At 40.9% G+C, this 144,179-nt stretch overlaps 1 long non-coding RNA gene across 1 annotated transcript in view; it reads right to left on the bottom strand.

The window, feature by feature from the left end:
* LOC104008318 (uncharacterized) overlaps positions 1-3,947 on the bottom strand; it is a 4,690-nt gene extending 743 nt beyond the window's left edge. Inside the window, exons 1-2 of the long non-coding RNA XR_682859.4 lie at positions 3,468-3,947; positions 124-178 (exon numbers count right to left, since the gene is read on the bottom strand). This is a non-coding gene — a long non-coding RNA (uncharacterized LOC104008318). The remainder of the gene's footprint in view (positions 1-123; positions 179-3,467) is intronic.
* Between the last annotated feature and the right edge of the window lie 140,232 nt (positions 3,948-144,179).

Raw genomic sequence — 144,179 nt, 5'->3', positions numbered from 1 at the left:
ATGTAATTTTATTATAAGGATACTCTTGGATACTCCCTACTTTATTATAAAGAGATTTATTCACAGATTTTAATTCATGATAGCAATTGTCTGTGACCTGCCTCATAATCTGCCAAGACTCACCAGTGTATTGGACACCATGCTTGGGAATGGGGCTCCCTTCCGTAGTGCTCTCTCTCTGGGGAAATAAACACAAACAGCAAGAAGTAAAATAGAGCACTCCCTGTACTTCAGGTCTTCTAATTGTTTTTCTTGTTTTGAATTCAAAGTCCAATTTCCTGGTTAAAGCTCATGAGTTTTAGGAAGATAACAGTAGATACATTGGGCAGTAGGGAGGTCTGAAGTGGCTGTGTGCAAACCAATCATGGAAAGATGGACTGGTGGACAGGACACACACGTGAAGGATAAAGGGGCCACAACGGGGTGAAGTTTTTTGATAAGGAGCGGGTTGGGCCGGGTGCGGTGGCTCACATCTGTAACCCCAGCACTTTGGGAGGCCAAGGCAGGTGGATCACCTGAGGTCAGGAGTTCGAGACCAGCCTGATCAACATGGAGAAACCCCATTTCTAATAAAAATACAAAATTAGCTGGGTGTGGTGGTGCATGCATGTAATCCCAGATACTCGGGAGGCTGAGGCAGGGAGAATCACTTGAACTCGGGAGGCGGAGGTTGCAGTGAGCCGAGCTCGCACCATTGCACTCTAGCCTGGGCAACAAGACCAAAACTCTGTCTCAAAAAAAAAAAGAGAAAAGAAAAAAGAAAAGAAAAGAAAAAAAAGAAGAGAAGAAAAAAAAGAAAAGAAAAGGATTGGGCTCCCACTCCCATCTCCCATCTAGAGGACAGGATACTGATAAAGTAAAAGGTTAGGTTGAGAGGTTGATGCAGGGCTTTATCAACGATCTGTCTGATTCTACAACTAGCAGAGGCAAATAAGCATGCTGTGTTTCTTTCCTTTAGAGAGATGGTGGCAGCTGTAGGCAGAGAGTGGCCCACTGACAACCAGAAGAGGAAGACAAATGATCCTGGCTCCTCAGAGAATTTCTAATGGAGTTTTCTCCTCTACTGCATTCCATTTTTCCTTGCCACAAATCCTGAGTTCCCTCTCTTGCTGGCTGAAATACATTCCTTTCTGTTGGCAGACACAAATTTGACAGTGCAGCAAGCTGTGGGCTATGATTCAACCTGATACACACCCAGGGTTCTAAATGAAAGCCAGGAATCGCTGGGGCAGGAATGCAAACCATGGAGCTGAGGGGGCCTCCTGGAGTTCTAGAGGGGCCCAGAGGCCTCTGCAGGGATGGACTGTACATTATCTATCTTCCTCTTGTCTCCCATCCATTTGGGCTTCTCTGTTTTCTTTTCATCCCATTCCCATCCCTGCTTCACCTCTCCCCAACCATTCACAGCACAGAAGGCTTCTCTGTCTCCTATTTATCCCACTCCCATCTCTGCCTAACCTCCCGCCACCATTCACAGCACGGCTATAACACTTCAGGAATCTCCTCAATTGACTTCTGATTGGGGTTGGGGAAGACTTGTCTCTCTCCGTAGCAACTGCTGCTCAGCTAAGGCAGGGAAGCTTGGACAAGAAATGAGCCTAGAGACATCAGCCTGTTGGACCTCAGCTTGCAGAGTTAAAAGCATATCTTGTCTGAATCAATGAATGGGTAGTGGGTATGAGTCTTACCCTACATCTGTGCACATGAAAAATGTCAGAGTGTTTTTATTTTTCTAAATCAACTTTAATCTGTTCTGAGCTCCCACCAACCAGACTCACTGGAAACTTCATCTTGGTCATAAGCTAGGAGTTTTCCTTCTCTGCTTCTGAGTTGTATGCAAGCCTAGAAAATACGGCAGACTCGGCCGGGCGTGGTGGCTCACGCCTGTAATTCCAGTACTTTGGGAGGCCGGGGCGGGTGGATCACAAGGTCAGGAGATTGAAACCATCCTGACTAACACGGTGAAACCCTGTCTTTACTAAAAAATATAAAAAATTAGCCGGGCGTGGTGGCGGGTGCCTGTAGTCCCAGCTACTAGGGAGGCTGAGGCAGGAGAATGTCGTGAACCCGGGAGGCGGAGCTTGCAGTGAGCCGAGATCGGGCCACTGCACTCCAGCCTGGGTGACAGAGCGAGACTCTGTCTCAAAAAAAAAAAAAAAGAAAAGAAAAGAAAATATGGCAGAGTCCAGGACATTTACAGAAGGCTCCTCTAGTCTGTGGCTCATATTCTTTATTTAAGAAGTACAGCTCAGTGCCCTGAGGGCGGATAGTGGCAGGGACTCCTTGGCAGGTTTCATGTGGGGTCTTTTCTGGGCCTAGGAGGCTCACTCCTAACTCATTTCATAGGAAGTCCTACCAAGGTCCCATCCACAGTCCCAATCCCAGTGTGCTTCCTGGGAATGAGACATGGGTTCCTACTATCCATGCAAGGCCTCTTGAAGCCTGGGAAAGCTTTAAGTGACCTCGTTCCCTCTCCGTGGTTTCAGCATCACCTTACTCCTCAAATTTTACCCGAACCCTTCCCATATCTGTGACCTTCCAGCATAATTGTTATGTGAGTCCAGATTTTTGCTGAAGACCAAGCTGTCAGCAAAGTTAGTTCCTTCTGAGGGCTGTGAGGGAGAATCTGCCCATGCTTGTCCCCCGGCCTCTGGTGGTCTGCCAGCAATCGCTGGTGCTCCTTAACTGGTGCTGCATAACCCTGACCTCCGCCTTCATCTTCATGTAGTCTTCTCCCCATGTGCTTGTCTGCATCCAAATCTCACCTTTTTATAAGGACACCAGTCATCTTGGATGAGGGGCCCACCCTACTCTAGTATGACCTCATCTTAACAAATTACATCTGCAGTGACCCTATTTCCAAATAAAGTCTTAGGTATTGGGAGTTGGGGCTTCAGCATATGAATTTTGAGGTGGGGGTGGACACAGAATTGAATCCGCAACATGATCAATTTTCCCCAATTTGCCTGAGACTGTCTTGGTTTTAAAGCTGAAAGTCCCATGTCCCTGGAAACTTCCTCAGTCCCAAGCCGACCAGGACAACTTAGTTGGAGACAATGCCAAAATAGTAACCCAAAAATGTCTAATTCTTGGTGACTTTCTGCTGTATGGGTTTCTCAGGAACTTCAAAGGAAAGGCTGGCCAGGGACACATAAATTTGGCTGTTCCTGGGTTCTTAGATGAAAGTCACTTTTTAAACTTCTGACACCCTGCAGATGTTCACTAAGCATTGATGGAAATGGAGAGAAGTTTCAAAGGGAAGAGAGCTCAGATTTGGGCTATGGGACAAATGTGGAAGGAGGAAGAAGGAAATGAAAGGTGGAGTGTGGACAGAGTGGTGACTCTTGGAAAGGAAGACCTGAGGGAGGTAAGGTGAGGTGTCTACCTGAGATATCAGAGTGCAGAGGGGATGGCCTGTGGGGCACTTGTACCTGAGGCCCCCTTCTCCATGGGTGGCAAATCCTCACCTATCGAGTGAGCCATCATGCCCCAGAAGTCCAGCATCCAGTGGTTCCAATCTCTCTGCCATAACTACTGCCAAAACTAAAAAACTACTATGTTTTTTAGTTGCTACCACTTCAAAAGAGTGAAGAGTCATTTCAACTCTTTAATTCTCCCATAAATTAAAGATAATGACCATAGTGTGCTTGGAAAACTATGTTTAGGCCGGGTGCAGTGGCTCACGTCTGTAGTCCCAGCACTTTGGGAGGCTGAAGTGGGAGGATCGCTTGAGCCCAGGAGTTCAAGACCAGCCTGGTCAACATAGCAAGACCCTTCATCTACAAAAAAAATAAAAAAATTAGGCAGGCTTGGTGGCATGTGCCTGTGGTCCCAGCTACTCAGGAGGCTAAGGTGGGAAGATTGCTTGAGCCCAGGTGGTCAAGGCTGCCGTGAGCTGTGATCATGCCACTGCGCTCCAGCCTGGGAAACAGAGCGAGACTCTGTCTCTAAAAAAAGAAAAGAAAAGTTATGTTTAAATCATGCTTAAAACACACATATATTGCAGTTTTGGTATAAGTCTCCAACCAGGACTGATTAATTATGGTCCGAACTTTGAGTAGGAAACCTATTTTAGAAGTACAAAACCTTATCATAAGAGAATGGTCCCGCCACATCCACTGTGTTTGACTGTTGCTGCTGTTTAAAAGTTAGGTTTTAGAAAGCTTATGTAGATGACTCCCAAGGGGTCCCTGTGTGATATGATATGATCTGGAAACAATTCCCTCAAAGCAAGTTTTCTGATTACTGATCCAGCTAATAGAATAATCAAAATAAACTCTTTCACAAAAGTCACTACCATTTGTGAGCAGGGGAATAATTTCAGAAAAAGGTATGATTTTGACAAATTACAGCAGCTGCTCTTATTAAATAAACATTCTCTTTTCATAAGGCCAAAGATGTATCACAGCTCAGATGAGACACAGTTGATTAAAAAGCATATTGTTTGCGATCTATTGGTAATACTATTTCTCAAGCAACAATTGTATATAGAGTAAGATTTATAGGAACTCCAAATACTTGAACTAGAATAGATTTTCTCTCCATTACCCAGAAATCTGTGCTCCTTTCCGTATTGCTAGCAGCCCAATCCTAAAAGACAGTTTTCCTAGTTTTAATTAAAACATCAGAAAAGTTGGTGTATGGCAACCAAGATACCTATTCTACAGACAGAAAAATGGAGATGCTTAGTGCCTTGTAGAAATGTGATTAAGGAGTTGGACAGAAGCAGAGTCATCTCTGACCTCAGCTTCAGAGTTCCAGGGAGTCCAGCTGCACCTTCCCATCAGTGCTTCAAGAGGTATCTGACTTGATATTTTCTGTGGGTCCTGGACATTCACCCCTGCAGCCAAGGGCTTTCATTTTCAGGAATGTTCAACGTGTGCCATCTGTTCTCCTTGATGAGTGATTATTAGTGAATATTTGGCTTTGCACTCCTTAGTTTTGAAGTCATTACAGTGTTCGCTCTTTCCTAATGAGTAACCACCACCTGCGGTTGGAAGTCAACCCAAAGGATCTGGCTGGGTTTTATCACCGCTCTATGTTCTGTTTCATGCAATGAAGCAGAAATACCTTCATCATGTAAAGAGCTCTCAACTTGACACATTCATCTGTCTTTCATTTTCACTTGTCTCTCCTCCATGCAGGGATAGAGTCACAGGGAATCAACTGAGAGAGGCAGGAAGCGAGGTGGCCAAGAGCTGCGTGGTGAGAAGGAGCACATTAGGCTTGGAGGGCGCTGGCTGCTCTTTGGTTCTGCTGCATTGAATGAAAGCCACTCAAGGAGTGGGCTTTTATCTATCTATCTATCTACTTATTTTATTTGTATTGAAATATAATTCACATACCTTAAAAGTCACCCCTTCAAAATGTACAATTTAGTGGGTTTTTAATATTTTCACAGAGTTGTGCAAACATCACTGTTTAATTCTGGAACATGTTCACAGCCCCCAAAAGAAACCCTCTGCCTCTTAGCAGTCACTCCTCATTTTCCCCCGGCTCCCTTCCAGCCCCAGTCCCTGGCAATCACCAATCTACTTTCTGTCTCTATGGATTTGGGCATTTTGGCTTAAAGCTCCACTCATGGGGTCCATTGCCATCTGTTTATGAATAGCCAAGAAAGAGGGAGAAATTACAGCCCAGGGAAAAGGAGGGAAAAACAATCTCTTGACACCCCCCATTGCCTTCTGTGAAGTGACAATGCCCCAATCTCTCTTCTGTAACTGTACTTCATGTCTTTCTTTTATATACAATGTGCAGCCCTGCTTGGGTAATCCGTTCATGGCTCCTGGAACTCTTCCCCTTCCCCACTCACTCTTTAGCTTTAGCTCTCCTGGCAGTGGCCACACGACTCCTGGGCCTGCACCCTCCTTTGGAGCTTTGGTTATATCAGATACAGTGCTTGGTGCTCAAATTAGTTTCCTGTTGCTGCTGGAACAAATGACCACAAACTTTAAGGTTTAAAATAGCACAATATATTCTCTTATAGTTCTGGAGGTCCGAAGTCTGAAATGGTGCATCCGGGCTGAACCTAAGGTGCTGGCAGGGCTGTGCTCCCTCTGGAGGCTCTAGGGGAGAACTGTGGCCTTTCCAGCTGCTAGAGCTGCATTCCTTGGATTCTCTGGCTCTGGCCCCTTTCAAAGCCAGCAAAGTAGCATCTTCAAACCCCTCTTGGCTTGTTGTCATATTGTCTTCCTTGACTCTGACACCTTCTGAGTCCCTCTTTATCATATCTGCAAAGTAAGTGCCCTTTGCCATGTAAGGTAACATATTCACAGGTTCCAGGTATTACAACATGGACCTTTGGTGGGGGGGGGCACTATTTAGTCTACTATAGTATTCAAAATACTATGTTCATTGAGAGGAAGAAAGGAAGGGAGAGAGGGAGGGAGGGAGAAAAAGAAAAAAGAAAGAACGAAGAGAGAGAGAGAGAAGGAAGGAAGGAAGGAAAGAAGGGGCCAGGTGCTGTGGCTCATGCCTGTAATCCCAGCACTTTGCAAGGCGGAGGCAGGCAGATCACTTGTGGTCAGTAGTTCAAGACCAGCCTGGCCAACATCTACTGTCTCTACTAAAAATACAAAAATTAGCTGGGCATGGTGGTGCACACTCGTAATTCCAGCTATGCGGGAGGCTGAGGCAGGAGAATCGCTTGAAATCAGGAGGCAGAGGCTGCAATGGGCCAAGATCGTGCCACTGCACTCCAGCCTGGGTGACAGGGCGAGACTCTGTCTTACAAAAAAAAAAAAAAGAAGAGAGGGAGAAAGAAAAGAAAGGGAAGGGAAAAGAAAGAAAGGGGAGAGGAGGGGAGGGAAAGAAAGGGAAGGGATGGGAGGAAGGAAGGGGAGGAGGGAGGGAAGAGGGAAAGAGGAAGAAAAAGTATATCATTATGCTTCCAAGATCTCTGTTCTGCTGATTGTTCTGATGGACAAGGAGAGAGGACTCTGGGAAAGGCAGGCTGTTTGGAAGTGCCCTCAGTCCTACGGAGTGAAGATGCTAGGGAGGTGGAAGTAGGGCATCTCTATGCTTCTTTTGACCACCTCAACTCTCCTTTCACCTGCTTCCAGCTTTGGCCAGGCTTAGGGTGCAGGACCTGAGGCAAAGAGAGAATGCTGGACAATGGTAGTAAGTCGCACACACCTAGGGGCCCCATGGAGCTGTGAACCACTGCCCCAGCAGGACAACTCTGTTCTCCCCGCTGTTTAACTACAACTGGAAGGGCAGGAAAAGAAAGCAATTGGAAGAGAATTAATAAAAACAGTTCATAGTAAGGCTTTCTTCTCTGCTTGCTCAATAGTCCCTAAAGTAAGAATATCTAAAATGTGAAGGTTGTGTATGGTCCAACAGTAGAAGCCACCCCAAACATTTGACAATTTAGCACATTATTTTCGTGTGAGTTTCTGCAGATGCAGCAATCATGACTAATGCATAAGTGAATAAATAAGCTAAAAAGTTGCCCCCACATCAAAGCTTGAAGTCAGATTTGGGCTTGCATATATGTAGCTATATTTAAATAGCTTTTTGTTATCTTTACAAATTATTTTTAAAAATTACTGCTTAAAGCAAAAATAATAATATATTGTGTGGTTTATAACATAGGTGGAAGTATAACATACGATTACAATCGCTCCTGGAAGGTAAGAAGTAGTATTAGGCTTGAAGATAGGCTGGGATGAGTTTAATATGTCATTCAACAGACAGATTCCATTTCATTTTGTTCTGGAGAATATGATACTTTTCATACAAAAATATGTTACTTAACATGGATTGAGTTTATTATTGTTGTATTAAAATGAATCAATATTTTACAATATCAGCTTTAATTTATAACATGATAAACATTGATAGATACACAATCCACAAGAACAAAAGCTCTTTGTAATCTTCAATCTTAAGACTGTAAGAAGTGCTGACACCAACAAGTGTGAGAACTGCATGCCCTTGAAAAGAATTTGTCAGGAACACATATACACTGTTGGTGTGAGTGTAAATTAGTTTAACCATAGTGGAAAACCGTGTCGCGCTTCCTCAAAGACCTAATGTCAGCAATAACATTTGACCCAGCAATCCCATTACTGGGTATATACCCCAAAGAATGTAAATTGTTCTATCATAAAGACACATGCATGTGTATGTTCATTGCAGCACTATTCATAACAACAAAGTCATGAAATCAACCTAAATGCCCATCAATGACAGAATGGATAAAGGAAATGTGGTACATATACATCATGGAATACTATGAAGCCATAAAAAATGAGATCATGTCCTTTGCAGGAACATAGGTGGAGCTGGAGGCCATTATCCTTAGCAAACTAACATAGGAACAGAAAACCAAACACTGCATGTTCTCACTTACAAGTGGGAGCCAAATGAAGAGAACTCATGTACACATAGAGGGGAACAACACACACTGGGGCTTGTTGGAGGGTAGAGGATGGGAGGAGGGAGAGGATGAGGAAAAACAATGAGTACCAGGCTTAATACCTGGGTGACAAAATAATCTGTACAACAAACCCCCATGACACAACTTTACCTATGTAACAAACCTGCACTTGTACCCCTGAGCTTAAAATAAAAGTGAAAAGATGAAAAAAGAAAATAACATGTCATCCACTGTTCATTAAGGTCCAGGCATTGACTCCAGAGTTTATTCTCTAAGGACGCTACTGCTCTGTGTCTCAAATGTAAAAGAAAAAAAAAGTTGTTTTTTTTCCCAAAATTCAACATCCATTCATTAAAAGAACAGCAATCTAAAAATAGAAAAGAACAGCATTACCTGATGAAGAGTCTCTGCTAAAATGTACAGAAATATCATACCTGAAGAGTGCAACATTGCATATATTCCCTCTGAAGTTAGGAATAAAATTTTCCTTGCTTTCATCACTGCTTCTATTCAACATTGAAAAAAAAAAGATTTTAAATCAGTGCAGTAAAATAAGAAAAATAAATAAAATGTTTAAGACTTAAAAAGACAGAAACAAAATTGCTGTTATTTTATTTTGCTGTTATTATGGACAAAATTTTGTTGACACAAAAATTTCCAGTGGAGCTACAGAAAAGCTACTGAGAAATAGGACAGTTCTAATGGTGACTGGATAGATCAATATAAAAATGAATACTGTTCTTATTTCCTAGGAACTATTAATTAGAAAATGTAATTTTAAAAAACACTGAACTTGATATTTGTAACAGACATTTGCAGATACAACAAAATTAAAAAAAACTTTACTGAAAGATTTAGAAAGATATATAAATACCAGTTCATTGGCAGGAAGATTTAATATTATAAAGAAGACATATCACTTCTGCACTTTCATTGTTAGTCTAATAAAAGTCCTAACAAGACTTTTTTCAGAATTCGACAAGCTGATCCTAAAGCCATATGTAAGAGTAAAGAGTGAAAAAATTCCCAGACAAATTTAAAGGAAGTGGCCATATGTGTGGTAAGGGAGAAAGCTGGGATGGGGAACAAAATTTTTCTTGTTAGATAGCAAAGCTTACTGTATTAGTTCATTTTCACACTGGTATAAAGACTGCCAGAGACTGGGTAATTTATAAAGGAAAATGGTTTAATTAACTCACAGTTCACCATGTCTGAGGAAGCCTCGGGAAACTTACAATCATGGCAGAGGGTGAAGGGGAAGCAAGGCACCTTCTTCACAAGACAGCAGGAAGGAGAATGAATGCAGGAGGAACTACCAAACACTTACAAAACCATCAGATTTCATGAGAACTCATTGAATATCATGACAACAGCTTGGGAGAAACTGCCCCCATGAGCCAATTACCTCCATCTTGTCTCTCTCTTGACACATGGGGATTATGGGGATTATAATTCAAGATGAGATTTGGGTGGTGACACATAGCCTAACCATATCACTTACCATGGAGCTGTAGAGAATAAATCAGTGCAGCATTGTCCTGGGATGTCAGGCAGCCTGGACACTGAGCCACATATAGATGCAAGCTTGGTATATGACAGAGGCAGCTTTAAAATTAGCAGAAGGTAATAGACCAAACAAGTAATTCTAGCACATTTTCAGAAGAAGATAACATTTGATCATTATCTGCCATCATATTAAAAATAATTCTATAATGTAAAAATATGAATGTCAAAAACAAAACTATAGAACTATTAGAAGAAAACATGGGCAAATATCTTTATGAGAACAGAATAGGAACTGATTTGAAGAAAACCTTTTTTCATGATAGGAAAAGTACAAGTCACAAATAAAAAGTGTGATAAAGTTTTCTAATTAAAAGTATAAACTCACTTGCCAAGAAGCAGGAAAAAACATGAAAAGATAAGAACAGATTTTACAATCCATGTAATTAACAAAATATCAGTAACCAGAATGTATAAAGAATCCCTATTTAAAAGACAAACTCAATAGAAAGATGGGGAAAATAATATAAATAGGAAATTCCCTGAGGGGGAATATTTCATGATCCGTCAACATGAAAATATTCTCAACCTCTCACACAAATAAGCACATTTCAAAATGAAACAGCAGTGAGATACACACACATCACTTACATCAGCTTAGGACCATTAATAAGCATGCTGATACCTAGTGTTGGTGAGGACGTATAGGAATGGGCACGCTGTACCATCACTGGAGATGCTAATTGGTCCAAGTGGCCACTTCAGAGAGTGATGTAGCATCTCTCAGTACATTCTCCTTTAGAGAAACCCACATTTGCACAAAAGGAACATATCCACGGGTGTCAGTGCAGCTCTGTTATTTCATAGCATGTAAGTGGAAACTACCCATCAGTAGAGAAATAGATAAATAATCTGAGGTCTCTGAATAAAGTAGAGGCTGGAAGTAGATCAGTATGGTACCAAAGTAGGTACATTTCCAAAACATAAAAGCAAACAGCAAAAGAAATTAACAGTATTACACCATTTATCTAAATTTTAAAAACACACGATAGTGTATATACTACTGTAGTATCAGGGCCAAGGGAAAATTCTCCTTTACCTTCTAAAGGTTTACTGAAAATCACTGACAAGAGGGAGATTAATAGGAGAATGGACATACATATTTATTTAGTGTATTATTTAGTGTATACACGGGAGCCTTCAGAACAAAGACTCAAAGCTACAGGGGAAATTGTCCATTTTTATGCTTAAGTTCAACAACCATGTAGAAATATGATTGGACAGAAAAGGTATGATCTAATGCTAATAGCTGACTGAGTGAGGAAATCCAGCAAGGCCCATCTGTCTAGATTCTTCTCAGCCTCTCAGAGCATGCACTCCTTCCTTCTGGGTGTGGGGCAGAACCCTCTCTCGAATGGGGCTCTTAAGACCTACAGTCAAATAACGTAGGTCAGATAATTTCTTCATGGTCTGTTTTTACACAGACAGGTGGAGGAAAAGTTAAAGTAACATTTTTAAGTTTTATGGCTGGCTTTGGGAAGAGGGGTTCTGGTTTCTATGACCTGCCTTGGGGAAGAGAGATTCTAATTTCTCTGCCTAGCCTCAGGGGAGAATGGAACTGAGAGACAGGAGAGCAGGAGAAGGTCGGAGAAAAACTTTTGCTTCTGAAGCTGCTTCTGAGGCCTGCATTTCAGGGTATTGTTTTCTGAGTCCTAGCAGTAGAAATGGTAAAAATACATTCATCACAATAATTCCCATTAGCCTTAATAGTGGATACTAATGAGGAAAGGTAAGAAGGAAGGAAATGAGAAATGAGTTGGGGATTTAGCTGTATTTGCAATGTTTTATTTCCAAAAGTTGTGAGCCAAGCATATATGACAAATGTTAGCTGTTTGCTTTTAGTGAAAGACATCATTTTTTGTACTTCCTCTGTATGTTGTAAACATTTGCATAATTAATCAAATCTTTTTTTAAAGATTATGTAAATGGCAAAAAGTTTTTACCTGTAGAATAATCTGCCTCCCCCAAAGTTATCCGTGCCCTAATCCCCAAAATCTATCAATATATATTTCTTTTCATGGCAAAAGAGACTTTGCAGATGTCATTGAATTAAGGATCTTGAGATGAGGAGATTTTCCTAGATTATCTGAGTAGGCTCAACATAATTACAAGGAATTACAGGAATACAGGCAGCCTCTAGGAGCTGGAAAAGGCAAGGAAACAGAGTCTCCTCCAGAGCCTCCAGGACAAAATGAAGCCAGATGAGACCCTGATTTTAGCCTCGTTTGGCCCATATCAAACTCTGATCTCCAGAACTGTAAGATAATAAATTCGGGTTGTTTTAAGCTATCAAAGTTATGGTAATTTGTTAGAGCAGTCAGAGAAAATTAATATATTAGCTCATCCTAATTTCTGTTTTTAAAATTAAAATGAGGTCTGTAATGTGCCAGGTCTCTTAGTTCATTTGTGCTGCTACAACAACATTCCATGGACTGAGTAATTTATAAACAATAGAAATGTATTTCTCACCATTCTGGAAGCTAGGAAGTCCAAGATGACGGCATCCGCATTCAGCATCTGGCGAGGGCCTTTGCTGCATCCTTACATGTCTGGAGGCAGAAAGGCAAAAAGGACCTAGATGGTACCCTGGGGCCCTTTTATAAGGTACTGGTCTCATTCATGAGGGATGACTTCATTGCCTTCTAAAGGCCCCACTTCTTAATACTCACGCATTGGGTCTTAGATTCCAACATATGAATTTTAGGGTGACATACATTCGAACCATAATACCAGGGAAATGTTCTAAGGTTTATTCACTCAACAAGTACTTATTGAACATGAGTGCTGCTATGCCCCAGACACTCTGCTGTGGACTTAAGATAGAAAAGTGAGATAAATTTGACAAAAATTCCTGCTCTTTGGGGAAAGAGTGGGTGGAGACAAGAAATAAGAAAAAAATAAAGTTAGAATATAAATAGAATATTAGTACAATGGTGAATGCTACAGAGACAAGAAACAGAACAGGTGTGGGGCTTGGGAGTATGGAGGGTGTGCTTGGGTGAGAAGTGATTACAATTTTCAGAACGGTGCCCCAGTCAGGAAGGCGACACATGAGCCAACTCTTGGAAGAGATAAAGGGAATCTGGTCATATGGATGTGCAAAGGAAGAGTGTTCTAGCAGAGGGAACAGTCACTGCAAAGCCCTAGGCTCAAGTATGCTCAGTGCATTTGTGGGACACAAAGAGGCCAATGGGGCTGGCACAGAGCAAAGGGGAGGGTTACAAGAGCTATCTCAGAGAGGAAGGAGAGAGGTGGGTTGTCAAGATGTTCCCCAAGTTAGTGGCTGCGTTTGATGTAAATATAATCCTAAAAAGTCACCATGAGTCTAAGACTGCTTTTCAATGCTAGGAATATTTATACAGTGGCAGCCATGAATGCTACGGCCTGTCACCCTGTTACTCTGCATGGCAGTGTGTGGGCAGCCCAGGCATGGGCTTGGTGTGAGGGAATCTATTTCTGATAGGGGACCCAGGTAGTTTGGGGCTGGGGCAGTGGCTATCAGCTTGCCCAGAATTTATCCAGTGGCCTGAGGCAATGCTCCAGGAGTGCTTAAAGCAACTGGCCTCCTTGGCTCCCACTAACTAATGCTGAGGTCTGTCAATGGAATTCATTTTTCTAGCATTAGCACCAAAAGTGTCCAGGCAGCCTACAGTAAGAAACACATCACTGGTGGGGTGCCCCAGGCAGATTGGAGAAGCTGTGGCCACACAGAGTGGGGGAAAGAGCAGGGGACCTCCCTGAGCCTCAGTTTTCTCCTCTGTAAGTGGAGTGTGCTGACTCCCCAGGATTATGCAAGAGTTGGAAGAGCAAGGATGTTGGGGAAATGCTGGGCAAGCAAGCAGCAAGTGCTCAAAGGATGCTGAAGCCAGGGCTTCCCTCCCTTCTTTCCTTCTTCCTCTCCTGCTTAGCATGGTGTTGGGTCCAGGAACAAAATAATCTAGAATACAAGAAGTGTGATAGGTGAGCTGTTGGGAAGGGCTGCAGGATGGGCTGCTGGCAGCCTTCCAGCTGGGGAAGTCAGGGAGGCTTCCTGGAGGGGTGGCGGCTGAGCTGGCTAGGATCCAAATGTGAGGATTCCTCCTGGGGAAAAGCAGCAGCAAAAGCAGCCTTGGGGGGATCCAGGGCCCTAATTCAGGGAGGGAGTTGTGCATAATAGCAGGTGTGACAGCCAACAGAGGGAATGGGAGGGAAACTGGCAGGAGGAGGGTCTGAACTTACACCCTTTACAGAGCCTCAGCTGGCTTTTGAGTTTGCATGGAGTGTAGGAAGTGAGCAAATCAATGTATGCTTTGAGAAAATTAATTTGGTATAAGTTCCTCCTGAATTTCATTGTGTTTGATATGAAAATTTAGCCTTGGGCCAGCATTGCATGGAATTTTTAAAGTGTATCACTTCACAGATTAAAAGGGGGCCCTCTGCTCCTGATACCCTTATATAGAGAGTTCTACTTAATTTTACAGAAGGGTACAGTTTGACCTGCTCTTGTTCCATGCAACTCGGAAAAATAAATTATTTAACCAAGGATATGCTTTAGGGCATTATGTTTGCCTTTTTTATTTTAGAAATTGTTTGTCCTTCCATTTTCACACCTTTAGTTATTCAATACAGCCTTCGTTTTACTAAAATCTTGTGCTTGTCCTCTTGAAACTGAAAAACTTGTCTAATGTCACAAAACCATAAGGGAAGAGTGTTCTCTGCCCCAGATTTTGGCCTATATGCCTCTTTTTTCTGTTTAGTCTTAATTGAAAGATTGTTTTATACATTGTTCTTTTTCCCCATATCTATTTTTGTTTTTTCTAGTCTCATTTCAGAACTCACTCAACCATTTCTGCTTCTCAAAGAGATCCTATTCTGTTGATAATAGAGAAATCTCCAGGTGCATTGCCATTATCTAATTCTAGGATATTATTAAGAGCATTTAATTCAAACCATCGTGTTTTATTAGAAAAGAATGACTAAGTCTTTGATTGAATTGACTAGGGCATAACTATTTTAGGGTTTGTTATTAGAATTTAGAATTATCAGGCAATTTCTATGGCTGTTTGAGGTGTCTGTTTTTACTTGTAATAATGATTCTTCTAATAAAACCTTCTGTAGGATAGTGTTTTCTTCTTATTAAGGGGCTGATATGCTTTATTTAATATAATCATCTTAATGCCTCAGGAAGTTTTCTATTACTTTCATTATAAGATTGGGGAAACCCAGGCATGGGACTTACATGACTTACCCAAGCAGGTGACACCTTCACTTGAACCTTCGTTTGTATTCAGGTTTTTTTTTGTTGTTTTTCTTTTTTTTTTTTTTTGAGACGGAGTCTCACTCTGTCACCCAGGCTGGAGTGCAGTAGTGCGATCTCAGCTCACTGCAGCCAGCCTCCATCTCCTGGGTTCCAGCGATTCTCCTGCCTCAGCCTCCTGGGTAGCTGGGATTACAGGTATGCGCCACCACGCTGGGTAATTTTTGTATTTTTAGAAGAGACAAGGTTTCACCATATTAGCCAGGCTGGTCTTGAACTCCTGACCTCAGGTGATCTGCTTGCCTTGGCCTCCCAAACTGCTAGGATTACAGGTGTGAGTCACCGTGCCGAGCCTGTCTTCAGGTTTATAAGTCAATTATCCTTCTGTAGTTACGTTAATGCTAAGCCCATGTGTTACATGTTATCCCTGAATTTGTGAATCCCAGAAAAACTGGCTGTTGTGGAACAATTTCTACAGAAAAAGAGGGCTAGAAATGTTTTCATTGGATACTGATAACTCTGCTTCAGTGTGACCTTTAACTAAATTATAACCATTATCATTCATTTTAATAGAGTTGATGTGATGGTGGGCACCAATGTCAATCTATTATTATGAATCATTTTCTGTATCGTGAAATCAATACCTTTTCTCTCATTACTATTTGTATTCTTTTGGTATTGTTATAGATAAGTGTTCCTCAGCCTCCGCTCTATTAACATTTTGAGCCACATAATTCTTTCTGTGGGGAGCTGTCCTGAGCACTGTAAATGTTTAGGAGAAGCTGTGGCCTCTACTCAGTAGATGCCAGTAGCAACTCTCACCCCAGTTGTGACAACCAAAAAGTCTCTAGGTGGTGCCAAATATCCCCTGGGGCACAAAGTCGTCCTTTGTTGCAAATAATTGCTGTTGATGATATAGGAATTAAAATATTTTATTCTCTTAAGCTATTGAATTCTCTAATCTAAACATGCATTATTAATTACTTTGAAGCACACTTACCCATTGATCCTCCTATCATCAATAAGAATCCGTTGAGAACATCTTCCAGTACAGAGAGGAACCAACATCTGGTTAATTCAAACACAACCCCTGGGATCAGGTAATTAAACATGTTCTTAACTAGCTGTCTTACCAAAATCAATACAAACTGCAGTTTCATCCATCTTAACTACAGAGCATGTGTTTTTCTAGTAATGTTCCTTGTCGAGCTTTTAGAGCTGGGAATTGAGAAAACAAGCCAGAATCAGCATCTTTGGTTGCATAATAAATGTGTTTGACACACATCAACCTGAGTACTCTGCAAATTTGATAATCGTTTCACCAATTTTTGTGTTAGATCATTTCAAATGAAGCAACCATTTATGATGGGGCAGGAGGAAAGGAGGTAAGGGTCTAGGGAAAGAGACATACACGAGAAAGGGAGGACAAAGAATTCTGGAGGATGCCTACATGAGGCATGTATTTCTGGATTCCAGGTTGATAGACAAGAATCAATAGGCTGTGGTTGTTAAATATACAGTCCGTAGACTAGACCATCCAGTTCACATCTCAGTCCTTCTACTTATTAACGATGAACTTGAGCAAGACATTTACATTTTCCCTGCCTCACATCTTATGGTGTTGCTATCAGGATTAGTGAGTTGAAAGAAATAAGGCCCTTAGAAGAGGAGCCAGCAGATAGCTGCTTAATGTTACTTGTTATTCTTAAAACAATATAGATAGCTTTGCATATAGAACTACCCGTCGACACAGAGCTGGAGAGAGGCAGTGTGTGGTCTGGTGGCTTGGGTTTGGAGCTGAGCCCTGCCATTCATTGCTGGGTGACGTCTGGACCTTGGTTTTGTCGGCATAAGTTGGTTGTAAAGATTAAATGAGAAAAGGCAGGTAAAGCCCCTGGCAAGGGGTCTGGTACAAAAAGCAATAAATGCCAGTTTCTTTCCCCAGGCTTGAAGACTGATGCCTAATTCTGGCTGGTTATGAGACCCAGGAAGATTACTTAAAATCTCAGATCCTCAGTTTTCACATCCATGGACTTACCAGATCCATCTTTCCATCTGTCCATTCAATAAATTTCATTCAATCATCACTAAGTTGGCCCAGACTAAGTCCTGGAAATCTTTAAATCCCTCATTTAAAAAATATGGAGAATTTCAAATGTCTGAAAAAACAGATTATGCATAACCAACCCCCATTTACCCACCACTCAATTCGAGCAAGCCACCTTTCAGCTTTAGACTTCAGAAGGCCCTTGAGTTAGGATGGCATGGAGAGTGGAATAAAAATATCAGGGGGTTTCTGTTAACTCCAAGTTTAATACGAGTTACCAGTATAATGTGGCTATAGCCCAAACTAATAACTCCCATTAGCCTACGTTAAAACAAGCATCACATTTAGAATAAAGGCGATGATGCTGTTCTCTTACAAGCTGCTCAGGCCTGTCCTGGAGTTTTCCGTTCTGTTTCCTCATCACATTCAAGAGGCCCCTACATCAATAAGAAAAGGTCAAGAGGAGAAACAGCAGGATTGTTACACAGCTGGAAGCCATGAGTACTGATTATCATTGTCACTTATTAAGCTCCTGCTGTTTGCAAGCTGTATGGCAAGTGCTTTCTATAAATTATTGAATTCTCATAAACACAAAAAAGTAGATGTTATTGCTTTCACACCATTTTATGGATGAGACAGAGTATAAGATGAAACTGAGTAAAAGAAAATTTGAAATTCATCTCGTTCACCCAGTAGGTCACTGAGCAGAGACTTGAACCCCAGCAGTCTGGTTCCAGGACCCACATCCTGAGCCCTACACCCCAGCCCCAGGAGGCTTAACCTAGAGAAGAGAAATTGAGCTCCACGATCTTTCTTCAAATTCCTTGGAAGGCTGTCTTGTGGAAGCCCTCCTTGATGGACTTTGTGTGGCTCCAAAGGGCAGATGCAGGTTCTAGGTGTAGCAGTAACAGGCAGTGGGTTTCATTTCAACACAAAGTGCTTTTTATTCCTTAGCGCTATTCAGCACACATGTGGCTTGGGAGGCAGTGAGTTCCCTGTCATTGGAGATGTGCAAACAGTGGGGTAGTGTGGGAAGCAGGAAGAGAACAAACAGGCAGATCTGATTTGCAACCTGATTCTGTCACTTACTAGCTTGGCGGCTTGGACATAATACTACTTCTCTGAACCTCAGTTTCCTATCTGTAAAATGAAAATACTTAACTTAAAAGGTTGTTTTGAGAATTAGAGATGCTGTTTACAGAGGTCCTGGCTCATGATAAATACCTGATAAATGGCAGCCTTGTTTCAAATTTCTGCATAAACTCATGCATCTGCTGGGGGGTTGGACTGCTTCCCCTCTAGGTTCTGTGCATCACTCCATCCTGACTGACACCCAGGAGTCTTGGCTTTTTAGGATTGACTCCAAAATGGCTTTATCCATCACTGCAAAGTGAACATTTTGCAATCCTCATTAGATGCATATTCTTATTAACTTTTCTCTGAAATCATCCTTTACTGTGTCATGAACTGAGAAAAAGAAGGAGCAAAAAGAATAATGGTTAAGGGCTCCATCTGCTGCATCTTGGTTTACAGCAAAAAAGGCCGTGCATTACCCAACCTTGGGAGTATCTATTTTTAAGCAAGCTAAATTTGCTTACATTATGCAGGATTGCATGGAAATGTGGACTTGAATGTCTGAAGTTTGAATGTTGAAGTATCTGGGGGCTGTGCTACGCTGGCTTGGCTTCTCCAGGCACTTGATGCTGGGTGGAGGAGTGTGCAGAACTGCAGGAGAGGAGCAAGCATCATCTGTAACAGTACAGTGTTGGCCAACCCAGCTCTTACTTAGTCATTCATCAAAATGTTCGCTGTTTCAAAGTATTTGAGTCCCAAAGAGAATACATCATCAGCATTGCCCTCTAGCATGCTACAGCAGGTCATAGGCCAGTGGGTTTCCTTATTTTTAAGGCTGTAGAGCCCTTTTCTTCTGTAGAGCTCTTTTCTTTCATGGATTGTCCCAAGGGACACTGGTAGGTAAGACAGGTGAAAGGGATACCCTTTGGGTTGAAGTTGGGGTGGGGAACTGGAGGTTGCAGTCTGTTGGCCCCTTGACCACCCTCAACAGCTCCTCCTAGTGGTCTGGAGGCATCACCTTGAACCTCTAGGGCCCCTGGAATCCAGATTGACAACCAGTTGGACACAGCCATTTCAAATCCCTTTCTTGTTTTAAGAGGCTTCTTTGACTGCCACCTTTTACACACAGCAGGTTTGCAAGCCCTTCTAGCACCCACAGATGGTAAGAAATTGGAGGGACTTCCCTGCTGACTTGGTCATCAGAGTCAGCCAAGTATAACACAGACTCTATTTTGAACCCAGTCTTTTAATGTTAATGAAACAGAATAATTTTACTTTGTTTTGCTTTCTAAGCTTTTTACTGAATTGCCATTATTTTCAAAATGGATGTTAGTGGAGGAGGTGGTAATACAATAGCTACCAGCATTTATTGAAGGAAAATAAGGAAATAATTGTTCACTTGACATTGCCATGATTTTAACGGTTGGGGGAAAGGCCACCAGAAACAGAGTTTTGAGTGTGAATAATGATTCTGCCATGCCTGGGAAGCTGGAGGAAGCTCTTATGGACACTTAACTGATCCTGCTTAGACCTCAAAGCATCCAGACCAGGGCCTGGCATACAGTGGGTGCTCAATATGCATTAACTGGATGAGAATGAACCCAGGGTACCAGACACATTATAGCTTCATGGCGCTGTCCCGCACATTGCAAAAATGTAACTCCAGTTTGTGCCTCTTAGGATTTCACTGATCAGTTATTTCCCCCTCTCTTCTGGCAGAAAAGGAAGAGGCAATATAAGATAGGATACATTTACATTTTTAATTTCCTTTTAGTAAAACAGCTTCTTTTAAGCAAAGACAGTTTGGTGGTAGCACAAGTAGATGCTGAAACCAATTAGTGAGATGACATGAAGTAAGATAGAAAAAATGTAGATTTAATTGAAGAAAGTTGCAATATAAAATCAAGCTGCCAGCCTTTAAAATTGTAATTAATTTTAGGGGAAGAAAAAGCTCATCGAATCGCTCTCACTGCTTTCTCACTCAAGTGTTTGCGCAACCGACTGTCTCATTTAACTCTTCCTTCCTGCAAGTTGCTCTTCCAGACAGCTTCTGATCCATGAGAAATACCCTTCTCTGGGAGACGGTTTTATGACTCAGTGGATTCACAGAAGCTCTTTCCTCTGAAGATGTTTTTAGTGATCTCCAAAGGATGCTACATCATAAATTCTGACAGAAGACATGAAATGTGACAGTGGACATGATCAGGCTGGTAACTAGCATCCCAGGTCTATCTGGGGTCATAAACAATGGCGCTGTTGGAAATGATGAAAAAGGAAACTGTTGGCTAATGAGATCAAACATCCAGTCAGGCAGGCATTAACCCACCTGCTTACGAGGTAGTTGGCACTTTCTAGATTCCCACGAAACAATGAAGGAAGCAGAGAGAGGGAGAAAGGATTCAAGCAGAGTCTAAAAATTCCTCCCACAGTAGCCAAATCTCTTCTAACTCAGCCTCGCCAGTGCTTGATATCCCACCATTATAAATCCATACTGTAGTTGATTTCTCCAGGTATCTTTTTGTATTTTTATTTTTTGAGGCAGAGTCTTGCTCTGTCACCCAGGCTAGAGTGCAGTGGCACGATCTTGGCTCACTGCAACCTCTACCTCCCAGGTTCAAACGATTCTCCTGCCTCAGCCTCCCAAGTAGCTGGGATTACAGATGCCTGCCACTGTGCCTGGCTAATTTTTGTATTTTTAGTAGAGACCGCGTTTCACCATGTTGGCCAGGCTGGTCTTGAACTCCTGACCTCATGATCCACCCACCTTGGCCTCACAAAGTGCTGGGATTACAGGCATGAACCACCATGCTCGGCTCCAGATATCTTTTTAGAAAGACTCTGATCTGAAAAGGCACCTCTGTATGCTAGTGTGAGTTAATTGATCAGATACATTTCCTCATTGGCAATAGAGATAGAGGCAAAGGGGAGCTTTGAGTAACAGGATCTCGATCAAACCTTTGTGTGCTCACCTTGTGATTGTCTTCCAGTGTGTGCTGAGTTGTATGACAAATAATGAGACAATGGGAAAGCTACTCTAGAAGGCTCTGTTCTCTTTGTATGGGCAAATAAAGCAGAAACCTAATTCACAGGCTCCTTTCTCATGATCACTATTTGCACAACGCTCTGCATAGTGAGGGATGTTATGTCCTTTAATCCTGACTACAAAAGGCAAAGAATCTGTATTGTAAGGAAACAAGGGAGCCGGAGCATGTGCAAAGAATGTTCACTTCCGGCAATAAGTGGGTCTTAAGATTGTGTTTAATTCTGCTTGAAAGTATTGTGGGCATATAATTTTCATTTCTGAAATGTTATCCTCATTTCTCACCAATCTTTAATGTGCAGAGGCTGATGATTTTAAATTTCATTGTTCTTGCCCTTGAGCTTGTCAGTGAAATAATAACCTACCATGAAACTTGTCCATGTTCTGCTGCCTGAAGAATCCTTTAGCAAAGTACATCCTAATACTCTAATTGATCGATTGTTTAAATTTGTGCTTTAATACATAGGTATATTTAACTCAGCAAGGAAACAAGAAGGATAGGTAATTGGATGTCTTTTTCTTTTTTAATGTAAACTTTCTTTCTCCCAGGAGCACACACAACCAGGAAATTCTGAAGGTGAGCAATGAATGAGTCAGGGCTTGTTTTTCATAAATGTTTATAAAATCTATAGTGATATCACCTCTTTCAATCCTGATTTTGGTAATTTGTATTTTCTTTGTTTTCTCAATCAGTGTGGATAGGTATTGTGTCAACATGCTAAAGCAAAAACTATCCTTCTCAGAATTCCCTTCTCTGTTTGGTTCTGAGTCAGGGTTGTCCCCAAGAGAAATTTATGTGAGATGTGCAAGACAGTGTGAAAGGAAAATATCTTGGGGCCCCCAAATCACTAAGTTGAAGGGAAAAATCAAGCTGAGAACTGCTTAGGGCAATCCTGCCTCCCATTCTATTCAAAGTCACCCCTCTGCTCACTGAGATAAATATGTATCTGATTGCCTCCTTTGGAGAGGCTAATCAGAAACTCAAAAGAATGCAACCATTTCTTTCTTATTGACCTATGGCCTAGAAACCCCCTCTCCACTTGGACTTGTCCCACCTTTCCAGACAGAACCAATGTTCATCTTACATATGTTGATTGATGTCTCATGTCTCCCTAAAATGTATAAAACCAAACTGTGCTCTGACCACCTTGGGCACATGTTGTCAGGACCTCCTGAGGCTGTGTCATGGGCATGTGTCCTCAACCTTGGCAAAATAAACTTTCAAAATTAACTGAGACCTCTTTCAGATATTCGGGGTTCACAGTAGAATAAAGTGGCAGCCAGTGGATGTATGGGAAGGCGTGGCTGAGCTCCTGCACATTGCTGGTTCTTTGGTGGTTCATCATATATGTGGGGGCAAGAGCCAGGTCTACAGCTCCCCTCATTTCTGGGCTTCTGCCTCCAGCTTTTCTCAACCCTGGTTGAGCCACCTATGCAGCTGTACAACAAGAGCACCAGCAGCTCACTTGAGACGTTGAAGTTGGACGCTCAGAGGCAGTGAAAGGCCTATGCACGTTCCAGCTTGTGCCCCTGAATCCTAGTGGGTCCTCCGAGGCTCCAGTTTATCCTGGATTTCTCCCACTTCTAGTCCAGGTTTTGTTCCTGACTGATGGCTCTATAGGCTTTGGACACCAAAGCACTTGTTTCACATAGACTGTTTAACCAGTTACCCCTGTCAACGAAGGAGTCAAATGCTATAAAATATTTAAGGAGGTTTATTCTGAGCCAAATATGAGTGACCAAGGCTTGTGACACAGCCCCAGGAGGTCCTGAAAACATGTCCCCAAAGTGGTTGTTTTACAGTTTGATTTTATACATTTTAGAGGGACAGAAGTTACAGACAGACATCAATCAATACATATAAGGTGTTCATTAGTTTGGAAAGGCAGGCAACTCAAAGTGGGAGGGCTTTCGGGTCATAGGTGGATTCAAAGATTTTCTGACTGGCAATTGGTTATCTGAAGTCCTGGAATCAATAGAAAGGAGTGTTTGGGTTAAGATAAAGGACTGTGGAAAACAGGGTTCTTATTATGTAGATGAAGTCTCATAGGTGGCCACCCTTAGAGGCAATAGATGGCAAATATTTTCTATTCAGACCCTTAAAAGGTGCTAGAATCTCAGCCAACCTCTTCAGGATCAGAAAAAGACCTGGAAAGAACAGGGGATTCTCTATAGAATGTAAATTTCCCCCACAAGAGACAGCTTTGCAAGACCATTTCAAAATATATCAAATACGTATATTTTGGGACAAAAGACTGATTTCAGGGCCTGCTACTTGTCACGCAATACCATACTAGAGTCAGGTTGGAATTTGGTATCTTATTGCTACAAACAGTTTGTTCTCTCAGTCTTAGAATCTCTGTTTTAATGTTAATGCTGATCAGTTGTGCCTGAATTCCACAGGGAAGAGGTTACACTGAGGCATGTCTGACCCCCCACTCCTTTCCATCCTTGCATTAAATAGTTTTTCAGGTTTGCTTTGGAATGCCCTTGGCCAAGAGGAACATCCATCAGTTGGCTGAGAGGCTTAGAATTTTATTTCTGGTTTACAGCGCAACTGCATGAGGTCAGATTCCTACCATATTCTGTATCACTCATATTGGCTCAGATTCTCTGATCAACCCTCAGGTGAAGTCTTGTTGTGAGGTTATCAATGTTACCATTTTATTCACAAAAGTAACTATTGTCCTTGCTAATTTTCTCTTATTTATCTGTTTTCTACTTCTTTGATTTCTGCTGATCTTTCTTTCTTCCCTTAAACTTATTTTGAGTTTAATTCACCCATGTTTTCCTAGTTTCATAATGTGAAAACATATTTTAAAAGAAGAAATATTTCAAGTCAGTGATTTCAGATTTAAATCTGTAACTGCCCGATGGGTTCTTCTTGCACAAACAAAATCAGTTCACGGAGACTCAAGGCATTGCCATAAAAAAAGACTTTAATTAACATGAGACTAGCCACGCCAGGTGAGAGACGAAGTTATTACTCAAATCAATCTCACTGAAGGCTTGGAGGCTAGGGGTTTTTCAAAGATAGTTTGGTGGGCAGGGGGCTAGACTATAGGTGCTGCTAATTGGTTGGGGATGCAATGATGGTGGTATGAAATATGGTCCTCATGAGCTGAGTCGGCTTCTAGGTGGGGCCACAGAACTGGTTAAGTCACAGGTCCAAATGGGGCCATCTGGTTGTTAGAAGTGCAAAACCCTGAAAAGACACTTCAAAAAGCCAAGCTTGGGTTCTACAATAGTAATGTTATCTGAAGGAGTAATTGGGGAAGTTGCAAATCTTGTGACCTCCGGGAAAATGGCTGTAATTGTTTACCTACTTTACATTTTAGCAGAATTCCAGCCCCTCTCATTCTCCTAACCTGATGACCTTTCATTAGTTTTACAAGGTCAGTTTAGTTTTGGGGAAGGGCTATTGTTATTTAAAATATAAACCAAATTTCTCCCAAAGTTAGCTTGGCCCATGCCCAGGAATTAGCAAAAACAGCTAGCCTGTGAGGTTAGAAGTGAGATGGAATCAGCCATGTCAGATTTTTCTATCATAATTTTGCAAAGGTGGTTTCGAAGCTATACATCTCTCTTAAGTCAGTGCTTTAGCAGAATCTCTGAATTTTTGATATGTGTTTTAAAATCATTTTTCTGTATAAAATATTTTCTTAATGCTTATAATTTCCTCTTTGACCTGTGCATTTTTTACAAGGGGGTAGTTTAATTTTTAAGCCTTTGGAGACTTCCTAGATACTTTATTGTTATTGATTTCTAATTTAATTTTATGGTTCTAAATAAGCTTTTAAAGATTTCAATATTTTGAAATTTATTTTTTTATTTTTATTTTTTAGTATTTATTGATCATTCTTGGGTGTTTCTCGGAGAGGGGGATTTGGCAGGGTCATAGGACAATAGTGGAGGGAAGGTCAGCAGATAGATAAACATGTGAACAAAGGTCTCTGGTTTTCCTAGGCAGAGGGCCATGCCGCCTTCCGCAGTGTTTGTGTCCCTGGGTACTTGAGATTAGGGAGTGGTGATGACTCTTAAGGAGCATGCTGCCTTCAAGCATCTGTTTAACAAAGCACATCTTGCACCGCCCTTAATCCATTTAACCCTTAGTGGACACAGCACATGTTTCAGAGAGCAGGGGGTTGGGGGTAAGGTTATAGATTAACAGCATCCCAAGGCAGAAGAATTTTTCTTAGTACAGAACAAAATGGAGTCTCCTATGTCTACTTCTTTCTACACAGACACAGTAACAATCTGATCTCTCTTTCTTTTCCCCACATTTCCCCCTTTTCTATTCGACAAAACTGCCATCGTCATCATGGCCTGTTCTCAATGAGCTATTGGGTACACCTCCCAGACGGGGTGGCCGGGCAGAGGCGCCCCCCCCCCTTCCACCTCCCAGATGGGGCGGCAGCCGGGCAGGGGCTGCCCCCTCAACCTCCCAGACAGGGCGGCTGCTGGACGGAGATGCTCCTCACCTCCCAGATGGGGCGGCTGCCAGGCGGAGGGGCTCCTCACTTCCCAGACAGGGTGGCTGCTGGGCGGAGGGGCTCCTCACTTCTCAGACGGGGCAGCTGCCGGGCGGAGGGGCTCCTCACTTCTCAGACGGGGCGGCTGCCGGGCGGAGGGGCTCCTCACTTCTCAGATGGGGCGGCTGGGCAGAGATGCTCCTCACCTCCCAGACGGGATGGCGGCGGGGCAGAGACACTCCTCAGTTCCCAGACAGGGTGGTGGCCGGGCAGAGGCGCTCCCCACATCCCAGACAATGGGCAGCCGGGCAGAGACGCTCCTCACTTCCTAGACGGGATGACAGCCGGGAAGAGGCGCTCCTCACTTCCCAGACTGGGCGGCCAGGCAGAGGGGCTCCTCACATCCCAGACGATGGGCGGCCAGGCAGAGACGCTCCTCACTTCCTAGATGGGGTGGTGGCCGGGCAGAGGCTGCCATCTTGGCACTTTGGGAGGCCAAGGCAGGCGGCTGGGAGGTGGAGGTTGTAGCGAGCCGAGATCACGCCACTGCACTCCAGCCTGGGCAACACTGAGCACTGAGTGAACGAGACTCCGTCTGCAATCCCGGCACCTCGGGAGGCCAAGGCTGGCAGATCGATCACTCGCGGACAGGAGCTGGAGACCAGCCCCGCCAGCACGGCGAAACCCCGTCTCCACCAAAAAATACGAAAACCAGTCAGGCGTGGCGGTGCACGCCTGCAATCCCAGGCACTCGGCAGGCTGAGGCAGGAGAATCAGGCAGGGAGGTTGCAGTGAGTTGAGATGGCAGCAGTACAGTCCAGCCTCGGCTGGGCATCAGAGGGAAACCGTGCAAAGAGGGGGAGGGGGAGAGGGAGCCAATATTTTTAAATTTATTGAGACATTTTAGAACCTAGCATATAGCCTCTCGGTGAATGTTCTGTGTGTTCTTAAAAAGTGAATGTGTATTCTACCACTGTTCAGTAAATGCCAATTGGGTCAAGTTTGTTGATAGTCAAATCTTCTATATCCTTACCCATCTTTTTGTCCTATTTATTTTTTCTGTCAATTATTGAACAAGAGGTGTTAAAATCTCCAATTACTTCTATTTCTCTCTTTAACACTGCCATTTTTTTCTTTGTGGATTTTGAATTTCTCTATATATTTTGTATATTTTGAAGGTCACATACATCTTTTGTCGTCATATATTCTGATGAATTGACCTTTTGTCATTATTAAATGTGCTTTATCTCTATTCATAGTCCTTGCCTTGAAATTTATTTTGACTGGTATTAATATAGCCACACCACATCGTGTTTATTAAGTTCACATTTTGCATGGTATATGTTTTTCTATCCTTTTCCTTTCAGTCTATATCTTTATATTTAAAGTGCATTTGTCTTAGACATCCTTTTTTTGGCCACAGGATAAGAAGAAAACCATAAAAATTACTAGATGCCCTATGATGAAAGAAAAGGTTTCTAAATGGCGTTATATCTGGATAACTATAAACCACATTCCATGACTTTAGACAAGTGATTGATTAAAAATAAATATAATAAATAATTTTCCTGTAATTTGTCAGTTGCTCAGCTCACACAGATCCTTTTGACAGCTGTTTCTTAAACAAGAAAAATATGAGACTGTCAGAGACAGTTTAGGTTGCTGGTGTTACATCTTGCAATAAAAACATCATTTGAATGAAATGAGATTATAAGAGTTTGCTGCTAACTCTGAACAAACACCATCATCTTGCAGCATAGCAGTGGATCTGGCAATGGCAGTTTGATGACTCTAATCAAAGCACTTATCATATGAATTGAAGTGAAAAGAAAGAGAAAGGAGAACAAAGAAATTATTTTACTCTAAACAACAGGTGCCTTGAAATTAAACCATCTTTAGTGGTTAAATGACCTTATACTCACTCTCTTTTCCTATCTATCCACCACCAACTCATATATTCTAATCTTTCAAATTGCTAGACTGAATTAAAAATAATTGTTTTCTATACAGGGTCAGGAAAATATGAAAATATAGCCATGTTATAATTATTATAATCCATATTTATCATTATCTATATTTTACACCTAACATTTACACTTGTTTTGCACAGGAATATTTGGGCCAAATCTAGAAATGTTTTTGAAAGACTTATTTCTTACTTTTATGCTAAAGTCTCATAAACAATATTTAAAAGCAGCTAGCAAATATGTGCTGAGTGAGACCAGGAACACTTTGTAATATTCTTGCTGAAAGTGCAAAACCTGATTCTGATCCTAAAGGAATCCAGATAAACTATACTAAAGAACATTCTACAAAATAATGGGTTGCATTCTTTAAAAATATCAGAGTCAAGCAGCACACCAAACTGAGGAACTGTTCTAGATTAAAGGAGATTAAGGAGACGTGACAACTAAATCTAATGCATTATCCTGGACTGGACTCTGAACCAATGGGGGAAAGTAGCTGAAAAGGACATTATTGGGACAACTGATGAAATCTGAATATGGAATATCATTGGGAAATGGTATTATATCACTGTTAAAATTCCTAATTTTGAACATTGGATTGTGACTAAATAAGAGAATGTCTTTGTTCTAAGGAAGCACACACACATCAGTACTTGGAGTATATGGACCTGATGTCTGCAACTTACTCCCAAATGGTTTGAGGGGAAAAATCCTCTTTTTCTCTCTCTCTATCCCTAGCCTATAGACAGATGGTGAGTCTGGACCATGTACATGTGAGTTCCTTGTACTATTCTTACAATTTTTCTCTAAATTTGAAATCCTATCAATCAAAATATAGAGTTACCAAAACAAACAGACTGCTAACAAATTGTCTTTCCCATTAACCTATATGTCTATTAGAGATTAGGAAATCCTTCATTTGCTTTAGCAAAAAGCATCACAGCACAGACTTTTGAGCCAAAGACTGATTTGAATTAAGACTCCTTGTGTGAACATGGATAAGTTACTTAACTTCTCTGACCTTCAGTTTTCTCCTTTATAACACGGGGATAACAAGTCCTATCAAAAAGTTGAAAGGATTAAATAAAATTATATACATAAATAGTTTCATTTGGTGTTGGACACATAGTAAAACCTAATAAATGTAGCTCCTGTTGTTTAAATTGATTAAGAGGTGTCCAATAGTATCGTGCTATCCAATAGAAACAGAATGTAAGTCACACATGCAATTTAAAATGTAAATTTTAAAATTTAAAAAGTAAAAAGCAAGTGAAATTAAATGATTTAGTTTTATTTTATCCAATATAGCAAAAATATATTTCAAAATGTAATCGTTATAAAACTTACTGAGATATTTTACATTTTTTTTATTTACTAAACACTCGAGATGCGGTGTGTATATTATAGCACCTCTCAATGTGTTCTAGTCACATTTCGGTTGTTTAACAGCCACATGTGAGTGGTTGCCATACTGGACTGTACAGGTGTAGACATTAAGAATCAGACTTTTTCCAATTTCAACACTTGTCATTTTCTATTCCTATGAACTATTATCATAGGATTGTGAACTATTATACAATATTCTTTATTTAATGTCGATCTATCATTTCCCTTATTATATTTCCAAAGAAGCTCCAAGAGGGTTGTATTTCAGCTATGACCAAACACTTCATCAATCCACATTCCTCCATTGGTAGGGTAGTCAGGGACTTGCAGTGAGTAGAAGGGCTTTTTATGTGATCCCACATGATGAGGAAGCATTAGAGTAACCAAAGGCTGGTTGCCCAGGAATGCTCTGGTTTTGCTGCCTAATTCAAAGAGGTGACTGGTGCTTGTAATCCCGGCACTTTGGGAGGCCGAGGTGGGGGATCACCTGAGGTCAGGAGTTCAAGACCAGCCTGGCCAACGTGGTGAAACCCCGTCTCTAATAAAAATACAAAAAATTAGCTGGGCATGTTGGTGGGTGCCTGTAATCCTAGCTACCTGGGAGGCTGAGGCAGGAGAATCACTTGAACCTGGGAGGTGGAGGTTGCAGTGAGCCAAGATCATGCCATTGCACTCCAGCCTGGGCAACAAGAGTGAAATTCCGTCTCAAAAAAAAAAAAAAAAAAAGTGACTGGTATTTTGGAACGAGATCGGGGAGGGAAACACACATTGGGCAGATGCTAGGTGCCTTATTGCTAGAAACTGACCCCTCTGAGAGTCTCCAGCTGCTTCCCAGAGGTCCCTAGGGAGCTGCTTTCTTATCCATGTGCAGGAAGCTGAGTTCCAGCCCAGTGGTGTCCTGGAACTGGTTGTACCAACCTCATGGTGTATATTTCTCCCAAGTCTGTGTTCAGCGTCACCTAGTTTGTAGCTTGAAATTGGCCACAATGGGAGTATTTATACCATGGAAATTAGCAAATGCTGCAAAGCAGGGCTTTTCCCCTCCCCAGAGGACTGGCTTATTCACACACCACTTGTTCCAGCCTCTATTTTGCTCCCACGCTAAACACTTTCTGCTGCCCATAACTGCTCTGGGGCCTTGGCTCTGCTGTCTCAGCTGCTTCCATGAAGGGCAGCCTCACTGGCATTGCACAGACCCAGCAGAGGAGAGGGACCTGCTCTCCCCACACCTCCTCCACGCTTTCATCTGCCTACCACAAAACAACCTCGGTTGTAACATTAGCCAATAAAATAGTGGTGTGAAGATCCAAAGTTTTTCCTAATAAAGGTTTCAAAGTGGCCGAAGATCTAAGTTTGAAACACAAACAACTCCAATATCCATCAATTAATGAATGAGTAAATAAATTGTGGTCTCTCCACACAAGGGAATATTATTTAGCCATAAAAAGGAATGAAGTACTCATACATGCTCCAATGTGGATGAACCTCAAGTATATTAACCTAAGTGAAACACGCCGGACACCAAAGGCCACATATCCTAGGATTCCATTAGTATGAAATGTCCAGAATAGGCAAACCCTTAGAGACAGAAAGTAGGTTAGTGATTGCCAAGGCCTGGAGAGATCAGGAGATGGGAAGCGAGTGTTAATGGCTTTGGGGTTTCTTTCTGGGGTGAGGAAAATGTTCTGAAATCAGATGGTTGTGATGGTTGCACAACCTTGTGAATGTCCTAAAACCCACTGAACTGTACACTTAAAAATCATGGATCTTATGGAACGTGAATTATACCTCAATAAAAAAATAACCAACAGCAAAATTAGTGAGCTGTGGGCAGTTCAACTCCCTTTGGAGCTTATGGGGAGGGGGCTTTTCAGTAGCATGCCCTCTGTCTCCAAGGATGCCTGGAGCAAGGGGGTGCAGCTTCCTCTGCTTTGTGGAGAGGATAAGGAGGGCCTCGCTTGGCTTCCTGCTGCTCCCCTGATTAGAAGCCCTTCTAAGGGGATCAAGGCTGTGACTGGCTATGAGAAGAGAAAACTAATGCTCCATTTCCCACTCAGTCCCTGGGCTGCTGAACTCTTTCCCACCACTTGAGTAGGAGCTACGCTGGGAAGAGATGAGCTGATGCCCAGCCCAGTGTGTGTGGGGGGAGGGGGTGAGCTGATGCCCAGTCCAGTGTGTGTGTTGTGGGAGGGGGGTGAGCTAATGTCCAGTCCAGTGTGTGTTGTGTGAGGGAGGGGATGAGCTGATGTCCAGCCCAGTGTGTGTGTGGGGGGGGAGGGGGGTGAGCTGATGTCCAGCCCAGTGTGTGTGGGGGGAGGGGGATGAGCTGATGTCCAGCCCAGTGTGTGTGGGGGGAGGGGGATGAGCTGATGTCCAGCCCAGTGTGTGTGTTGTGGGAGGGGGGTGAGCTGATGTCCAGCCCAGTGTGTGTGTTGAGAGAGGGGGGTGAGCTGATGTCCAGTCCAGTGTGTGTTGTGTGAGAGAGGGGATGAGCTGATGTCCAGCCCAGTGTGTGTGTGGGGGGAGGGGGATGAGCTGATGTCCAGCCCAGTGTGTGTGTGGGGGGAGGGGGATGAGCTGATGTCCAGTCCAGTGTGTGTGGGGGGGGGAGGGGGGTGAGCTGATGTCCAGCCCAGTGTGTGTGCGGGGAGGGGGATGAGCTGACATCCAGCCCAGTGTGTGTTGTGTGAGGGAGGGGGGTGAGCTGATGTCCAGACCAGTATGTGTGTTGTGTGGGGGAGGGGGATGAGCTGATGTCCAGCCCAGTGTGTGTTGTGTGAGGGAGGGGGGTGAGCTGATGTCCAGCCCAGTGTGTGTGGGGGCAGGGGGATGAGCTGATGTCCAGTCCAGTGTGTGTGGAGGGAGGGGATGAGCCGATGTCCAGCCCAGTGTGTTAGGGAGGGGGGTGATCTGATGTCCAGCCCAGTGTGTGTGTGGGGAGGGGGATGAACTGATGTCCAGGCCAGTATGTGTGTGGCAGGGGGGATGAGCTGATGCACAGTCCAGTGTGTGTGTGTGGGGTGGGGGATGAGCCGATGTCCAGCCCTGTGTGTTGGGGAGGGATATGAGCTGATGTCCAGCCCAGTGTTGGGGGGAGGGGGGTAAACTGATGTTCGGCCCAGTATAGGGGGCAGGGGCTGCCCCATTGAAGTGCTAGTTTCTGAGAGATGGGCATGACTGGTCACCTGACTTGCAGGAGACCCCACTCCAACATCAGAGGAGAGTGGGTGTGCGGCCACCAGCAGCTGGGCGAAGATGAGGCCAAGTCACATAGGAAGGACCCAGGTCTGGGAGAGCAGCTAGAAACTGAGACCCTCTAGTGGGGCCCAGAAAATAAGCTAAAGCACCAGAGATGCTTCCCAGGAGAGAGCGGCCACAGCAGGGCAGTCACCAGAGAGAAGTCTGTTCTCTAGCCCCTCACCCAGCTCTCCTACCCAACCAACCCTAGGGCCAGGAGGAGGGGCCCGTGCATAAAGAAGTAATCTGTGGCTCCTCCCCTCCTCCCAGACCTGGCTGGACCTGGGGCAGTTTTCACTTAAGTCTGAGCCTGACCTTCAAAAATGGGCAGGACCACATCTTATTACCCAGATGAAGTGACTTCAAGGAAAGTGTCTGACATTTAGGAGGTCTCTACAAAGCCAGGAAGGAGGGCTTTATGAGGCATAGCAGGAATAGTCATCGGGGAAAATTGTTTCCTGTTGTCCCTCACAGTTACACTCCTCAGTTAAACCAGGCAAGAGACATCACTGAAGGATTTGAGAAAAGAAAGGGAATTAGAGCAACCCAGCCTGCCTCTCCAGGGAATTCCCTGGTGCCCCGGTCACCGGGAAGTTCCTGGATATGTGCAAGAGACCTTGGGTTGATGGAGAGGGTGAAGGTGGTGGTTTTCATTTCCTTCTTTTCATCCCCATCAAAGGCTGCTCTTCTGAGTCTTCAATTTCCAGACCAACCTCCCTTAAGTTGACTGACAGTGGGGACCTCAACCTCACCTACAGGGAGGTGGACTGATCCCATGGTCCCAGTGAGAGACCCAGGCAATATTTCTACATGAAGCATGTTGGATTTCTGAATTATCCAGCCTCAAATGACACCGGGATGGGACAGTGTTAACCCAGGTGAGGTGAGACTAAGCCAAGTTCAGTCCAGCTTCTTTTCAGGCTGTTCCCATAAAGCTTTAAAGACCTTATTTTTTATTCTCTCCGATGTCACCTTGTTTCAGTGGACACTGTCATGCCCATTTTACAGATAAGAAATCTGAGGCTCTGAGAAGTTGAGGGACTTGGTCAAGGCCACATGTCAGTGAGTGCCAGAAGTTTCTGCTACTCCTACAAAATCAGAAGTTCCCCAAATCCAAACCATCTCGACCTACCCCTGTGACCCGCCAAAAGAAGCTGGCCTTCCCCATCCTCCTGTCTCCGCAGTGCCATTTGCCTTTCAGTCTCCTAAAAAGAAGCACTTACTCTCTTCCCCAAATCGCAGAGGGAAGCTTCAAATACACTTCTAATCATTCTCAGTACCCAGTAGTATACGTAAGTTATATTTAATAGCATTAACCTAATTTATAAAGACTTTTTGGAAGTCAGGAACATATCCATAAAGACTAATTCCATTCTAACAGATTTTGAAGAAAACACCACTAAATAGAAGACAATACTTCAAAAGCAGTTTAGACAATGCAGAAAAATAAATGTCTCCCAGACGAAGTGGGGGTGGGAACGGGAGAGAAAAAGATTAGAAGTGTTTGCTGTGCATAATTCTTGGTAATACACATTGCAACTATGTCATAAAACATACCTCAAAGCAAAATAGCCATATCAACACAGCTGTGTCAAAATGTCCTGCTTTGGATCAGGGATTCTTCAGAAAGTGGAGGGTGAGAGGGCCCAAGAGGATTGAGTTGGGACAGAAAGGGAGGTGATGCTCTGGGCTTGTTCTAATTGAGTGCTAGCTCATCCTCAGCCTGGGGCTACTGGCTGGGCATGTGGCTAGTGGGTCAGAACAACGTGCCTATCTTTCTTCCATGTTGTTCATAGTACTGAGTGCAGGGCACGTAGCAGGTTCACAGTAAATGCTAATCACTTGATTGGATTTTAGTCATCTAATAGGTAGGCAGAAGGATGTTTATGTCAATTACAACAGCAACTAAAATCTCCACCCTCGAATTCCTGGTCTAAGCTAAGATCAATAAGAGTATTAGTAGCCAGTAATAAGCACAGAGAGTATATAAACATGAACATGATGGGTTAGGGATATATTAGATTTAATTTTCTTTAATTATATATGCTTATGGGATATGTAATTCATTTCTTTAGAGGGAAGGAAGGAGAGGAAGAAGGAGAATATGAATTATTAGGGGTGGCCTGTCTTGCAATTCCCCACAACATTTTTCAGCAAGGAGGAGCTGGGCAGAAGAACTGCAAAGCAGCAGGAGTGGGGATATAAGGGGCTGACAGTCTTGTCTCTACTCTGAGGAAGGTCTCAAACCATCTCATCAGCTCCAAGGAAGATACAACTACCAGCCCTGAGGGTGGGAAAAGATTAGGCCCTATTCCATCCCCTCAGGGCTGAAAGCAGGTCCAGCACACAGAGGTGGTACCCAAGGCCAAACATAATCAATGATGGATGGCTTCACTCTCCAGAGTGGGAGTCCTGAGTGCAGGAACCAAGTGTTGCTCATTAATCTATCTTCACACCTTGCACAGAGCCTGACACAAGAAGCCCATGAGCATTTGTTGAACGAATAGGCGAGTGAGTGAAGGAATGAACTGTTTCTTCTATTTATGTCTGTGACTGGAAGAAATTCCCCTTTTTACTTTTGAAATACTTCTCTTTTTGTTTCTTTGAATCATTTCTTCTGTTTTGTGACAACGCAATGCACCACTTCCCTCGCATCCTATATTCCAACTCAGCTTGGAACCCTTGTGCTGTGCACAAACACAGAAACATTTTAAGAAACTCACCAACCCTAGACCAACCTAAGTTCATCCATCGTAGTATGGCTGGAATGTATCTGAAAGGGGACCAATGTTCATTTATGTGCACACAATGTAATATATCAAAGCTTGTTTATCCTCAAGAGTTCCTGGCTAAACTCTGTCTTTCAAGGTATTCTCAGCCACAGAAATTTCCTCTTAACATGTGAGGCAGCTTGCTCTCTGTTAACCCATTAACCCCAAGCAAGAGTTTTGAAGCCCTGCCCTAACAAGCTTTAAGGATTTAACAACCTTATAGTCAGGGCATAGAAAGCTTTTCTGCAGTACAGCCAGTAAGGCATAGCAGGTCTGGATCACTCTCATATGCAGAGAAAGCCAGTGATGAAGCCAACCAGAGGGTGTGCTGTGGCTGAACAATGACCTTTGGGGCCAGAAGTCCAGGAACGGGCCAGCCTCAGCCCTACTGAAGAGCATAACAAGAGGAATAAGACTTGAATTTTTCCAGCCCTCTCTTTCTATTGCTATATAATAATTGTACACATTTATGGGGTACCTGTGATATTTTAAAACATGCATACAATGTGTAATGATGAACTCAGGGTAATCGTGAGATCCATCACCTCAAACATGTATTATTTTTGTGTGTGTTGGGAACAGTCCAAATCTTCTAGGTATTTTGAAATATTCAATAAACTATTGTTAACCGTAGTCGCCCTATTGTGCTGTCAAACACCAGCACTTAATCCTTCTATCTAACGGTATTTTTGTACCCATTGGAGAGTGATGATAGGAGCCACCAGTTTATTCACTATGAAGGCAACATAAAGGGTCTGCTGGCCAGATTTTACTTGTTAAATCCATTAGCCTCATCTCCCGGAACACTGACCACATGCCAGAAGCTGTTCTAAATGCTTTGCATGGATGAACACACTAGCTCATTTAATCCTCAGGATCCCATGGGCTCATTCCCATCATCATTCTCATGTTACCAAGGAAGACAACTGAGACCCAGAGCAGTCTATGGCTTGTAGGTAGCAGGGCCAGAAGGGGAACAGTCGGTGGGATGGCAAGGTCATAGTGCCTCTCGTCATCGTGCTGGCAGTGTTGTCTTTCAGTTATGGCTTTTGGGCATGAGATTTCACCTATCTGATATTCATTACTTCTGCTAAGGGGGGTATAATTGCGTAGTAATATCCACTTCATTAGGTTTTGCTGAAGATGAAAATTAATAGCATCTAGTGGTGTATTTGGCCCATAGTATCTGTTCGACCAATGGAGTAATTTCCATTATACTTAAGGTTGGAAATGGGTAAACATGAATCCAACTTATATTAAGTTCAATTTCCTTTGTATAGAAATCTAGGTTGGGCTAATTAATAATAGAAATCTGCCTATGTTGATTTAACTTTAAGAAACAATTTTTATAATGTAAATGTCACAGGGCTACTTCCTGTGATGCATAGTTCCTGGGACAGCTTTGGGTTCCAGTAACTATTAATTCAGTGTATTAATACATCTATCCCACAGGCGTGGAAGGTTGGTGCTAAACTTGGTAGTCAGGTCTCTTTCTTTGCTTTACATTGAAAAAAAAAAACTACATTTTTTTTTCCTTCCTACATCCCAGCAAGAGAATCTTCATTCATTGATTATCTAACCTGTCCTAGGCCAGCTCTGCAGCCATAGCATTTCATGTGGTCCCATCCCAGCTTTGCAAAGAGGGAGCCTGAGTTTCCATGAAGTTCTGCCACCTGCTTAAGGTCCCACAGCCATAACAATAGTGTGGGGGCCCAGCTCCCTCTAGCTCCCCAACCTGTGCTCACTCAGATGCACTTCTTGTAGCAGGCCGGCCTTAGAAATCTTCAGGCTTCAAAAAAATTGCAAAGACTTTAGCATTAAAACCATTTTTTGGGGTGAGAGATTAGGAAAATTAAGAATCACCCATTTTTGAGGGGAACAACACACATGGGACCTGTTGTGGGGTGTGGGGGGGATGGGGAGGGAGCCTAGATGATGGGTTAATAGGTGCAGAAAACCACCATGGCACACGTATACCTATGTAACAAACCTGCACGTTCTGCACATGTATCCCAGAACTTAAAGTAAAATAAGATAAAATAAAAAGAATTACCCATTTTCTTATCCCCTAATAGTAAATGGGATGAACACTAACAATCTCTTCACTGACCAACCTCATCATTAAGAACTTTCATTGACCAGGTGTGGTGGCTCACGCCTGTAATCCCAGCACTTTGGGAGGCTGAGGTGGGCAGATCATGAAGTCAGGAGATCGAGACCATCCTGGCCAACATGGTGAAACCCCGTCTCTACTAAAATACCAAAAATTAGCCAGACATGGTGGTGCACGCCTGTAGTCCCAGCTACTTGGGAGGCTGAGGCAGGGGAATTGCTTGAACCTGGGAGGTGGATATTGCAGTGAGCTGAGATCGCACCACGGCACTCCAGCCTGGTGACAGAGAGAGACTCCTTCAAAAAAAGAAAAAAAAAAACCTTCATCACCTCATCATATTTCACCATGTGGAGTTGGGGAAACCACCTTCTACATACAAATCCTCCATTACTATGGTTTGTTTTTGTCTTAATATTTACCAATTTTCTTCTCTGAATTATTATGAAGTAAATTACAGACAACATATCATCCCTAAAATTTCAGTATGTACCTCTAAAAAATAAGGACATTTTTCTATCTAATCAATGCCACCGTGATCACACCTGAATATCATCTAATTGTCCATATATATATTCGAGTTTCCCCAATTGCCCAGAAGTGTCCTTTATAGCTGCCAAAATTGTCTTTTGAAATTCTTACCTATGGCTGAAAATAGCTGAAAATGTCTGTAAAACAGCACTTGAAGGCATGTCCCCATGCAGGGCATCAGAGGAGTCTTGGGTGACTCTAATATAAATTCATTGCCAAAACACAACAAAACAAAACCATATATGTGACACTTCTATAATCAGGCAGTAGCTTTCGCAGATAGGAGGTACAAGTCAAATTTAATATTGAGGTCTGGGTGGCAGGTTTTCCCCTGGTTTTTTTTTTTTTTTTTTTTTTTTTTTTTTTTTTTTTTACCTATCTCAGATGGTGCTAACATGCCTAACTCCTCTTACTGCTGGAGACATATCTTATCTTCCCCTTGGGTGGATGTCCTAGGTCACAGTGAAGTGGCAGCTAGGAATGTGGACAGCCCTCACCCCAGCTGAGTTTGAGGGTCTCCCAGTTTTGAATCTCAGTGCTTTAGGTGGGAGGCAGAGATGCTGTAGGAACCCCACTTCTTCTTCCAGTAGGATGACCAACCACTCTGATTTGCCTGGGACTTTCAGTTTTAAAATCAGGGTAAGTTGGTCACTCTACTCCCCCAGGGTGTTCGGCTTGCCTATCGTGGCAAAGCTCTGCTCTTATTTGAGCTGACATGTCCATTAACCCGCAGTATTTACTCAGCTTCTATTATGTGCCTAGTAGATAACTAGGGGGGCTACAAAAGAAGGGGGATAGGAACTGATATTGATGACCTACTGTGTGGCTCTCACTTCACAGAACCAACCAATTCACTCCCCAGGTGTAATCACCATGAGGGCTGGGATTCTCTCCAGCTCTCTCCCTGTCTGTATGTTAGAACCACCTGGGCAGCTCCTCCAGGAGTTTCTAGTTCAATCAGTCTGGGGTGGGGGGGGCCTAAGCACTCTTATTTTTAAAAAGTGCTTCTCAGTGATTCTGGATAACCCTTTTCCTGCATCTCAGACTGTAAGTTTCTCAATGCAAACCTCTATGTGACTGATCGTAGTTGGCATGTGAGAGAAAACTGATTTGTTCATGTGACACTAACGGTGGGTCCCTCCATATACAGCAAGAGTGACAGCAGCTTTGCCCTTGAGGGACATGCTCACCCACTCGGGCCCTGGCAGTCTGGGTTTAGAGGCTGGCTGTTTACAGGCTATTCAACCTCCTATGCTCTACTGGGGAAGAGGGGAGCCCCTGGTCATCCAGATCCTTGTCCAGGTAACCTCAGGTGATCTCCTATTGGGATCAATTGAACCAGCTTATCTCCACACACTGACCTCTACGAAGCAACCTCCTTCTAACAAATGAAAGCCACAGAAGGTGACCTCCCAGAATATCTGTCACATAATACTGACATCCATTTATTGAATAAAAGTTGGTAAGACATGACAAATGTGCATGAGAACATAAGGTCAGTTTATACCAAGTACCAAATGAAGAATTTCATCAATAAGCAATGTAGGAGTGAAGGAGCACTTTGGATGGTGTGCTAGTATATTTTCATGCTCCCTGAGACTGGGCAATTTACAAAAGAAAGGGGTTTAATAGACTTACAGTTCCACATGGCTGGGGAGGCCTCATAATCATGGTGGAAGGCAAGAAGAGCAAGTCACATCTTAGGTGGATGGCGGCAGGCAAAGAGAGAGCTTGTGCAGGGAAACTCCCATTTTTAAAACCATCAGATCTTGTGAGACTTACTATCATGAGAACAGCACAGGAAAGACCTACTCCCATGATTCAATTACATCCCACCATGTTCTTCACACAACACTTGGGAATTGTGGGAGTTACAATTCAAGATGAGATTTTGGTGGGGACACAGCCAAACCACATCAGATAGGGTAGGGCCAGAAGGCTTCCTGCAGGAGGTGGATAAACTCTGGAAGGTGGGCAAGATAGAAGAGTAGAGAGAAAGCAGACCCTGCTCACAAAAGAATATGGTCCCCTATCATCATAGTCACTTGTTTGGAGGAAAAAATAAGGCTATCACTTCATTTTCAAATGCTTGCATTGTAAGGCCACTAACATCACCAGTGAATATAGCTTAGAGGTTAAAACCATAAGCTCCAGACACGAGCTACCTGGGTCCAAGTTGGGCTTCCTAGTTATGTAACCATGGGCAAGATAGAATCCTTTTTCTGTAAAGCTGGATTAACAATGATATCAGCCTAATATGATTGCAAGGATGATGACCAGATAACACACATAGAATGTGCAGTACAGAGCCTGGCACATCATAAGCATCCAATAAATGCTGGTGATGATTGTTGCTAGCATTATTAACTGAAGACTTGGTCATTTACTATAATCACATGGGTCAGACATCTCTCAAAATTTTAAGTTCTTGGTGAAATCGTTACTCACAGAAGATGGCTCTCCTTTACTGGAATGGGGGCAAAGCTGACATTAAACCTCCAAGGCTTGCCATGTTTTGAGAATCATCAGCATAATGCTAGATCTATCTTTGCCCAATGAATAAGTAAGCAGATGTCTTACTTTGCTAGGGTAGCCATAAAGTGCCACAGACTGGGTGACTTGAACAACAAAAATTAACTTTCTCATCACTCTGGAGGCTAGAAGTCCAAGATCAAGGTGTTGGCAGGGTTGGTTTCCTCCGAGGCCCCTCTCCGTGGCTTGTAGACAGCCGCCTTTTTGCTGTATCCTCACATGGTTGTTGCCCTGTGTACACAAATCCTTCATACCTCCTTTTGTGTCCAAATTTCATCTTCGCATAAGGACACAAGTCTGAGTGGATCAGAGCTCACCCTAAAGGCCTCATTTTAACTTAATCGCCTCTTTAAAGACCCTATCACCAAATACAGTTACATTTCAAGGTCCTGGGCATTCCACATATGAATTCTTGGGGGACACAGTTTGACCCGTAACAGCTGGGTTTTGCTTTCCACTCTACTTCTGTTGGTACAGAGGAGAGGGAAGTTCCCATGGCTGTTGTTGTCTGCATAGGGAGGAAACCTGGAGTGTTTCAAGTGTGCATAGCACGTGGTTCCTGTGCTCGCTCAGCCTGGCGAAGCTGCCTGAAGCAGTCACAGGAGGTGCAAACCATCCACAGTGCTCAGCATGAACAAAACACTTACTTCCAAAGTGCTTCTGAGAAGTGAAAATGAGATTTTACATATAAATCATTCGTCCAACACAACCACTAATATGTGCGGCCAATATTTCTCACTAATGGATGGGTTAGAAAATAAATGTATAGCCAATCTCTCATAATGAAATATGTGTACTCTTTATAATTGCCAATGATTTAGAGTAGATCGCTCTCTCGCTTAGTAAATGGAGTTTTCACATCTTTTGTCTTAGTTAAGTAAAATGCGCTCATGTTGATGGTGTTTAATCAAAAGGAAAGACAGAATAAAGTGGCTGTTTTTAAAGGTTTTAAGTGCTCATGTGTGTTTTGTGACATGCTTTCTCAACTTTTATACTGAGGACCACCTAGAAAGTTTTATGATAAATAATTGGCTTGTGGTGCTCAAATGCAGAAGGAATAGGGATTCCTAGTCAAACTATTGAGTTACAAAAGGTTTGGTCTCATAGGCTCCTTTAAAGTTGTTTTATTGTATTTTTTGAAGTAAGCACTTGGATCTTCAAAATGTTTCATTTACGTGGGTCTTTTCTGTAAGGCAGCACACAAAAGAAAATTAAATTTATTTGAAAATTCTCTCTGCACTAACAGCCTGGAGTATCCTCTTTACTGTCCCCAACACACACACACATACACACACACACACACACACGCACACTCATGCAGGCACACACAGGTGCACACACATGTAGGCACATACACACAGGCACACACACTCGTGCACACAGCCCTCCCCTTAAAAGTAGTTCAAACCTAGAAAGTTCAGTTTGATTCCAGGGTTATTTCTAAAATTCTCACATGTTCTTTTGCAAGCTTGGAAAGCTGCCCTAACAAACACTAAGGTAGTACATATTAGGCCTTCAGGTGTCTTGTTTTACTTATTAAACGTATTCACAATTGATTTTTCAATTCTTGAATCAAATTTCCCTTTCTGGGAAGGTCTATGACTTGAGTTTTAAGTGTCCTCTTAGCCAGAATCCAATTCTATAGTCTATGGCCAGCCATGAAGGTTGGTATCAGGAAAAAAAGCCTTGTGATGTAGGCTTAATTCACATGGCTTTATTGACTTAGAAGCTATAGATTAACCCTTAAGCATAATTCTTGCCAGTGATGGGATGCCATAAGGAATCGCTGTGTTCAGAAGAGTAGTGATGTTCCCTTTCATTTATATGATGCAAATCATTTATGCTATAATACCATGGAATACGCACATTCTCTCTAACTACACTCACACACCCTATAACACACATACACACACACACTCTAAGTAAACTGTTGTTGGGATAATTAGGAATGTCCCTGTTTTATTGGGCAAGTGTAATGCCAGTCTGCTGTATACCATAGAAACAGGAGGGCAGAGCCAGCAGCAGTGTGAGCTTGGCCCTGGACCCACTTCACTGCTAGACAGACGCTCTCATGCTGCACCATTGCAAGTCATCGTTGAGTCACCCTGGCTTCCATGAACTTGCTGACCTTTAATGGGTCTGCAACTGCCCTTTCAAATCACCTGAAAAATAATGGAGCCTATTAATTAGCCACCTTCCTAAAAGCAACATGTCAGGGGAAAGACACTGTGAGGATGAGTGGAGCGCAAGGTGGAGCTTCCTAGGGCCAGTTCAGAGGACATGGGATAGCACCGTGGTCTGAAGCCCAGGTCCTGGACTCCAACAGACACATATTTGAGTCCTGGCTCTGTTACTTATCAGCTTCAAGGGAATAAGTAACTTGCCAATGCTACACAGAAAGTAAATTCCTGGCCAGGCACGGTGGCTCATGCCTGTAATCCCAGCACTTTGGGAGGCTGAGGTGGGTGGATCACTTCAGGTCAGGAGTTCAAAACCAGCCTGGCCAACATGATGAAACCCCGTCTCTACTAAAAATACTAAAAAAATTAGCCAGGCACGGTGGTGGGCACCTGTAATCCCAGCTACTCTGGAGGCTGAGGCAGGATAATTGCTTGAACTTGGGAGGCGGAGGTTGAAGTGAGCTAAGATCGTGCCACTGCACTCCAGCCTGGGCAACAGAGCGAGACTCTGTCTCAAAAAAAAAAAAAGGAAATTCTTATTGCATAGGGTCATGAGGATTAAACGGCGACAAGCACATGAGCCTGGTGTCTGGTACATCCCATCATATTTGCTGTTATGATTATTACTGCAATGCTTACATGGGCACAGCTCTGGGGAAACTTAGCCATGGTTTGGTATTAGTGACGTCAATAGACAAGTTAGTGATATCAACTGGTTGTCACCAACTCGACCATCTCTTGCTACATTTCCACTTCATTTTGTGCTGTGTCAGTACACTTGAGCACAAAGAATTGGAGAAACTGGAATTTATTGAAGGCTTGTGAGCCATTCCAAGCTTTTCAGAAAACTCGAGATTGCCAATGTTTATAAACAAAGCATCCTGCTCTGCTGCCCAAAGTTTGAAGAGCTTCATGTCTTAGTGAAAGTAGCCAGTCTGTGATTTACCTGCATGGGACTTGCCTGCTGATCTCTGCAGGCATAAGCATCTTTGCCCATGTGGCATTTACTGCTTGCCATCTGAAGGTGGGACTAGAACTTTGGGTCCTTCACAGTTGGATCAACTCTAGATTTGCGGGCTTCACTCTCTAGAGACAGTCTCCTGGTGAGGGGAAGCTATTTTTGGTCTACAGTGAGGGGTGAATATAACAGAGAAATAAGTTCCTTCTCTGCTGCACAGATGTCAAGGGTGAATCACGAGAGGAGGATGCAGAGAGCTGGGGACATTTGAGCAGCAAGGTGCCTCAGCTGGCAACTCAGCAGTTCCTTAGTAGCCCAGTCCTTCGTGGAACCCTTGCCAGTGTTTCCACAGTGCCCTACAGAGCATCATTAATCAAGGCAGAGGCTGTAGAATTGCTTCTCCCTGCTGCAGGGGCTCCCTGAAACTTCCGCCATCTCTCTGCAGCCCTGTGGATGGCAATTGCCAATGGCATTTCTCTCAGCCACCATCTCTTAGGATTCAGACAATTGGACAACTCAACCTTAGCCGTAAAGGTCACCTCTGGGACTAGAGGGGCTGCAGCTCACAGCCCGTGGTTCCTGCTGGGGTCAGGGGGCAGCTCATGTGCCCTGCGGCTCCTCCAGGGCATGTGATAGCTGCCTAGGCCACTTCAGTGTCACCAACCCACCTGTGCCTGCCCCTCCTTCCTGCTCTGCCCTTTTCAGTCCCTTTCCCTGAGGCTCCTAAGGGAATTTGATTTCAGGGTCTCACGTCTCTCATCAGGACATGTGGGAGCAGTGCATTCCAAGGGATTGAGAAAAGGCCAACTTTGTGTCATTTTTTTTCTGGCAGTATGCTTGGGTGTGCCAGAGATCACACCAGGATAAAAGCAAGAGGTAGGCAGGCTCAGAGCCAGAGTGGAACAGTGGGAGAGGCAGTCGGAGGGATGTTTTCAACTGCAAGGAGTAGCGTACCCAAAAGCAGGCTAAAAGCAGTTTAAGCAATAAGGACTATTTTTCCTTCCAAATGATAAGTTCAGAAGCAGTTGATTATTGGGGTTGGTTCAGTAACTCAGTTATGTCTGGATACCAGGTTGTTGCCTCTGCTATTTTCTGAGTTTTCCAAAAGTCCAAAAGCAAGATGGGGTAGAGCTCTAGCCCATATCTCTCCAGGAGGAAAATCTTTCCAAGAAGATCCCCCAAGGTATTTCCACCAATGTCTCTGAATAAAACTAGGTGCCATCGCTGCCAGTGGCTCAAGAGCAACTGGAAAGTGAGTTTCTAACCTTGTGAGCTTCTGTTTGTCATTGTTCCAGGTTCCCCCAGCAGGGGAGTATAGGCGGGGGACAGCTGCTAGAGAGGCAACAAGCAGTGATGGCGACAGATGCTATCATTTATGAAGATCTGAGTGCTAGCACTGCATTTTTACTGTAGAATTTTACAAATATATATTTTGTTTTTCCTATCCCCACAATAAAACAATATGTATTAAATTATGCCGCATAGTCTCACATGTGTATCTATAAAATTCCAGTCTCAAAATGGGTTATTGGCCGGGCACAGCGTCTCACACCTGTAATCCCGGCACTTTGGGAGGCTGAGGCAGGTGGATCACTTGAGGTCAGGGGTTCGTGACCAGCCTGGCCAACATGGTGAAACCCCATCTCTACTAAAAATACAAAAATTAGTCAGGCGTGATGGTGCGCACCTGTAATCCCAGCTACTGGGGAGGCTGAGGCAGAAGAATCGCTTCAACCTGGGAGGCGGAGGTTGCAGTGAGCCAAGATTGTACCACTGCACTCCAGCCTGGGTGACAAAGCAAGACTCATCAAAAAATAAAAATTAAAAAAGTAGATTATTTATGCACATAAGAAATAGCTTCATTTTCAAGAAGCAACAAGACAACAGCATAAATAGCTGGTGGTACAATAGACATGCCTTTATCCCTTTATGGAACTGGAGGATTAGGACCTGGGATCTGCTATTAATTTAATGCTTTAGCAAATTAGTAATCATAATGATAAGAAACTGTAGGCTTTCTTCCCAATTCCTTTCATCAATAGGCAAGGAGGGCACAGTGAGATGGAGATGTATTGCTATCACACGTACCAAGAAACTTTGAAAGGAAATGTGGATCTGTATAAAATATTTCCAACATTTTATAAACTATACCACAGAACTAAAGATAACTCAGGTTATCCAAGGAAGGAGAAAGGAACCTACCACATGCCCATGCTACCAATGAAGTGACTGAAACTCAGAGGTGCTAAATACTTAGCATCAAACCTAGAAAGTTAGTCTGTCTGGCACCAAATATTGGATTTTTATCACTGTGTCACCCAGCAAAAATCCAACATTTTAAATACTCTTATAGATTTTTCTTAAAATTCTTCCTTTCCAATGTGTAGTTAATACTCTATTTTATTTAAAATTATACTTTAAAATTAGACCCAGTAGTGTTTGCATTCATGAATTTCTTTTAATTTTATATTTTGCATATGAGATATAGCTTGATTTTAAGGAGCATGCAAATTTCAAAGGCACTGCTACGCATATCCACCACATTCTTGTCTACCTAATGGCTTATCGGGCTGGGCAGTCAACTCAGGCAATGGTAGCTGCCCTGGGTCAGGTGAGCACTCAGGTTGTGTATGCTGCGAATGGCGGTGAAGCTTATGCACTACAAAAGGGATGGACTCAAAGGGCACTAACTCGTCTGAGACTCGCCAGTTTTCACTGGGTAAACCAGGTATAAATGTGATGTATAACACCCATCCTCTCATGGCCAAAGTCACAGTGTCATAGCCCTTGTATTATATTAGTCAAAGATTTCTGAAATGCAAAATGTCTATCATTCTTGTATTATTTGCTGTTGTATTAGTGAAAAATTTCTGAGACGCAAAACATCTGTCATTCTTGTGTTTATTATTTCTGAGGCAAGATGCATATAATCGTTAACAAAAGATGTGTTTTTCCTACGGAAAAATAATCTACTGTGAAGCTGAAAGATTTTTGAATGGGGTGACATCTATTGCATGTAAGTGAAATTTTCACACAATAGAGTTGTTATAAGAAAGGTCCTTATGTAGCATCTATTTGAATCCCCTTGCTCTGAAGACGAAGAAACTGAAGTAGTGAAACGTGAAATAATTAACCTAAGAACATACAAAAAGCTACCCGTTAAATTGTGCTTAGTATTATTATAACACGATTGTTATTTTTAAGGTTTTATAGCATTATTGTAGAGAATTTTCAACACAGAAGAAAAATAAGCTGTCCTGAATTCCTCCACTCTTATTTTGGAATATTTTTCTTTCAATTTTTTTTCTACTTTAGTGTCAGATTTTCTAAGACTCCCATTTCCTATGATATATTCTTATTCAGATACCAAGCTCATTAAATGAAAGGATATTTGAAATAGCTACTAAAAAGTTCTATGAATGAAATAATTTTGATTGGAAAAGTGTTGGTTTTCCAAGGTTCTCTATCCACCTGGTGTAGATAGTCTTTTGAACATGCTTTCCCATTGTTAATTGAACACAGCTGGGTATTAGCACATCACCAGAGCTTTAAAACCAAAACTCCAGTAGATCACTTATTTTATGGCTGTTTCCACACTGGACCTCACTAAACTGACCAGATATTTGGTCAACATGTAGACTCAATCCAGGCCACTGAGTCAGGAGGCTGTACTCACGATGATTAGAATCTGCATTGTTCTTTCTGGAGCATATCTGCATCCATTCTGTTCTTCATTCCCCTCACTGACATTCTAGAAAGGGACTGTTGTGACCCTTTTCCAGGTGACAGACCTGACACTCAGGGAACAGGAGTTTAACCATTGTAAATGCCTGGAAACCACACCTTCTGACTTCAAGGCATGAGCTTTACAATGTGACTGCCTCTACATTGGACCTGAAATTCATATTATTGGAATCCTTTAACCAGAGACGAGGCAAGGGAGCACTAGGAAGTTTCCTGAATTAGATATGAGGCTAGAGTCGATTATCTCTAATGTGACTTCATCCTTTGAAAGCCTGTAATTCTACATTGTTGCCCCTTCACATTAGTCCTGGTGCTTGGATGGTAGATGGGCACAGAGTGGCCAGGAAACAAAATATCCTGCTCATAAAGCTAAGACCCAGTGGGCCAGTTTCAGAAGAGTATCACATTTGAAGAACTGCAACCCATGAAGGGGATTTAATTTTATTTAGGTCTTTCTCAAAAATTCATGGGGGATCCAAGAGCAAAATCTACACCAAATCTTTATAACTTCTCTTGTTCTGTTCTCTGCCACCCCCAATTAGTCAGAGATTTCTCACTCCTACGCCATGAGTATACTCTCTCTCATCCAGATGGTCCTGTCCCTGCCACCTGAGTGTCTTGTTTTCCTATCATGACCCATTTGACCAGTTTCAACCTCCCGCTCCCCATGAAGCTGCCTGGGAAATACATTCTTCTCTCCCATCTCTTTTCTCATCAGGCTTTGCATAAGCTTTTGCCCTTTCTGCCCTCAAAAATAAGGAAAAGAGGGGGAAGTACAGGAAAAGCAAAGCTGGCAATTCTGAAATTGTTATATGCAGGCAGTGGATAAAGTCTGAACTCTTTACACATTAAAAATATTGTTTCTTCTCATACAGAGGAAGTTATTGTCCCAAAGTTGTGTGTCATGCCCGAAGTGTCTGGGATCCCCAAGTGCCTGTGGTGCCCAAGAGCTATGAATCTGCTATCATCAACACAGAGGGTACCTTCTGAATGGGCTATGTCTGCAGTGATGCTGCAAATGGAAGGTAATGGGGGAGAGAAATTCATCTGGATGAAATGGAAGCTGCTTTGTACCCTTAGGCTGGCATATGCAGCTCAACTTACGGTTAGCACTGGTGAGATTTTGATGTGTGGAGGACAACCCATGTGCAGTGCAGCTGCATCTGTACCCACAGGGTGGAGGATGCAATCTAACTTCTCAGCTACTGTAGCCATGTGAATGGGCTCTGAAAATTTTCATTAACTGATGCATTAAGATAATGAAAAAATAATGATACACACAGGACAACTGCTTTCATTATAATGTAGGAATTAAATCGGAACATCTTTTCTTCCACTCCCCTCTGTGTAGTTCAGAAAAGACTCTTAGGGGTTTTAAGCTCTCTCTCAGGTGGAAGAATATTTAAATAAATTATATAACTTTAGTTCATTATCTCCCGACGCTTAGAGCTTTATACTTGTGATGAGATGGGTTTGTTTTCCGTTTTTTCTCCCTTTCCCCCTACCTCCATCACTCCAGGCAGAGCTCCTGGGAATGTTTGGCAAGGTTAATAAAAAGATGGAAAAAAAAATCTTTGGTAGAGTGGCATGAAAGCATATGAGTTAAAGCTGGCAAATTTAGCTAGAGGAGGGGCTGTTTGTCCTCTTAAAGCTCAAGTCTGAAAAATCCGAAGGAAGTGAGGCTTTCTTCAGCTAAGTGCCTGCCACTTCCTCTCCAGAACTGAGCCTACAGTGATGCTCAGAACCTGAAGATGCCACACACACTTCTGGGATGCAGCCAGGAGCCCTAGGGTGAAAAAAGAGCTCAAATAATCATGATTGTGAGGTCAGGGAAGGTGACTGGAAGGAAAGGGAATGCCCATGTGTGTGCCCAGGTTGGAGTCTCTATGGAAGGATCAGGAAACTAGAACATATTTGCACTATCCTTTGGACTCTATAATGTAAGGCCTCTTTTCATATGACGCGCCATACCTAGTGCCCCAAATGGCATTACAACTAAATATAATGCATTTACAAGTGCTCAGTTGCAGAAGCCTGTACTACATCAAAATGTTAAACTAGAAGTACAATTGTTTCCCTTAAAAGTGTCAGGGGGCCGGGAGCAGTGGCTCATGCCTGTAATCGCAGCACTTTGGGAGGTTGAGGCCAGTGCACCATGAGGTCAGGAGTTCAAGACCAGCCTGGCCAACATGTTGAAACCCCGTCTCTCCTAAAAATACAAAAATTAGCTGGGCGTGGTGGTGTGTGCCTGTAGTCCCAGCTACTAGGGAGGCTGAGGCAGGAGAATTGCTTGAATCCAGGAGGCAGAGGTTGCACTGAGCTGAGACAGTGCCACTGCACTCCAGCCTGGGTGACAGAGCGAGATTCTGTCTCAAAAAAAAAAAAAGGGGGGCAGTTGGATTAATATTTTAGAAGTCAGTGTTGGTGGTCACACCACCTGTGACACACACACTTGTGATGGGGAGGCAACTGCGAGCGCTCTCAAATGGCTGTGCCACTCTGACACCTGTGAATGAGAGAAGGACAGAAGAGGGGTTGGGCAGGAGTCTCAGGCTGCACTGCAGTTCCAAGCAAGTTTTAGGAAGACCAAGAGGGAGACCTTGAGCCAAAATCTTGCATAAGAGGGTTCTTGTGTCTTGGAGGAATGGCTGTCACCAAAAAAATGCAGTCCTAAGGGAGGCCTGGCAGTTTCCCCACCTACAGGTAAATCTGAAGAAATTTGCACCGAAGAATGACAGTTTCACCTCTCCCTCCCCCATTAGAGATTCAGGTGGAAATAAATTTGGTGGTTGGACTCTACACTGCTGTGCTTAGAATAAACTCAGCAGTTTTGCTGATTTTCTTTCTTTGATGAACATTTAAAAAGAAGATCCCAACTGAGTTGCTTCCTTTTTTCTTTCTGATAATAGGCTTGAACAGTGGGAAGGAAAAGGCTGCAGATGCCTGCGTGGAGAACTAATTGAAAGTAGCCACTGAAACTAATCGTACTAATGAGGATGGAATACAAAACTCAGAATTCTAAGGAGTTTGGCCAAACTTTTGAAACGAGTAGTGCACACCTGCATCTGCTTTCTTCCACCCACCCACTTCCCCGCTCCTTGTAGTCTGTCTTTGATCTCTGTCCCTCTGCTGAAATTAGTCCCTGGGAGGTCACCGAAGCCATCCTGCACACTATGTTCACCAGCCTTTCCTTGTCCATCCTGGGTCTCCACCTCTCTGCCAGGTGCCACTGCAGATGGTCACCTCCCTCCCTTCCACTGCTGTCTCCATGGATGTGATTTTCTGTTTGTTTGCTACTCTTCATAGCTCCTTTCTGTCTCCACTCACTTCTGATCTTCCTCTTATTCCCAAATAGATTCTCCATGCTCTGCCCTCAGCCTTGAGTGCTTCACAAGTGGTAGCTATTATAATTATTCTTTAAAATTCAAAAGCTTAGATTTTCTTAAAACCAGTCCTAGTACATCCTAGTACATGGGATAAGTACCTGGCCACAACTGGTTGGGTCTGTGAGTAGGTACAGCCCCTTTAGAGCATGACATCTCCATTTTGCCATGGATTCTACCACCTACTTTACTCACTTGTGTGGCTGCCTGGTCCGTTGAGCCATGGAATTTCTAACCACAGCCTTATAATCATTTTCTATTTGTTTCTCTGTCTGTCTGTCTGTCTGTCTCTCTCTCTCTCATGCCTCATCTCCCCTTGATAACCAAAATATCCTTCTCTGACCTGAGCACATCTTTCTGTGGGAGAGAAGGTAGGGGCTGGCAGCTCCTCTCTGCAGGTTCCTTCCAGTTCTGTGCCTTTGTCCTAAAGGCATCATCAGCAGTCTCTTCCTTTTTGATTAGGGGTGTCAGAGGCATTTGAACCAGAGTGACTCCATCTTGAATGAGGGCTAGGAAAATGAGACTGGGATTTGCTGGGCTGCCTTCTCAGAAACTGAGGTATTTCTAGCCTCTAGATGTTTACGGTTAAGGGAATAGATTGACAATGTTTGCTAAACAGACCCAGACTTGGAAGTGTTCTGATATCCCAATATCTTGAGAACAAACGCATTTCTAGTTTTGCTTTAAAGATAGTATTGGTTCTTGTGAAATACAGTAATTAAGAAAATTAGTCCTTTATCACAAACCCTTATAACAGAGCAGATCTCCCCATTATTATTATTATTATTATTATTATTATTATTATTATTTGAGATGAAGTCTCGCTCTGTCACACAGGCTGGAGTGCAGTGGCGCCATCTCGGCTCACTGCAGCCTCTGCCTCCTGGGTTCAAGCAATTCTGCTGCCTCAGCCTCCCAAGTAGCTGGGACTATAGGTGCCTACCACCATGCCTGGCTAATATTTTGTATTTTTAGTAGAGACAAGGTTTCACCATGATGGCCAGAATGGTCTTGATCTCCTGACCTCATGATCCACCAGCCCCAGCCTCCCAAAGTGCTGGGATTACAGGTGTGAGCCACTGCACCCGGCCCGATCTTTTTTATCCTGTATATAAACAAGCACTGTAACTAGGGTGGACACATTCCCCCTCTTACTTTCGGGAACGCCCTGCTTTGTCCATCGAGTAGCTGTCCTTTCACCACTTTACTTTCTTAATAAACTTGCTTTCGCTTTGCACTGTGGACTCTCCGTAAATTCTTAGGCAAGATCCAAGAACCCTCTCTTGGGGTCTGGATTGGGACCCCTTTCCTGTAACAGGGGCAGACTTTCCTTTTTTCTCTTCTGATGTTTTATAGCTCAATGTTAGAATTGCTGCCCCAGCTGTGAAGGACACTGAGCATTAAATAATGCAGGGACTCCCATCCCTCACACACAAAGATGAAAAGAAGTATCAAGGAAGAAGAGAAGGAAGAGATTCTGGAGCTAATGCAGGAGATCAAATTCAAATGAGAGTTTACGATTCAGTGCACAGATTCTGGATTGAAGAACCCAGGCTCCTGCTAAGGCTGTAATTCCTCCTCGAACTTCCAGAGACCAGTCTCTGGGAGCCAATGCCAGACACAGAAAGCATCATGCAATGAGGGAACGCAGGGCTTCTGTGTATTGCATAGGTTTTGCACTCTTAGGTGGATGGTTCATTTGCATATAGGTGCATTCAGCTCCAAACTCTCTGGGATGATTGAAAGAGCTAGCTGATGTGCTGCTGGATTCGGTCTGCCAGTATTTTATTGAGGATTTTTCGCATTGATGTTCATCAGGGATATTGGTCTAAAATTCTCTTTTTTTGTTGTGTCTCTGCCAGGCTTTGGTATCAGGATGATGCTGGCCTCATAAAATGAGTTAGGGAGGATTCCCTCTTTTTCTATTGATTGGAATAGTTTCAGAAGGAATGGTACCAGCTCATCTTTGTACCTCTGATAGAATTCATCTGTGAGTATGTAAATGACGAGTTAATGGGTGCAGCAAACCAACACGGCACATGTACACATATGTAACTAACCTGCACATTGTGCACATGTACCCTCGAACTTAAAGTATAATTTAAAAAGAAGAGATTTTTCTTTTTTTTAAAAAGAAAAAAAGAGAAAGAGCTGGCTGAGTCAGACTACAGTTTTCATTCTAGTCCTAGTTTTGTGATCTTGGGACATCCTTCAACTTTTCCAACTTATTTCTTTAGTGACAAGTGGGGATAATCCCACCTCCCAGGGCTTTTAGGAGTGCAATTTGATGTGATAATAGGAAGATCTAGCACAGTACTATAAACATAGTGTTACTGGCAGCAAATCCGTATGGGTCTGCAGCAACCTGTTCTTCCCTCTTCAGAAGAAAGAATTCAGCTGAAGGGGCATGAGGCAGAGCGAGAGAACGAGGCAAGTTTTAGAGCAGGAGTGAAAGTTTATTAAAAAGCTTTAGAGCTGGAATGAAAGGAAGGAAAATACACTTGCAAGAGGGCCAAGCAGCCAACTTGAGAGATCAAGTGTCCGGTTTGACCTTTGACTCAGGGTTTTATAATATTGGCATACTTCTTGGAGCTTGCCTCTCTTCTCCCCTGATTTTTCCCTTGATGTGGGATATCTGCATGCACAGTGGCCTGCTAGCACTTGGGAGGAGCCACTACAACCATTTCCTGGAGTTGTATGATGCTCACCTGAGGCATTCCTCCCTCACCAGACGAATGCTCTCAGAAGGTCATATACCAGTTAAACTCCGCCATTTTGCCTCTTAGTGTACATGCTTGAGCCCACTCACCCAACTCCTGAGATCTTATCGGGAAACTGCTGATCACCAGTTTCAGGTTTTTTTCTGTCTATTGGGAGACTGCCTTTCCCTAGTGCTGGCTGCGACCAATTACTATTTTAGAGAAACAGTGTAACAACCGCCTGACCATATTGCCTGATGGTCGCCTGACCTTCCTGATACAGTGGGAGGGAACCCTATCCTGCCCTTTTCATGCAAAACTAGCTACCTGCTATAACAATAGGAGGCAAACAACAGCCAGGATCATCCTGTACAGCTGCATAGGTTGTGCACTGTGCAATGCCAAGGGTGTCATTCACATAGTCTCTCCATAATCATATGCAGCAGCCCCACCTGCAAATGTCAGTTCCCTTCATCTCCTTTCCCCAGTGAAAGTAGCGAAAAGATTAGAGAGAACAGCAAGGGGCACTTGATAACTACACAACTGACACAGATATATTAACATAATGTGACCAACTTCTGCTTCCTCTACTTGACAAAAGGGGACCCCTCAACATGTAATGAACGCTAATGTACTAGGCACTCTAGGCCCTCAATGGGCATTTCTGTCCCATTTCTGTAGAGCACAGTTCTTTATAGCCTGTGATCCAGTTGTCTTCGCCCCTGAGTGAAAGTAAAAAGCTGTTTCCATCCAAGAGCATATTACTGGCTTCAAGCCACCTCTTCTTAAACTCTTAGCCCGTGCCTTTTCCCCACATCTCACACCAAGCCCAGCATCACTGTAAAGTCAAACTAAAATCTGGTCTGAGAAAACCTCTGTACTCTCATACTTGAGTTCTTATGGAGGAACTGTAACCTAACATAGTAGGCAGGCAAACCGAAAACTAACGCAGGAGTATGCTTCTGTAAGCTAGCAGAGTCTCAGCCAATCCCAACAGCCATGCTTGAGCCACTCACAGGCAGCCAACTGTTCAAACCATGTGCAAAGGAGGCTAACGCAGAGCCATAACCAATCCAGCTGTTTCTGGACCTCACTGTTGTTTTCTGCAGGCTCCTTTTTTTTCCCTCTGTCCATAAATTTGCTCTGACCATGTGGCAAGTGCTAGAATCTCTCTGAATCTGCTGTGATTCTGATGGCTGCCTGATTCGTGAATCTTTTTCTTTTTCTTGCTCAGTTAAACTCTGTTATATTTAATTTATTTAAAGTTTTTCTTTTAACACTGTGTATCTGGTCCATCAGTCCTCAGGGGACAGTCCTTTGGTATTTAGTGATAAGAGAGTTTTAGGGGTCATGAGGGTAGCCCCAGCTACGGAATCTCAGCATCAGGGCGGCCTTCAGAACTCAGCACTGCCTCACCTGTCCACCCCTCTCATGAGCCTCACCCTCTGCACTTTGCTCACATTTCCCCCTAAAGTTTTCCTTGTGGCAGGAGATGCTTGACGTCAAGACCTTCCTTCTGAACATCAGTCAGTAGTGTGAAAACTGAAAATAGATAATATATTTTAGAAGAAGACTTCTGATCTCTGAGAGACAAATTATGAAAATTCTAACTAGCCCTATCTTTAAGGCATAGAAAAATTATGTTGTCAATATATTGCCTTCTGTTTTGTATATGTTCTTCAAAATCAAAGACTGTTAACGTGCTATTGCTTTTCATCTTTGCCTCAATTGAATGCATTTATAAGGCCAGTAATTCTTACCATTAATATCAGACCTTCAGTTTTCATTTTTACTGATTTTTATATAACAATTTTAAAATGCAATAAACTGCATAAGTACACACTGATGTTGAAAGACAGCACCCGAATCCAACTGGTAGCTGACAGGTAGTGCCACCATCCAATTACCCAAAATGTTTCCTAGCCAGCTGATGTACAAGAGTCCCAACTGGGGTTTGAATGTCAAATATCTAAAAGATAAGGGCTGAGCACACTGATAACTAAATATCAAACTGGAAAAGTGACAGGGTCAACTGCTGTCTCGAACTCCAAGTCCATTAGATGGGGTGAGCCGCAGACACTAAGGGCCTTGTGGGGGGAAAGCAAATAACTGCTTTGGTCTATTCCATGCATCTATCTTCTCTGGGTTGACCCTGCAGAAATCTATAAGGCTGAGGTCCTGCCGTCAAGGTAGGACCAGTACTCTGGGCCTGGCCCCGCTGGGTTTTGTCATCCACTTCTAGACAACTCGGCAGGGCAAGGCTGTTTTCTGCCAGGTACCATTACTGGAGGGCTCTAGACCTCGAGAAATGTGTAATTAAGAAGCTCATCCTACCTCTCATAATCATCCTACCCCTTCCTTGCTGCTCTCACCCCCAAAGATTCCTGCTGAGGGGTCAGTAGGTCACTCAGAAGACAATGGAGAGCCACTGACAGGGTTTAAGGCAGGGAACCACAAGCCTAGATTTGCATTTTGAAAAGATAATTCAGGGAACATCATACATCTATGCGGTCCTTGGGGGGAAATGCTAGAGCTGAGAATGGATTCCATATTAGATCAGCACAATGTTTCCTCTCATCCTGCCAAGAACTGAACTTTGTCTCTCCATGCATCAAACTCTTAGATAGGATGCCCCAGTGGTGGACACACACAGCATATTTGCTGTTGTTGAGTTAGACACTTAGAGGATTGAATCAGTAACATCATTTTCTCTTTTTACCAACTCGTTTTCATTGATGTTACCTTGCACTCTATTCCTCCCTAATCCATGTAGCTCTGTCCACCCTAATTTTCCCCAAGATGTCCTGACCAAGTGGGAACAAAAGAGATCAACAGTAGCGCTTTAATTATTTCCTCTCACAAAAGTCTGCACCTGCAGTCACTTTCAATCTCTCTTGGGTGAGAGAGAGTAGAAGGTAGTAGAGTGGAGTGGGAAGAACTCTGAACATGAAGTCCAAATACCTGAGTTTTCCCCTGTTCTGCCCCTTACTTTTCATGTGACCTGGGGTCATGCCTCCACTCGCTTACCTGTAAAGGAGGACCAGGTCACCTTGCACATCCTAAAGCACGAGTCTATGATTCTGCAGTTGGTTCACTGTGCTACTTGGAGGGATGTGGCAGGAACAAGAATGATAATCCTTGCTTTCATGCTGAGCTGGCTTCTTCTGAATTGATTTGACTTGGTTATTCAAATGAGTTTCAGCTGCCTCTGCAAGAAAACAAGCATCTTCCCGAAATGTATTGGCCCTTCTCCAGAAGTTATGCAAATGGCAGAGATGCTGGTTTATTAGAAGCAAAGAAAGAGGCTCTCTTCCCTGAGCAGCCTTCAATGGTGGGAATCCCCAGTGCCTCTGCTAGCTGGGCATTCTGCTACTGTAAAGGAGCCCATGAATGCGGAGAACTCGGTCACAGGGTTTGAACCAAGGTAAAAATACTCACTGTGGCACATCAGGGGTGACCTGGGGTAGGGCAGGAAGCTTTGCTCTCACTGAGCTCTAGCAAGGAAGGGTGGGGCCTAAACCATGGCTCTGCTTAGCCTCCTACCTGGTAATTTATCAAGCAGCAGATGATGCAATATTATATAGCTATTAAAAATAATAAAGAGATGTGCATCTATTTATATAGAAAAATCCTCACAATATGCCAGTAAATAAAAAGTGAACTATAGGCTGGGCGCGGTGGCTCACATCTGTAATCCCAGCACTTTGGGAGGCCGAGACAGGCGGATCACAAGGTCAGTAGATCGAGACCATCCTGGCTAACACGGTGAAACCCCGTCTCTACTAAAAATACCAAAAAATTAGTCGGGTGTGGTGGTGGGTGCCTGTAGTCCCAGCTACTCGGGAGGCTGAGGCAGGAGAATGGTGTGAACCCCGGAGGCGGAGCTTGCAGTGAGCAAAGATTGTGCCACTGCACTCCAGTGTGGGCAACAGAGTGAGACTCGTCTCAAAAAAAAAAAAAAAGTGAACTATAAAAACAGAACATACAATAAAATCCCATTTTCATTATACACTGTCTATATAAGATATATAAAATAGCTAATATTTATTGAAGACTTACCAAATACCAGACATTGATTTAAGACTTTACACATACTATCTCATTTGATCATCCCAAAATGCTGTACAGAAGGTACAATTTAAAATCCCAATTGTACAGATAAGAAAATGGAATCAACGAAGTTCAAGTGAATTTTCAAGATCAGAGTCAATAAGTGATAAAACTAGGCTATAAATCCAGTCACTCTGACTCTGGCCCCTAGGCTTTTGGCTATCTGGCTGTACTATACAGGCCTCTGGAAAGTTTAGAGCAAAGAATTGATATTGGTTATTTCTTGAAATGGGTCATTTTCTTCTTTTAGCTTATCTGTAATACAAGTATTATGAAGATAATATGCATATATTTATGCAGTAGATATCTTACATTGGAAAAAACAATCTCAATTAGAAAAACCACAATTAAAAAGGTAATTAGAAAGAACACAATAGGAAAAAGGACTTCTGTAAATCTTTATTTCTGTCTATTGAGTTCTTGAATGTATTTCACAGGCCAGTTTGCAGTACTATTTGTCTGCCTGTAATCTTTTTAAATACTCCAAGGTCTAATTGTCTAGTTGCTTAATAAAACTGATTCCCTTTGAGGTTCCCTAACAAGCTAAATAATGCCTTTCAAAAAGAGCTGAGTAACCAGTTAAATGGAATTACATAGGCATGACTATTTGCTGCTTAAGTCAACTGTGATATTCTCAGACTTAATAATTGGTTATGTATTTGCTAACTCTGCGGCAAATGAACATCTCATACTTCCTAGTTTGCCGGTATAAAAGAAAATCACTTAAAACTTTACTTTCTGATATGTATTTTACAGTAAGATGTTGGAAAAATATACATTTTCAAATGCTGAACACACTTCTATAAAAGGTCATGCTGACCATCGGAAAATTAGCTGGTATACATAACTTCATCATTTTAGCAGTTCAATTAATCTCAGTTTCACAGCATAGAGTGGGGTGGAGAGGAGGAAAATCAATATGATGCCTAGGGCACAGTCTCTGAATTTGAAGCAGCATGGACTTCCTCCAGATCAGAGGTAGATGCCTAGTGAATGCATCAGTGCTATGACTCCCTAGAACGTTATCATTTGGGGAGTTTCTGTTCAGCCCTCCAGATCTCCAGGGCCATTAACCAACAGCTGTTTGCCTGTGTTCAGGCCTATGGCTTAGACCTAAGGGTAACAGCATCATCCTTGGGCATGTACAGTCAAAGATGGAGAGTTTTTATTCCTTGGTGGCTCTGGCTCATTTATCTTTAGAGTTTATTGCCAGTGATAAAGAACTCTTATATATCCTTAAATATGATGTTGTAACATGAAAACATGAGATTCTCAATATTAATGGTCTCTGGCACAGCAATTGCCTTATTAATGCTGGTGGAGATCTGGTTTCCCCAAGGGAGAAGATGGCCCAATAATGATACAGTCATCCCCAATATTCATGGGGGATTGGTTTCAGGACTCCCCACCATCAGACACCAAAATCCATGGAGGCTCAAGTCTCTGATACAAAGTGGCATAGTATTTAGATAGAATCTACACACTTCCTTCTGTATACATTAAATCATTTCTAGATTACTTACAATACCTAAATACTATGTAAATAGTTGTTATACTGGGTTTTCTTATATGTATTTTTGTTGTATTGCTACTTTTATTTTTTTCTAATATTTTTGATCTGTAGTTGGTTGAATCCACATATGTGGGACCCAGGGATATGGGTGTGGGCTATAGTTACAATCATAGCTTCATTGTAGCAGGCATCGCAGCCTACCTCACATTAGCCATTAGCTGGGTGTACATGTGGGCCACAGCTTTGATAACAGTCATAGAGCAACAGTAATGAATTCCTGCTGTGGCCACACACTCATAAGCTCTTGACACGCACTATTTCACTAAACCCATCCCTATCATCCTAGGAGGCAGATCCTCTTATCCCCATTTACACATGAGGAAATGGAGGCTCTGAGAGGCAAAGTCACTTGCTCAACATTACAAAAGCTGCTGTAGAGAGGCAGTGCTGAGGCTTATAGCTATGCCTGCCTAACCCCAAAACCCCTGTGGGTTGAATCTCTGTGCCATGTTATCTCAACACAGCACAATTTTCAATGTGGAAGATACCCAGATAGGGAGTCCTGCATCCTGGCTGATGAGGGGGTGGGGGAAGGAGGCCTCAGTGAGAACAGCAAACCGGGGAAGTTTATTTCTCTTGTATTGCACCCCACCCCCACCAGCCAGTACAGTGCTGGGGAGAAGCCACGTGCAGACTGTCACCCTTGACTTTGAAAGGCCCAGCTGCCATCTATAGAAGAGGAACTCCAAGCAAAACGACAACTGTCTTTCCAATTCTACCACAGATGCCATTTCACTCTTGCAAAAAACTGTGTTTATTTTCAGAGATACCTTTGAAACTTCAAATAGACAATGACCCTTGCTCAGTCAACCTGTGGCTGCCTCTTCATCTCCTAATGGTGAATTCCAAAAGCAGCCGACAACCCCAGGTCTGGTTAGAGGAGAATGAGACCAGCGGGGGAGCTCGGCCAGGCTGAAAGGATAAAGTGATTGGAACTAAAAGGGCTAAAGACAGGCCAGGGGGAGGAGGGACTCCAGAGAGAAGGGAGAAGCTAGGGAACATCAGGATGAACCCCAAACCTGCTAATGCCCCTTCTGTGCTCAAATCCTCTCTCCTCAAACACAAGCTTCCAATAGCACAGCTAGTTCCCAGCTCTACCAGCGCTGGGCCCTGCCCCTTCAAGACCAGACTGTACAAGGCCCAGGATTCAGGCCGAATTAGCTCTGACTCTGATAGTGCCCCATCCCTCATGTACCTTGACTGTCAGTTGCTCTGGCACCCACAAATTAGATCTGATTATCCAAGACTGTGGATTCAATTCCTCTTGATGCCCCCTTGCTGCAATTCATTTGATGTGACTCTCCAGACATTTTATTCTAACTTGCTATGAGCTAGGCTTTGTGCTGCATCCTGCAAAGGATCAAAGGAGTTGAATCTTGGCTCTGCTACTGGAGAGCCCTGAGCAAGTTCCCTAACAACTCCCCTCCTTTTCTGTAAAATGAGTATACTATACCCACCCTGCTGGCTCTTGGGATGTCATCATCATTAAATATATTAAGGCACCAAGCTTAGCTTGGAGGTAGCTGGGACTTTGCTAGGTGGTATGAGATGGAGGCAAACGGCCCCAGTTAAAAGCTCACCTGCAACCAAGGCACAGCTGCAGGTGCGTGGGGTGTATGTCTGGAGAATGTGCAGCAGCAGCCGGCAGTAATGTGTGGGCAGAGGTTGGAGGAAATGTGAGAGAATAGGATAAAAAGGTAAGTGTGGGGCAATGGCTCCACCATGGTGCCCTGGTGACTTGCACCTAACCAGAGAAGCTACCTCTTGAATGGCTTGGCACAATGCCTGTGCTCCTCCAAGGACATGAGGCTTGTAGGAGCTGCTGTGAAGCCATCTCCCACTCATCTCCCTCTCTCCTTGAGAGGTTGTCATGAATCAGTTTCTCAAGGTCTCCAGGGTGCTGACAAGGTTTGGCGCTTTCTGCCCTGTTTCCCCCACTCCAAAAGTAGAGCTGCAGCACACGAAACTGTTCAGCCAAAATCTGCAAGTGTCCCAGCTCATGGTGTAGTCATCTGATCCCTTCCATTTCAGTGTTGCTCAGTTTGGTGTTTGGGAAAGATCATGGGGAACTGGCCCCCCTTTTCACTGTCTATATAAAAATAATAACTGTCTAGATCTATAAGTGGTTCACTGTCTATTACCAGCTGAATTGGCCAGGCTTTGGCCTTGGCTTTGTTTTGTCTCACGTGCATGAGCTTGGCAACAAGTAGACGTCAAATTGTAGAGGTGGAATATTAGGGTGAGAACATATTTGTGAGGTTTTTGAGCTATATCATCCTTTTGGATTTCTGACCTTTTGCCTTCTATTTTCACAGCTAACCCTAGGATGACTGGTCTCTGACAGTTGAGCCATCCCATCATCTGTCATGGGTTGACCCATCCATCCCCTCAATGAGCCTGACCTTCAGGACCACTGACAAAGGAGCAGTCAATAGAAATTAATTGTTAAATACCCAGAAAATCTGAAATGGTATTTAATATGCAGTTCATCAAGAGCAAAAGTTCCTTAAATCTTCATCTAGAAAAGTTATTTATAAGGGATGGATATGTTGTATAAATATGTTGTATGCAAATATTATATTCAAGGGCAAGACCATGAAAACAGTTTAAGAATCCGACAGGGAATTGGATAAAGACATCAGAGTGCACTTGTCAAAATACAGCTATCAAGAATGATGATGTTGAAAAATAGTTTAGCAATATAATTGTCTAGAACCACAGGGAGTCTGAGATTTTACCCAACTTGTAAGTTAACAACTCTGCTATAGCTTCATGAAAGAAGACACAAGACTCCTGGGTCAGGAACAAAGGTCTCTAATACTCACAGCAATATCAGGAGCCAGAATTTCAGGATCTTTTTTCCTGCCAGTTTCTCAAGTCCTAATTACCACAGAGTTACAGGAAAGGGCAGGTAACACTAGCACTGCCATCAGTGGCTGTATTACAGAACAGGAACTCCAAGCTTAGGAAACCCAAATCTTTTATAGTTAACAATAAACACATCTGCCATTGTTCTGAAGGGAGACGCTACCCCAATCTTCCACACCTGTTCACTATATAAATATCTGTGAAAAGATAGACAGGAAAATAGGTGGAGAATGCCTCTGCTCACAAGATGTGAGAAACGTGAGAGGCTCATGGAGAATTGTTTCCCTACAATGACAAAATGCTGACGATATATTGTTATGTAAAATAAAGCAGGCATTTTTCACCTCATTTTCATGAAATATAGGTGTGTTTATATAGATATTTAGAAAAGTATGAAAGGACATTCATCCAGATATCAATAGAAGAGTTTATTATTTTTGCTAGTTGTAAGTTCAAACTTTTCTAGTAAAAATAGATTACTTGTGAAATTATTTTTAATTATTATTATTATTTTTTGAGATGGAGTCTTGCTCTGTCACCCAGGCTCGAGTGCAGTGGCATGATCTCAGCTCACTGCAACATCCACCTCCTGGGTTCAAGCAATTCTCCTGCCTCAGCCTCCTGAGTAGCTGGGATTATAGGTACATGCCACCATGCCCAGCTAATTTTTGTATTTTTAGTAGAGACAGGATTTCACCATGTTGGTCAGGCTGGTCTCGAACTCCTGACCTCGTGATCTGCCCACCTCGGCCTCCCAAAGTGCTAGAATTACAGGCGTGAGCCACTGCACCCCTCCTAAATGTCAATTTAATAACTGAGGGAGCCCTTAAAATACCCCGCTGACTTCAACACGGGTGTGTAAAATAGAATCTACTCACGTCTTAGAGGAGATAAGTACATGCTTAATGTTCTTAGGAGAGACCTGCCTTTTGACATGGAAGCTGTGGTATTGTTGACAAGAGCATACCTCCTTAAACCATGCAAACCACGTTCACATCAGAGCTGCCTACGAATGATTATTTTCCATGACGCTATGCTCCCTCCTGCCTGCCTCAGTGGCAAGTGTGACTCAGCAAGTGTATCCAGGGCATCCCTCACTCTTACTTATTTTTGCCAAATGCAGTGGAAATGTATAGACTCTTTTTCATACTTATGTTAGCTGCAGAACATAAATCTGAATAGGTTCTCCAAAGTAAGCTTTTTCTGCATGCATTTGCTCCCAATCATAAGTATTATGAATTGCTTTATAGTAATCATTATGCTTTTCCATATGTTTTACGGTTAGTCTGTGCCATAAACTTGTTTGGTTTAATGATTTGGGTTCTCTCTCTCTTCTCTCCTCTTCTCTCTCTCTCTGTCACACACACACACACACACACACACACACTATACAACATACAGTTTCTTGTCTTTAAACAGGGATAGTGATTACCTTATAGATTGTGATTAGGATCAGATAAACTATAAGTAAAGCCCTGTGGTATAATGTGTGGGACAAAACTAACACAATTTCAAATTTTCTGCAAGAAGTAAACAGTATTTTATAATTGACAAAACTAAAAACGAACTTTAAACTTAAAATTTCATATTACACAATTGACAATTCAATTAACTTTCCAATATTAGTGTCTCTGCGTATATATGTGTACAGAGACATATGTAACTTATTTAACTTTAAAGTATATTTTCTAATAGCTATTTAAGAGCCACCAAACTTTCCAAAAAAAGAGATCGCTTTTAAAAATAAGTGTTTCAACTTGTGATAGTTACTTGTATAAATTGATAATTTAACCAGCTAATTATTAAATCTATAAGAGACAGGATGAAGCAGCATTAGGAGAGGGTATTTATCAGTTGCCTGGGGCTGTCTCATAGCTTAGTTGAAATTCTTTTGGTTGCAAATATCACAAACCCACTTCAAATTAGCTTAAGCTCAGGCAAAATTTGCTGGAAGGATCCTGAGGCAGTAGCTCCAAAAGTCAAAGAAAAAGCCAAATAACCCAGTGATCAGGAAAAAGGAAGAATAAAGTAGGAACCTCTAGGGCCCAAGGTTGTGGATTTTTCTTCTAGAGACTTGACATCCACATTACTCAGCAATATTTTCCCATTTGCTTTTTCTCTTGACTTTAATTCTGGAGAGAGAGGATTGAGTGGTGCAGCTTGGGTCAGGTGTCCACATGTCCACACCTGTTGTAAGCACCTATGGCTGAGAGGTCAGGGTCACATAACAGAAGTATGGCTGCTGGGGCCCACGCCCATGCGTGTGCATGTGTTGTGTATATGCATTTCTGCGTGTGTGGCAGGGAGTGCAAAGGTGGAGGGGGTGACACTCAGGGATCTGTGGCTGGACTGGCATCCCTAAAGTTCTTCTCCACACATGTTTTTGCTTCAGAGGGATAGAAATTTCCATTCCTCTTACATTTTTATAACATTGTTAGATCACTTCCTCACTCTGGATTTTGGTGTTCTAACCAGAAGTTCATAGGCAATACCTAAATGCTCTTTGAGCTTCCGCAGTGCACATTAATACTTCATCCAGCAACTTGGAGAGTCCATCTCAGTAGAAAATTCAGCTGGTTTCACTTGGAAACACCCACTGCCCTTAGTAATGGAGCTGCCAAGAATGAATCATGCTCAAATTTGTCCTTTTAGCAGAATAATGCTGCCCTCTGACACCAACTGAATAGGCTTTTATCTTTTGGGGAAGTAAATTTTCTTCCTCCATGCAGTTTCATTAATATTTGTGAACTGAGCCGCCATGCTTGCCTGCATGCCTGTGCCAGGCCCTCTTGTGGCAGCCCACTCCCACTCCCCTTAATTCACTAATCATCTGCACACAATGGGCTGGAGGAAGATGGAACTTAGCCCTGGCTGGGGGCAGGGACCTGGTTGTGAACCCTTGGCCTAATGGAGACTTGGTCAAGCAGTATCAACTGTCAGGACTTTTATTTCCTGATCTGTAAACTGGGATCAGAATCCCCCCCCCCTTTTTTTTTTCATGACGGAATCTCGCTCTGTCGCCCAGGCTGGAGCGCAGTGGCGCGATCTCGGCTCACTGCAAGCTCTGCCTCCCAGGTTCATGCCATTCTCCTGCCTCAGCCTCCCAAGTAGCTGGGACTACAGGTACCAGCCACCATGCCGGCTAATTTCTTTTTGCATTTTCAGTAGAGATGGGGTTTCACTGTGTTAGCCAGGATGGTCTCGATCTCCTGACCTTGTGATCTGCCTGTCTCGGCCTTTCAAAGTACTGGGATTACAGGCGTGAGCCACCGTGCCCGGCCCAGAATCCCCATTTAATCCAAAGAGCTGAAAGAAGGCAGTGGGGATAATAAGTGTGAATGTAGTTTGGATGCTGTAAATTTCTATGTAAATGTTAAGTATATTCTCCATTAAAAAATTCACCAACCTCATTCTCTTGGGTGTGTTAAATCACATGCATTCGTGTTTCCAGTCAACCAGAGACCCCACTTTTTCCAAACTATGTGGCAGAGGAATAAAATCTGTAATTATTTTGTTTGAGCTACTTCTTTCATTTTAGAAACTGTGAAATCATCAGAGAAAATAAATACTCTGTGATATTCACACATACTTCTATGAGAGTAATTAGGAAACTCTTTGGCAAAGTTACATATAAAATATCCCCAGGAGATTCATTTTCTACCAAACCATTCAATAAAAATGAAAAACACTCCTCCCAACTCTACTCCCACCTAATTCCCTCAAGACCCCATATTCTTGTAGTTTCATCAGGGTTACTTATATTTTGTTGCAAATACAATTATTACCTTCTTACCTAGACCCTTAAGATGTAAGAGTTTTATGCACATAGGGTCACCACACATGATTCTGCATTATTCAGAAGAGGTAAATCATTTGTTCTCTTGCAAAAATAGCCCTGTATCTATAAAATATCCTTCCCATCCTGAAGATAATTTATGCCTCCTGACCCTCAAAGAAAATAAGAATTTCTGGCCACGGGCTTGGGGTGCATCCATTAGTGGCTCACCCATGTGTTCACAACTGCATTATCTAACAGCACATCTGACTGACCGCACAAATTTGCATAGTAAGCCACGTTGGCCAGCAGGTGAAATTCAAAGGCAGGATTATCAATAGCATCAACAGCTACAGAGGGGTCAAGGAAAAGAATTATAAAGGTCATTTGTTCAGAGAGAAGGTGGCCACTGGTGACTTTGGAGAGGTCACTCTAACAATGGCAGAATGGCAGAATGAAGAAGTCAGAATGCAAAGATATAAGGCAGGTTTTGATGCTGAGAAAATAGGAACATAGGTAGTTATTTGCTTGACAAGTAAACTAACAACTAAAAGGAGGGATAGAACTATGCCTCAAAAGAGGCAATTCATTTATTTTCTTAGTTGAACAGCCAAAACATGTTCATGTTTGAAGGCCAAGGGGAAGGAGCTAATGAAATCTACTGGTTATAAGCTGTGCAACCTTTGACAAGTTACTTGATTTCTCTAAACCTTAAAAGCATCTCTTGTAAAACAGGGGTAATAATACTATATATTTCATTGGGATATTGTGATCTTTAAGTGAGGTAATTTATGAAATACTTAGCTTCACACAGTGCTAAGTACCCATTAAGTGATCAATAGATAAAGTACTGATTTACAAAGAGAAATAGGAGGAGGAAAAGTAAGAAAGAGGCATCCAAGGCAGCAACAGAAGAGAGAAGAAGAGGAGGAGATGGCAATGAAGGAGCTAGAAAGGAACCCCTGCAGCTGTAGGAAGAAAGGATGGTTGAATGTGCAGAGAAGAATTTTCCATCGTAAAGAGGAGGATAAGATAAAGCTTCTGGTGGACATTTCCAAATTTCTCAACAAAGGCGACAGTTTTGTTGAGACAATAGCAGGAAGGGGGTGGTTAGAAGACAGGGAAAAGAGTCCAGGATTGCCATTGTGAAATACCCATTAAGACTTCACAGAGGTGAACATGGAGATTATAGAGTAGCCACAAGAGCCCATTTGAAATAAAAAGAGAAGTCCAGGGCCAGGCACCCAGGGGCAGAACAGCAGGTTAGGACAGAGCAGAAACTCAAGGGAGAGAAGACAACTGAGAAGAGGTGAGGGCAGGCTGTCTTCCTTTTGTGTGTTTTTCCTTCCCTTTCTTTCCTTCTCTCTGATTTCCTTTCCTTTTCTCCTTCTCTCTTTTCCTTTCTGATTTCTTCTTTAAGAAGTAATAAATAGTAGAAAGAGTGGTTAATCATTCCTTCTTCAGTGTTTTCCACCTTCTCATGAGACTCAAAGAATTGATGTCTGTTCTGTAGGCTCTTGTAAAACACTCAGTTCGTCTGAAGAAGGAGCTGTATAGATGAAAATAATAGCACTAATAAATGCTGAAAGTCTCACAGTATTAACATGATTATATGCAGCCTGAAAATGGATTTCAAAGCCAGAGAAGCTTAGGTATCAGAAAGAAAAATGTAATTGGAAATCTATCCTAGCCTTGTATCTGCCTGCACTATTTACTCTGTTTTGGGGCTTTCTTTGTGATTAAGCTATTAAAATGCAATCACTCTCCCTTTTAGGCCAGCCAAAACAATGTAATTTTTTTCAAGCAAAGTATAACTATAAAAAGTTAAAATACAGAACATGACATTACATATCATCTAAAATATCTTTGAATAAATTTACCAGTTTATTGAAGCAGTGTTTAGTGAGAACCTACTATGTTCTAGGCATTGTGCATTTAATGGGGCTATAGGCCTCATGGTTCCCATAATCATCAACACTCACAATCTTTAGAAAAAATTTCAATTCTGGACAACATGGAAAATTAACATAAGCCATTGCCTCCCTTCCTCAAATCCAACTTAGTAGATTTTAGGGAAAGAAACAGAAGACATGTGGATGGATCCCAGCACTTAACACCAAAACCATGAAAAACCCATGGGAAGATGAAAGATAGTTGAATTCCTGTGAGATAGATAGGAAGATGATAGCCTATATCAGGAGAAACCCAGGGCCATAGATGGGATACGTGCTTGGAAGTGCTGGCTGAGTGTACCTTTTATCTCTCTTACCCTGACCTCAGTGGGCTATTGATCTCCTATTGTTTGAGTGGCAAAGCACCTCCCCAAATCAGAATGTATCAGAGCAGTTAGCCAACATCGGCGCAGAGCTGGAGACCCTCTGGAGTGACAATAAGTGTGGGGAAGCTGGCCAGCCTCTGAAAATTTCCTCCTTACCTCTCCAACCCCAAAGCAGAGAGGAGCAGTTGGAAGAGAGAAGTTACCGGGGCTCTCTGAGGGTGAGGTCTCAGGAGGTACAGGGTAGGGAGAGGTAGGAGAAAGCAAACTGGAAGTGGTTGATTCCTGATAGAAACATCTGAAGCTGTGCAGCTTAAAGCATACTCCCCACCCCTAAACTCACAGTCTAAGATTTTGATTCTCCTTCAGGTATACATTACTCTCCGTGTCAACTGAAATTCCCAAGGGACATGCAAGGTTTGGGGGTGGGGATTTAGGAGTTGTTTAATAAGACTTCTCTGGAGCACACACACCCTGAAAGGCAGTATATCAAGAAATATCTACTAGAGACACTTAGAATAAGCCTAGTAAATATCTTTTAAAAGGGAAGGAGTGATATTTGAACATGAAGTAAGAACAAGTAGTTACAGATAAGAAGCAGTGGGAGATCCTGGGCATGAAAAATATAAGTATAGAAATGAAAAACTCAGTAGATGTGTTGAAAAACTGAATGGATACTTCCAAAGACTAAACTAGTGACCTGGAATTTCAAGTTGAGGAATTCTCCCAGAGAGTACCAGGAAGGGTTAATGAGATGAAGAGAATAAAATTAACATTGAGAGACATGGAAGACAGAAAAGTATCAGCATTGATTCAATGCATGTTCCAGGAAGAAATAGAACAGTAATGCTTTATGCAAGAAGACAGTGAAATAATATTTTTTCAATGCTGAACATAGACATTTTTGAACCTAGAACTTTGTAACCAGTTAAGTTTTTATTTAAATATGATTGTGAGATAAAGATATTTTCAGGTTCACAGGGCCTAAAAATGGTTTCCTACTTCAAGAACATATTTGAAAGAAATACTCTAGCAAAGAGAAGAGATTAATTCAGGAGAGAAAAATGAGGTATAGGAAGTATGGATGAGTAGATAAGTTTTATTGTTGCTTAGATGTGCAATGACCTCCTGTACTTCCTTCTTACAAAAACCAAAGAATAGCCATGACAATACAAAGTAAACACTCTCAATGAGTATAAATTTAGTTATTATAAAAATTACAAATTAATGTTACAACTTAATGGGAATTTTATAAGGAGAAACCATTAAATGAATAGAAATAAGAAGTTAACTGTTCAAGAAGAACATGTGATTTATTCAGTGGGAGACAAGAAAGAGGGAAAAGGAACTGCTTAAGTGCTGTTGGATTTTAAAAAGTGAGATTTAAAAATATGTTGCTCCCAGGAGATATATATAACAAAAATACAGAAAAATTGAAAATATAGCTTGTATAGATATTAACAACAAACTCTTGTATAACAATGTTCACATTAGACAAAATTGAATTAAAAGGGGAAAACATCACGTGAGTTAAAGAGGAAAGTTATACATTGTGAAAGGAGCTAGGAGAGATTATAATTGTGAATCAAAATGCACCTTAAAATATGCAACTGAATAAAGCAACAGAGAGCATGTATAGATCAGCAACTAGAGCTGCAGATTATAAGACAACGTTTTTAATAAGTGACAGATCATGCAGAAAATATAAACAAAGAGATAAATCTGAATTAATATGATAAATAATCTGGACTGTGTATAAAAAGCTATATTCTTAGCATTCTTGGAAAAATAACAAATAGTATCATGTAAAACACAAAAGAAGCCTTAATAAGTTCCAAAGAATCAAAAACCAATATTATATTTTCTTATAATGCAACAAAATTAGAAATGAATAACTTGTATAACTAAAAAATTTGTCCTATGTTGAGGGAAGGGGTGAGATAAGCATTCATTGGTTAAGGAAGAAATCATCAGGCAAATTGCATTCACTGAAAGGTGAGTGATAATGAAGGTGCCACATTTTAAATTTGTGACATGCAGCTAAAGCGATATTTAGAGGGAAATTTAAACCTTTCATTACATATAACAGAGAGCAACAACAAAAAGGTTACTACAAGAAAGTTTAGCATTCAACTCTAAAGGGTAGATAAAAAGCAGCAAAGTCAATACAAAGAAACAAGAAGGAATGTAACAATAAGGATAAGGACAGAAATTAATGAGAACAGAAAGAAGCAATTTAGGTAATTAATAAAGTTGGTTCTTTGAAGACTAATAAGACAAACTTCTGGCTATATTAATCAAGGAAAAAGGGGAGAAGATGCAAAGTAAGCATCCAACAGAATTTGAAGGTGAAAATATCTACCAATATAACTGTAAGATTTGAACAAAAATACAGCACTCAAAATATAAAATAAATAAACACCAGTCCATATTGATATAAATAAGTGGAGGAGAATAGACAAATCTCCCATGCAGAAGAATTCCAAATAATTTATGTAGATACTCTGTCCTTGAGGTGGAATACTCCTCACTTCCAAAAAGTGCACACTATGGAAAGGGGGATAAAAAGCATCACTTCACAGTAGAGACAGCTGGGCAACCCACCCTCAGTCAGTGATCAAGGTCAACCTCAACAGTGATGAGTGATGTTGGTATTGTGTACACTTTATATGATGTGATGAAAATGGCACTTTATCTGTGCATTTGTGAGATGCAGCTTTCCCCAAATACATAATTCCTGTCTAATGATGAGAAAAACATCAGACAGATCCAACTGAATGACATTCTATAAAAACTTAACAAGCAGGGAGAAGGGAGAATCACTTGAATCCGTGAGGCAGAGGTTGCAGTGAGCCGAGATCGCACCATTGCACTCCAGCCTGGGCGACAGGGTGAGATTCTGTCTCAGAAAACAAACGAACAAACAACAACAACAACAACAAAAACCCCAAAAAACTGTCTAAGTCATCCAAAACAAGGCAAGTATGAGAACCTGTCCCTGCTAAGAAGAGCCTAAGAAGACATAACTAAATGTACTATGGGATCATGGGATCCTAGAACAGAAAAAAGTGTATTAGATGAAAACCAAGAAAGTCAGAATAAACTGTAGACTCTAAAATAATGTATTAACATTGGTTCATTAATGTAGCAAATGTACCACACTAATGGAAGATTTACTAGTAGGGGAAACTGGGAATGGGCTTTATGGGAGCTCTCTGTACTATCTTTGTAAATTTTTGTAATTTCAAAACTGTCCTAAAAGAAAATATTTGATTTCAAAAAAATACTATGAACAAAAGCAGTGATAAATTTGAAAATCTAGAAGGCATAGGCCGGGTGCGGTGGCTCACGCCTGTAATCCCAGCACTTTGGGAGGCCGAGGCGGGCGGATCACGAGGTCAGGAGATCGAGACCATCCTGGCTAACACGGTGAAACCCCATCTCTACTAAAAGTACAAAAAATTAGCCGGGCGCAGTGGCGGGCGCCTGTAGTCCCAGCTACTCGGAAGGCTGAGGCAGGAGAATGGTGTGAACCCAGGAGGCAGAGCCTGCAGTGAGCCGAGATTGCGCCACTGCACTCCAGCCTGGGCGACAGAGTGAGACTCCATCTCAAAAAAAAAAAAAAAAAAAAAAAAAAAAAAAGAAAATCTAGAAGGCATGGACACATTTCTGAAAACAGAGAAAAAAAAAATCCAACAAAGATCAAAGTTTGGTGCGTGGTGAGGGTTTGGTCTCTACTTCCAAGATGGCACTGTGGAGGCTGTGTCCTCACATGGTAGGAGGTCAAAGGCAGCAAGGGGCCAAATGCTGTGTCTGGCCTCTTTTATAAGATACTAAATCTCATTCACAAGGGAAGAGCCCTCATGACCTAGTCACCTCCTAAAGGCCTCTCCTCTTAATACTTTGCATTAGACATTATGTTTCAACATGAATTTTGAAGGGGCATAAATGTTCCCATCATAGCAGAGGTATAACGATCAGAAGGTGTGCAGGTGTTAAGGGGATAATAAATAACACCATCTTTATACCACATCAAGTCAGAAAAAAATAGAAAAAGACATGTGAGTAAGGTAGATGGAAATAAAACATTACCTTATAACTGATGAAGCTGATATTGAAGAATGGGCTTGGATCAGCCAGTCTGGTGGATTTGCAGACATTTTACCTCTGAATTTTAGAGATTTACCCTGCTGTTGGCACAGACAGACAATTAGGCTGACCTCACTGCATAGCTGACAGTGTGAAGGAGTTCTTGGGCAGGTGAGCTCCCAAATGGGATACACAGAAAGGACTGAGCTACATATGCCTAGTTTCTTCTAAACTCATCAGTTAAATCATTTTTACAAAATGAAGAGTAAATAAGGATATAGAATTAGACCAGAAGTGAGGAAAAGAGGAAAACTTTAAAGGTCACTAATTTTTGACTTTTAAAAAAAATAATAGATGCTGGCGAGGTTGTGGAGAAAAAGGAACACTTACACACTAATGGTGAGAGTGTAAATTAGTTCGACCATTGTGGAAGACAACATGGAGATTCTTCAAAGACCTAAAGTCAGAAATACCATTTGACCCAGTAATCCTATTACTGGGGACACACCCAAAGGAATATAAATCATTCTGTTATAAAGACACATGCATGTGTATGTTCATTGCAGCACTATTCACAATAGCAAAGACATGGAATCAACCTAAAAGCCCACCAATGATAGACTGGATAAAGAAAAAGATAGGGTGTACATATATACCATGGAATTCTATGCAGTCACAAAAAATAATGAGGTCATGTCCTTTGCAGCAGTGTGGATGGACCTGGAGGCCATTATCCTTAGCAAAACAACACAGGACCAGAAAACCAAATACCACATGTTTTTACTTATAAGTGGGAGCTAAATGATGAGAACACATGGACACATAGAAGGAAACAACACACGCCGGTGCCTTTCAATGGGTGGAGGCTGGGAGGAGGGAGAAGATCAGGAAAAATAACTGTGTACTCGGCTTAATACCCGAGTGATGAAATAATCTGCACAACAAACCCCCATGACACAACTTTACCTATGTAACAAACCTGCATTTGTACCCCTGAACTTAAAATAAAAGTTAGAAGAAAATAAAAAACGAAAGTCATTATTTATAGATGACTTGCTCATCCATAAAGCTTATTCACATTTGAGTCCTATCCAAATCAATAGAATAAACTGGTAATTAGTAAGAGTTTAGTGAAGTTTCCAATTAAAAAATATCAACATACATAAATCAATAACATTTGTTTAAATAGTCATCAATTAGAAAATATAATAGAAAATAAGACATCACCTATAATAGCTCCAATGCTGAAGTATCCAGTAATTAATAAATAATATACAAGGTCCTTCATGAGAAAAATATCAGAACTCTATTAAGGTATATTAAAGGAGAGCTAAATAAGTGGGAATATATACTATGATCACAAATTGCATAACCTATCAAAAGTATCAATTCTTTCCGAGTTAATCTGTGAATTCAGTACAATTCCAAGCAAAATCCTGGTGGTCATTTGATAGAACTTGACAAACTGACGCCAACATTTAAATTGAGGAATAAAACCTCACAAATGGACAAGATCATTTTGAAACAGAAAAACAAAGTGGAAGAAATTACCTTACCAACTATCACACATATTGCAATGCTACAGTAATAAAGAATGAATACTAAAGCACAGTAATAGACAACAGAATAGCCTTGAGAGAAATCCATGAATCCATGCAGACTTGCTATGTAATGAAAACGATTCCACGCATGTATGGGGAAAGAATGGATTATGTAGCTAATGACGTTGAGAAATCTGGTTCATTATATGGAGATTTGTGTGTGTGTGTGTGTGTGTATGTATATATATAAAATATATATGTTTATATACATATATACACACAATATATACATTTATATGTATATATACAACTATATAAAATATAAAACTATATTATATATAATATATAAATATAAAACTATATTATATATAATATATAAATATAAAACTATATTATATATAATATATAAATATAAAACTATATTATATGTAATATATAAATATATAAATATAAAATATAAAAAATTACAAATGGATGAAAATATAAGTATAAAAGGTAAGTGTTTAAAGCTGACAAGAGAAAAGGTAAGAAGTATTTTTGTAACCTTGTTCTGAAGCAAGATCATAAAACAAGGCTGTAATGAGAATGATGGACTGCACATCAAAATGAAAGTCTTCTGCTTAGGGGACATCATAGCAAAGCTAAGAGGTGGTGAGAGATAACACGTTTTCAATGCCTAAAATGCTTAAGAGGTTACAATCGAGAACATACTAGATATTCATGCAATTCAGCAAATAAAAGGCCATATGATAGAACTTGAAGCAGCAATCAGAAGTAATGAACTAAATTTACATAACTACAAGACTAAATCTCAACAACACATTGTGGAATGAAAAAAAGCAAGAAACAAAATTTATAGCACCATATATTTATGTAAATTGCAGCATATAAAAATCTATCCAATATGCTTTTTAATAATATACATACACATAGAGATTGAGTAGACTGAGCACCTATTCAGTAAAGGAGAGGGAGTGTGTGGTTTAAAGGAGTCAACTCAGAGAAAATGTTATAAGAAATAAAGGCTCTGCATCACTTGACGATGATCATATGCTGGAAACTAAGAAGCATGTTGAATTCTTTCGTGTGGATTTATTACGGTTGAAGGAAGAAAGAGGAAGTGAGGAGGCAGGGGAGAAGGGGGAAGAGTGTAACAGAGAAAGGGTCAATCGGAAAAATAGAGAAGCAGAGATGTCCTAAGTGGTTTTCATTGCCCACTTCCTAATGCCTCATGGCTGTAGTTCTCTTTTGGTCTTACTGGCGCATAGGGAGAGTAGGTTCAGAAGGATAGCGTGTATTTTGACAAGAGGAAAGGGGTTGTATGATCTGTTTTCATACAGCTATATAGAACTTCCTAAGAGTGAATGATTTATAAAGGAAAGAGGTTTAATTGACTCACAGTTCAGCGTGGCTGGGGAAGGCTCTGGGAAATTTACAATCATGGCAGAAGGCAAATGGGAAGCAAGATGCTTTCTTCACAAGGTGGCAGGAAGAAGAAGTGCTGAGCAGAGCTGGGGAAGAGCCCCTTATAAAACCATCAGATCTCGTGAGCGCTCACTATCGCGAGAACAGCATGGGAAAAACTGCCCCCATGATTCAATTACCTCCACCTGGTCTCTCCCATGATATGTGGGGATTATGGGGACTACATTTCAAGATGAGATTCGGGTGGGGGCACAAAGCCTAGCCATATCAGGGGTTATAAGAATAAGCTGGGAGGAGGGTGTTGCCTTACTTGTCTTTGAAATAAAAAGTGTATTCTCAAATACATATAGAAAGTGTAATCACTTAGATTATATCCCTTTGGATCAAATAAGCCCCCTCTGGGACTGAAATCTATCTTCAATTTAAAGTCTTGTTTCCAATGGCTCCCAAAGAAAATCTAACTATTCTATACTCAACTCACACTTAAGGGGTTGCTGAGGGCAAAATATAAAGACATTATTGGGATATGGCTTCCACTACTTTTTTTCCCCCCTGAGCATTAGATTTCAGATTACTGTCAAAAGACAAAAAATTACAACTTTAAAGATCTATAGTTGGCTTTTATTCATGATTCAAGAATTGGGCAGCCCTCAGAACTAGAGCAGGTTCAAAAAACTCCAGCCAGCAAAGTGATTAGACAGTATTTACTGACAGAAAATGGAAGTGAGATATAGAGACAGCTTAATTGGTTACAGCTCGGCATCTTGCCTTATTTGAATCAGCTGGCTGCCTGCAATTGACTGACTGAAGCTCAGCTGCTGTAACCAACTAAAGCCCAGCTGTTTACCCAAGTGCACTCCTAAGTTAATTAGTTTCATTTAGCATGAGTGACTCCATATTGGTTTGCTCTGTTGGGCCCAGTGCAGCAGCCTAGTCCAAATCAATAGTCTCCTACAAATTTTATTATTTAACATTTTAAATGAAATGGAATAATATTTAAATAAAATGTTTCCACTACTTACTTTTCTCCTCTGGATGTTAGATTTTGGATTACAAACCCATCTCAGGGAAGTTTCCACGCCTTTGGTGTTTGAGCCTGGATCACTGAATAAGTGGATGATTTGTTAACCAGAATGGTATAACTTCCACTCTCCACTGTCATTTCCTTCCATCTATCCAGTTGCCTGCCCTTTTCTCTAAATGGCTTTTGTTTGCAGCATTTTATCTGAATTAAATTCATTGGTCTTCCTCTAATTAGCCAAAATTATCTCATTATCAGCCCATGACTGGTTAATTATCTGATTACCTGCAGTGTCAATCAACAAGTCATTTCCTCTGATTTAATTTGTAAGCTCACAGCACTGAGACGTCATGAGTTCCTTTCCTGTCAGACATTTATTAAGGGGAGAGGATTTATTGCCCTCCCAGCAGATATTTCTTTCATTGTTATCAGCTTCTCATTACAGTTGGTTAAGCCTCCATTGTGATACCCCCTCTAGTCTGGACTTAAACTTCAAAAGCTGTTCTGTACTCTGGGGGGACTCAGTAGTATCATGAGCTTCCAAACAATAACTTTCGGAATCACACAGAAAAGCTCTTACTAGAACATATTGGGAAAAGGCAGTGGGAGGCTTTGAATCTCGTTTATGCCTTTGGTTAACAGAATTTAATAACTGATATTTCAAAGGGCCATAATTAGGTCTTGAATTAATGTTTCTTTACAAAAATAACTTGGCCTGATTTCTTGAGACCTACAACATTTTTTTTTTTCATGTGAAGCGGTAATTGGATGGGATTGAGTCTTAGAGGACAAGATTTTTAACAAAATATGTTTCTTGATTTTGGTAAAGTTTCCTCATCTCAAGTGTACAAGAACTCCATCTATTCAAATGTTTTTGAGCTCCTGTTATTGTCAAGGCTTATGCTAGGTATTGGGGACACTGAGGTGAAGGTGAGACAATTAGTAGATAAGTACTGCTTGGTTTGTAAGGCTGAAAAAAGTAATGAAATGAAAACTCTTCTAACGTGTAAGACCTTTGGTTCTGATGATGTTTTGTAAAAAGGGTCAAAACAAAGCTATTCCTTCCCTTGGAAAAATTCCCTGAATAGACTAATGCTGAATTTCTTAGGATATACTCTTTTGGGTTTTTTTTGTTTTTTTTTGTGTGTGTTTTGCTTATGTTACCCTATTACAACTAGAGAACACCAACAGATGTTTAATTCAGACCCTGGATAGCATATATTGTTTGAAACCTTTGTTTTTCAGCAGACGTATATGGAGCAAATCAATTGAGCTCAAAAGAGAAACTACGGTATTATTTTAGGTATTCCATTTTCTATTGATCTTCTTGTTACAAATATACTTCTGTATGTACAACTTTAGAAGGAAAAGCATCTATATGTTATTAAATTGCCCTCTGCCTTTCCAGGTTAGCTGAGTGATACTTTGACTAACAAATAATATGTGATGTTCTTCCATCCTCGGAGAGGGAAACGGTTAAAATCTAAAAGCAAGAGACAAAATGCCACGTTTCATGTACGAGGCAAGCTCCAAGGACTTGCATGAGCTCCCTGTTTGAGGCAAGCTCCAAGGACTTGCAGGAGCTCCCTGTTTGCAGCCAGTGCGAGTTACCTTGGGATCCTGCAGTTAGAATTGTAGGGTGCCTTTATATGTCCGCAAACTCCTAATGGTGGGACTATGATTAGGTATGTCCAATTTGGAAAAGAATTTGGCATTTCTATTCAATTTGAGGATATGCAGACCTTACCTACTGACTCAGGACCTCTATCTCCAGACAAATACCTTACCACAGAAACTTATACATAAATATACCAGGATAATGATTCCAGCAGCAAAATGCAAACAACTTGAATGTCCATCAACCCGTAGAGGGTAGAATGGATAAGCGGTCATATTTACATAGTGTAACAGTACAGCAATCAGAAGAGTACACTACAATTATACACATCTACATGAATGAATTTCACAAAGATGATGTCAAGTGAAAGACATGTCCAAAAATGATAATGGTAGGACTCCATATCAAGTTCTAAAACAACCAAATTAGCAAATTCGTTTAGAGATGCACGGGAAGGTGTTAAAATTATAAAGAAGGCCAATGAAATGGTTACCATGATAATCAACAAATTGGATACGACTAGGAAATAGCACACAAATGTTGAGGGGACGGCAGGCAATATTGTTTTGCAGGGGGCATTGCAGAAAATATTATCTCTGTAGTTGCAAATATTGTTTTGCAGGGGGCACTGCAGAAAGTATTATCTCTGTAGTTGCAAAGTGTAGTTGCAAAGGCATTTTATTTGTGACGAGTGAACTGTGCATATGTTTCTAGGCACTGTTCTGCATGTCTATTACATTTCAAATAAAAAAAAATAGTCTCCCTTTCTTGGAAATACGATCTAGTGCTTTTGACTCAAGCCTGTCAGGAACACTCTAGACAGGCTTCCCTCTACTCTAGATTCTTGGGGCTCATTCACGCTGTCATTCCGGATCTGCTCCTGCATTTCTCCATGCCACAGAGGGTAGAAGCAATTAGCTGATGATGCCCTCCCTGCAGAGCACAGTCTTTCCCAGCGTCAGCCCCTGCCAGCTGTATCTACACAATCTGCATCTCTTTGGGGGATCACTCTGTAAGCACAGACTGCAGCCCACTGACAGCTTCCAGGGGATTGCTGACAACAGCTACAGCAGGGCTCAGAGCTGCACTTCTGGGTCAACATGAGTTGGAAACTGTGGCAAGATTCTCATTTAACTGTGGACTCTGATTTCAAACCTTTGGAGGGTAGACACTGGGTAGGGAGTATTAGGGTTTGACTGAAAGAGAAGAGAGACTAGGGGAGGAAGCTGCTGATGCCAGAGGAGACACACTTCCTCTGATGAAGCCTTTTCTGCATATGTATGATCCTTGTATTATCAAATACTCCAGGGTGAGGAAACACATAGGAACTGACATGTTGGTGCGGTTAAGTGAATTTATTCATTCATTCAACAAGCATGGCTGACTAACTTCTGGGGCTCAGATAAGATGGGCCCTACAGTGAAGAAATTTTAAAACACAGATCATACCCTTGGGAAGCTCAAAGGCAAAATACAAGACAGGTATGTAGGTAACTGCAGGTACATCCTCTGATGTGTATAATGGGAGATACAAGCATAGGTGCACAGAGGAGGGGTGTACCTAACATAAGGGAGGGGAGGGGGGAAGGGGCATAGCTACTTGGTTGGTATTCACTGAAGTCACTGTGACCGAACCTAAAATCACCATCTTCTTCCCCAAACCCTTTCCTCCCCCTGTATCTCCAATCCAGAGTAATGACTTCCCATCTTTCCCCAGGAAAACTGAGGAGAGGGAAAAACCCAAACAGAAAGAAATGGGGAGTCATATTTAGGTCTGGTCTCTCATTGACCACCTCTTTTATTCATTGCTAGTTCTGGGTTCTTCAAGGACTGCCACCCAATGGCACTCTTCCAGACCACAGGTCTGAGAAAATTGAGAAAGAAACAAAAAGTAGGAGACGACATCAAAATGTTACCTTTTCTCCCTAGAGAGGCTCAGTAGAAGACATGGCTTTAGATCTGTGGACCAAGAAGGCTTGCAAATACTGAGCCTCAAAATTTGTTAGGGTCATCCATGCAATCGCAGCAGCACGACAGGGCATCCCACGTGGATTGGCTGTCCAGAAGAGATTTAGGGCATGAAGAAATGGAGTACTTGTATTCTTGTAGACAGGCTCGCTCCCGAGGGAAAAGGGCTAAGCTGAGCTGAACTGAGCATGCCCAGTTATTCTTTCCAAATTCACCAATTCAATGTCACTCCACCTCCCTCAAGAAGGAAGAGAATGCAAATGGTATAAGAGTCCAGGTGTGTGCTTAAGAAAAAATCCTTCCTTATGGAAACCCAGAATGTACAAAAGCCTAGTCCTATTTGGTAAATAGCTCATGATTTTGTCTGCTCATCTCCAAACCCATTGCCATAACTACCGTCTTTGTCCAGACCTTCTCCAGTTAATTGCCTAAATTGTTCCTTCCTACCCAAGTTGACTCCCGAATCTATGTCTCAGGCTGAATAACCTTTCTATAAACCAACACAGTCTCATATTTTTCACCTTAAAATACTTCCTTGGCTCACCTTTGTTTCCATGATCAAGCTCCGAGTCATTTGCTTAAGACACAAGATCTTTAATCAACTGTATTTTGCCAACCTGTCTTGATTTATTATTTGGACACTTTGTCATGTTTACCTCATTCCAGCTAGTTCAAATTACTGGCAGTTCCTTTAACAAACCAAGATTTTTTTATACCTTCCTCACTCCTCCATCCTTCTGCCTGAAATGTCTTCTTTTCTTTCTCTGCCTGGGCAACTCTTACTCGGTCTTCAAAACAGTCCCACTCCCACTGACTTTCCATCCAGAAACCCCCTACCCATTTGACTTAAACATCCCTTTTCTCTGCTCTACAGCATCTCATGTATGCCTCTGTCATAGTAGATGCCCCACTGTCTTCCATTTTTTGCTTGTTATCTCCTAGAAAACTGAATTCCTTGAGGGCAATGACACTTATTTCTTGTCTAACCAGTGCTGAGTCCTAAGTCTGACACAGAATGGATGCGCAGAAAATGTGTGTTGAACAGATGAATGATCAGACAATCTCTACGGGTCATTCTTATTTTGATATTCCATGATTTAATGGACCTAACGCATCACAGTAAAAGGAATAGAAGCAGCTGGGGAAAACATAAAAATTGACATCTGGGCACTCCTTCATAGTTTACAGAGCCTTTTTATTTACTCCTCTGCCTGTTCCCACCGGGCATTCCTGACCTTGACTCTGGAGCCTAAGCATTGCTGACAAAGCCACCAATAGACTAAGCTCACTATTTTCTGGTGAGAGCTCCTTCCATGCATGAGGGCAACTAGCAGGACAGGTGGGGCAAGGTGGTTTTGTGAATGTTATCTACACTGCACATAATACAACAGCAGGAGAAAGAACCTTGCCCTAGACAGTCTTAGGGTGGCCCTTTTGTTAACCGTAAAATACCCTTTCCCATGTGATCCCAGCCAAGGACCTCTCCTCAAATCCCTTCCAATTTTCATTCATCTTTTTCTCAACATGGAGCTCTCACACCACGTGTGGGATGCTCGGACCCTGATTACTATGTACCTCATTTTGTGTGTGTGTGTGTGTGTGTGTGTGTGTGTGTGTGTGTGTGTCTCATAATGACATTAGAAGGGGATCACCATAACAGGGGTAACCAGGAGTGGTAGCTGAGAAGTCCAGTTTTAGCAGAACCTTCTGATCCTCATGGTTGGCTTCCACCATCTTGTGCCCACCCCCCAGCCTCTGCCTCCTTATCATGTCTGTGTCTCCCAATGTCATGGTGGATGTGATATGCTCCTTTACACATCTTATTTCTACCAGTGGAAGATAAAGTACAAAATGCTCTCAATACATCTACCTCTAGAAGATCTCTAACCAAATGCATTATATACACTTAATTCTTAACCTATAAATTCCCATAATTTACTACAACAAATACTCTTCTCACCAATATTATGTATAATTTTTGTACACACTATTTTATCTAATTTTCCTAAAAATCCAACTTTGTTGGTCTAACTATTCTCCTCATTTATAAATTTTAAAAGCTCAGGCTCTGAGAGAGAAATGGATTTATTTAAAGACTCCATGCTGATAAGGGATCAAAATAAAATGAAAACAGCAACAACCCAAACAACTATGTACTGAATACCTTCTATGAGCCAGGCATTCTTCTAGGTACTTGAGATATGAACAAAACAGATAGTGCATCTTATTGATGAGAGGAGAACTTATTGTATCAAAATATTAAAATTTATAGATTAAGAACTAAGTATATATATTGCTTTTGGTAAGAGATTTTATAGATCCCATTCTAGAGAGGGTGATAGACAACACAGAGAAATAAATTGCAGAGAGATTTCGAAGATAATAAGTAGAACGTGATACGAGGTCCGAATATGGAAGGTAGAGGCAGAGAATTACTTTAATTAGGGTGGTCAGGGAGCTCTCATTGAGAAGGTGATGTTGGAGCAAAACATTAGGTATCTGAAGGAAGGGTATTCTAGACCAGTGGTCCCCAACCTTTTTGGCACCAGGGATTGGTTTCATGGAAGACAACTTTTCCATGGACCGGGGTTGACAGAGGGCATAGTTTTGGGATGATTCAAGTGCATTATATTTATTGTGTACTTCATTTCTATTATTATTACTTTGTAATATATAATGAAGTACTAATACAACTCACTATAATGCAGAATCAGTGGGAGCTCTGAACTTGTTTTCCTGCAACTAGACGGTCCCATCTGGGGGTGATGGGAGACAGCGACAGATCACCAGGCATTAGATTCTCATAAGCAGCATGCAACCTAGATCTCTTGCATGTGCAGTTCACATTAGGGTGCTACTCCTATGAGAATCTAATGCTGCCACTAATCTGAGAGGAGGCAGAGTTCAGGTGGTAATGCAAGTGATAGGGAGTGGCTGGAAATATAGACGAAGCTTCCCTTGCTCTCTTGTTGCTCACCTCCTGGTGCAGCCTGGTTCCTAACAGGCCACGGACTGGTACTGGTCCATGGCCTGGGGGTTGGGGATCCCTGTTCTAGGTAGGGGGGCCAGTGTGGAGGGAGGAGACCCAGGGGCTGGTGCAGGGTGTGTGGAGACAGAGTTGCAGGAGGTGATGTTGCAGAGGTAAGATGGGGGTGATAGTCACACGAGGACTTATACCCAGGCCTTCTGATTCCATGTCCAGAATTATTTTTACTGTGTAGCCCAGAAGAAACCATAAGGAATGCTATGCAGCAAGAAATAGTTATTAGAGATAAAAATAGACTAAGTCAAAGGTATACCCTGGGCCATCTATTCATCAACATGAGAAAGTTGTGATGCTATTTCGAATGTCGTGATTTTCACATCCCATCAGGTTAAAGTGATCCGTGCACTGTGGACAAGACACAAATTGCTCTAGGTAACTTTTCATGAGCATAACCTGGACTCAGCATGTATATTCCCCTGTAGTGAAAAATCAGGTTCAATCTTAAGAGAAACGTCAGAAATATTTTGAAATTTCCCCATCAGCCATTTGAATACTGTTATTGGGACCTTCCATTTCTACCCTGTGCTTTACTGCTCTGAACGAATTCCTCTCTACTGCAGAAGACAGAGGGAACCATAGTTTAATGAGAGCCCCAAATTTTGATATCAGTGACCCTTCTTTGAGTCTCATTTCCCTTAGGGAAAGAGTCTGAAGGTACAGAACTTGCTTTGTGATAATGATAACAAGTTGGGAGGAAGATTCTAGCTCAAAATGACAGGATGATGTGCATGTTTGCTGGAGAGAAATGCCTTTATGCACAGCCCCTGAAGGGAGGGACAGACAGGCAGGCTCACTCAGGAGCTGATACCTGGTGTGATCACTGCCTCCGCGCTGATTCTCCCTGCTGCCTGAGCAGGCTGGGTCCTGCCACCGCACAGCATGTCTTTAAACAAACATTTGCACACAGCGCCATTGCCCTCAGAATCGACTTGGAAATTCATGAGAGTCCTAAGTGCCAACTGTGGCACACAAACTCCAAGCTGCTTTGTTGGAAAGGGAAGTTCATAGAACAAGATAAAAACAGAATGGGGATAATTTTTAAAGTTCTTTCTCATCTACAGAAAACTTACAACCTTCACAATGATGTAAAAGTGTAATTTTTTCTTTGGGAGACATGGACTTTGAACATGGGTTTGAATCCTGGCTCTTCCTTTATTAGCTTATGACCTTGGACACATTTCTAACTTCTCTGTGGGTCTGTTTCCTCATCTTTACCTTGTAGGACTTTTGTGAAAATTAAATGGGATAAAGTTCACAATATGCCTAGCCAGGAGTCTGGCACAGAGAAGGTGATCAATGGCCATTATTACTATAGGCCCTTAAAAATCAGTTATATTAAAATGAATAACTTGAATAACTTCTTGGCCCATAAGTGCTAACTATAAAAATGGTAATTTTTCCCGTTAAGCTTTCGTTTCTACCTGCCAGAATCTAGACCAGAGTCTCAGGAAGAGGTAGTGGCTATGACATAAAGTAAATGTCTTATATTATGTTGAAATACTAATATAAACCATGTGCCCTTACTTTCCCACAAAAGGGCAAAGTTCTCATTTATAGTCCAACAAGATAATTTAGTATCTGGCAGCAAGAGGCACATTCCACCCCTGAACATGATGGTTTGCCTTTACAAACATGATCTGATTTCCAAATTGGGGCAGAGGGAGCAAGACGTGATAGCGGTTTTCAATTTTAAATAATACTTCTTTCTCTAAAAAATTTTTTTGTAAAGTTGGTTCTATGTTTCCCAGGTTGGTCTCAAATTCTCAGCATCAAGCTATCCTCCTATCTCAGCCTCCCAAAGTTCTGGGATTACAGGCATGAGCTACCATGTATGGCCTTAAATAATATTTCCTAGCTAATAGGAAACTTTTTAGTGTATATAAAAGTTCCTAGGAATCATAAAAAAAGGACAAAACACCGAATTTAAAAATGGGCCAAAGACTTTCACAAGTATCTCACAAAAGAAGGTATCAGATGGCTAAAAAGCATATAAACATGCTCAACAGCATTACTTAATAGGAAAAATAAATTAAAATCTCAACCAGATAGAACTACACACCCACCAGAATGGTTAAGCTTACAAAGACAATATCAGATGCTGACAAGGATGTAGACCAACTGGAACATTTGCACACATTGCTGACGGGGGTGTAATTTGGTCTGATCACTGTAGAAAATTGTTTGACGTTTGACACTAAAGCTAAACATTACTTATTACTCAGCTATCCCATTCCTAAGTATAGGCCTACGAGAAGTGAATGTATATGATGACAAACATCAGTGCACGGAATCATGCACATGCTGAAAGTCATTGAATTGTACACTTAAGAAAGCACGGTGGCTCACATCTGTAATCCTAGCACTTTGGGAGGCTGAGGCGGGCGGATCACTTGAGGTCAGGAATTTGAAACCAGCCTGGCCGACAAACCCTGTCTCTACTAAAAATACAAAAAGTTAGCCAGTCATGGTGGGAGGTGCCTGTAATCCCAGCTACTTGGGAGGCTAAGGCAGGAGAATTGCTCGAACCCAGCAGGCAGAGGTTGCAGTGAGCCAAGATTGCACCACTGCACTCCAGCCTGGGCTACAGAGCGAGACTCTGTCTCAAAACAAACAAACAAACAAAACAAACAAAAAGAATGGTATAATTTACTTCATGTAGGTTATACCCTGCCTGATTATAATAAAAAGAGGTGAAGGGAGGTGTCTTTCCATGAGGAAAGACGGAATGACATGGAAAATGTTCAGGCAGAGTATGGGTAACTATCAGGAATGGTTCACAGAAGACTTCGCATTAGGATGAAAGGATCCACATTGGGCTCCTCACCTTGGTAAAATCTGTAGAGATCATTTAGATTAGAAATGTGCTTCCATGCTGGGCAGTTTGTAATACAGAACTCTAGAGAGAGGAAAATGGAGTCAGAGATTTCTGTCTTGTAATGGTCTAAAACAGGATTTTTTAACCAGGCACTAGATTTTAAATCTGTTTTCACACTCATTGCTTTTACCTCAGTGGAAGTTGCTTATATGAGGGGACCCCTTTGGCACCTGTCATGATCCCACGAGTCCTGCCTACAGGGATGTTATTTCTGCATCCCAATTGAGACTGTCCAACCTCTCCAAATGAGGAGCAGGACAGTATGGTGGTTACGAGCAGGGCGGGTTGTGATCTTGACTTGAACAGAAGCATAGTTGTTAAGAGGGCAGGCTGACATTGACTCCCTGGGTTGAAATCCTCTTTGTCCTAGAACAAGTTATTCAACCCTTCTAAGTTTTATATGTCAAATGGGAATAGTGGATTACATGAAATAATACACACCAGGGCCAGGCATACAGTAAGTACCTAGGGGCAACATCACTCCCCCAGGGGATAAAAATTGTTTCTTGGGGGTGAAAATCTTAGAGATTACAATAGTTTGTGGCCCTCTAAAAGGCCACAGCACATAGAGAGCTCTATGGTGTATCTGTGGTATCACAAGGAGGGGTGGTTAGATAAACAATGTCTTAAGAGACTCCATAGGGAGGTGATAATGGAATAAGGGTTGGTCATCACTGGATCGGAGCCTCCCGACTAAGGTGTAGCTTCATTCCCTGTCTGACTCAGAGCCCTCGTCCTGCTCCCATTCCTCCTGCAGGCAAGGCTATAGGCAGCTTGATGGCTAATGAGTTTGCTGGGTCAGTCTCCAGGTTTTACCTCTCTCTTTGTTTCTTCTTTCATGAGCCAGTGATCCATGAGCCACTAGAAAATGCACTTACTTCAAACCTGATGAATTGTAGCTTTTCTAGGATTTATTTCTAGTCCTTCCCCCACATCCTTCACTTTCTCTTGTATTAAGTTCTTTAGCTTGTACCTTTTCAATTTGTTTTTTCCCCTCTCCAGAACCTTCTGTTTGATTGTTCTTAAAATTGGCCTTAACAACAAAACAAATGGAGAGAGGCCCCCAGACCAGAGCTCTGTGAAGTCTAGGAAGTTCTTCAACTCTTACTTCTCCAGGATGCTACAGGAATCAGCAAGAGGAGATCAAGTGAATTTAGAGATACAAGCTTTTCCCAAAGCATGGCCCCCGGGAAGACCACCTTGAGTCAGAAAAATGGAAATCAAACAATACCTGGAAGTCCTGAAGGGTAGAGATCTTACTGGACAAAACCCTCTGCCCTTTCTTAGGTAGGAAAACATAGGTTTTGTATAGAGTTACAAACCTGCTATCCACCAGAGCACTCAGGACTGTGGCTCGCAATTTACGTGCTGGCTTGCAGCTTCATTGCCCTATGTGTTGCCTTCTGTAATGTATTTTTCCTGGTTACCTAATAACTCACATTTATCTAAACACCATAGCATCTCTGAGGCTCTGACTCATCCCCTTATTTGGAAGATGCTAGCTCTCTCCCCATACTGGTATTTTAAAATCCAACATTAATTACAGTAATTCCTTCTACTCATCCATACAGGCACATGCAGAAAGAAGTGAAAAGTTATTTGTTTCTTTTTTCCTTCATAAAGAGCCTACAGAAATATGTTAATTAACTACAAAGTTAGCCAAGATTGGATTTCATTTTTTTTTATTTTATAGATGGCCTCAGTGCAAAAATATCTGGCTACTGAGAATAGTGAATAAATAAAACGAAATGTGGCATGCCTAAATATTCTGAGTGGGAGAGTTCTCCTTCTCATTGTGTGTGTGTGTGAGTCAAAAACCCAAAAAAGGTGGGAGAAGTGGCAGAACTAGAACCATCATCCATTAGCTCTTAGTCTCAAAGATTCAAGTGGCAGGGCAACAGCTAAATTCTGGAATGATGCAGTGAGTTCTTTGTAGGCCATATATGAAGTGTGCACAGAAATACTCATTTCTGCAGAAAGTAATAGCTACCATCAACTTAGCACCAGCAATGTGCTAGGCTCGTGGCCAGGCACTTTGTATGAACTATCCCACCGAATTGCAACTACATTGCATGGGGGATAGGTTATGTTCTGATCCCTGCTTCTCAGGTGAGGAAACTGAGGCTGAGAGAGGTTAAGGATGGCTCGCGGGCAGCAGAGGTGGGATGGGTCTTAACCACAAAGCTACCAAGCCTCACGGAGCTAGACTGCAGTTAACAGTTGATGATCCAAGGACAGGGCTGATGGACATGACAGTATTGTCTTCTCCCTCTCTGGCCTTGCACAAACTTTATCCTGTCCCTCTGCTCTGGCACAGGGAGAATGGCACAACCTTGCTGAATAGATGCCCACATCGCTGGTGGTTTTTAGCCCAAGCAGTGCTTCAGTACAATTTGAGATACTTTTGATTTTCTTCTTATTCCCTTCCTTTCTGTCTCCAAGCCCCTGACGGTGTGCCACTCCACTCCTCCTGGGCAGATCCTTTTCTCATTAAGAAAACAGAGCTAGCCGGGCATGGTGGCTCACACCTGTAATCCCAGCACTTTGGGAGGCTGAGGCTGGTGGATCATTTGAGGTCAGGAGTTCGAGACCAGTATGGCCAACATGGCGAAACCCCGTCTCTACTAAAAATACAAAAAAAATTATCTGGGCATGGTGGTGGGCACCTGTACTCCCAGCTTGGGAGGTAGAGGTTGCAGTGAGCTGAGATTGCACCACTGCACTCCAGCCTGGGCAACAGGGTGAGACTCCAAAAAAAAAAGAAAGAAAGAAAGAAGGAAGGAATGAAAGAAAGAAAGGAAGGAAGGAAGGGAGGAAGGAAGGGAGGGAGGAAGGAAGGGAGGGAGGTAGGGAGGAAGGGAGGGAGGGAGGAGCTGATCGGGCAGGGGCTCAGGGGATCTCCCTCCTGGCTGCTCCACACCTGCCATGTGCCGGGTGTCAGGATGCAGTGGTGCCAGACTGGCCTGCAGACTGCCTGTAGCCATGTCCCACTTCCCACGGGTCATGTTGCTGCATCCCCCAGCCCTCCCCATCACCAACTCTGTGTCTGATTCAGGCCATGTCTGTGTCTTGGCTGGGCCACTGTCACACCCATCATCCAGGTGTTCTGCCTCTGGCCTCACATTGCTCGACACCAAGCTACCTTTTTGCATCTCAGCCCTGACCCATCACTTTACTGCTGACATTCCAGTGCCCCCTAAATGCCAAACCTCAAACATTTTAGCTGTGACAACGACAAGCGTCACAATCTGGCCAAGCCACCTTTTCTGTCCCTTTGCCCACACCTGTCCTTTTGCCCACACCTGTTGGTATGTTCTGGCTCCTCCCATAAGACCCAGTTTAAATTGTCTTTAGCAAATAGAGAGTATCTTATTTTATAGAAGAGGATGAGATGGAAACTAGCTTTACACAGACGAAAGGATTTCAAAAAAGCTTCAGACTTAAATTACCAAAAATGATGAATTATTTCCCTGGAGGAAGAAACATAGTGGATACTTACCGTGAAATAATCAGTACTCAGAATATTGCAAGTGTCTCTGAGTACTAGAGCGACTTTAATAATCTGAAAATGCTCCTTCTGACCACTAGATGGCACATCTAAAATACCAGGCAAATGGCACACCTCCTTAATCCAAAGCAGGTATTATTACTACAATTACTACCACAGTTTATTTATAACGGTTGTAGTATTTGTCCACACACCACTTACTATAATGCAAACACTACTCATGGATATGAATATTCAGAGGATGAAGTTTGTTATGCAATCGGATGTCAGGTATCCCCAGGCATCTGCAGTGGTCCCAAAATGCTTTGGTATCAGTTTCATGGAAGATAATTTTTCCATGGATGACGGGGAATGCTTTTGGGATGAAACTGTTCCACCTCCGATCATCAGGCATTAGATTATCATAAGAAGCATGCAACCTAGATTCCTAGCATGTGCAGTTCACAATAGGGTTCCCGCTCTTAGGAGAATCTAATGCTGCTGCTGATTGACAGGAGGCAGAGCTCAGGCAGTAATGCTCACTGGCCTACTGCTGACCTTCTGCTGTGTGGCCAGGTTCCTAGCAGGCCACGGACTGGTATGGGTCCTTGGCCTGGTGTTGGGGACCCCTGATCTATAGGATCAATATTAAGCTCTGAGCCCAAAGTACGTCCACCCTCTCCACTGAACCCATCCCAATACCTTTGGTCCTGAAAGATACTTTTTTCTAGTTCACATAAACAAATAGCTCTCAACCTGCAAATGCCCAGAGTTTAACCAACTTTTCTAACTAGGCCCAAACAAGCAACTTGGAACCAAAAATGTCTCTGTTTCCTACCACTTAGGAGCAAATGACTGATTTTGACATTCCTTGGGTCTCTTCTCTGACCCTGTTCTCCTCCTGCCTCTGTCCTAATTAGTACCTCAAGGCCTTTGCTTTTAGGGAAGCCAATAAACACTCAAACTGGTGCATGCAAAATTATTTTTACTGCATGTTAAAGAGTAATTATGAAACAATACGCACATGATGTTCTCACACAAAAATCTTTTAAAGCGATAATGAGACTATTTCTTTGTAGGTGGAGATGTATATTTGACTCACTTCCATGAATTCTGGTCTAATCTTATCTTATTTCCTTCATTTTGTTTTAGTGCTTGGAAGAGCTCCATCGAAATTCACTCTTATCTTCAGCCTCAGCACTGAGCTGCATTACATAAACATGAGTTGCTTCTTTATGACCATTTGAGAAGAGTAAAGAATCATTTCCTTTTTTAAGGCAAACACGGTCCATTGTAGAAACTTCATACATTAAATAAGCCAGGTTTGCAAACATCTGCCCAAAGACACCCAATAGAGAAGCCCTGTGCATATAGCAGATTATTGAAGGACATTCTCAGCCAAGTCATCAAGTTTCTTCAGTCATTTCAGACCTGAAATTCACAGTGAAGTCCATCCATCACCACCAAGTCTTGCCATCTGCCCCTGGAGGGTCACAAAGGAGATCCATGTATTTAGCTGCTAATAACTTATTTTTTTTCTTCAAGACTCAATTTAGATGTCACTTCTTCCAGGAAGTCTTCTATGAATTTCCTTCCCAGATCAATTACCTAGCACTACGTTTAACGGAATGGATTATAATGATGTGTTTATGAGGCTGCTTAACCTACTAAGGGCAAGAATTGTGCGTTATTCATTCTATTATCCATCATAATGCCTGGCACATAGAAAAAAGAAAAGTGAATGAATGAATGAATGGATGAATGAATCAATCAAAGTATGAATCAAAGCATGAATGTAAACTGTACATTTCCTGGGAGAGAGAGAGAAAGGGTCTCTATTTTTATGAGTTAGGACATTTCCCAAACTTGTATTGGTCAGGGTTCTCTAAAGGGACAGAACAGAACTAATAGGATATCTATCTATCTATCTATTTATCTATCTATCTGAAGGAGAGTAGTAGTATATTATATATATATTTGTATATATTTATATATATTTGTATATATTTATATATATTTATATATATTTATATATTTATATATATTTATATATTTATATATATTTATATATATTTATATATTTTTATATATTTATATATATTTTTATATATTTATATATATTTATATATTTATGTATATATTTATATATATTTATATATTTATGTATATATTTATATATATTTATATATTTATGTATATATTTATATATATTTATATATTTATATATTTATATTTATATATATTTATTTATATTTATATATATTTATATATGTATATATTTATATATATTTATATATATTTATATATATTTATATATATTTATATATATTTATATATTTATATATTTATATATATTTATATATATTTATATATTTATATATTTATATATTTATATATTTTTATATATATTTATAGATATATATTTATATATAATTTATATATATTTATATATATTTATATATTTTATATATATTTATATTTTTTATATATATTTATATTTTTATATATATTTATATATTTCTATATATATTTATATATTTATATATATTTATATATATATTTATATATTTATATATTTATGTATTTATATATTTATATATTTATATATATTTATATATTTATAGATATTTATATATTTATATACATTTATATATATTTATATATTTATATATATTTATATATTTATATATTTACATATTTATATATTTACATATTTATATATTTATATATGTTTATATATGTTTATATATTTATATAGGTATATATATTTATATATTTATATATGTTTATATGTATATATATTTATATATTTATATATTTATATATATTTATATATTTATATATATTCATATATATTTATATATTATATATATTTATATATTTTTATATATTTATATATATATTTATATTTTTATATATTTATATATTATATATATTATATATGTATATATTCATATATTTATATATTTATATATTTATAATTTATATATATTTATATATTTATATATTTATATATATTTATATATTTATATATTTATATGTATTTTTTATATATATTTATATATTTATATATATTTTTATATATTTATATATTTCTATATTTTTATATATTTTTATATAGATTTATATATATGAAGGGTAGTAATAGAATATATATATATACACACACACATACACACACACACACACACACACATATATATAAAGGGTAGTTTATTAGGAGAGTTGACTCACATGATTACAAGGTGAGATCCCACAATAGGGCATCTGCAAGCTGAGGAGCAAGGAATCCAGACTGAGTCTCAAAACCTCTAACGTAGGGAAGCTGATGGTGCAGCCTTCAGTCTGGCTGAAAGCCCGAGAGCCCCTAGCAAATCACTGGTGTAAATCCAAGAATCCAAAAGCTGAAGAACTTAAGAGTATCCAACATGGAGGAAAGATGAAGGGCAGAAGACACGGCAAATCTCTCTCCTTCCACTTTCTTCTGCCTACTTGATTTTAGCCACGCTGGCAGCTGATTAGATGGTGCCCACTCAGCTTGGGGGTGGGTCTGCCTCTCCCAGTCCACTGACTCAAATGTTAATCTCCTTTGTCAGCACCCTCACAGACACACCCAGGAACAAATACTTTGCATCCTTCAATCCAATCAAGTTGACACTCAATATTAATCATCGTGCTTGTTTTCAAGGCTGATTCATGTACTTGTAGGTTAAAAAAACTGTTGGATTCCACATATATTACAAGCAATAACCAAGTGATTTGGTCATTTTAATCAACAACTGTGTAAAACAAGTAAAAATCATTTTGTAAAATATCAAACATTAATAAATGGCACAATTTATGGCAGTTTGATTTACAAAATTCTCTCAAATATGATATTTCTTTGCTTCTCTGAACAACCATCTTGAATGGGTTAGATTGGGAATCATTTTATAGATGAAATAATAGAAACTTGGAGAAGTCAACTGACTTGAGTTAGTGAAGGCTGATTCAGGACAAGATTTTCTGATTCCAAACCACTGTCCATCCTATAACACCATCAAGCTCATTCCCCTCACCTCTATATCATAAACCTGCTGGCTGTTTGACTAGTTTGGCCAGTGGATTGGATGATTTAATCAATTAACGTGTTAGTCATAGACAAAGAAACCTGTTCCTCTCCAAGCTCAGCCATTTACTAGCTGTTTGACATCTGACTTTGAATGAGTCATGGAAATGTTTCCAAGCCTTCAGTTTCCTGAAGTTGGGGTTAAAGAATAAAGTCAATAAAAGAAAATATACTTTTTAACTCTCAGTTGGTTAGAGTTCAGCATCCTCCTCCTTATCATTATTATAACAACAATAACTACCCTTTCTTCTGTTCTGATTGCATACCTATACTGTTCTTAGTACTGGACATTAAGAACTCGTTCACTCCCATAACACCTAAAGTAGATACTCTCCTTATTCTCATTTTACAGATGCAGAAACTGAGGCATAACAAAGTTAAGCAACTCAATATGGTTAAATATCTAGTCAGTAGATGGGGAAGGATTCAAATTCAGGTAGTTTTGCATCAGAGTCCGTGCATTATTACATAGAAAGCACCTAGCCCAGTGCTTGGCACAGCAAAGCTCAGTAAACATAGTTTTTATTGTTAAATATTGCTAAATGCAAATCCTACCAGTTTATTGGGGGAGGGCCTATACCATTCTCATACTCAATGCAAAGGAGGCATCAAGTTCATCTATCTGGAAAGATGAGAGCTGTGGGGATCTCCTGGTGGCTGAGCCCTCATCCAAGTATGCCCAAGCCAGCAGCCACAGTGTACACTTAATGTAATAATTCCTGCCACCATGTGCAAAGCCTTGAAAGCAATTAGTTCATACCCAGCTATTATTAAGAAGTTATTTTTGTAATAAAAATATGTCTTCCTTTAATTTCTACATAAATGCAAGGGTGCCAATACAAGTATAGTTTATTTAAAGATGTTCTTGCAGGAATTTAATTTATCCTTTTGAAGAAGCTGCAGAGGAAAGGTACAGAGATGAGCAAGACAATTTGGAAGTGTCCTGAGCTACAGATAAAGAAAGGGTAGCTTCTTTCTCACTGGAATTCAATATCAAACTCTCAGCTTGATCAAGGACAGAGTACATAAGTCTTTGGTGACCAGTGGCCCTTGGAGGTAATATCCCAGCTACTAGTTTGTATGAGTTAGAGTTATCATAGAGTAAATCCCAGCACACAATAGAATGGGTTACTTTGAAACAGTAAAACAAGGACTGCAAACACAGTGCATGCCAGGGTTTTAGAGTGCTTTCGAGTGGGGCTTGTTAAAACTACTGGGTAAAAAACAAATACCCAAGCACAATATTTTCAGAAGCAACAAAGTATAGAAGAAAGAACATTGTACTTGGCACAAAACCTAAGCCTGAGCCCAGCTCTGTCCTTATAGATTGTATCCCATAGACAAGTCACTAACTGGCTTGATCCTCAGATTCTTCTAGACAACGGAAATAACATAAACTATTTCCTACAGTTCCTATTCATTTTGAAAAATCTTGAAACAAAGAACATGAAAGCACTTGGAAAACTATCAAATTTGAACTGCAAGACATTTTAAATTCATTCTTAATAACAAAAAAAGAGAGCCACCTAATATGAAATGTCAAAATACATGGAAGAATCAGTACATTAGCAATTACATGAATCGTGCTGTCCTTTAGGCAGGTATAATCTAATTCTCATTATATTTATTGTACCAAATTATTTGAAATTACATTCAAGTTATGCCATGCAAATTATAGTCAGTGATGAATATGTTGAGCAGAAAACTATGTGATTTAATATTTACCATGTAACAGATCTAAATTGGCAAATACCTTAAGGCAGTGACTTAGGCTATTATTAAATAATGATGAAAAATCATTTACTCCCAATGTAGTTCTAGAATAAAAAGACAAACTTCTGAGGTTGGGGGGAATATTGGAGTTTCATAATGGCTTTGGATTAGGGCCTCTTCACTATTGACTGACTTGGTTGAAAACTGCTGGCTGCTTAAAGGTCAAGCATTATTATTCACCAACTTTTATAGTCATTTGTAATATGGGATGATATGCAGAATCAGGATCTCCTTGGATTCTCTTCTGAATACCTAAGGAGTCAGAATTTATCAAGAGCAGGCGGGTACAGTATATTACTGATTCCTTCTTATGCACTTGCAGAGTTTTTGTAGAAGATCAGCTGCACCCTAGCTGAAATACACATGGATTCTGAAAATAAACATACATATGGGAAAACATAATCCACTGCGGATGAAAGATTTATCAGCCTGCCTCTTGTGACCCATATGGCAGCAAAATTAATGGCTGTTTGGAAGCTATAAATTTAGAAAAACCCTTTGTACATGGGAACTCATGTTTACCCATGCTGTATGTTAAGTAGCCTATGAAACAGCTGAACCATTGAGAAGCATCCTTCCTGAACTCTAATTTGTACACAGTGGCCCTATTTACTTGGAAAGCCTCTTTATTTTCTAAGGAACAGAGCATCCAGTGCAAAAACTCTAATAAACAAACAAACAAAAAATAATACTAAGGCCCTACAGGATAAACCAAATTCCACAAGCCAGTTTCTGAGAAAAGTAATAAGGAAAGGGATTTGTATGCTGTGTTGTGGAACTGAAAAGACAGTTTTGTCAAACTTGTCTCCCTTTTCAAATAAATTTAATGCAATGGATTTTTTAAATCTTAGGTAAATAATAAGAATCTTAGGTACTATTACGGGAACGCTTTTGGAAAAGACCAGTGAGAGCATTTTTTAGATTTGCCCCTCTGCAATAGGGCAAGAGGGTGACAACAGTTAATCTCAGAGGTTCTTCCCTTCTCTGACATCCTATGATCTTATGATTTCCTAATATTTAGGTCTACCCGTCAGATATACAGCCTCCTAAGCCTATGGGATTTAGGACAAGGATCACAAACTTAAATATCTTAGTGGGCCAGGAATGAATACTCTATCAAATGGCAATTGTGGGGAATGAGGGAATGCATGTCCCTTCTAAAAGGGGTGTTAAGGATTGAATTGTGTCAATTCAAATTTATATGTTGAAGTTCTCATTCCCAATACCTAAGAATGTGGCTTTATTTGAAAATAGGGTTGTTGCACCCCATCAAAAAGTGGGCAAAGGATATGAACAGACACGTCTCAAAAGAAGACATTTATGCAGCCAAAAAACACATGAAAAAATGCTCATCATCACTGGCCATCAGAGAAATGCAAATCAAAACCGCAATGAGATACCATCTCACACCAGTTAGAACGGCGATCATTAAAAAGTCAGGAAACAACAGGTGCTAGAGAGGATGTGGAGAAATAGGAACACTTTTACACTGTTGGTGGGACTGTAAACTAGTTCAACCATTGTGGAAATCAGTGTGGCGATTCCTCAGGGATCTAGAACTAGAAATACCATTTGACCCAGCCATCCCATTACTGGGTATATACCCAAAGGATTATAAATCATGCTGCTATAAAGACACATGCACACGTATGTTTATTGTGGCACTATTCACAATAGCAAAGACTTGCAACCAACCCAAATGTCCAACAACGATAGACTGGATTAAGAAAATGTGGCACATATACACCATGGAATACTATGCAGCCATAAAAAATGAAGAGTTCATGTCCTTTGTAGGGACATGGATGAAACTGGAAACCATCATTCTCAGCAAACTATCGCAAGGACAAAAAACCAAACACCGCGTGTTCTCACTCATAAGTGGGAATTGAACAATGAGAAGATATGGACACAGGAAGGGGAACATCACACACTGGGGACTGTTGTGGGGTGGGGAGGGGGGAGGGATAGCATTAGGAGATATACCTAATGCTAAATGACGAGTTAATGGGTGCAGCACACCAACATGGCACATGTATACATATGTAACAAACCTGCACATTGTGCACATGTACCCTAAAACTTAAAGTATAATAATAAAAAATAAAAATAAAAAATAAAAAAATAAAAAAAAAAGAAAATAGGGTTGTCGCAAATGTAATTACTTATGATGAGGTCATGGTAGAGGGGGGTGGACTCCTTAGCCAATATGACTGGTGTCCTTATAAAAAGGGGAAATGTAGGCCAGGCAAGGTGGTTCACGCATCTAATTCCCGCACTTTGGGAGGCCAAAGCAGGCAGATCACTTGAAGTCAGGAGTCCGAGACCTGCCTGGCCAACATGGGGAAACCCTGTCTCTACTAAGAATACAAAAATTGGCCAGGCATGGTGGCACATGCCTATAATCCCACCTACTCAGGAGGTTGAGGCAGAAGAATCACTTGAACCCAGGAGGTGGAGGGTGCAGTGAGCCGAGACTGCACTGATGCACTCCAGCCTGGACAACAGAGTGAGACTCCATCTCAAAAATAAATAAAAAATAAAATAAAAGGGGGAAATGTGGACACAGGCATGCACACAGGGATAATGCCAGGTGAACCATGAATGCAAAGGTTAACGGGATGCAACTACAAGCCAAGGAATTCCAAGGATTGCCAGGAAAGCATCAGAAGCTAGGAGAGAGGCATAGACCAGATTCTCCCTCACAGCCAGCGGGAGGAACCAGCTCTGCCAACATGTTGATCTGGGACTTCCAGCCTCCAGAGCTGAGATGATACATTTCTGTTATTTAAACCACCCAGTTCGTGGTACTTTGCTATGGCAGCCCTAAGACCCAATACAGAGGACAACATCTACTGAGCTTCAACCCAGTATTGCTATGTGAGATATGCTGGCTCACTTCTGCCCGTGTTCTAAGAGAAGTCAGAAATGTAGATTTTGTTCCATATAAAACATCCCAATTTAAACATGCTGGCAACAAACACAGGAAGACTTAACACAATGTAAAGGCAAAATGTATCTGACCCACAAGTTACTCTGCTTTAAGGATTGCTGAATACACCCCAAATTATCTTGAAATTCGTATCCATGTTTGTTTTGGGTTAAGGCCCAGGAAGGCTTACAATACAGTGTTCATAGGTTATTTGGTGTGCTAACATATGAAATCAACATCATTTTTTTTCTTTAGCTCAAGTTAGTTGGTTAGATTCATTTATTCATTTTCATACTTTTGAGCATGTAAATCCTATTTTCAAAATTAATCTCCTGAAACTCAAAAACTAAAGTGGAGTTTTTTGGCACATGTTTATGTATTAAAGTAACATAATTAGTATGCAATATTTAATGTATAATGTATAATGCATAACATCATTTATTAGGGTGATCAATGGAACAAAAAAGATCATTTGATTAATAGAAATATCTGAAATTAGGATTTGTACAAGCCTATCAGAATTTTTATAATTTCTATTCAATTATTTTCTATATTGTGCTTTAGTTTCCTGTTCTGGAAAATCTTTGATATATACAGATTATGCAGTTGTAAAAGACAACAAAAGTTCTAATAAAACTTTACTTATAAGCAATGATGTTTGAATTTAATTAAATTTTCAGATGCCATGAGATATTCTTATAGGCCATACAAGAACAGGTGATGGGCTGAATTTGTCCCACGGCCTGTAATTCTAGGATATACATTAAAAGAATTGTTTAAAGGTGTGTAATATGGAAGCTAAAAAGGGGGAAGATGGAATAATAAAAATTCCCAATTAATCTAAAAGAAAGTGAGAAAGGAGAGAAAAGAGAACATAAAACAGACAGGACAAATAGCATTGAATAAGATGGTAGGGTTAAACCTAAATATATTTTATATAAATGGGTAAATGACCCGATTAAAAGAAAAATACTGTCAGAATAGGAAAGGAGAAAAGCTCAGTAATGGGTAAGCAAATGAAATATAAAAATGCGTGAACAAATAAAATATAAGTTGACGAAAAGAATGGAAATAAAAGATATGAGATTCAAACACTATAAAAAGAAAACTATATTCATATCAGATAAGGCAAACTTTAAGACCAAAAAGCATTACAAATGACAAAAAAGACATTTTGTAATATTATGCTTCAATTCATCAGGAAGCTATAACTATTCACAATTTGCATATACCTAATAGCACAGTCTCACAAAATATAATGCAAAACTTGACAGAGCCACAGAGAAAAAGACAAGCCCACCCTTACAAGAGAGAAATTAATATAACTGTTGATAACAAATAGAACAAGCAGATAAAAATTCAGTAAGAATTTAGAATATTTCAATAACGTCTTTGGAAAACAAGATTAATATGCACACATACAACACTGCATTGAAGAACCACAGAATGCATATTTGTTTTCAAGCACACACAAAATGTTTACCAAAATTGACAATAAGTTGTATCATAAAGCAAATATCTAACAATTTCAAATGATTGCAATCATTGAGTATGTTCTCTGAGTATAATACAATTTAATACAATTAAGCTATAAAACTATAAATTAATTATAAAATACATAACTATAAAAGCTGCATACATTAGAACATTGAAAAATGTAATTCTAAATAGCCCATGGGTCACAGAAGAAATCACAATAAAAATTATAAAGTATTTTGTACGGTATAATAATTAAACATGCATATAAAATGTGTAGGATACAGCTAATGGTATGCTTAGAGATTTCATAACCCTTAATACAGACATTAAAAAAATAAAGTTTTAAAATCAAGAATTTAAACATCCATTTCAGCAAGTTATTTTTTAAAACCAAACAATTAAAACTAAAGAAGCATTACACAGAAATATTATAGATACTATATGTATATACTCATGGGTTACATACATGTAGATGTTTCCCTGCTCTGTTAGCTGACAGAGTCTAGAAGCAATGATACCTCAGTAGCAATAAGCATGTTGTATTAGTCCGTTCTCACGTTGCTAATAAAAACACACCAAGACTGGGTAATTTATAAAGGAAAGAGGTTTAATAGACTCACAGTTCCACATGGCCGGGGAGGCCTCACAATCATGGTGGAAGGTGAATAGGAGCAAGTTACATCTTACAGGGCAGAAGGCAAGAGAGAGCTTGTGCAGGAGACCTCCCCTTTATCAAACCATCAGATCTTGTGAGACTTATTCACTATCACAAGACAGCATGGGAAAAACTGGCCCCATGATTCAGTTACCTCCCACCAGGTCCCTCCCATGACACGTGGGGATTATCACAATTGAAGGTGAGATTTGGGTGGGGATACAGAGCCAAACCATATCACATACCTAACTCCCAGATCTTGGATTCTTTTTTTTTTTTTTTGAAACAAAATCTCGCTCTGTCGCCCAGGCTGGAGTGCAGTGGCGCGATCTCGGCTCACTGCAAGCTCCACCTCCCGGGTTCACCCATTCTCCTGCCTCAGCCTCCGGAGTAGCTGGGACTACAGGCGCCCGCCACCACACCCAGCTAATTTTTTGTATTTTTAGTAGAAACGGGGTTTCACCGTGTTAGCCAGGATGGTCTCGATCTCCTGACCTTGTGATCTGCCAGCCTCGACCTCCCAAAGTGCTGAGATTTACAGGCATGAGCCACCGCGCCTGGCCAGATCTTGGATTCTAAAACTATTCTTCAATTAAAGGAACCAGGGCTCCATGGAGAAATGCTGATGGTAGGACTGAGGCAGTAAATAGACGAGATGAGCCTGGAACATCTCTTATCATGCCAAAATGTAGGGAAAAGCTCAAAAACAAACAAAACACCCCACTATTAAGGGGTATGTCAAAGGGACACAGAAGCCAACTGAAAGAGCTCTCAATAGCTAAAGCTAAGAATTTTAGCAAAACTAGCTACATAAATAAGACAGTATTAGATTATAGCCCAAAGTATTACATAAATATTCACAAGTCTATACTGACACAAATAAATGATTGAATTAATAAATAATTGAGGGAGAAGAGAGAAATTTACCATGAAGAAGAACTCCAAGTAATTTATGTGGTTGCTCCACCTTTGAGAAATAAAACTGCTCAGTCCTTAATTGTGGACTGAATCTAGTGATTTCCTTTCAAAGCACAGAACATGGAAAGGGAGGGAGAAAAACAGTAACCTAAGTAACTCAACTGTTGAGGAACCCGATAAACATTTCTCAGCCAGGCAAACCACATCAACATCTACAGTGAGAAGTCATGTTGATAGATTGAACCCTAATGGCACTTTATCTCTGTGGTCTTCATTTACGCAGCACTTCCAGAGCACCTCAGGAAGAGAGGGCACGGTGACTCATGCTCTTCAATGCCTCAGATCGGAAGTAACACCTGCCATTTCCTGTGAGAGCCCATTGGCTGACACTAGTTCCAAGGTCCCAAACTAACTACATGGGAAGCAGGAAGCACCAAGAAGCTCATGGAGAATCGGGTTTTGGAAGCAATAGTGAATTTTGTGTGACCATTTTGTAAAACCGGCGCATTTGAGCCAAATACGAGAAGCTTAAATAGTTAGGGCTTCTGATCTCTCTTGAGCACAGCATTACATCAGCCTGATAGATTTCTTTAATCCACTGGGCTGCAAAATATTTGCCTTTTCTTCACTTCATAATCTCCTGTCAGTGATGTATGTCTTGCCACCAATTAATGGTGGCCTGCAGGGATACACTACTAATGATGTCATTTAGAGCTCAAATTTGTATTCAGATTCTTACATATCTAGGCTCTTGTATTTTTTGGACAGGTCATGATAATTTTGAAACAGGATTTATTTTCTCTAAAACAAAACTCCAGTTTTAAAACTGACTGGTCTGCCCTAAAATAAATAATGTATAATGTCAATCAGCAGATAGCAAGCACCACTGTCATATTTCTTAACTTAAAAATGTTCGAGAGCCACAGATAGCTGAATTTTTGGCTGACTGATTGGCTTTCTTGCCTCTCTCCCTCCCCCCCTCCCTCCCTTCATTCTTTCCTTCCAGAATAATTCAGTCCAAAAGGGAATGAGGTTGGGAGCCCACATAAGGAAAACATCCCTGGAAATAACTACTATTTTACTAATTTCCAGTGGGGCGGGGGGGGGGGGCACCATGTGACAAAGGTGAGCTGAGCGAAGGTGGGAGTTCCTTGGAGGGAGGGAGGTTGTCCAAGGCCGAGAACCCCAGCCCTGTCCTCACCGGCTGCATGGCCATGGATGAGAAACTTTGTCTGAGTTTCAGCTTCCCTGCCAAAATGAGTGACTGGCCTAGAGCAGCAATGGTCACACTATGGTGGCCCCTTGGGAGCCATGGAGGGTGTGAGAGGCAAGATGAGGACTATTCCCACCCTTCAACCCTGTCCCAATTTTCTCTATTGTAATGGGCCCCTGATGCAATGGGCCCCTCCTCTCTCCAAATACCTGCAAACTCTCAGGGACTTGTGCCTCATAGGCAAAGAGGTGATACTGTCTTCTGTTCTGTGATCCTGACAGGCCCCAAAAGATGAATTTGTTTGTCTGAAGGTTCCTGTACTAAAAAATAAATTATATTAAATTAAACTGGAAAACCTACATTTTAAAAACTAGTTGGCCTGGTCATTTTATCTCTTTTGCTTAAAAGAGGCTTTTGCTCTGACATTTCACTGAAATATGTGTAGACACTTTGTAGACAATGTTGGGATGTAAATAAGAAAAATAGAAGCTTCTCACACACTAAGCACACTGGGAAAATCATAGAGAACTTCACTATAGATCCACATTAATAGTGGATATGGTTATGTAACACACCCATATCTATTCATCACCATAAGCAAAGGAGCCAGAAGAAAGCAAATCAACTTAGCTGAAGGCTTTGGCTGGAAGAAGGAAAATCAAATGCACCGTTCAGAACACCATAGACACTTCTGGCCTCCTAAGGCCATCACATACACACATAGGCAAAGACACACACACACACACACACACACACACTCATGCACACACCACCACACAGAGAACAGTTAAACAGCAGCAGAACTTACTGATATGACTCTAGGTGAAAGATTCGGACCAAAACTGCTGTTAGAGTTCAGGGTATTACTGGTCAGAAAACTCCAGTCAATCCCAATGTTACAGCTGTTAGAACTGAAAGAAAAGACTCAAGATTTTCTTTAAGGTATTATTACTGCTGAGGTCCCGGATGCCTTGGGACTTGCCCACAGCCACACAGTTTCTTGTAATTGGTGGATGTGGGAACACAGACCAGGTGTCCTGCCTTCCAGCTCCATGCTCTCTTGACTTTGCTACCACTAACCTCAGGGGGCTCTTGGAGTAGGATCAAAGGCTCATTTCAGGAACCCAGGGGGAGAAAGATTGCACTGACTTAACTAACTCAAAATCATTAGGGAAACAATGACCCATGCACAAGTTTCCCTTTATTTCTCTTGCTGTGAAAAAAAAAAATCCGGATCTGTATAAGGAGAAACTTTATTTGAAGGATTACAGCAAAGGGCATAACAGGAGGATCAGGGGCCCATTGCAACAGAGAAAATGCTCTGACCATGACATCTACAAGCATCTTCAAGGTCAGCCAGTAAAGGGCTTTCCTTTCCTAGAGAGGAGTAAGCAAATCTGGAAAGCAACAAGTGTGGGAAGGGGGATGTGAGGCTGACATAATTGGTCAGTGGATCACAGAATGTCTTACCGAGAGGTCAGTCTATTCCTTGGGAGAGTCCATTAGTGGGGAGATGTGTGCTGGCTCAGGCTAAGAGGAGGTCAAAATTCAGGGATCTGGGGCAAGGAGAGAATCTTCACCAAAGTTTGGTTTGCAAGGATTTTGTTTGGATTGATCACAGACAGTTCAGCTAATCATTTATGGGGCCAAAGAATGAAAATCTGAAGGGTGTCTGCCTGGCTTTGCCATGGGTGAACAAGGGAGTCATCCATGATTTTTGCCTAAGTCATATGGGGAAGGATGGTTCCCTGCAGTAGGCCAGTTCCAGAGCATAAGGGAATTGGGCAGGGGGAGTGGCGTTCTTAATTGTCACCATTTTCCAGGATAACAAGCTCAGTTGAAGTTCAACATTGCCAGAGTAAAATGAGGCCTTTAGTGTTATCATTTCGACAATCAACCCCTCATTTCCCTACCCCACAACCTTCTCTGTGAAAAGTGCTTTATTTTAAGAAGAAAAATTAATTTTGTAAGATTTCTTGGATTGAACCAAGTCTAAAAATTGGCTAGGTGACTGCAATATCCCTTCTGATAATTGAGATGGGATATTGATTTTGAAATATTGAGACTCAAGCTACACTGTCCACTACTTCTTTCAAATGACTACTTAAAGTCCATGTTTTCATGCTACCTCTTTTCTGACTTACAGATAAAAGACTCTAAACTGTGATGAAGCTAGAGGCAGAATTGCCTATATTCTGCCACACAGAGGGCCATTTCTGTGGGATCTTAGCAGATATTACCTAGATACCGCAGATGCCTTCCTCCTTCTCAGATATTTCTTTTACTTATTAAAGGTTTAAGCCTTCAATATCACAAATCACATGAGCCCTAATACCTCCTGTCTCTCAATTTCTGCAAACTCTCAGGGACTTTTGCCTCATAGACATTTGTTCCTCTCTACACCAATCTGGTCTCAAAACTCTGTGCTTTCAAGCTTTCCATGTGACTCACTAGCAAAAGGTGTGTGTCAGTCTAGTAATTTTTAGGAAGATTGAAGGGCACAGCAGAGATCACACAGCTGTCTCCCCACCTGCTGTTTCTTACCCAGGGAAAACAGTTTGGCTCACATGCAGATTTATCTTTATTTCTTACTTTTCACCCATAAGCACTTTAAATTGTTTTCCAAACACTCTGTGGCCATACCAGCTTTACTGGGAGTTATGTTAAGCAAAGCCAACTAATTGTATACCTTCCCACATAGACAACTAAATCTTTGCTACTCGGTATGGTCCAGACCAGAAGCACTGGCATCCTGAGAACCTGCAGAAGGGCAGATTGTCAGCTACCTCCCAGAGCTACTGAATCCCCAGATGATCACATGCACCTTCAAATTTGAGACCCCTGGAGTGTAATGTAGTTTGGATCAATTCCTTTCACCTTGGAGTTAATTGGTATGGTGGATTGAATAATATCCCCTCAACCATCCAAATTCATGGAATTTCGAATTATGATCTTATTCTGAAAAAGGGTCTTTGCAGATATAATTAAAATAAGGATCTCAAAATGAGATCATCTTAGATTTCGGGTGGGCCTTGACCCCAATGCCTGGCATCCTTATAAGAGATGGGAGAGGAATATTTGCAATACGGAGGGACAGAGAAGAGGACCATATGAAGATAAAGGCAGAGATCAGGGAGGTACATTTGTAAAGGAAAGAACGCCAAAGATTGCTGACAGCCTCCAGACGTTAGGAGAGAGGTATGGAATGGATTCCACCTCCAAATGGAACCAAGGTTACCAATACATTGATTTGGGACTTCTGGCCTCCAGAACTAGGACAGAATATATTTCTGTTGTCTTAAACCAGTTTGTGGTCATTTGTTACAATAGTCACAGGAAGCCAATATACCTGGTGACACCTGGGTTTAGGTGTCAGTCTGGGTTTTTTTTCCACTGGGTCATACCACTCCTTTATTTTCCTCATCAATCCTGAGCTGGTGAAGGCTTTGAAGTTTCTTGTAAATGTGGTCAGACTGTGGTCTCATGCTCCCTGCCTAACTTTGACCATGACTAGCCTTTTCTCTCTTAGAACCTCTTTCACCTTCTGACACTTTCACTTTCTCTGCTTTCTCCTTAGCTCTAAGGTTCCATCTCTCTCTTCTGCTTCTGCATTCTCTGTCCTGAGCTCTCACTTGTCCTGCCTGTGTGGGTCTATTAGAATCTCCTCCTGGGCTGCATTCTTTTCTACCTTAGCTACTCTGGGTTTTGTTGTTGTTCTAGAAAACTTCATTAACTTTCTTTTTTTGAGAAAAATGTCTATTAATCCTCCATAAACTCATATAAATTAGGCTGGAAAATATCAGATTCGAGCAATCCCCTAAGTGCATTCTGCTTATTCTCATCTTCCATGTTTGGATTAGGGAGAGGGAATTCTTTCTCTCTGATATTTTTTGCCTCTTTAAGTATCTCTAGACTGCAGGGAGAACCCATCTCCTCTACCACACACAGAGACTAAATCAAAGTCTTCCTTCTGAGATGAGCAATAGTTCATTCATTTGAATTATTTACTTCTCTATGTAAACCAAAAAGTGTCTGAGACAGATCTCAATCAACTTAGAAGTTTATTTTGCCAAGGTTATGGATCACAATCTGTAACACAGCCTCAGCCTCAGGAGGTCCTGAGAACATGTGCCAAAGGCAATTGTGTTATAGCCTTATTTTATATATTTTAGAGAAACCTAAGACATCAATCAATACAAATGAGGTGGGACAACTCAAAGCGGGGGTTGGGGGGAGGTTACAGGTCATAGGCAGATTCAAAGATTTTCTGATCGGCAATTGGTCAAAAGAGTTATTATCTAAAGACCTGGAATCAATAGAAAGAAGTGTCTGGGTTAAAATAAGGAGTTGTGGAGATCAGGGTTCTTATTATGTAGATGAATTCTCAAAGGTGGCCATGCCCAGAGGCAATAGATAGCAAGTGTTTCCTATTCAGACCCTTAAAAAGTGCTAGGCTCTCAGCTAATCTCCTCAGGATTAGAAAAGGGCCTGGTAAGGAAAGGGGATTCTCTACAGAATGTAAATTTCCCCCACAAGAAACAGCTTGGCAGGGCCATTTCAAAATATGTCAAAGAAATATATTTTGGAGTAAAATACTTTGGTTTCTTTCAAGGTCCCACTATCATGTGATGCTATACTAGAGTCAGGTTGGAATTTGGTATCTTATTGTTACAAAAAGTCTGTTCTGTCAGTTTTAGGACCTGTGTTTTAATGTTAATGCTGGTCAGTTGTGTGTCTTAACCACAAGGGAAGAGAGTAATTGAGGTATGTCTGACCACTCTTCTTCCTGGCATGATCTGAACTTGTTTTCCAGGTTTAGTTGGGTCCTCTGGCTAAAAGGGGGGGTCCATTCAGTTGGTCGTGGGACTTAAAATTTTATTTTTGGTTTATATCTATCATAGGGGTCACATTCAGAGTGAAATGAACTAAAAAACATTCTTTGCTTATTTATACTCTTTTGTTGAAAGAATTCCTTGTTACCAAGACAATATGTCGTCTAGTCATATAAGAATTACAGACAGTGCAAATTCACTTTCAAGATTAAGCAATTGAATATATATTCGTTCTAATGCATTGTGCTTAAAAATGCTGTTTGCTTTGGAATTCACTGAAGAGTTCCCACTCAGTCATCTTGCTTCAGTGAGAGCTTTCATTTGATCTTGAAGAGTTGATTCTCTTAGCAGTAAGAAATGTTCTTCTTTATGTCTACCAATACTGTTTTTTTAAAGTCTACTTTATATGATATTAATATAGCCACACCAGCTTTCTAATGCTTAGTGTTTGCGTAACATATTTTCAAACTTGGACGTAATTGAAATATGTTTCTTGTCATCAACATGTAATTTATTTTTTTAAATCCACTTGATGATCTCTGCTTTTTAACTAGAATGCTTAGCCATTTGCATTTAATATAATTTTTGATATGACTGTCTTTAAGTCTTCTATCTTGGTATTTGTTTTAATATTTATATAATTTGTTTGTAGATGGAATTTAAAACATATTCGCTTTCATTAAACATCACTGTAAACTTCACATTAATTATCAGGCCTTGAACAACCATAAAATCCCAGAGTTATAAGGAACCTTAAAGGCCTTCTAGTGTTACTCCGGTTGGGAGAAGAGTCTTACAGAGACATATTAAAATCTACAATTGAAATAAATCATTATCTGACCAACTGTTATTAGAAATCATGACACTTCACTCAATCCTTCTTTAGACACTTCCTAGAGACTTGAAGTTTTCCACATATAACACGTTATCTCATGGCTTTTCACTATGTACCTAGTATGGATAACAGACAACTATTTTCTCTACAGGCTTTCATCCCTTTCCCCAGACATTTCCTATTATTAAAACCGAACCAAACCACACCAAACCACACCAAACCAAACTAAACCAAACCAAACCAAACAAAACAAAAAAACCCCTCAATGCATTCTGCATCTTCTATGTGCAGACACTATGATGGAGCAAAGGGGAGGAGGTTCAAGGGTGTTAAGGCCCTCACCAGGCCTTTGGAAATCCCAGCCTAAAGAAGCTTTGAATTTTTATCTCTTGTATCAGGCACTTGATAAAATCAGAGCTGACTTCCTTCCCGGAGTTGAGTTTAATTTTTTCTTTTCTTTTTAAACATGCAAGGAGAAGGAAGTTCCATGGCACTAGGAAACCTAGAGAACTGGCAAAGGATTATTCTGCTGCTCTTTGTTTTTTAAATAAACACTATATAATTGAACTTCTAGAGACAGTTGCAAAGGTTCCAGCCCTTTGCTAGTGAGGTCAATTTTTTTACATGGCCCAGAAGAATTGGGCTGATTTACCTTTTTAGAGAATGGACAAAGGGTTATGGTGCTCCTGGCCAGCATGACGTAAAGACAACTTCATTACTTCATTGAAGGCACTTAAAAGAAAAGTCCTGCTCTGTTTTTCCTGGCAAACAACTGGCTCAATTTAGGGGCAAAGATTTCTTATAGAAACGTCACAAGTCTTTTGTAGAATAATGAGAAATTTATACTTCAGAGAAAGGTATTCACAGGTCCTGGCGAGACTTACTTAAGATCTAGACAATGGTCACAATTTACTATTTCAATTTGTCTCTCATAGAAGGGAAAACTCACCAATCTTGTGATGAGTGTTAAGAGGCCTATCAAGGGGATTGACTGCAGTCTCCTGGACCACCTGTGATTCACCTTGTTTTAACAAAAACGGGAGCTCCCAACCTCGTTCACTCATTTCTGATGCTAAATTCCCATTATCTTTTTCACTGACATTGGCTTTCAGGCTCTAGGAATAGTTGGAAGAGTACACAGACCTTACAGCTCAGAGGGCAAAAGCCAAAGTTAAAAGAATAAATAAGTCCTTTCCATCTTGACAGGTGATTACAGTTTCAGACCAACCATCCGATTCTGTGGGGTGATTGCACAGACCTTTTGCTACATAAGGGAACATTTCACTGAGGGCTGCTGGGTGCAGTACCTTGAATGTCTGAGCTGTTGACAATGGGATCTGTCTGCACATCACTTTGCACATCACTCTTGCAACAATAACAGCCTATTCTTTGCTTTCTGTTGGTGGACATTCGTTATTTCACTCTCTATTACTATTGGATTTGGATTGCCATTTCTTCCCCTTTTTGCAAGTTCTAGATTTCCAATTTCTTAAGGACTAAACATCTGAACTAATGAATTCTAAATTGCCTAGAGTGTTTTACCATGGAATCATAAGGGAGTTTTACTTCTCCAGGGACTTTTAAGAGCTGGGATCTTTAAGATCACGTAGATGTAAGCCCTGTAAGTGCAGAGAGAGGGTCTAACTTGTTTATGCATCCTTCATAACCTCCTTTGTATAAGGTCGATGCTCACAACAGGTTTTCTGAATCAAATCGTCCAACACTCTCCACTTTATAAATGAGGATATTGAGGCTCAGGAGATGGATAAACATTATTTATCAAATGAGTGACTGAAGATCACATTCAACATTCTCCTTTGTAAAACTATTATTTCAAGACTCAGCTGAGATTCCACAGCTGCTGAGGTATCTCTACAGTACTTCATGCCTACAACTTCCCCCTTTGATGAACTTTGCAGCTTCTCCTAGAAGAAATATTTTTAGCCCTAAAACGCAGAACTTGCTACGCTGACTGTAACTTCTTTCTTTTGAAATAGTCTCCTCTTCTTCCTGCGAATGCATCAGATACTCTATTAAAAGGGAATATCCACTCTCTGCCCCCATTTTGGCTTTTTGACATCTCACCACCTTCCACTTTGTGCCACATGCCAATGATTATTCCCCCAGCTCAGGGAACGCTGTGCCCTCTGGCTCAGAGGGCCTTCTTGGCCACAATAAGCTCCCTGTGCACATCTATTCCTCCGACGCTCGCATCTCTATTAAGTAATGTTGGTGCCTTCTCACTCCCTGCTGGCTGGCTGGCTTGTCACACCTGTCAGCTGAAGGGCTCTTATTGATCTTCGTGTTTGTTTTTCCCCACAACATTTTTCTTGGCTCTTACTCTGTCACAGCACAGTGAACCAGGCTGCTCTCAGGTGAGGTTTGATCCTCCTGTGCTCTGCTTCTTTGTGAGCCCAGTGACTGGAATAAAAAACTTCATGTTTTAAGATAGGGTTTCTTCATCTTGGCACTATTGACATTTTGGACTGGATAACTCAATGTTGTGGGGGTGCCCTTTGCAAAGCAGGTTGTTTAGCAGCATCCCTAGCCTCTGCCCACTCCATGCCAGTAGCACCCCCACCCCCAAGCTGTGGCCATGAAAGATGTCTCCAGATCTTGCTGTGTCCCCGTGGACAAATTTGTTCCTGGTTGAAAACCGCTGCTATACGCGGACACAGTCATCTGCTCATGAAACCCAAAGACGGAGGCCAGTGCTCTGTGATTTTCTACCCGTGTGGGAGTGACTTGGAATTAACCACTGGAGTCATGTCAGAGTGAAGTTCTGTGTTCAGGAAACAAACACACAAATATAAACTGCCTTTGCAGAAACGCCAGTGTACTTTCTTGAAAAACATAAAAACCTTTTGCTTGTTTCTTAGTATACACCAAAGCACGTTGAAGAAGAAGGCATGCCTCTGGCTTAGTAAGATGCCTTCACATTTTAATGGTGTTTTAGAGTTTAATAAAGCATTCTGCATGTATTAGCTCATTTAGGTCCTCAAGGTACTAAGTGGACTATTATTATTATTATTGTTGTTGCTTTGTTAAAATCACCCTCTGGAAACTGATTTCAGAAAGTTTAAAAAATTTCTGTACTGGATTTATTTTCTTGCTAGACACATTAAGGACATATATATTTTTTCCTTTGGTCATAAACTGCAAAATAGAAACAATTTTATGAAAAAAGTCAAATAGGTTCTATCTGATTGTTTCTCATTCTCTCTCCTTTGTCCTACCCCAAATGGAAACATTAATTCAATTGCCTCTAATAGGCGAAAAAAAAAATCCCCTTAGTGGTATATGACCAGGAAGGGGCCTTTGCTATTTCAGAAGTTGCTTGGTAGGCATTCTGCATCACTAATGCCTCTGAGTAATCAGTTTGCAAAACAGCAAGTGTCCCCAGCCAGCCCATCATTGCCAGCACTCCCTTCTCATTGTCCTAGGTTTCTTGACCTTTACAAGCTCATCACTGAATGCCTGTTTTAATGTGTTCTCTTCCCCACTGCTTTGTCCTGCCTTCATCAGACTAAGTGATAGGTTTGACTTGAGGCTTGTCACCCACAAGAGGATGTTTACCACAAACGTCACTAAAATGATCTTATCTGTGGCTCAGTAGAGTGATCTGCTACCAACAGCCCATAATATTAAGATGATGGCTAAGCCCTTCCCAGGCAGCTGTGTGCCACCATTCCCTCTGATTGCACAAGGAGTGCTTTGGTGAAAATGACTTGATCTGTAATATGAGTTGGTGTAGCCACAAGCAGAATCATAATGGGCTCTGGCAGGCCCAAAGCTATGTTAGAAAATAAGTTGTTTTAAATTTGCCACGTGATTTTCAATGGGCACAGGTTGAGCACCTGAAATTTGGAACTTAACAATCAAGTTCCAAGAAAAGATGCTAAATGTATGGTGGGACATATGAAGAATGTGAGAGCCTGGAATTTGCCCAAGATGGGGGCCCTTGTTCTGAACACATGAAGACACCTGAATGCTTTCTTTACCTATATAGCCAGACCTAGTGTGACTGCGGTAAAAATGTGGTCTGGTGATGCTCAGTTTATTCTCACAGATTCTAGCTGCTCCAAGGAGTCCTGTCAAAAACTGGTGGGGCAGAAGATCATATCTGGACCATCTCATACACAGAACTGTAGACACCATGCTTACTTACCCAGGGTGAACTCAGAGTGATGTATAAAGTGGAGCCCATGATATAACTATCAGAACTTCCTTTGAAAATCTGCAGAAATTCTCAATCTTAAACATTCCAGAAGTAATTGTTAAATTCCCGGCTGACTGAGGAATCCATTATGAATCCACTTCTTTCTTTTTAACAACTGAATTTGCTGAGACCAGCTGCCCTACTATGGAGTTAATTTTCATTTCCGTTTTTGCATTCTTAACAAAGACCTTAAAGCTACAATGATTCCTAGACTCTAACCCATGGTTATTATACAGTGGGCAACCGTATCACACACTGTGCAGATTTCTGCTTGAAAATGACTCATTAGGCATAGGACAGGATTTAAAGTAAAAGGAATCAATGCTGAGAGATCACAAACGTCCTAAACTATAAACACAAACTACAAGTGAGCTGCCGCCCTCTTTGCACTTTTCTCCAAGATAAAGGCTGCAGAGGCCCCGACATTTCTGGGTGAAATATTTCCCATCAGAACTTCCCACGGGCCATGATGTCTGTGGTCAGAGGCCAGGGTGCAGCGCAGCAGCACAACATTCAACTGAAACACAGAGAATCTTGGAAATTGGTAATGCACCCCCTGAATGATGGATGTCAACCACAATCTTCTCTCACATTTACAAAGCCTGGTTCAGTTTGCAGAGAGCACTCTGAAATGCTCCATCATTTGAAATGTAATCTGGGGAGCTGAATTTGATGGAGCTGCAGGCAAATGAGTGGACGTCCAAAGAGAGGGACTGCGTGGGCTTTGTCTCCTGAGGGGGGCATTGCAGATAGCTAAGGCGTCTGGAAGGTGGATGGATTCCACTGATTCGTAGCTCCTGCTCCAAGGCACAGCATAAGAAAGATTTGCCTATGATTTCCAGCGCTCATTTTGTTTTTAGCAGAAAAAAGGGTGTTTGCTGGGCAGGAGCTGGTGCTTCCCTGCGTAGCTTTTTGAGATCACCAGGTGAAGTGGAGGAGTAGCTGTGTAGCAGGCTTCCTGCTGCAAGCCCTGAGCAAGCTCACTGCCCAGGTGGCAAAGGCTAGCCACAGGCTGATTTTAAACATGCATGAAGCCAAATGCTGGCTGCCACACATTTATTTTTTACAATTCAGCTGACTCAGCGCATAAGTCCTCACCACTGGGGGAGACAGAGTCTACTCCCACTCACACCCCACCGGGCCTTGTGCACAGGGAAAACCTCACTGCAGAGTCTCAGGGGTGCAGAGATGTTTTCTAAAGTAGGCAGAAATCATCTATGCAAGTGCCCAGAGCCTTGGTGGGCCCACAGGACATAGGTCCGTTGGGGACAGCCATTCTGCCAGCCAGGCCCAGCCTCCTGCATCTTTTCCTAAAAAGACTGCGTGGGGAGCACAGAAGAAAGAGACTGAATATCGTAAGGCTATTTTCTCTTTGATCCCTAATATATCTGTCTAGCTGTTCTCATTTGTTCTGTTTGCTCACACAACTAAAGCAGGTTCACTATGGAAAAGTTAAAAAAAACACACACACACAGATACATCAAAAAGGAAGATGAATCTGTTCTCCTATTACTTATAGAAAATGAGTGGTTTTCCTCCCTATCATTTCTGTCTGCATATATTTATAGATATCAGAAATGCCCTCATGGTCCATATACTCATTTGACCTGCTCTTTACAGTTTATAAATCGTGAACATCTTCCCGTGTTATTAGCTTTAATGACCGTCTGCTATTATATGGACCATAATGCACACAGCTGGAGAATATCTGAAAAGATTAATATAGATTACTTCTCCCTTATTTACCCGTTCTTTCCTCCCACCCCTGACCCCAACCCTTTTAAGCAGATGATAAACTCTGTGTTTCTTGACCCAGTAAGAGTCTATGGCCAGAGAGAAAAAAGCTGCCAACAAAACATTTTCTGTCCTGGGTGTTGTTTCTAGAGGTCCAAGACCATTGAAGGGGTTAGGTGGGGCCACTCTGAAGGCGACACCAGGTGGAAGGAAGTCTTGAAGGATAAAGGCAGAAAGGGATTGATATTAAGAGGCCTTTCAGTCAGGTGCAGCGGCTCACACCTGTAATCACACCGCTTTGGGAGGCCAAGGTAGGAGGATCACTTGACCCCAGGAATTTGAGACCAGTCTAGGCAACATAGTGAGACCCTGTCTCTACAGATAATTTAAAAATTAGCCAGGCATGGTGGGGTGTGCCTTTAGTCTTAGCTACTTGGGAGGCTGAGGGGGGAGGATCATTTAACCCCAGGAGGTTTTGAGGCTGCAGTGAGCTGTGATCACATCACTGCACTCTAGTCTAGGTGACGGAGCAAGGCCTTGTCTATGAAAAAGAAAGAAAGAAAGAAACCTCTGGGTCCTGTAAAAGCAGGGCCCACAGGGGCAGTGGGAGCTGAGGGGAATGGTCTGAAGGTGTCCAGATAGACAGGATCCAAGGACAGGGCTCCCAGCTTCAACAAAGAGACCCTTATCCCACAGTGGCCCAGGGTCAGTAGAGAGCCCTACAACTGAAGGGGGCCACTGTAAAAAGAAAATTATAATGACTACCCCTCCCACCTTACTCCCCTTATCCCCGTCCGTGGCATTGAAGACAGTCCCAGAGCCTTGTCAGGACCTGGAGGCAGAGTGGGTTGTGTCTTCAAAATAACCAAGATCACCTTTCCCACCAGCCTAGAAGTTTGTAGGACATGAATCCTGAATTAGATCAAGTCAGAGTCAGTGAAGGAAATGAGAGCTCTCGTGGGGCCGGGCTTGTGAATGAACAGTCAATGAACTTGTATTGAGCCCATCTCATAGTGTTCAACATAAAAAGTAGTTTCAATTTTCCCACCATTTGGTCATCTTAGCCTTAACTTTTATTTTGTCACATGATTAAATTATTTTCTCTCTGTTTTTTTTTTTTTTTGAGAGGAAGTCTTGCTTTGTCATCTAGGCTGGAGTGCAGCAGCACGATCTTGACTCACCACAACCTCCATCTCCCAGGTTCAATCGATTCTCCTGCCTCAGCCCCCTGAGCAGCTGGGATTACAGGCATTCACCACCAAGCCTGGCTAATCTTTTTTTTTTGTATTTTTAGTTGAGATGGGGTTTCACCATGTTGGCCAGGCTGTTCTTGAACTCTTGACCTCAAGTGATCTGCCCGCCTTGGCCTCCGAAAGTGCTGGGATTACAGGTGTGAGCCACTGCGCCCGGCCTGATTAATTTCATTATACAATTTTACTCACCATTTTATCTTTCTAACTTTTTTGCCTAACTTAAAAAAAGTATACATGTGTATCTAATTTTATATGATCTATCTCTCCCTATATAATTTTTATATTATCTATTTTAAAATATAGACAGGGTCTCACTCTATTACCCAGGCTGGTCTCAAACTCCTGGCCTCAAGCAGTTCTCCTGCCTTAACCTCCCGAAGTGCTGGGACTACAGGCATAAGCCACTGTGACTGGCCAAGTTTATATGTTTATTCTTAACATTTCATATTTGCATCCAGCCTTTGTACACAGCAAGTGGAAAGTACAAGCACCAGCAGCTGTAGTGAGGTGGACGTAAGCCCCAAGCAGGAGAGTGGGTCTCATCCTCCCTCCAGCTGATCCCGCAGGGACCATGCCAGCCTCCTGGAATAGGCACATGTTCTTTTCAGGGAGAGACAGAGAGGGAAGGCCACCTAGGTGTAAGCAAAGCACAGACCAGAGCTCCCCCTCCAAGTTATCAACAGGTCCAGCCCTCCTCACAAGCATCTGAGCTGCTGGAGCAGTGGGGCTTCCTCCCATTCCAGGCTATCTGGCCCTTTTATGAGGAAACATGTAGCCCAAGATACCCTTGGTATTATTGCTGTCTATCTCCTGTGCTTGGGCTTGGCAGGGCAAAAGGGTGGCTGCCCCCTGAAGTTGGTCTTCAGAAGTCTCAGGCAGAAACAAGACCTCGTCTTGTGGGGTAGTCTCAAGAGCCACCTGTTATGGAGACCTGATCTGGTGGGGGCAGAAGTCAGACTGTCGTGTGCTGAGGAGCAGGCAGAGGCTGAAGAAGTAAAGACTCCTCTTTGGGGAGGTGAAAGAGACAGATTGGACGGTAACTACAGCAGATATAGTTCAAGAGATTTATTTGGGGCCAGACGTGGTAGGTTACGCCTGTAATCCCAGCACTTAGGGAGGCCAAGGCAGGTGGATCACCTGAGGTCAGGAGTTTGAGACCAGCCTGGCCAACACGGTGAAACCCCGTCTCTACTAAAAATACAAAAATTAGCCAGGTGTGGTGGTGCGTGCCTATAATCCCAGCTACTCGGGAGGCTGAGGCAGGAGAATCACTTGAACCTGGGAGGCGGAAGCTGCAGTGAGCTGAGATGGCACCACTGCACTCTAGCCTGGGCAACAGAGTAAGACTCTGTCACACACACACACACACACACACACACACACACACACACACAAAGAGAGAGATTTATTTGGAACAAGAGAGTAATATATTTCTAGGCAGAGAGGAAGCAATGTAAAAAGAGAGAAAGGTTCAAACTATGAGCCCAAGGGAGGGTCTGGAGCAACAAGGTGCTGGAGATGGGTGGAAATGAATCTAGGGACTCATTTTTCATATTTACTCTTGTCTTCCTTATTCTAGACACTGCTGTCTTCTTGTATCACTTTCTCTTATTTATCACTTATTAAGAACATCATAATAAAGCAGGCAAAATAAAATTTTTAAGTCACAATAGAGTAAGAACCTACCCACCCACCCTGTACATTAGTAAGTACAATAGTCCTGCAACAGTGGAAGCTCGGCAGAAGGGCAGAGAGAAATCTGAGGTGCAGAAAGCCAGAGGTGGCGCTGAAAAGCAAAGACGTCGAATGCTCAGCAACCTCAAAAGCAGCAAAGGAATCTCTGAAAGCTCCAACATCTGGCAGCTTCATGGGAAACCATAAAGGGGATCCCTAGAATCTCCCCAGCATTAGAACCTCCGTCCTGGAGGAAGAGAAAGTCCTGATTGTGCCCTCCAAACATTTGAAACCAGTTGTGAACTGAATCAAATTAAAGTTGCCGCCTAGCCCGGACCCAGCTCAACTGTGGATTAGTCTGACTTAGCATCCAACAAGGGGCCTGACAGAGATAGAAGCTCTTCTCTGTGGGTGAATATTCTTTACTTCATTCTCTATTGTTCTTCTACAAAAACGTTCAGCACACAATAAAAAGTTATGAGAAACACACACACACAAAAGAAAATATGGCACGTGGTCAGCGGAGAAACAGAGTAAACACAGAGATGACCTAGATGTTGGGATTCTCAGGGAAAGACTTTAAAATAACTGGCCAGGCACAGTGGCTCATGCCTGTAATCCCAGCACTTTGGGAGGCTGAGGCAGGCAGATCACTTCAGGCCAGGAGTCCGAGACCAGCCTGGCTAACGTGGTGAAACCCCATCTCTACTAAAAATACAAAAATTAGCCAGGCGTGGTGGTGCACACCTGTGGTCCCCGCTACTTGTCGGGGCTAAGGCATAAGAATCGCTTGAGCCTGGGAGGCGGATGCTGCAATTAGCGGAGATGGCGCCACTGCACTCCAGCCTGGGTGACAGAGTGAGACTCCATCTCAGAAAAAAATAATTAATTAATAAAATAAAATAACAATGACAAATATGTAAACCTCCATCAGTTCACTCAGGTGTTTACCTTTTCCTCTAAATATGAACAGAGAGATGAAAACTATTTTAAAAATGGAAATACTAGAAAGGAAAAAACATACTCTTTTTTTTTTTTTTTTTTTTTTTTTTGAGACGGAGTCTAGCTCTGTCGCCCAGGATGTAGTGCAGTGGCAGGATCTCGGCTCATTGCAAGCTCCGCCTCCCGGGTTCATGCCATTCTCCTGCCTCGGCCTCCCGAGTAGCTGGGACTACAGGCGCCCGCCACCACGCCCGGCTAATTTTTTGTACTTTTAGTAGAGACGGGGTTTCACCGTGTTAGCCAGGATGGTCTCAAGGAAAAAACATACTCTTATCAGAAATGACAAATTCAGTCAATAGGTTTGACAGTAGTGAGCACATCGGAGGATTAGTGAAACTCAAGATAGGTCCATAGAAATGGTCTAAAATGAAACACAAAGAGAAAAGGAAAGGAAAAATAAAACACCTGAAAGGGAGCATCCCGTGTCTGTGGAATAATATTAAATAGTCCAACAGAGATCTCATGGCAGGATCAGAAAGAGAGAGAAAGAATAGGCCAGAAAATTTTGCAGATAGATAGATAGATAGATAGAAAGACAGACAGACAGACAGACAGACAGACAGATGGATGATAGATAGATAGACAATTGATAATTTTCCAAAATTGATGGAAGGTATGAACCAATTAATTTAAAAACCTGCACATCGTGTACATGTACCCTAAAACTTAAAGTATAATAATAAAAAAAAGCTTACCAACTCAAGAAAGATAAATAAATACAAAGCAAACTACATCTAGGCACATTATGATCAAACTTCTAAAAAGTAAGATAAAAAGAAAGTTAAAAGCAGCTAGAAAAAAACAGAAGGAGCATTACATGCAGGGGAACAGCAATACAAATGGGAGCTGTGTTGTTTCTGCTTTTTCATTAGAAACAGTAGAGGTCAGAACAAAGAATAAGATCTTTAAAGTTCTGGTTTTAAGAAGCAAAGGAAAACAAAACAACAAAGCAAAATTGTCCATATATAAGGATAAGAATTCTTATCCAGCAAAACTATTTGTCAAAAATGATGATGAAATAAAGACATTTTCAAACAAATAAAGACTGAGAGGTCTCCAACAAACCTAAACTACAAGAATTTCTTCAGCTTGATAGGAAATGATACACATAGAAGCTCCTGTCAGCACACAGAAATGAAGAGAGCTTCAGAGAGCATAAACATCTGATATTTATTTTTAAAACTTTTTAAAATTTTTAAGATATATACCCAGACATACATATTTATTTTTAAAAAAAGACCATCAACTGTTTAAAGCAAAATAATAACAATGTATTGTGGCAGTGAAAGCATGTGGAAATAAAGTGTATGACAAGAGGGACACAGAATACAAGAAGGAATAAGTGAAATGATATCCTTATAAAGTCTTACATTGTGAATTTGTATATTATCATTTGAAGATAGACTGTAATAAGTTAGAGATGCACATTGAAAAAAACATACAAAAAGGTATAGCTAGTAAGTCAATATAAAAGATAAAGTAAAATAATAAAAATATTTGATTAATACAAAAGAAAGAGAAAAAAAAAGATAAGAACAGCTTGGCCCACTAGAATGTCTTGGGAAAAAGCTAAGGCTGTCAAGACCAAGGAAGCAACTGTCACACACATTCCTGGTGGAAATATAAAATGGTATGTGTGCTTTGTACAACGACTTGGATGTTTCTTAATATGGTTCAATATGTATCTATGTTATTACTCAAAACTTTCCTCTTGGGTATTTACTCAAGAGAAATGAATACATTTGAACACAGTGAGACTTGTACAAATACATTCGTAATAGTCAAAGTCGGGAAATAAATCAAATGTCCATTAATAGGAGAATCAATAAACAAATTGTTTCATATCCCCGACAATTGGACACAACTCAGCAACAACAACAACAACACAAATGAACTGCTGACACATACATCCACAACATGGGTTAATCTCAAACGTGTTGCAGGAAAGAATCCAGACAATAAAAGAGTGCATATTATATGAAGTTCAAGAACAGTCAAAACTAATCAATAAAAGTACAAATCAGAAATTTGTTACCTTTGGGAGAAAATTAACTGGAAAGAGGTACGATAGAATTCTCTAGGATGATAGAAATGTCCTATATCTTTTTTGGATTGTGGTTACACAGATTTATGTAATTGTCAAAACTCATTGAACTGATGTACTTAGAGTTGGTACATTTTATTGTATTTGTATTTCAGTGTAAAAAATAATAAACCTACCTTTCCCCAGGACTACAATACTGTTAATAGGAAGTTCTATGGACAAAGATGTTTGCAGGATTTTAGAGCAGTCAGAATTAAAGCTTTGAAAGCAGTAGCGGTAAAATGTCTTTATTTCTCAAGTCTGATTCTGAAAATACATATAGGAACTTGAAAATCACCATTAATGCTGTCCTTGTTGGTGCACGTTGGATGGAATCTCTCAGTGCATGCATCAGGCTGAATCAATGTATAGTTTGCATTTTGTGATCAATAATACTGATTATAATGATGGCTAGCATTATTTCCCATTTTATGAGCATTATCTCATTTCATCCTTACTAGGGCCTCCTAAAGTGATGGAATTTTTCTTCCCATTTTCTCAATAAGGAGCCTGAAGCTCAGCATGGCTGTATTATTTGCCTGGGGAAAATAGCAGATATAAAATTCAAATCCAGCCCTGCCTGTGTCCACAGCTGAGTTCTTAATCACTATGGAGCACTGAAATAAAAAGTATTTGAAATTTTATTTTAAATGTAACTGAGTTTGGGAGGGATACATGATATTTAAAGAAACCAAATGAGTAGTATTTTGGGTAAAATGAGACAACTTTGTAATGTGATGAATCAGATTATCTGTTGCATAAATTAATATTTTCAATTCCATTTCTCATGTTGGAACATGCCTATGCAGCCATGGCTGGGAGGGAGAAGTAGCATCTATCCTTGCCCAGGGACCCTTCCTTAATTAGGCTGAGTAGCAAATACTCAAGAGAGGCAGGTCTCCCCTTTCAAGAAACTTGACTAGAAAATATACTCAATAACTCTGGCTTATGTCCCATCAGTTAGAACTGTGGCATGTGGCAGGCGAAGTAGGGAAATGTCACTTTTGGGGAGCATATTGTTACTCCCAATTAAATCAGGGTGGTGACTGAGGCAGAAGGATACTGAGTGGCTAGCTAGAAACCCCTGCCAGAGAGAAAGAGAGAGGCAGAACGGATGAAAGATGGAAGTCTGGGTTTAGTAAAAAGCACAGGGCCAAGGTGTGAAGCAGGGAAGTCTTGGTGACAAGGCAGAAGAACTCCTCTGCCATCTCAACTGGACACCAGTGCTGGAACGGAGGGTCTTGGCTGGTTCTTTCTGTCCTCGCATTACTCAGCTCAAGATGTAGAGGCCTAGGGAAGGGAGTCCAAGTGGCCACGTTTGGATCAAGAGGCTACACTGAGGTTAGAGAAATGGTGCCTTCATGGTCCCATCAAAGTAGGTCGTACAGGTGTGGAGAGCGCAGCCTTCCTATCCCCAAAACTCCATGTCACTGTTAGGAAAGGAGAATGATGCCAAGTAGCCACAAATCACAAGTATTCACAGCTCTCATGCTGGTGCATGAGTTGGAGTATATGTGCTTGAGCCCTGACTATTGCATGAGTGAGTGTGTTGGGGTGGGGGAGAGAGGCTAGATCCTCTCTTTTTAGGAGGTTGACAGAGTACTAGGCCTGCCCTCTGGTGCTGCTGTAAATGTGGATTGAATCAAATAAAATAAAATTGAATTAACTTCAGGATTATTGGTTTCAAAAAGGGACAAGCAAATATACTGTAGTATTTATTTATCAAAGTGTGGCCAATGGACAAATTGCATCAGAATTACCTGGAAAGCTTGTTTAAAAAAAGTCATTTATTTGTTCATCCCTTGGGCAAATAACATATTGATTCCTTCTACATGATAGGCATAGTCTAAAGAGCTAAGAGGAAAAGAGTAACCAAGGCAGACATCATTGCTAGCCTCTTGGAACCTTCAGTATCATGAGGAAAACAGTCAAAACTTAAAATTCGAATGAGGTAAAATAGTCACACTTTGTGATGTTGCTATGAAAGAAGCAAATCGGTTGCTAAGAAAGAGATCAACAGTAAGGGGCTTATGGGGAAGACACCCTTTAAATGGAGTATCCAGCAAACACCTTCCCGATGAGACATTTAAATGCCTGAGCTTTATCCCAGATCCACAGAATTAAGCCATGTCAATTAGTAGAAGGAGATCACTTCCTTTCCTAAACAGTATATAAGTTAAATAGTTCTCTTGGAAGAAACAAAAGAAATATTTGCTATTGAAGGGATTCCAATCTCATAAGATATAACACTTGAAAAATTGGGGGAATCTTTTCATTGGGAGATTACACTGCATTTGAATCTTCTAGAGTTTGCTTCCACCTGATTCTTCTCTCTTTCCTGGGAACATGAAAAGGATATGCCCAAGCCAAGTGAATGCTTCCAGCCAATGGGCTGTGATGAGAAGTTGCAGGTGTCTTCTCTGGCTTGAGGCACCTAAGACTGTGAGATCTCCAGCACCTTATTTGTCCTTCCTCAGAGACCCTAGAAGCCATTGTCAGCTGGCAATGTCACAAGGTGGTGGAGCCTCTGTCAACCTGAGTCTCTGAGAAACTCAGGGGAGCCTTTACACTTCCTACCAGCCCACGCTTGGCAGGTATGAGTGAGAAATGAAATTGGATTAAGCCACTGATATCATTTGTTACAGCCACATACCTGAGCATTGTCCTGACTAATAAGAGTATGAACTGTGCCTCCTTCCCCAGAACCCACTGGTTATAGAAAACAAAATAAAACAAAAACCAAACCAATCAATCAAACAAAAACCACCTAGAGAGCTACTGAGATATATACTATATTGTGTTCATAACAATCGCTAAACCTTATCGATCATTAAATATATGCCTGACTCTGTGTTAAATAAATTGTCTGTGTAGCAGATTAATTTAATTAGCCAGACTTGGTTAAAAACAAGCCAAAACAACTTTATTCTTTAGTCTACTTACTACCTCTGAGTACTGTGGTAGGATTCATTTCTTCCCACTTTGTGGATGGCATTATAGCTTGGGAAGGACCCACAGCTTTTCTGATTACCAACAGGTAATAAAAAGTTGAATTTCTTCCAATATAAATATTCCAGAACCTCACCCAATTTAAAATGTCCTCCAATTCTGGCTTAGGTTGCCCTAGACTTAGAAAGTGGGTAGAAGATGTATGAATTTGGCTTCTTCACAATTTTAGTTTACATTTGAGTATGTAGTTAAATTCCTGACTAAAATATCATCTAAATGCCCTCTGGGCTTAAATATTTGAGAAGCCGTCATCACTTGAGAAAGACAGATGATATTCAGTTTGTATTCGATATCTTTAAGCAGTAATCACAAAAAGTCAAATTTTATTTTATTGTAGTCACAACTTGCAGGGGTCAGAGAAATATTGACTGCCAACTACTTTCCTGAGTTTAATTTTGTTACTCTTAGGAAACAATTCGCCAACTGTATGACAACTATGAAATGGAGATTTTATATTGCTCCCCTAACTAATTTTATTTTACCATTTATGTAAAATTTTTCTATTCATGATTCTGTTTGTAATTCAAAAGGTCTCAAAAACTGAATCAACCTATACTATTTTCTGTCCTTATTATTTTAAGAAACAAGAGTACATACTTGGCTTATGTTTCATCTTGTTAATTTTTTGTCATGAAAATGCCAGCTAATTAGAAGGAGGGCACATTTAACATTAAGATTCAGTAAACTCATTTTCATGAGAAAGTTTATAATAGAAAGAGGAAACAGAATAAAAGATTTCTCTGAGACCATGAATCATCTGATGCTAACTCCTTCCCCTGGTTGGTTTACTATTGCAGTTGTCAGTCTAGATGCCATGGTCAGAAGGATCTTTTTGTAATTTAAACATATCCTCTGTTCTCGGAACTGAGATAACCGATTTTACATCTTCTATTTCACAAGCAAAGTGGAAGAGGCTCGTGATGGAAATGAAATGAATGTTTAGTCTAGGCAAATATATAATTGCTCTGTTAGAAACACCTCCATCCAGAAAGATAAATTAATGTAACACATTTTGGCAGCATTTGCTTGAATAAAATATATTTTGAAGTAGGAATTGAATAGGATATAAGCTCTGAAATTAAAATGCAGAGATATATGTGTATCAAAATTTCTTCTTCATCCCGCTAAAGCAGATAATTGCTGCACAGATATGACCAGAGAACCTTTACCCTCAGAAGGTGATGCCAGTAAAAATATTCAGCACTTTGGCGCTGGGCGCAGCACTTTGGCGCTGGGCTCATGCTTGTAATCCCAGCACTTTGGGAGGCTGAGACAGGCGGATCACTTGAGGTCAGGAGTTCAAGACCAGCCTGGCCAACATGGTGAAACCCTGTCTCTACAAAAAAAAAAAAAAAAAAAAAATTAGCCAGGCGTGCTGGCAGGTGTCTGTAAATCCCAGCTACTCAGGAGGCTGAGGCAGAAGAATCACTTGAACCAGGGAGGCAAAGGTTGCAGTGAGCCAAGATCATACCATTGCACTACAGCCTGGGTGACAGAGCAAGACTCTGTCTTAAAAAAAAAAAAAAATCGGCACCTTGGGAATGATATCAGCATGATGGCAGAATGGGAAGTATTGGGCTCCACTCTTCTCCTCCACAGAAAGTTCAACTAGCAACTATCCACAGATGAGAATATCCTTTTGAAAACTTCAACAAACCTCTTCCACTTTTCTTGTGAAATAGAAGATATAAAACTGGTTATCTCAGTTCTGAGAACAGAGGACATGTTGAAATTGCATAAAGATCCTTCTGACCAAGGCATCTAGATTGACAACTGCAATAGTAAACCAACCACAGGAAGGAGTTAGCATCAGATCATTCATCCTCTTAGAGTAAATTTTATTCTATTTTCTCTTCCTTTTGAAAACCTCAACCTCAATCTGGAAAAAAGCCTGAGACATCCACATCATAGGCAGAATTGAGCAAGTTCAAATTAGAAGGGTGAGTTCACTGTGACCATGCCACTTCTGCCCCCTCCCTAAAGTCAGCACAATGCCAGATGGAGAGAATTTCCCTGGGCTCACAATTTCTACAAAGGGAAAGGAGAACCAGAGGCAGTCATCTAGCTTCCCTAGAATTCTGAGGCACTTCCCAGGAAGCCCACTCTCCTCTCACCTCATGGGAAACACTAGGGAAAGCATGGCTTGATTGCTCAGGGGTCAGGTAGAAACAATGAAAGTGACCAGCACATGGATCTTGGTGGTACCTCTGTGTTTCTGCCAGATGTAGCACTTGATAAAAGGTATCAGCCCACCTCACAGTGTACCCCATAGAGCTGAACAACTTGCCTGCAGAAGCATGGTGGGAAGCACAATCCTGCTTGAGCCCCTACTCTGCTAGTTTTCCCACTCAGCCTCATAATCCACCCCAGTGACCCCATCCAGGTAGGGAGATCCCCAACTTCATGGATTTCAGAGAAGCAAAGGGCCTAGAATGGCTTGACCTGGAAAGATAAGCAGTGGCTCAACACAGCCAAAAACCTGGCTCAACAACCTGATGTAGATAGGGAAATTCCTACTTCCATGCATTTTTAAGAAATGGAGAGGCCAGTCATGCTTGATCCAGGAGGTCAAACAGCTACTCAACTCAGTCAAAAGCCCACCCCACAGCTCCACACAGACAAAGACACAATCCTCAACTGCATATCTCAAAGAAACATAACCCCAGGTTCTGCCTGTCCAGAGAAGTGATCCTTTCTAAGCCTGAAGCCCAACCTGCAGCCCTGTCCAACTGAAGATCCCAAATACTGGAATTGCTGAGCCAGGAAATACATCTTGTGACAGGCCTGGCTAGAGGCCATCACGGTACCCAGCCAGCAGCTCTGCCTGATAGTAGAGCCAGTGGGTGGTCTCACTGGTCATTGGAACCCAGCCAGTAGCCCCATTTGACCTCAGAGCAAAGGCAGTGGCCCAGCCATCTAGAGAACCCACAACAAGTTCTGCCTGTCTGGGGTCATCATCAGCAGGCCCTTCCAATAATCACAGGCTAGACTAAGTAGGGAAGCTCTATCCTGGCCAAAGGACATCTGTAAATGTCAGAAGAGGGGCCCGTTTCCTCAAATGCACAGACAATAACACAAGGGCACAAGGATTACAAAGAATCAGAGAATCATGCCACCTCCAAAAGAAACTTAAAAAGCTGCAATAATGGATGCTTCCCCAAATAAAGATCTATGAAATGACTGACAAAGAATTCAGAATAATATTCATAAAGAAGTTCAGTAAACTACAAGAATATACAGAAAGAAGAGTTAGTGAGATTTGGAAAATAATATGCAAAAGAGTGGGAAGATTCACAAAGAAATAGGAACAATAAAAAAGAACCAGGTAGAAATCCTGGAGATAAGGAAAACAATGACTGAACTGAAAAATTTAATAGAAAACTTCTACAGTAGACTGAATCTAGCAGAAGAAAGAATTTGTGAGCAGGGAAACAGAACATTTGAAATTATCCAGTCGGAGGAGCAAACAGACAAAAGAATGAGTAAAGCCTATGGAAATTATGGGACACCATCAAGAGACCAAACCTGTGTGTAATAGGAGTTTCAGAAAGAGAAGAAAGAGGAAAATTGCCATAAAGCATATTTAGAGAAATAATGGATGGAAATTTCCATAATTGAGGGATAGATGCCAATGCCCAGAAATGAGAAGCAGAAGTCTCCAATCAAATTCAACCGAAAGACAAGTGTACCAAGACATACAATAAAAAAATAAAAATAAAAAAATCAAAGCCAGGGCTGGGTGCCGTGGCTTATGACTATAATGCTATTACTTTGGGAGGCCAAAGCAGGAGGAATATTTGAGCCCAGGAATTCAAGACCAGACTGAGCAACATAGTGAGACTCTATCTCTACAAAAAATAGAAATAAAAATATTACCTGGGCATGGTGGCACACATCTGTAGTCTCAGCTATTTGGGAGGCTGAGGTGGGAGGATTACTTGAGCCCAGGAGGTTGAGGCTGCAGTGAGCCATGATCACACCACTGCATGCCCTGTCTCAAAAAAAAGAAAAATCAAACTCAAAGAAAAAAATCTGATATGTTCTGAAAGCAGCAACAGAGAAGAAGCGTATCATATACAAAAGAGTATCAGTGTGACTATCAGCAAATTTCTTAGCAGAAAGCTTACAGGCCAGGAGAGAATGGAATAATATTTTCAAAGTGCTGAAGACAAAATAAAAAAGCAAAACTTCAAACCAAGAATACTTTATCCATCAAAGCTGTTCTTCAGAAATGAAGGAGAAAGATTTTTCCCAGACTAGCAAAATCTGAGTAAGTTCATCACCACAAGATGTGTCTTGCAAGAAATGTTAAAGGGAGTTCTTCAAGCTGAAAGAAAAGCATACTAATGCATAATACAAAAAACATTTGAAAGTATAAAACTAACTGGTACCTATAATTATATGGTCAAATTTAGAATACTCCAATACTGTAACAATGATGTTTAAATTACTTATACCTTTAGTATGAAGGTTAAAAGATATAACTATTTTTAAAACTAAAATGATTTGTTAAGTGGTATACAGTATAAAGAGATGGAAATTGTGTCAGTAAAAGATCAAAATATGGTGGGTGGGGTTAAACGTAGACTTTTTTATGGCACTCAAAGTTAATTTCATATCAGCTTACAATAACCTGTTATATCTATATGAGGGTTTTTGTAAGCCTCATTATAACCACAAAACAAAAACCTACTATAGATACACTAAAAGTAAAAGGTAAGAAATCAAAACATAATACTAGAGAAAATCACTTAACCACAAAGGAAAATAGTAAGAGAGGAAGAAAGAAAAGATCTACAAGACAACTAGAAAGCAATGAACAAAACGATACTAGTAAGTCCTTACCTATCAATAATTACTTTGAATATAAATGGATTAAATTCTCCAAATAAAAGACATAAAGTGGCTAATGGATAAACAAACAAGACCCAAATATATGCTGCCTACAAGAGACTTACTTCACCTGTCAGAACACACAGACTGAAAGTGAAGAGATGGAAAAAGATCTTCCATGCAAATGAAAACCAAAAAAGAGCAGAAGTAGCTATATTTACATCAGATAAAATAGAATTCAAATTAAAAACTGTAAAAAGAGACAAAGAAGGTCATCGCATAATAATAAAAGGAGTCATTTCAGCAAGAGAATATACTAATTGTAAATATATGTCTATCCAACATCAGAGGACCTAAATACAAATGCTTCTCAACTTACAATGTGGTTACAATAAAACCATCATACACTGGAAATACTGTAAGCTGAAAGTGTGTTTTTTACTTACAATACTTTCCATCATTAGTCAAGGAGTGTACTGAATGTGAATCACTTTCACACCATCATAATGTCAAAAAATTGTTAAGTCATATCATCGTAGATCAGGAACAGTCTATATATAAAGCAAATACTAACAGATTTGAAAGGATAGGCTGATTGAAATATAACAATAGCAGTAGACGTCAACACCCCACTTGCAGCAATGGATTGATCATCCAGACAGAAAATTAACAAAAAAAAATTGGATTTAAACTGCATTCTAGGCGCAATGGACTTAACAGATATTTATAGAACGTTCTATTCAACAGCTGCAGAATATATATTTTTCCCAACTGCACGTGGAACGTTATCCAGCATAGATTATATGTTAGGCCACAAAACAAGTCTTAACAAATTTAAGAAGATTGAAATCATATCATTTATTTTTTTTGTCCACAATAGTATAAAACTAGAAATTAATAACGGGAGAACTTTAGAAATGTTATGAATACAAGGAAATTAAACAATATGCTCTTGAGCAGCCAATGGGACAATGAAGAAATTAAAAGGGAAATTTAAAAATGTCTTCAAACAAATGAAAATGGAAACACAACATACCAAAACCTGTAAGATACAGTAAAAGCAGTTCTAGGAGGGAAGCTTATAGCAATAAATGCCGATATCAATAAAAAAAAGAGATTTCAAATAAACAACCTAACACTGTACTTCAAAAAGCCAGAAAAAACTAAACCCAAAATTAAGAGAAAAACTGAAAAAATGAAGATATGAGCAGATAAAACAGATGAAAAACTACACAAAAGATCAATGAAATGAAGAATTTGTTATTTGCAAATACAAAATTGGCAAACTTTAGTCTAAATAACTAAGAAAAAAGAGAGAAGTCTCAAATAAATAAAATCAGAGATAAAAAGGAAACATTACAACTAATACCATAGCAATTCAAAGGATAATAAGAGACTATTATGAACAATTATATACCAACAAATTGGATAACCTAGGAGTGGATAAACTTTTGGACCCATGCAACCTCCCAAGATTGAATCATGAAGAAATAGAAAGTCTGAATAGGCTAACAATGCATAATGAGATTGAATCAGTGATAAAAAGTCTTCTATCAAAGAAAGGCTCAGGACCTGATAGAATTCAGAATTCACTGCTGAAGTCTACAAAACGTTTCAAGTAAAACTAATACAATTCTTCTCACACTATTTCAGAAGATTAAAGATGAATGAATACTTTCAAACTCATTCTATGAGGCCAGCATTACCTCGATACTAAAACCTAACAAGGACACAATAATACAAGAAAACTATTGGCCAATATCCCTGATGAACATAAATGCAAACATTTTCAACAAAATACAGTCATGCATCCCTTAACAACAAGGACATATTCTAAGAAATATGTAGTTCGATGATTTCATTGTCATGCAAACATCATAGAGTGTACTTAAACACACCTAGATGGTATAACTCACTACATATTTAGGCTACACGATATAGTCTATTGCACCTAGGTGACAAATATGCAAAGAATGTTGCTGTCATAAACACTGTAGGTAACTGTAACATAATGGTATGTATTTGTGTATCTAAACATAAAAAGGTACAGTAAAAATATGGTATTATAATCTTATGGGACCACTGTCATATTTGTAGTCTATCATGGACTGGAACATTATTATGCAATGCATCACTCTACAAGCAAACCAAATCCCAAAGCACATTAAAAAGATCATTTTCCATGACCAAATAGGATTCATCCAATGGATGCAAAGCTATTTCAACATATGCAAATCTATAAATGATACACCACATTAAGAGAATGAAGAACAAAAACCATACGATTATTTCAATAGATGCAGAAAGAGCATTTGGCAAAACTCAACATCCTTCATGATAAAAACTCTAATCAAATTAGATATAGAAAGAATGTACCTCAATACAATAAAGATCATAAATGGCAACCCCACAGCCAATATCATACTGAATGGAGACAAGCTATAAGCTTTTCCTCTAAGATCTAGAACAAAACAAGAATGTCCACTTTTATCACTTCTATTTAACATAGTACTGGAAGTCTTAGCCAGAGCAAGAGAAATGCCTTTTATTTCTTTCTCTTAGGTATGAGAGATGGAAAGGCATGAGAGATTGGAAAGGATGAAGTTAATTTTCCATGTTTGCAGATGACAAAATCTTATATATAGAAAACCCTAAAGACTCCACTGAAAACCTACTAGCACTAATGAACAAATTTAGTAAAGTTACAGGATACAAAATTAACATACAAATTCAGTAGCATTTCTATACACTAATAGCATACAATCTAAAAAAAGAAATCAAGAAAGCAATTTTATTTATAATAGCTACCAAAAAATGCTTAGGAATAAGTTTATCCAACAAGGTGAAAGATCTCTACACTGAAAACTATTAAACATTGAAGAAAGAAAGTGAAGAAGACAAATAAATGGAAAGATGTGTCAAGTTTACAGATTAGGTATGTCAATATTGTTAAAATATCCATGGTGCTCCCCAAAACCTCCAGATTCAATGCAATTCCTATTAAAATACCAATAACTTTCTTCACAGAAATAGAAAAAATAATCCAAAACTTTGTGTGGAACCTCAAAATGTCCTGAAAAGTCAAAGTCAAAGAAATTTTGAAAGAACAAAACTGTAGGCATCAAACTACTTGACTTCAAAATACACTACAAAGCTATAGTAATCCAAATAGCATGGTAGTGGCATTTAAACAGACAAATAGACCAATGGACTTGAATAGAAGACCCAGAAATAAACCCATGCATCTACAGCCAACTGATTTTTGACAAAGGTGCCAAGAACACACAACAGAGAAAGGAAAGTTTTTGATAAATTGTAATGGAAATATTGGATATCCACATGTAGAAGAATGAAATCAGACCCTTATATTTTACTCTATTAAAAATTCAACTCAAAATGAATTAAAGAGTTAAATGTAAGACCCTAAACTATGAAACTTCTAGAAGAAAACAGGGAAAAATCTCCATGACATAGGTCTGGGCAAAGACTTTTTGGGTAAGACCTCGAAAGCACAGGCAACAAAACCAAAAATAGACAAATGGGGATACAACAAACTAAAAAGCTTCTGCACAGAAAAGGATACAATCAACAGAGTGAAGAGACAATCCACAGAATGGGAGAAGGTATTTGCAAATTATTCTCTGGACAAGAAGCTAATACCTGAAATGTACAAGGAACTTAAACTACTCAATAACAAGAAAACAAAACTAGATGCCCATCAACAGTAGATTAGATAAAGAAAATGTGGTACATATACACCACGGAATACCATACAGCCATAGAAAGAATAAAATCATGTTCTATGCAGCACCATGGATGCAGCTGGTGGCCATTATTTCAAGTGAATTAATGCAGAAACAGAAAATCAAATATCACTTATTCTTACTTACAAGTGGGAGCTAAACAATGGGCACACACGGACATAAAAATGGAAACAATAAACACTGGGGACTCCAAAAGGGTGGGGAAAGAGTTGGAAAACCACCTGTTAGGCTCTGCATTGACTAACTCTCAAACTCCAGCATTATGCAATATATTCATGTAAGAAATCTGTACATGTACCCTCAAATCTAAATTTTTTTTAATGAGCAAAGGACTTGAGTAGACATTTCTCAAAAGAATGGACAACAGATATACAAAAAAAAATGCTCAACATCATTTATCATCAGAGAATTGCAAATTAAAACCATAATAAGATTTTACATAATATCTGTTAGATTGGCTATTATTAAAAAGATGAAAGATAACAAGTGTTGAGAATGTGAAGAAAAGGAGACACTTACACATTGTTGGTTCTCTTATAAATTCAGGCCGGGCACGGTGGCTCACGCCTGTAATCCCAGCACTTTGGGAGGCCAAGGCGGGCGGACCATGAGGTCAGGAGATCGAGACCATCCTGGCTAACACGGTAAAACCCCGTTTGTACTAAAAATACAAAAAATTAGCCGGGTGCGGCGGCGGGCGCCTGTAGTCCCAGCTACCTGGGAGCCTGAGGCGGGAGAATGGCGTGAACCCGGGAGGCGGAGCTTGCAGTGAGCCGAGATCGCGCCACTGCACTCCAGCCTGGGTGACAGAGCGAGACTCTGTCTCTAAATAAATAAATAAATAAATAAATTCTTAGGCGATTTTGGAAAATAGTATGGGGAGTTCTTAAAATACTAAAAATAGAATTACCATGTGATCCAGCAATCACTCTTCTGGGTATACATGCAAAGGAATTGAAATTATTCTGCATAAGAGATGTCTGCACTCTAATGCATTATTAACAATAGCCAAGATTCAACCATTTTTGATCTATTCATCTGTTGATGGACACTTAGGAAACAAAGGATGAACGGATTTAAAAATCTGGTATATAAACACAATGGAATACTACTCAGTCACAAAAATGAATACAATCCTGTAACTTGCTAAAACTTGAATGAACCTAGAGGACATTATGTTAAGTGACATAAACTAGGCACAGAGAGACAAATACCACATGATCTCACTTAAACATGGAATCTAAAAAAGTTGATCTTGTAGAAGGAGAGGAGTACAATGGTGCTTACCAGAGGATGGAGATGGAGGTGGAGGGAGAGAAGGAAGATGTTAGTTATCAGATACAAAGTTACAGTTGGATGGGAGGAAGAATTCTAGTGTTCTATTGCACAGTAAAGGGACTACAGTTAATGATAATATAGTGTATAATTCAAAAGAGCTAGAAAAGAGGACTTTGAACATTCTTGCCACAAAGCAATGATAAATGTTTGAGGGGACAAATATGTTAATTACCCAGATTGATCATTACAAAATGTATACATGTATTGAAACATCACATTGTACCCACATAAATATGTATGATTGTTATTTATGAATTAAAACTTAAATAAAACTTAAGAAAAACTCAACACTTCACATTGGTATGCTGTGGCCAACTCCTTCTAAAAGAGAAGAAAAATCCACATTATATCTTAGACTTACCTACAAGAGGATCATTCCAGGTAATCATTTTATTGTTACATCTTTTGGGCTTTAGTTATCATTTTTAACTACTTTTTCCCCTGTGGAAGGGAATTCCTTAACTAAAAGTTCTAATGAACTAAAGTTTTAATAGAACTAAAATAAAACTTTTTATTTAAGATTATTTTGTTTGATGAAACTGAAAGTTTTAATGAAAATAATAACTGAAAGACAATTGGGAGGACATTTCTCAAAGGCAGGGGGACCCATCAACAGTATGTACATCTTTTGGCAAAGTTTGAATGGCCTCATACCCTCATATAAACTCAGTGAAAATGAAAGTGATAATTTTTTGATTGTCATTATTGTATTTTCAGCAGAGTAAAATGAGTTGCTGGATTTGTGCTTGTGTAATTAAAGAGATATTCGCCAGCTGACAAGCATTAAAGCTGAATGTAGCAATCATAGCTTTGTTAAATTTTGCTTTGATATTCACTGCTGAAAATAATTGACTTTTAAAAATACTACATCAAAGTTGAATGAACACATTCATCAGTATTTCCAACAGGCATGCTGTTGATAGCTTTCCTTCTGGGAAGATCTTGCCCCTGAGCTCCAGAAGGGACACTATCTCCTGTGACAAATCAAGGCAGAGTGTAACACCACACTGTGTCTCACAGCCTCGGCTGCCTAAGCATGAGTATCACGTGGGGAAAGGTGTGCAGCATGCCCAAGGGACCCAGGATGAGCAGACAGTCTGCAAAGGGGCAGGGAGGCAGCCTGAGGACAGGGACTCAGTCAGATGTATGCCTCATGACAGAAACTCCCCCTGGCCATTGTGTTCCTGCTAGTGACCTCTAACCTAGGTTGAGGGAGAGACTTACCCCTGCCCCCAACCCTATGTGTCGACATTTCCTGCTCCCCTTCCCTCCCTAAAGCCTGTGGTCCAGAGCACATACCTTGTGCTCAGAGACGTGGGCTGTGCTCAGACACCTGGGCTCTGCTCAGGCTCTGTAATCCCAGCACTTTGGGAGGCCGAGGCGGGCGGATCATGAGGTCTACAGCTGTTGCATCCCCAGCAGGTGACATCAGGTCTCTTGGCCCTTCTTTCCTAACTTGTATCACAGAAAGAATGATGCCAATATCTACTGCTTAGGGTCACGATGAAAATCAAGGAGGAGGTGTGTTTAATATGCACATCATCAGCACTGGGCCTGGCATAGACTATGTGAGGAGTGGTAATTACTAACTGTTGGTTTAGCTATAGGTGCTTTAAATATTTGTTGACCTCCAGGCCAGGCGCAGTGGCTCACACCCGTAATCCCAGCACTTTGGGAGGCCGAGGCGGGTGGATCACGAGGTCAGGAGATCAAGACCATCCTGGCTAACACGGTGAAACCCCATCTCTACTAAAAATACAAAAAAAAAAAAATTAGCCAGGCGTGGTGGCGGGTGTCTGTAGTCCCAGCTACTCAGGAGGCTGAGGCAGGAGAATGGCGTGAACCCGGGAAACAGAGCCTGCAGTGAGCCCAGATGGTGCCACTGTACTCCAGCCTGGGCAACAGAGTAAGATTCTGTCTCAAAAAAAAAAAAAAAAAAAAGATTGACCTACTATGTGGTGGAGCTAGGGGACACAGATGAACCAGACAATGCTATCACGTCAGGGAGACCACAGTTCGTGAGTAGGAGCCATGTCTAATACAAATCCTCTCACTATTCGGGAGCAACATCGGACACCATTTCAGGGCATGCATATCATTTCCTCCCTCAGTCCTCCACCCACCCTCTGTGTCCCACCCAGGATGTCACAGCTGCTTGCCTCTAAAAATGCAATTTGCACTTTCAGAGAGAAAATCTTGTATCCATAGGCTTTCTCCCCTCTCAGAGTTCTATGGGAATTATGATAAGCAGCTATTGGAATTGCATACAGTGGGAGAGGGACAAATTAGCAGGGATCCACTTCAATAAGTGCCTGACCAATGCTTGTTGATTGGATTTAACAAATAGCTCTCACAGAGGAAGTTTTGCTTCTGACTAACAGCATTTATCCCATGCCAAAAATCATCAGGAACCAGTGACACAGTCAGCAATCAAACAGCAAGTAAATGTCCAGCCTCAACCAGCGCCCCTGCCACACGTGCTAAAGGCACAAAAGAATGCTTTCTCAGCATGCTTCCAGCTGAATGCAAGTGGACAGTAACCTTTGGAATTTGCTGCCTGCTGACAAAACTTTAAAAATCCTGGCTCTGGAAAGTGGAAGTCCTCAGAGTCCTCATTACTTCATGCTACAAAAATACAAATGCCCACAGAACCAGAAATGAGCAAAGAGGCAGTTTGGCAGTGAGAAGGACATGGGTGTGGAGGTGAATATAAGTAAGTAGCTAATATCATCTCACCAGTGGGAGCCCAGTATGTTTGGAAGCTGGAACACCCACGTGCTCAGATCTCTTCTTGGGATACAGGGGCAGATGTACACACCAGAATGACGGAAGCTTCCTTTAGCCTTTGAGAGGCGCTTGGTCTCCAGGAGACAGTATGTGATTTTCTCTCCTGATCTTTATCCTCAGTGACTCCACCAAGAGCCATCTCACTGCACTGACAAGAGTCATCAAGGGCTCTCAGCAAGCCTGCGGGGAGTCAGCTGCCCCATCCTGCATGCTGAGATTTGCCTGATTACAATATCTTTCATTTTTTTAAAGGAAGTGTATCCAGTATATTAGCATCCTAGAGGGAAAATGAGCATATTAAGGGCTATTTTTAAAGTCCAGTAAAAAGAAGCCTTTTAACATAGTGTTTTTCAATTTATTTGAGCATAGAACCTCATTTAAGTGTGTATAAACATCCATTAACACCTAACCTCTAGAACATACTTTGTGGAAAAATCCTGGCCTAGATGATCTGTAGCCTTCGGGGCTTCCATGATGCGCTCTGCCTAGAAGAAACGGCCAGGGGAGGGAACTGTCCATGGTCCCACCATGCGTGAGTTTGAGCTTGCTATTGGTCACTATTACACTCACCTGTCTAACTCATCCATCACCTACTTCTGAAGGTTCATCTTCAGCATCACTCACCATAGCCTGGCCTAGCATAGAATCCTCTACAATCTAGAATTCTAGTCCTAAAGTCGTCCTTAGCACCTGTTTGATATAACCTTGTTATTGTATAGATGAGCAAACTTCCAGAAAAGTGAAGTAAATTGGTGGCTAAGACAGAAATGAAACTTGGGTTTCCTGACTTTCATTCAAGTGTTACTCTGATTATTCTATTCTTTCACTTGTTATCTCCCTCTTGTCTACCTTGTTTGGAGACTAGAAGTTCTGGTTACACAGATAAACTGACATCACCAGATTAAGTCTTACATGCACCTTGTCATTTCTCCTCCAAAGCCAGCTCCATTTCAATTCCAGTCCCAGATTCTACTTCCCAGTAAATAGCACCACCATTTTTCCCATTACACATATTTAGAACACAAGAGCCCTCTGGGACCCCTCTCATCCCTAATCTCTACTTAATCACTTCTTCATTGGAAAATATATATTGAGTGCCCCTTATGCAGTGGGCCTGGGCCAGGTACTGGGAATGCAATGGTCAGTAGAAATGACTCAGTTCCTGCTGTCACAGAGCTTGCAGCCTGACAGACAATGGAGACCTTCCCTGTCCTTCAGCTCTGCACCTGCAGCTCATCACCAAGTCCTGCTGTGCCTCCTGTGAAACCCATTTCTCTTATAGACCTGAGTCCTCTTCTCATCACTGGGAAGGGCCCTCATCACATCAAGTCTATAGTGGTGGTTGTGGTGGAAGGATATTCTTTTTTTCTTTCTTTCTTTTTTTTTTTTTGAGACAGAGGAGTCTCACTCTGTCACCCAGGCTGGAGTGCAGTGGCACGATCTTGGCTCACTGCAGCCTCTACCTCCTGGATTCAAGTGATTCTCCTGCCTCAGCCTCCTGAGTAGCTGGGATTACAAGCATATGCCACAACGCCTGGCTAATTTTTATATTTTTAGTAGAGACAGGGTTTCACCATGTTGGCCAGGCTGGTCTTGAACTCCTGACCTCAAGTGGTCTGCCTGCCTCAGCCTCCCAAAGTACTGGGATTACAGGCATGAGCCACCATGCCAAGCCAATGGAAGGGAATTCTAACTGGTCATTCTGCCCTGTCCTGTGAAAATAGCATCAAAGTTGTCAGGAGACCAAATTCACATACCATGTGATTAGTCAGTGAGTTACCTCTACTGCTTAGGAAGAGCATCAACAATGACGCCACTCATTCCAATGCATCATTTTTGTGTGTCTGCAATGCAGTGTACCAAGTCTGTGCTTAAAAATCATGTTTTTAAAAGTTGTCATTCTTGTCTCACTTGTAAGACCTTTGCAAATGTGTTCAATAATTGGTCATTTTTTTTTCTTTTTCTTATAGATCTCTGGTTGAGAAATTACTTAGAAATTAGTTAGCTTCCACTCCTGGGCAGTCCAATATTTGATGGTAAAGCTATCTCAGTATCTCTCACATTCTTTGCAACAGTGGGCATGGAATTGACTCTGAATAGATGCTCAAATACTCACCCTCTGGCTGATGTGCTTTGTTAAGACATTGACACTGATGTGATAAGATGTAAAAATACTCAAAAGCCCAAATATACAATAGGGAGGCTGAATTTCAAGCAGAAGAAATGACACTTGCAAAAGTCTTACAAGTGAGACAAGAATGACAACTTTAAGAAAGAAAAGAGTGACAACTTTTAAAAACATGATTTTAAAGCACAGACTTGGTACACTGCATTGCAGACACACAAAAATGATGCATTGGAATGAGTGTGTCATTGTTGATGCTGTCCCTAAACAGTAGAGATAACTCATTGACTGATCACATGTTACATGAATTTGGTCTCCTGACAACTTTGATGCATTGGAATGAGTGTGTCATTGTTGATGCTGTCCCTAAACAGTAGAGATAACTCATTGACTGATCACATGTTACATGAATTTGGTCTCCTGACAACTTTGATGCTGTCTCCACAGGAGAGGGTAGAATTATTTCCAGTGTCCTTCTTTTACTCTGGGAGAAACATACAGCCAAGGTAGAAAAGTGGAAGTAAATGTTGCTCTGATCTAAGAAGATGTGGAAGGAAACTCACCAATCTAAGAGGTTTAAATCTTGGGTTCTAAAGCTTCTCCTGTTCATAGAAGTTGCGTGACATTCAGCAAAACCCCTGGTCTGCTGGTTGTGGGTTAGTAGACTAGAAATCATAGCATTTTCTTTGCTCACCTCAAGAAGCTTTTTTTGTTTTGTTTTGTTTTGTTTTGGAGACAGAGTCTTGCTTTGTTGCCCAAGCTGGAGTGTAGTGGTGTGACCTCGGTTCACTGCAACCTCCGCCTCCTGGGTTCAAGCAATTCTCCTGCCTCAGCCTCCCGAGTAGCTAGGATTACAGGCACCCACCACCATGCCCAGCTAATTTTTGTATTTTTAGTAGAGATGGGGTTTCACTATATTAGCCAGGCTGGTCTCGAACTCCTGACCTCAGGTGATCTGCCCACCTCGGCCTCCCAAAGTGCTGGGATTACAGGCGTGAGCCACCATGCCCAGCCAGGAAGCTATTTTTGACATATTTAAATATTAATTCATGCATGCTTTTGTTCAATAAGTATATATTAAGCACCAACTGTGTACCTGGCACTGTAATTGCCCAACAGGTTCTTCCTGCCTGCCGCACAGAAAAAACTGATTCACTGTATTGTAGTAGAGAGTTGTATTAACACGAGGCGGGCCATACAGGAGACAGAGTTATTGCATGTTGGAAAGTCACTCTGGCTGCAATGAGAAAATGGATGGAGTTGGGGAAGGAGGTCACAACTGTAAGAACAGCTGGAGAGAAATGGGCCTGGCCTAGGAAAGGAGGGGAAGAGCCAGCGGTGGAGCTACAGGTATGAGGAAGTAGGTAGCAACAGACTTGTTTATGGAATCAGTTCATAGAATGAGCATGGCAATATTTTGGAAACTATAAGCCGTGAATTTTATCGTGCTGTTAATATAAAGATGGTTCAAACATACACTCTTCCCTCTGCTCTTGTCAGGACAGATAACAGCATCTTTATGAATCCTACCTAGAAAAATAACACAAATAATAACACAATAATAGGTGTTTAGTAAAAGCTCAGCAATATGCTATTAAAAGGGTCATCTTATTCCTAAAGTCTTCTAATATTGAGCTTTAATTTCTCTTATTTTTAGATGTAGCTTGCTATTAATTAAGTCTCTAAGTACATAAGGTTTGTATTGAGAGGGTGAAAATGACAAGGATGGACACACCACTGCGTGTAAAATATGAGCAGAACAGAATTTAAAATTCTGTATTAAGCCTTTCCCAAAGGAAACCAATAATGAGGAAAACAAGCCCTTATCTGTATGCAGGTTAGACTGTTCTGGGAAAACCCAGGCTATTTACTAAAGTTTGTAATGGTGGAAAGAAAATATTTTGATGGGTGGGCAGGGAAGAGGTAGAGGGTATTCTAGGCCAAGACAACAAGTGAAGGTGTCTCTCCACCCTACTCAAAACGGAAGTTGAAAAGTAAGGTTGTGCTTAGCTGCTGAGTTTTACTGTAGTTTAAGGCGATGTATAAAGGAACATTGGGAGTTAAGGCCAGAAGGAAGTGTGGAGTCATGCTGAGAAGGGCCCTAACGGCTGGACCTGGCACCCAGACACATTCCCTCCCATTCTGACTTGACTGTAGCTTCTGAACTGTCTGAGAGATTAATGTCTGAAGGTCTGAGCAGAGCTGGGAGCCAACCCATTTCCACTGCAGAACATCATGCACCTTAGGGCAGAATCAACATCCAAAGGAGGTGTTACAAACATTGCCAGGAGACCCTCCCGCTCCTGCTGTGGCGTCCACAGGGAGCTCTGCAGGATTACTCCTTTGATCCCATTAGGAAATCAGCCAGAGTGTCTGTAGACTCCATTTCCAGATCCATTGAGGGTAATAATGGGAGAGGATAATTGCCAAATGAAGTATACTCCCATGTGGCATCAACAAGTCTCTCTCTTTCAGTCTTGGGGGTCGTGTGCCCTCTCGTATTCTGAAATGTCTTATCTTTAGTTGGAGAGAGGGCTGCTCATGCTTTCTGTTTTGATATCTGAGGAAATCGATCTTTAGAGCAAAACTATTTTGGAGAACCCTGCGTTATTCATCAGACAAAATGCCAAGCCAGCTCCAGGATTTGGGGCAGGGGAGACTGCGCATCTGTGGAGCTAGGATGCAGGTTGCTTTTCCCTCTGGAGGCTCCTCCCAGACCTCTGCACCCTCTTGCACTCTGATTCCTCCCACACATTGGATGTGCCTTCTTCATGGGCTCTAGAGACCCCTTCAAATGTGGCTAGAAGAAACATAGGAGCAGGTGTCAGCACAGAACAGGTCTTTCCCTGCAAATGGGATTCTGCAAAATCCTTTACTTCCCTTTAAAACATTTCTTTGTAATGGTCACTACAATACAAGGCCCACTAGGCATGTGTATGCCTCCTTCTGGACCTTCCTGGGCTGGGCTCAGATGAGGAATGTGTGTGTGTGTGTGTGTGTGTGTGTGTGTGTGTGTGTGTGTGTGTGTGTGACAGAGAGAGAGAGAAAGAGAGAGAGAGAGAGAGCCAGGAAGTGGGGCGGGGGGCGGGGGGCGGGGGGTGGGGGTTATCTAATAAAATGAGCCAAGCAAGTTTTGTGCGTAGCTTGAGCTTCTGTCCTCCTCCCAGATAACAGACAAACTTCCTCCCATTACTCTTTGTGGGTAATGTTTGTTTTGTGTCTGCCTTGGGGCCTGAATCAAACAGAGTTTGTTTATGCAGGATGTACAAGGTGTCAAACCCAAGCCTTGGTTGTGAGGAAGAGGGCCTTCCTGACTGGGCCAGCTATCTCCAATGACTTGAATAATTGTCCACAGGCTGAGCAGGGCAGACACTTCTGAAGATATATATGGTCCAGACTTTTGTAAGATTCATTAATGTCTCTTGGCAACTGGCAGGGGAAAGTATAGAAAAATACATCTGAGCAAGATGATGGTGAAAGATCACCCGGTTTGCTGTGTTCACTGAGCCATCAGCTGAGGGATAAATTCCTTCCAACCCAAGCAATAAAACTCCCTTTCTTTATTTTGATTCTGTTATACAAGGTTTTTAAAACATATGTCTAAGATGAAAAGTAGTTGAATTGCTTTCCCTAGCCAATCATTCATTCAATGGATAATCGTTGTGTGCCTACTATGTGTCAGGCCATGTACTGTGCGGGGGATACCAGGTGAGTAGACAAGACAGGACAGGCCTTGTCTGTAGAACACCAGCCCTATATAGCTCTCTGTTTTAGGAAAAATTAAGAAACGCAGTAAGACCCAACAATTTTTTTAAGCTATAAAATGAGTAAGAAGAAAAATCATTCTGAAAGCCCAAAGGAAATGCATCACTCTGATTCACTCCAGATATCAAAACACCTTTTTAGAAATTTATCAGACATATTTAATGATTTATAAAATTACTTGGCCTTTTGAAACAGAAATAGAATGCCGCAGGGAAGGATAAGCACAGGAGGCAAGGGAATCAGATAAACTAAGAAGGAAATGGAAGGGTCTAATTAAAACCTGAACTGGAGGCAAGAAAGAACAAAATTTACATAAAAACTAAATCAAGGATATTCAGGAAGAAAGTGAGTTGCTCTTCCAGAAAGCATAGGAAAAGGCAAAGACACCAAAATAATAAAAGAAAAGATACAAGATGCAGAAGATAACGAAGAAGACTGAACTAAAGTGTTACAGGTTTTCCAAAGGAAGAAAAAAAACCTAAAACTAAAATAATAAAGACATAAAAAGAAATAAACTTTCCTGAGGTGCAAGACAATATATACTTATATACAGAAGATTTGCCATGTAACAGGTAATGTTAATAAAATTAGACTCATGTCTAAAAATACCCTGGCCCTTTATTGAATTGCAAGAACAAATGTAAAATTGTACAAGTGTTTAAAACAAGAAAACAAATCAAATTAGAAATAAAGGCAAAAAGAAAAATAGATTATCTATAAGGGATTAAAAACTGGTATGATTTTTTTTTCCCTCTATAATGCTAAAGACTAAAACACAAAGAAGTAACAGCTAAGGAGATATGAGGACAAAGGATTGGTTCCCAGGGATTTTCCAAGGCCAAGTTGCTGGTTATGTGAAAAACTAAAAGAAAGACATTACCACAAAGACAAGAACTCAGAAAAAAATATATCTTTACTTATTTGGTGAAAAAAGAACACTTGAATATGTACATCAATTTTAAGCATGATAAGAATAAAAGCTAAGTACTTAAAATGGGAAAATCCTGGTATAAATGTGTCAATAGTAAATCCTAAAATTAGCTTAAAAGTTAAATTCAAAAGAAAATCTGATTACAAAAATAAAATTTTCAAATATATTTACTGGAAGGAAAGATAAAACAATAATTTTATAATGGAATCTATGTACACAATCACAACTTATATTAACAGAGGACAAGAGAGAGAAGGAATAAGTGTAGCAAAAAGGAAACAAAAGGTAGTGCTTCATTTTTGCCTTTGATCATTACAGGACCATAACTTAAAGAAAGTCTGAAAAAACTTGATGGTAGCTACAAAGACAATTAAAGTCAGGATGTATACCTGTCAGATGATTACAGCTGAGAAAGGAAAATAAGCATGCTCATTCTCTCTTCCAGTACCCTATTTTATTTTTCTGAATATATTTATTTTTGCCTACCTTCCTCCATTCGAATGTGAGCTCCTTTAGAAGAGTGAATTTGTTTTATCTACTGCTCATCCACCATACATACAGAAGCAAAAAATATATACGCATTTGTTTCTTTTAACTTACTTTTTTGTTTGTTTGTTTTTGAGACAGAGTCTCGCTCTGTCACCTAGGCTGAAGTGCAGTGGTGCGATCTCGGCTCACTGCAGCCTCTGCCTTTCGAGTTCCAGTGATTCTATTGCCTCAGCCTACCAGGTAGCTGGGATTGCAGGCACATGCCACCAGGTCCAGCTTATTTTTGTGTTTTTAGTAGAGATGGGGTTTCACCATGTTGGCCAGGCTGGTCTTGAACTCCTGACCTCAGGTGATCCTCCCACCTCGGCCTCCCAAAGTGCTAGGATTATAGGCGTGAGCCACTGCGCCTGGCCTAAGTTACATATTTTTATGGAGGCAAATGTATCACTTTTCCCTCATTTCTTTCATTGCTTTAATAGTGTTTTTAAACTCTAAGAACAATTAGTCATTAAGGTTCTATTCCAGTATTTTCATGATTTCAATTTTAAGATCTAATTCATTATTCCATGTAGAATTTATTCTGCTGATATAGTATGAGGTTAGGCTTTCCCAGCACTGTTTGTTCAATAATCACTCCCCCACTGATTTGTGATTTTTTAAAAATTTTACTGGCTTTAACTCTTAACCTTGATGTGATACATTTTTTTTTTAATCATTCAATACATGGTATATATTAGGATCTTTTCCTTGGCTGTCTTTTCTATTTCCTTACTCTGTTGGCTTATTTTTGCATCAAGTCACACTGTTACTACTTTTCATATTTAAAATATATGCCACTGTTAGAAATAACAATAACTAATCTGTTTCATTTTTATTTATAATATTAAATAAAGCATAGCAGTGTTTATTTGTACAGAAACAGATGAAGGAATCTAAGCAACAAATGATAGAGAGAAATGATTAATAAAAATACAGTATAGTTATGCAATGGACTATAGGCTGAGCATCCCAAATCTGAAAATTCAAAATTTTGACATGCTTAAAAATCTGAAACTTTTTGAGCACTGACGTAATGCTCCAGAGGCCGTTTTGGATTTTTCAGTTAGGGATGTTGACCCAGTAAATATAATGCAAATATTCCAAAAAAAAAAAGAATCCAAAATTTCAAATACTTCTGTTCATAAGCATTTCAGGTAAGGGATATCCGACTCATACTATGCATCAAACAAGTCAAAGCTAATGGCCACAGTTTCATTAACATCTGTGCGTATGAACATGCGTAAAATGGACATCGTTTCCCTGGTTTGGAAATAGTCTTGTCCTAAGAACAATGCTTTCATAATCCACACTGGCAGCCACCATGAGACAGCCTATGATACATTAAAAATGTTATTTCTTAAAAATGTTTAATGACTTAGAAAAATGTCCATGACATAATGATAAGTAAA

The sequence above is a fragment of the Pan troglodytes genome, chromosome 8 (genome assembly GCF_028858775.2).
Source record: "Pan troglodytes isolate AG18354 chromosome 8, NHGRI_mPanTro3-v2.0_pri, whole genome shotgun sequence".
Lineage (NCBI taxonomy): Eukaryota > Metazoa > Chordata > Mammalia > Primates > Hominidae > Pan > Pan troglodytes.
The sequence above is the reverse complement of the archived record's forward strand: the minus strand, read 5'-3'. Positions and strand labels throughout refer to the sequence as shown.